General features: G+C 38.0%; 5 protein-coding genes across 5 annotated transcripts; 2 read left to right on the forward strand and 3 right to left on the reverse strand.

The window, feature by feature from the left end:
- Nucleotides 1-10360: 10360 nt before the first annotated feature.
- Nucleotides 10361-19812, forward strand: prop1 (PROP paired-like homeobox 1; the record flags this gene model as incomplete). The annotated part of the gene is made up of 3 exons (XM_084391644.1): nt 10361-10430; nt 11530-11756; nt 19048-19812. 3 exons carry the CDS (start codon nt 10361-10363, stop codon nt 19426-19428), a joined length of 678 nt encoding a protein of 225 aa, XP_084247770.1. The 3' UTR covers nt 19429-19812.
- A 56-nt stretch (nt 19813-19868) lies between these two features.
- mcfd2 (multiple coagulation factor deficiency 2, ER cargo receptor complex subunit) lies at nt 19869-26902 on the reverse strand. Its single transcript, XM_084391645.1, has 4 exons — nt 26771-26902; nt 26111-26287; nt 23300-23459; nt 19869-21575 (listed from the first exon to the last, which is right to left on the reverse strand). Exons 2-4 carry the CDS (start codon nt 26281-26283, stop codon nt 21444-21446), a joined length of 465 nt encoding a protein of 154 aa, XP_084247771.1. The 5' UTR covers nt 26284-26287; nt 26771-26902; the 3' UTR covers nt 19869-21443.
- Nucleotides 26903-27462: 560 nt separating this feature from the next.
- Nucleotides 27463-90446, forward strand: ttc7a (tetratricopeptide repeat domain 7A). Its single transcript, XM_084392280.1, has 21 exons — nt 27463-27615; nt 38912-39098; nt 44263-44426; nt 46386-46554; nt 49716-49846; nt 50158-50282; nt 51995-52073; nt 52150-52319; nt 54125-54188; nt 56688-56825; nt 60473-60556; nt 61727-61831; nt 64221-64338; nt 64459-64516; nt 65605-65677; nt 65974-66134; nt 72211-72327; nt 74053-74156; nt 74226-74360; nt 78770-78972; nt 89907-90446. Exons 1-21 carry the CDS (start codon nt 27559-27561, stop codon nt 90123-90125), a joined length of 2661 nt encoding a protein of 886 aa, XP_084248406.1. The 5' UTR covers nt 27463-27558; the 3' UTR covers nt 90126-90446.
- An 11596-nt stretch (nt 90447-102042) lies between these two features.
- stpg4 (sperm-tail PG-rich repeat containing 4) lies at nt 102043-117917 on the reverse strand. Its single transcript, XM_084392281.1, has 7 exons — nt 117752-117917; nt 117185-117241; nt 116371-116628; nt 114928-114992; nt 106309-106354; nt 102613-102717; nt 102043-102409 (listed from the first exon to the last, which is right to left on the reverse strand). Exons 1-7 carry the CDS (start codon nt 117800-117802, stop codon nt 102299-102301), a joined length of 693 nt encoding a protein of 230 aa, XP_084248407.1. The 5' UTR covers nt 117803-117917; the 3' UTR covers nt 102043-102298.
- A 1410-nt stretch (nt 117918-119327) lies between these two features.
- calm2a (calmodulin 2a (phosphorylase kinase, delta)) lies at nt 119328-123647 on the reverse strand. The gene is made up of 6 exons (XM_084392282.1): nt 123522-123647; nt 122547-122577; nt 120506-120649; nt 120319-120425; nt 120107-120242; nt 119328-119818 (listed from the first exon to the last, which is right to left on the reverse strand). Exons 1-6 carry the CDS (start codon nt 123522-123524, stop codon nt 119790-119792), a joined length of 450 nt encoding a protein of 149 aa, XP_084248408.1. The 5' UTR covers nt 123525-123647; the 3' UTR covers nt 119328-119789.
- Between the last annotated feature and the right edge of the window lie 9549 nt (nt 123648-133196).

Raw genomic sequence — 133196 nt, forward strand, 5'->3', positions numbered from 1 at the left:
ACAGAAAAGAAAGGGGGCTGCATGATGGGATAGAGAAGGGTGAAAAGAAAGGCCTCACATAGAGTGCTGGAAATCTGACAAAACAAACTATGAGAAATAAGAACGGGGAGTGGAAGGAAGAGGGCGGAAACGAGCAAAAGGAAGAAAAAAACCACCTTGCTCACACTGACACAGCTGAAGACGCTGTAAAACCTCAAAACCTGAAGAGCAGCGGCGCGAATAAAATCGACTTTACATTGGAGAGCTGAGAAAAGTGTCTGCTCGCTCCTGCTGTTCTGTCGTTTTTCTTTTTCTCAGTGGCTTGGTCACACTCACTATTGTCAGAGATGAAAAAACTGCAGAGCTGTAATGCTGGCACGGGACCCACACCACAACCCCGCTCCCCGCTCCCCCTCCCCCTCACCTCCCTTCCTCCCTGGCAAGCGTGATGCAGCCTGGCACGGTGCTCAGCCCAGCCAAGAATGGAGCTCTTCTCGCCTCACGCTATGTGGTGTGCTGAAATTTCCTGCAGTAAAAGCCTGATTGGGAAGACACCCATTAAAAACGTGTAAAGAGAGAGTGCTGGGCACGGCAGCACGGCAGCACGCAAGGACGGGGGGCAAACACTGAGGAGAAACCAAAAAACAAGAACGATTCAAGACTGGTTACCCCGCCGCTGCTCTTTCGCCTTTCCATTTCGCATTATTTCCTCCCTGCTTTTTTTCGAACCCTGTTTTAATTTAAATCGTGGCAAAGCTCCCTCTCGCTCTATGTGTTTCCCAAACCGAGAGCTATTTCCTAAATCACTCCCTCTTTTATATAATTATTCCACAGTCTTGCGTTCTCTTTTTATTTTTTTCGTTAGCTTCTGCCGTTCCACGTTCTCATTTCAGAATGACGTCATGGCCTCCAGGTCCGTTGTGGTTTGGCATGAGTCTGAAAAGGGCAAAGTTCAGCAGAGATTTGGGAGAATGTGGCAGAAAGGGAGGGAGAGATGAAGGGAGGGAGTGAGAAAGCTAGAGAGAGAGAGAAAAGCTGCCAAGTCAGTTCTGGTTCATTGAGAATAGCATGCATGGTTGTTCTCTGCACAAGCACCCACAATCATGTCCTCGAACAGCTTCCTGGTAACTGTTGCTACTAAAATCGAATACATCAATGCAAACACAGAATTACATAATTTGTTAGCTATTCTGTTATTTCAATAATTACAGCTATGGATTTAATAAATTAAATGAATAAGTTATATATTCTTTTTGCACTATGTTTAGCTGGACTCATCAGATAGTTGTAGACGTGTTTTTAATGTAAGCTGGGTTTTGCCTTAATGTAAGCTGGCTTTCTGCTAATTTTGACTTTACATCTCACAATTGCAACTTCACTCCTTAGAACTGATACTTTTTATCAAGTGACTATCTCTCACAATTTCCTAAAAATTTGTGACTATATCACAATGTGACTATATCCCGCAAATGCGTCTTTCTCTCAGTTAGAAGTAAAATAAAGCTGATTGCAATTTTATATCTCACATTTGCAACTTTATTTCCTAGAATTTAGACTTCATATATCAAAATCTCCTGATTGTGATTTTGCAATTGTGAATCTTGCAATTGGGAGTTTAAATCTCACAACTGCAACTCTATTTCTCAAAATTTGTGACTTTATATCTCACAATGTGATTATATCTTGCAATTGCATCTTTATATCTCACAACTGCAACTTTATTTCTTAAAATTGAGACTAAGGGCCCGATTTTAACGATCTAATCGTATGGTCTAAAGCGCACGGCACAAGTGCACTTAGGGCGTGTCCGAATCCACTTTTGCTAGTTTAACGACGGGAAAAATGGTCGGCACATGGTCTAAAAGGGTTGTCCCTATTCTCTTAATGAGTAATGGGTGTGTTTTGGGCATAACGTGCAATAAACCAATCAGAGTGTCATTTCCCATTCCCTTTAAAAGCCAGTTGCTCCATGGCGGATTCGCTATTTACATGGCGGAATTTACAAGCGGAAAGACTGACCTGTCCAAAGAGCAAACGGATCTGCTTGTGCGCGAGGTTAAAACGCACAAGCATACCATCTAAAAGGACAAGCCGGATTTCATCATATCTTTATGTACACAATATTAATCTTTTACATTGTAATCCTTTTATTTTTAACATTTGGCATGTTTGTTTGCTGCTGTGCGTCCCTGTGTGTGTAATAAGCAGAGTGTACGTGCGTTGTGGACCCACCTATAGACGCATATTACTAATGCACCCTTTAAATAACAAAAAAATACTGCGCCATTGACTTTAGACCAGGTTTTTGTTGGTCAATGTAAAATAAAAATAACAATGAACACACCTCGTTTTCAGACCAGCACACCCATGGGCACACAAATAGGCGCAAATGCATTTGATATTTAAACAACGTGACGCAGGACGTGAAAATGATAACTGCGTTGGGCTGAAACTAGCAAAAAACACTGCATTGCGCCGGGTGTATGATAGGGCACTATATATATCACAAAGTGACTCGCAATTGTGGTTTTATATCTCACAATTACAATAATTAATTATAATGAAAATAATAATATACACACATTTCTTTTTTGACTGTGTCTTCATTAAGTTCATTTGATGTGTATGGCTAAGTATGATTGTAAAGCTTCTTGCTTTAGCTGTGAGGGTGGTTTTGGTCATTGGCATGATGATGAGAGGTTTGCACAAAAATGAAGACATTGTTCTAATTAATACTGCAACCAATGAGCACCCACAATGACACATTCTTAGTCACTTTATTATACACAAACATCACACATGCTTACTCACCACAGAGAGGGCTGTGCTGTGACTGCAGTCTAAAATGGCTGACTGTCACGCCATACCCTCGTCCTCTGGACTGATTTCACTCTAATGTACCAAGGGCTTTTGAGGGTGGAAGAAATGATGGCTTATGTTCTTTAAATGAACATTCTCTACTGGGAATGTTTTCATTGAGAAATAAACACAGTTGTACACACATTCAGAGATCTGTGTATCTATGTGTGAACAAATGTAAAACATGCAACGTGCGATTTTCTTGGCCTGTCTTCATGTTTTGACTTCTTGCAAGCCATTTCCAACAGTGTTTGATATCGTGTATGTTTATGCATGTGTATATTTTTGTGTGTGGTCGCGTTTTTGCGTGCTTCAGGCCATGATCTGAGTCATAGCATGAAAAATAAAATGTCCAAACAAGCAGTCCCTGCTGGAGTGATTAAACAAACCTGCGATGACCCACAGAGCAAGGACAAATGCCATGACATGTGGCACAAGGACTTGCACAACTACTACTAGTTATATTTGACTATTGCCCAGAAAAATGGTCAACTAGTTGGCAAGCCTGTGAGTGACATTTCTGAAGCATCAGCACATTTGCTTTTACAATTACTTTACCTTTACAATTTACAATTTACAATATAAAACTAATATTAAACATTTACATTGGAAGCAAATGTGACCAAATTGGGGATGAACTTGCTGGAATCATGTGATCCATGATTAAATCGTACAAACTCAACAAGCTGTGACAGAAATAGCACCAGCACAAAACACTACATTTGTGAAAAATTTGAAATTGAAGCCAAGATGATTCATTTTATCAATATATGTAAGAGATGAAGAAATGATAACAACAGCATACTTTTTTTAACGGTTGCCACGGAAGTTCCAAATCAAATTACCTCGAGTGTCCTGGGTCCATATTTATAAAATGTTGTGTAGAAACGGTCCTACATTTGATGTCACGATCATTTCTCAGATGTGTGTATGTGTGATTCAGAGAACGAAGCCTCTTCTCCAGATGTGAAATCTATAAATCGCAAATGATCTTGAATTTGTGCGCAGCTGAATGGTTTCAGATCTCCCTCTTGTAAACGCTTGTAAAAATTAATGTCATTAGCATTTAAAAGATTAGTCAACATCCAAATGCTTTACTTGAGAATGGCGAGCACGAGCAGCAAGGCTTAGATTTCCAAATACAGGTCTGCAGTACCCCGATCTCTGTACGTCTGCTTAGACCCTGATTTGGCGGTTTTCCATGTCAAATACTGTTTTTATAAATATGAATGTTGGCATGGATTTTAACGTACACACACTCTGAGATCAAATCTGTGCGTACGCACGTTTTATGGTGCTTGGTGTTTGAGTGGGAGTGTTGATCAAATTCCCCACAGGAGCCCAATAATGTTAAAGGGGTGGTATAATGCCCTTTTCACAAGCTGTAAAATAAGTCTTTGATGTCCCCAGAGTGTGTATGTGAGGTTTAAGCTAAAAATACCCCACAGATATTTTTATATAGCATGTTAAAATTGTCAATTTTTGAGGGTGAGCAACCGGAGTCAGACAAAGATGGGGAGACTCAAGAAGAAGTGACAACATGTAGAAGCAACAGGACGTTTCTGAGTGGTTAGTTGGTGCATTTATGTAGCTTATGTGTAGTTATCTTCTAGTCATTGATTAGCATATTCTGTCTTGATCATCTATAAATCGTGTTCAGGGGGCGGGGTTTATGTAAATTTTAGGGTTAGTGATGTCACTAACCCAGGAGGAATGTCGTGTAGTCCCTACAAGCCGTTTGTTGTAGTCCTTAAAAAGCGATTTCTTTAAAAGCAAAAATCTCCCTTTGCTTTGAACTTTGAGCGTTGTAACTTTGCAGATGTTGTTTATGATCAAACAGCAACATTACACACTAACTAAAGTTAAAAAAGTTAAATCATAATCAACCACCCCTTTAAGGTCGGGTGAATACTTGTTCAATTGAGTTTTTTCAAGTGATTGACTCTTGTCAATACAAGATCATTATTAACCAAAAATGTGTGCACCTCTTGATGGAAATAACATCACAACATTTAATTCCATGCAAGAGTCCAGCACTCTGTAAAGTCTACTCCAGCACATCCCAAATACTTTCAATGAACTTAAGTCTTGACTCAGAGGAGTCTTCATGCCCCATCCCAACCATTCTTTCACACTTGAGCCTGATGAATCTTGACATTGTCATCCTGGAATATGGCCATGATGTGTCTTCCTACATGGTTGTTTAATAAATGAAAAGCCACACACTCCACCGAGTAGGGTTAGAAGTGTTGCCAAACATATAACATGCTAGAAACATAATAATCACTGCAATAATGATCCAGTCAAATACTCTTAAGCATTTGCTAATTTGAATCCAAACAGCAATTTTTTTTTTTTTTACCAGGTAGTGTAAATTGCTTGTTAAAAAAAGAACTGGGCTATTACTTTTCTAAGTGTTCAAATGTATACATTCTGAATGCCATGCAATAAAATGACCATAGAGTCCTATAGAATGAGATTCTCAGGAACAAGTTTTAGGATAGGCTAATTCAGGCCATAGCAACCACCAAGAAAAGTGAGAGTAGTGTTGTGGTGGTGGCTTATATGAGTAAACATCAATCGAAAATTTATAATAATAATAATTATTTTCTCTCCCTCTTTTTTTGTTTGAGTCTGAATATGAGCCAGAGCAGAGCTGTGTGTGCGTGCGTGCGTGCTAGCGTGTGTGAATTGCTGGCAAGTTTGTCTGGCTGGGTAGATTTGCCGAGGTGTTGTCTGGATGCCTGTGAGCGACGGTGGTTTCCTGTTTCTCGCAGCCCCATCTGAGATCCCGTGGAAGCACCTGTGTCTCTTCTCGCTCTCCTTACAGCCACAGGAATATACTGAGAGGTCAAGCCCACTGGGACGGGGGAAAATTCCACCATCCCACTCACTTACAGCCTTTCGTGCCCCAGACACAAGAGTTTGCACATCACTAATGAACCTCAGAAGCCTATACATCTGCTTTCCCTCTTGCTCCTGGAAAAGTGTACACTATGTGGGAGGGGGAAACGCCAGACAGCTGTATAATTGCCTGTCTAGCTGCACTGGGAGCAGCTTTTATAGGCTAATAAAGTTCTCATTTATAGATATAAACCTGTTTATTATTGCACGAGTCTCCATTGATAAAACTTTCTCTTTCACCTTGCACATGAGTTCGTGTTCTCATACACAAACAAATGGGAAAGTCACCAAAGAGATACATATTGGCAAGACACTAATCTGTCCAGTACGGTTCAAAGATATCCGTCTGATGTTAGAGCACTGACGTCTTTCAATAAAGACCATGTGTGTGAGACTGCACGAAAATGACATTTTCACAAACCACAAAAACAACTGTAATCAGTTAAGAACATTCAGTTTCCATTGCACTAACAAGTAATTTTTTTTTTGTTTATTTTTTGCTGGCCAGTATTAGTTTTCAAATACCATTGTAGAAATACAATATTCTCACAGGCACATTAGTCTCCCTTAAATAATTTATTCCCCAACTGAAAGTGTCCAATAATGGAGGGTTACCGAGATAAAGTCAGCTGGTCGTGTAGTCTCAACATGGCAGATAGCATGAGGGGCAACCGAGGGGTAAAGTTTGGCTGGCAGCATGGATCCGTTTGCCTTTGGTAGAGGGCTATAACAACACCATCTGGGGGCAAAAAAAGCACCTATTTTCTGTTGACAAACATTCAAAATGTAGCTGTGTATTCTGAAAGAATATTTTTACAAGCAACAAATATATATATATATATATATATATATTGCTCATATTTCATTATATTATAGTAGATGTTTTTGTAGCAATGATTAATTATTTTGAAATCTATTTTAATTTATATATACTTTGTATATAGTATTTTAATTATATGAAACATCATGAATACCCTTACAAAAAGTTTATTCAAGTGTGCTATTACTGTACTTAAACTTTAAACTAAAAATACATATACTTTTATGTACTTCTCAGAAATATACTTAAAAAATTACACAAGTATACTTGACTATACTGACAAAACAGTCTAAATATATTTGGCATATACTTGTACACAATCTTTTGATCGAGATACTTAAAAACATAATTCAGTGGCCTTTTCTAAGTATACTTGGCTTGTAGTTGTGTTTACTCTTTTGATTGAGTAGCCGTTTCAGGTTTTTTTTTTTACATAGGCTAGTTTTACATACTGTCTTATAAACTTACATTGTTTGAATTGAAAATGTGGATTTTATAAATAAATAAATAATTCTGAGTATGTGAATTTTTGTGTTGTTCACTGGTAGCGTACATAGGAATTTACTTCAAATTTACTTAAAGTACAGTTAAAGGTATATTTCAAGTATAAAAATAATACCTGAATAGGAACATAGTAGTATACTGCCAAAATAGTATATATAAATAATAAACTGTAAGTATGATGTTAGATCCACTTAAAGAAAACGTACACGTATACTTGCAGAATAAGTGTATACTTCAAAGTGTACTTTCATAAACTAAAAAATGTGCCCCAAGTATTTAACTAGTAAACCATCAGGATACTTATATGTGAACTTGTAGTATAGTTGCAGTACAAATGAAAATTGTAGTTGTAAGCTACAGTAGTTAACATTTGAAGTGGATCAAAAAAGTTAAAAATGTATTGTTCAAAATTCATGCATCACTTTGATGAAAGGTTTTGATCCACTTCTGTTGACTACTGTAGTTGTGTACTCAAAGTTTATACTGTTACACTAAAAGTATACTTGAAAATATACTTTTATACACTAAAAAGTGGGCCATTTATTCCCAAGTATGTAGTACACTTACAAGTATACAACTAGTTCATTGATATTAGTATTCTTAGGCTAAGTATACTTAAAAATAAACTTGAAGTAAGTTTTTGTAAGGGTATAGCTTTCTTTAGGTAGCCTATTATAGGTTTAGTAGTAAAAACTAGTATCGGGCTGAATCCGAAATCCCCCCTATACCCTCAAATAGGGCCTTATATGAGGGGACAGCCATTTGTAGTGGTGTCCGAAATCATAGTGGACGTTATTGAGTGCTTTTTTTTCTTTTTTTTAATCCCACATTGCACTGCAATAACGAGTGTATACCCGATGTACGATCAAGGGCTGTCCGAATTCGCTCACTCCTTTTCATTCACTTCTTCAAGTGAACTGTATTAGTGTACTAACGTAGGGAATAGTGAATGAGGGTTTAGGGGGTGATTTCGGATTCAGCCTCGGTGTTTCCAATTTTGTCCCTCTGTCCACTGTGGGAGATGTTGATGCAATTATATCTTGACATGTGCAAATTAGCATAAATAGATCCAGAGGCCCATTGATGATTCAAACGATGACTTAAGTTCATTAAATAAAAATAAAAATTAATTGCAACGTAACAAACAACTTATATGTAGCTTGCAAGATTGTTACACCATGCCATCTTGGCTCCATGTGCACAGTCAAAAGAAGACTGTATGCTCTTGCACCAGCGCCCCCCTCCTGTCAGGGATGGCACACTCAGAAAAATAAACAACATTAACAATATTATAACAAAATGGTATTTAAATGAACACATTTTCTACAAATTAAATAAGATTGTAAGTATGGCTCCTACAATAGGCGTTGATTGTGGGTGGAATAAAACAACATATTAGACCAACACTTATGCCCCTTTGAATTGTAGTTGTTTCCTTAGTAAATGGAAAAATTGTGAATCTGTCTCCGTCACACGCACACACACACACACACACACACACACACACACACACACACACATACACGCACACACACACACACACACACACACACACACACCAGCACACAGACATGCAAGCCACCAAGTAGACCAGGGCAGAGAGTGTTGGGTTACATTCCTTCCATCAGGGCTGAGGGATGGCCAGGCAGGTCACTCTTAGTTCAGTCCCAGCAACTTGGGAGGAGAGAACGTCCTCTCTGAGCATCAATAAAATTTTGCATGCGCATGTATATTTGTGTATGAGTGCAAGTATGTGCATGTGAGTGTATGGTTGTGGTTAAACTGTGGGCCTCACAGGCAGAACCTCCTCCCAGTTCTGTACTAGGTCTAGTTTGAGTCAGAATTCCTCAGACTTTTGGAAATTCCAAATCCTTGGGGACGAGAGCAGGCTGGTCACAGCGTTGTGGGGGTCTGCAGAGTTTGGCTAGTCCCTGTGATTCTCCAGGTCCAGTTACCGGCTCAGAGCAAAAGCTACTCTGAGGTTTTTTTTGTTGAGGTGAGTGAATAACATGTGAACCCAACTCGCTTTCCTTTCTTCTTGAATAAACCATTTTTCGACTGCAGAAAAGAACTGGCAGATCCTGGCAATCTGGGTCTGGTTGACTGTAAACTCCCTCAGGAACACTAAGTCACTGACCTTGGCAAAGATGACGTTCATACTTGCCATGTCTCTGACTAGAAGGCCTGAGTGACTTTTATCCTTTCTGTCAGTGCTCTTCAGTCTGGTCTTGCAGAGCCAATTCAATTCTTCAACAAATAGACAGATTAAATGTTTGATAAAAAAGAAAAAAATTATATTTTGCCACACACTCTCATGGTAATTCATAACTATGGTGGACAATTTGCAACCCATTGACTTTAAGGTTTAGGAGTTGATCATGCTTAGCCTTCTTTAAAAAAAAAAAAGCAAAAAAAAAAAAAAAATTCGTTCAAATCAAATCATTTGTTTTGTTCAAATCAACCACCAATTTGTCAAAGCACGTAAAATACATTTTCTCGCTACGTTTTTCTTGATATTTTGATATATGCCAAAATATAGAAGTTGTCGTATTCATATCAGTGGTTTGGCTGTTGTTGTAAAGTAGGTCACATGGCAATGCCAACATCTTCATCTTCATACTCTGATATGCAAATTCGGTTTAATAACTATTTTAGATAAACCCGCTCCCTAAGTGGCATGTAAAAACAAAATGAAAAGACGCTTCCTGTTTAAGTGGGATGGGCTTAATTCGAATAAGCTACAAACAAGGTAGACAAAATTTTTATTTTGAATTAAAATAAAATAAAATTCTGGCTATACAAGGTGATAGCATAACATAATGTTAAAAACAAATTGTACATTAAGTAATCTAATTATGCCATGCTCCCAGATCCCAAATGTTATTGAATATTTATTGTATAAATGAAACACTGGTTAGCTTGTTTTTCTTTTTCTCTTGCATCTTTTTCTTTTGTTTACTCTCCCCCTGGTGGTTAAAATAGTCCATTACAATTTTATCTCAGAATTCCAAGACATATTATTATCCAAAATGTCACTGCACCTATACGAGCCAGATTTAGGAAAAATTTTACTCACACATGCTTGTCATTACTATGTCAACAGTACTACATTAATTAGTTTTATTTTACAATTGACACTGACAGTAACAGGTTACTGTGGGCTTCATCATGTAAGTGGCTAGGTGAGAGGTGTGACTGCTCTGTGATGTCACATTAGATTGCAGTGAAAAAGCATGGCCCGGTTAGGACGGGGGTCAAACCTCAATCCTGACTGCAGCCCAGAGAGAGTTTGAAATGGACACAGACAAACCTCAGCAACAGTTCTCTGAAAATTACTCTGAGGTCACGGTTAGCTCAAGCGCAGGTAAGAATATTACATTTACTAGGCCTACAGAAATAATCTAGCGTTATACATGATCGAGATATGAAAAATATTTACAATTTAGTCTTTTAGCAGATGCTTTTATCTAAAGCAACTTACACATAAAGAACATTGCAAGCAGTTTATCATAGCAACTTTCAAGAGTAAACTAGAGTATAGAGCTAGAGCACATATAAAAGTAAAAAAGTGTTGTTGTTTTTTATTTGATTGTAAGGATAATATGAAAACAATAATTTACATTAATATGTAAGCCAGCATTGCTATATTGTGTTTAGTCTTGAGGTTTTTATTTTATTTTATTTTCACTCCCAAGGTGGCTGTACATTTAATAAAACCTAACATGAATTTCCTAATATATTTTTGTCATATTGTCATTAAAGAAAACAGTTGAAGTCATTTGAACAATTGTAATTGTAATTCAATTCAAAAATTCAAAAGTTCTCAAAAATGTTAATGCTGAAAATATAAGCTGCATTGAAAATATTATATTAAATTAGAAAAATGTGAAATAGAAGTATTTTCATATGTCGTCTCAGACTCGAGATCCCATGTTTCAGTCACTTTTTGGAGCTGTATTTTCATAACCCATTTGGTACAGTATGACGCTCAAACATCCTACCAATTCCAACCCTCCACACTAAAGTGAATAGCCCCTGAAAACCAAGAGTCCCACAATTTGACAAATTAGTCACTTTTTCGACCATTGTTTGCTTAAGCTGAGCGTAATCCTCAGGGTTCTGGCATGCCACTCTCTCACGATATTGAGTTTAGGTGGCAAAGCCTTCTGTCTTTTGAGTTCCTGGACGTTTGTTTAGAAGCATTGAAGCTCTTAAATCCTCCGTCTTCAGTGAACATCATTTGAGAGAAGAGTACCTGCAAATCCAACATCTCAGATGTGTCAGTGGTTGATGAACTCTCACTGTCAATAGGAAATTGCTTGTAACCAGAGAGAGAGACCTGAGTCAAGACTCTTTCTTTTTGGAAGTTACAAAGTCTTTAAAATCTTAGAAATCTTTAGGAGTGACAAAGAAGTCTACTCATAATGAATTCACCTCCTTGAATTTCACCTTATTGGATGCAGATGTTCAAAATCACCCAAGAGAAGATTCTGAGACATCTGAGAGCACCAGGGGTGGCGGAGGACGAGCAAGACCGTACCCTTCACCGTCCCGCAGGAGACACCGAACTACCTTCAGCAGTGAGCAGCTGGAACAGCTGGAGTTAGCTTTCAGACAGAACCACTATCCTGATATCTATTTTAGAGAGGAGCTTGCGAGAGCTACCAAACTCAACGAGGCTCGCATACAGGTAACTGACCTATTTGCTATGATAACTGAACAGATATAGTTACATGTAACTGAAATAAATGTTCCTAGTTTTATGTTCACACTAATAGTGATTTACAGTGACACAGCAACATATGTGGATAGAAAACTAGCTGTGACAGTTTGGTTTCTGTTTCAACTGCTTCATAATGCTTGTCGCATTTGTTTAAAATTCTGGGGCCAGATTCACGGAAATCTTCTTCAAGACATAGTTCGCCCAGAAATAAAAATTCTGTCATTACTCACTCACCCTCATGTCGTTCCAAACCTGTAAGACTTTCATTCATCTTCGGAACACAAATGAAGATTTTTTTTTATGAAATCTGAGAGTTTTCTGTCCCTCCATTGACAGTCCATAAAACTACCATTTTGATGCTTCAAAAAGTTCATAAAGAGATCGTAAAACTAATCCATATGAATTGAGCGGTTTAGTCCGAATATTCTCTTAGGATCACTTTATGAACAGATTGAATTTAGACTTTTATTCACATATGAACATTCATCAACTCACACATCAGTTGTGGTTAACAGAAGCTCAAGTATGTTCTCTTGACGTCATTCATTCTCATGTTATGCAGCGCGTTTGAGCTTCCGCAAGAACCAATGAGGTTCATTCTCGTGTTACGCAGCGCGTTTGAGCTTCCGCAAGAACCAGTGAAGTTAATTCTCGTGTTACTCAATGCGTTTGAGCTTCTGCAAGAACCAATGAGGTTCATTCTCGTGTTACACAGCACGTTTGAGCTTCCGCAAGAACCAATGAGGTTCATTCTCGTGTTATGCAGCACGCTTGAGCTTCAGCAAGAACCAATGAGGATCATTCTCGTGTTACGCAGCTTGTTTGAGCTTCCGCAAGAGCCAATGAGGTTCATTCTCGTGTTACGCAGCTTCTTTGAGCTTCCACAAGAACCAATGAGGTTCATTCTCGTGTTACGCAGCACGCTTGAGCTTCAGCAAGAACCAATGAGGTTCATTCTCGTGTTACACAGCACGTTTGAGCTTCCACAAGAACCAATGAAGTTCATTCTCATGTTACGCAGCACGTTTGAGCTTTTGCAAGAACCAATGAGGTTCATTCTCGTGTTACGCAGCACGTTTGAGCTTCCACAAGAACCAATGAAGTTCATTCTCATGTTACGCAGCACGTTTGAGCTTTTGCAAGAACCAATGAAGTTCATTCTCGTGTTACGCAGCACGTTTGAGCTTCCACAAGAACCAATGAAGTTCATTCTCATGTTACGCAGCACGTTTGAGCTTTTGCAAGAACCAATGAGGTTCATTCTCGTGTTACGCAGCGCGTTTGAGCTTCCGCAAGAACCAGAAGTTAATTCTCGTGTTACTCAATGCGTTTGAGCTTCTGCAAGAACCAATGAGGTTCATTCTCGTGTTACACAGCACGTTTGAGCTTCCGCAAGAACCAATGAGGTTCATTCTCGTGTTATGCAGCACGCTTGAGCTTCAGCAAGAACCAATGAGGATCATTCTCGTGTTACGCAGCTTGTTTGAGCTTCCGCAAGAACCAATGAGGTTCATTCTCGTGTTATGCAGCGCGTTTGAGCTTCAGCAAGAACCAATGAAGTTCATTCTCGTGTTACGCAGCACGTTTGAGCTTCCGCAAGAACCAATGAAGTTCATTCTCGTGTTATGCAGCGCGTTTGAGCTTCAACAAGAACCAATGAGGTTCATTCTCGTGTTACGCAGCGCGTTTGAGCTTCCGCAAGAACCAGTGAAGTTAATTCTCGTGTTACTCAATGCGTTTGAGCTTCTGCAAGAACCAATGAGGTTCATTCTCGTGTTACACAGCACGTTTGAGCTTCCGCAAGAACCAATGAGGTTCATTCTCGTGTTATGCAGCACGCTTGAGCTTCAGCAAGAACCAATGAGGATCATTCTCGTGTTACGCAGCTTGTTTGAGCTTCCGCAAGAACCAATGAGGTTCATTCTCGTGTTACGCAGCTTCTTTGAGCTTCCACAAGAACCAATGAGGTTCATTCTCGTGTTACGCAGCACGCTTGAGCTTCAGCAAGAACCAATGAGGTTCATTCTCGTGTTACACAGCACGTTTGAGCTTCTGCAAGAACCAATGAAGTTCATTCTCGTGTTACGCAGCACGTTTGAGCTTCCACAAGAACCAATGAAGTTCATTCTCATGTTACGCAGCACGTTTGAGCTTTTGCAAGAACCAATGAGGTTCATTCTCGTGTTACGCAGCGCGTTTGAGCTTCCGCAAGAACCAGTGAAGTTAATTCTCATGTTACTCAATGCATTTGAGCTTCTGCAAGAACCAATGAGGTTCATTCTTGTGTTACACAGCACGTTTGAGCTTCCGCAAGAACCAATGAGGTTCATTCTCGTGTTATGCAGCACGCTTGAGCTTCAGCAAGAACCAATGAGGATCATTCTCGTGTTACGCAGCTTGTTTGAGCTTCCGCAAGAACCAATGAGGTTCATTCTCGTGTTACGCAGCTTCTTTGAGCTTCCACAAGAACCAATGAGGTTCATTCTCGTGTTACGCAGCACGCTTGAGCTTCAGCAAGAACCAATGAGGTTCATTCTCGTGTTGCACAGCATGTTTGAGCTTCTGCAAGAACCAATGAGATTCATTCTCATGTTACGCAGCTTGTTTGAGCTTCCACAAGAACCAATGAAGTTCATTCTCGTGTTATGCAGCGCGTTTGAGCTTCAGCAAGAACCAATGAAGTTCATTCTCGCGTTACGCAGCTTGTTTGAGCTTCCACAAGAACCAATGAAGTTCATTCTTGCGTTACGCAGCATGTTTGAGCTTCCGCAAGAACCAATGAGGTTCATTCTCGTGTTATGCAGCGCGTTTGAGCTTCAGCAAGAACCAATGAAGTTCATTCTCGTGTTACGCAGCACGTTTGAGCTTCCGCAAGAACCAATGAAGTTCATTCTCGTGTTACGCAGCACGTTTGAGCTTCCGCAAGAACCAATGAAGTTCATTCTCGTGTTACGCAGCACGTTTGAGCTTCCACAAGAACCAATGAAGTTCATTCTCGTGTTACGCAGCACGTTTGAGCTTCCACAAGAACCAATGAAGTTCATTCTCATGTTACGCAGCACGTTTGAGCTTTTGCAAGAACCAATGAGGTTCATTCTCGTGTTACGCAGCTTGTTTGAGCTTCCACAAGAACCAATGAAGTTCATTTTCGTGTTACGCAGCGCGTTTGAGCTTTTGCAAGAACCAATGAGGTTCATTCTCGTGTTACGCAGCTTGTTTGAGCTTCCACAAGAACCAATGAGGTTCAGTCTCGTGTTACGCAGCGCGTTTGAGCTTTTGCAAGAACCAATGAGGTTCACTCTCGTGTTACGCAGCACGTTTGAGCTTCCACAAGAACCAATGAAGTTCATTCTCGTGTTACGCAGCATGTTTGAGCTTTTGCAAGAACCAATGAGGTTCATTCTCGTGTTATGCAGCGCGTTTGAGCTTCAGCAAGAACCAATGAAGTTCATTCTCGTGTTACACAGCACGTTTGAGCTTCCACAAGAACCAATGAAGTTCATTCTCGTGTTACGCAGCGTGTTTGAGCTTTTGCAAGAACCAATGAGGTTCATTCTCGTGTTATGCAGCGCGTTTGAGCTTCAGCAAGAACCAATGAAGTTCATTCTCGTGTTACGCAGCGCGTTTGAGCTTTTGCAAGAACCAATGAGGTTCATTCTCGTGTTACGCAGCACGTTTGAGCTTCCACAAGAACCAATTAAGTTCATTCTCGTGTTACGCAGCGTGTTTGAGCTTTTGCAAGAAAGTACATTCTCTTGTTACGCAGCACATTTGAGCTTCCACAAGAACCAATGAGGTTCATTCTCGTGTGTCAAGCAGGTTCGGTTGAGCTTCTGTTTATGCTCGCTGATCAATGTTTATATGTGAATAAAAGATTATGTGAATAGTGAATTAAATATGTTCATCATATAAAGCGATTAAGGCTCTTGAGAAAATGTTGGACTAAACCTCTCAATTCATATAGATTACTTTTACGATCTCTTTATGAACTCTTTGAAGCGTCAATGTGGTAGTTGCGTAGCGGTCAACGAAGGGGCAGAAAGCTCTCAGATTTATTCATTTGTGTTCTGAAGAGGACGGTGAGTAAATGACGACAGCATTTTCATTTTTGGGTGAACTATCCCTTTAAGAAAGAAGATATTTCTTAAGATCAATTCAAAAATGTTTGCAAGAAAGTTCCAACTCCAAAAATATTTTCTTAAGAACATCTCATTTCTCTCTAAAGAAGAAAATGACTTTGGAGTTGGTTTTACTCAATATCACATTTTTAATACACAGTGTTTTAAATAGTTAATTTGTGCTGAAATCAGCTGAAAATTATGTCATAATTATAATGTAAAAAACACAAACCCTATTTAAGTTGTATTTAAATTTAATTTTGTAGAGTTGTTAATAAATTCCAAATTAAGCAACAAGTCACTTCACTCATAATAATAACGGAGCATTGTTTACATTATCAATCATTGGTGTAATTTCAGAGTACTTGTGCAAATCCCTTGCAATATACACTCACCTAAAGGATTATTAGGAACACCATACTAATACTGTGTTTGACCCCCTTTCGCCTTCAGAACTGCCTTAATTCTACGTGGCATTGATTCAACAAGGTGCTGAAAGCATTCTTTAGAAATGGTGGCCCATATTGTTAGGATAGCATCTTGCAGTTGATGGAGATTTGTGGGATGCACATCCAGGGCACGAAGCTCCCGTTCCACCACATCCCAAAGATGCTCTATTGGGTTGAGATCTGGTGACTGTGGGGGCCATTTTAGTACAGTGAACTCATTGTCATGTTCAAGAAACCAATTTGAAATGATTCGAGCTTTGTGACATGGTGCATTATCCTGCTGGAAGTAGCCATCAGAGGATGGGTACATGGTGGTCATAAAGGGATGGACATGGTCAGAAACAATGCTCAGGTAGGCCGTGGCATTTAAACGATGCCCAATTGGCACTAAGGGGCCTAAAGTGTGCCAATAAAACATCCCCCACACCATTACACCACCACCACCAGCCTGCACAGTGGTAACAAGGCATGATGGATCCATGTTCTCATTCTGTTTATGCCAAATTCTGACTCTACCATCTGAATGTCTCAACAGAAATCGAGACTCATCAGACCAGGCAACATTTTTCCAGTCTTCAACTGTCCAATTTTGGTGAGCTCGTGCAAATTGTAGCCTCTTTTTCCTATTTGTAGTGGAGATGAGTGGTACCCGGTGGGGTCTTCTGCTGTTGTAGCCCATCCGCCTCAAGGTTGTGCGTGTTGTGGCTTCACAAATGCTTTGCTGCATACCTCGGTTGTAACGAGTGGTTATTTCAGTCAAAGTTGCTCTTCTATCAGCTTGAATCAGTCGGCCCATTCTCCTCTGACCTCTAGCATCAACAAGGCATTTTCGCCCACAGGACTGCCGCATACTGGATGTTTTTCCCTTTTCACACCATTCTTTGTAAACCCTAGAAATGGTTGTGCGTGAAAATCCCAGTAACTGAGCAGATTGTGAAATACTCAGACCGGCCCGTCTGGCACCAACAACCATGCCACGCTCAAAATTGCTTAAATCACCTTTCTTTCCCATTCTGACATTCAGTTTGGAGTTCAGGAGATTGTCTTGACCAGGACCACACCCCTAAATGCATTGAAGCAACCGCCATGTGATTGGTTGATTAGATAATTGCATTAATGAGAAATTGAACAGGTGTTCCTAATAATCCTTTATATATTGTGTTGTAATGTTTCATTATTTAAACAATCTAAAAAAATGCATTAAACATATTATTTTTTGGAGGTTATCCAAACTTTACGAGGTTATTTACAATGATATTTTTTTAAAGAACATTCTTTTCAGGAATTCAAATTATTCTAAAGTTTTGTCTTTAGAACAATCTTAAGACAAATTAACATTCTTAAGTGATCATTTTGGAATACACAATATTCTTAACTTTATTCTTGAAGTCACCTTGAAATTAAATATAGACAATTATTTTTTATGAAATATTGCAGTATTTGTTATAACTGATTTAGCCGTGACCATGTTTTTTTTTTTTTTTACTTTATTCAATTGCCCTTGTAATATTATGTAATTGTATAACGGTTTCATTCTTTTTTGGTTTTGTTTGCTCTGTTTCTATTTGCCTGTGTTCCTGATCGTTAGATTATTTACCCTACATCTGTTTCAGTTCCTGTTAATTATAAAATTGTTCTGTTTGCTCATTGTTCTATGTCGTTTGAGGTTAAATGTGTTAAATTGAGTATTCGTTATTTTTTTGGATCAAAATCTTTAAACACAATAACTTCCCCTTCCATTTGCAACGACATCTCTCTACTCTTCTTTGTCTAATAACATGTTTACTGGTGCGAGGGCTAGACAACCTGTCACTCACATGAGATCATAGCAATAGCAAACCACTATCCAACAATCCAATCCCCATTCCCAAATGGACAAAATCAGGTACAACCTCACATTTTTTCTTGTTTGAGAAGCCATTCTAATATACGGCACAATAGGGAAGAACAGACGATTGCAACTTTCCATTTCATGTCGATTTATGTTCGAAAATTAGAAGAAAATAGCCGTTACAGAGATTTTTATTCTTATAAATATAAATCCGGCCCCTGTTAATTGTGCCATGTTGCATACACTGTGGACAGACAAATCACTTATCGTTGTAAACTTATTGCATCACACCTGGTTAGAACATATGTCTGGATTATTGTATTGATGCAGTTCTTGGCCATATCTATTATATATGGAAGCTTGTGTCCGACACAGAATAAAAAATAAAAAAGTAATTGCGACTTTTTATCTCAGATTTGCGTGATATAAAGTCGCAAATGCGCGTTATAAAGTAAAAATTGCAAGATATAAACTCGTCATTGCGAGCAAAAAAGTCAGAATTGTGAGTTTATATCTCACAATTCTGACTTTATAGCACGCAATTGCAACTTTGTATCACGCAATTCTGACTTTATATCTCGCAAGCCAGAATTGCGAGATGGAAACCCCCAACTGTGAGATAAAAATGATCTTTTAAAATGTTTTATTCTGTGGCTGAAACAAGCTTCCATAATTTTAATATAATGACATGTTAGTGATTTAAATGTTGCTAAAGAAAATTATCTTTCGAATGGCAACATGGTGCAGTTAGAGCATCTTCAGCTAATTTGCAATGTTACCCAGCCAAACCTCGACTCCCTGGTCTGATTACTCTTGCTGACTCTGAGCTAAACCTGCATGCTTTTCGCTCCCTGCTGCAGGTATGGTTCCAGAACCGTCGTGCCAAGCAGCGGAAGCAGGATCGTATCACCCAGAAAGTGCTGCCGGTGGGCATAATGCCAGGGCGAGGTTCTCTCTTTAGCAGTATGTGTGTGTCTTCCTCTGCCATGGGGCGGCAGTACCAGTGCCCCCATTCCCTGCCACACATCCCCCGATTCCCTTCAGTGCTGCCCCCTGGAGGCTTCCCACCCCATCCGTCCTCCAGCAGTCATTTCTCCTGCCCTTCCGAAACGGCTCCATCACAAGCCAGCAGACAGCCAGACGACTGGTACAATCAGCTGCGCAACATCGGACCATCCGCTACTTCAGTGCTCTCACTGGCCTCTGTGTCGGCACTGGAAACCACTAGTCACTGGAACTAGAGGAAGTGCTGCTGGGTTATTGAGTAGTCGTAAACTCTTTTGGTTTCATTTATTTTGATGGTTCCTTCAACATATTCTGTTGATTATAAGTAACGCTGCACCTACATATCTACTATCTCTCAATAGTGTTAGTAGAGTATTAGTTGACTGGTAGGGTTAGGGTTAGGGTTAGAATAGGTTGACATGTAGTTGCAAAGTTACTTAGAGTCAGGAGAATGTCTGTCGGAGGAGCATCACAATAAAGAGTTAGCAGATATAAAGCAGACAGACTACTAATATTCTAATGAGAGTTAGCTGACTTGTAGTTACAAAGTTACTTATAGTCAACAGAATGTTCAAAAGGGACCATCAAAATGAAGGGTTACCACTCTTTTATCTTTCCTTTTGTATAAGAAGCTACAGAACAAATAAAGTTTTTTTTTTTCAATGACAAAGCAAGATCGACATTTTCTGTCTTTATTATATTTGCAATCACACGTAACATAATTTCTCTCAATTATTGCTATATCTCCCTAGACAAAAATAACTACATTTATATTGATTTCCTTTAACAATACTAAACTGAGACAATTAAACTAGGTTCTGTTTACACTGTAGACTTTAAATAAGGATCATTATGAACATGTCATTCTCATCTCATATGAAATGTACAATAGACCCTATGAGCTTTTAAATGACATTTCTATTCAGTCAATTCATCAATAACGATTTACAGATTTGGTAGAAATAAATTACACATGGTTTGTGTCAAATGCTGTTCTTCTTGCCATTGTTTGTACAGTATGTAAAATAAACAGACATGGGTCAATGACAATCTTTGAAATATTTTGAAAACATGTGCTCTTTTTTGCTGGTTACAAACATTTATCCTACTGTAATTTCAAAAAAAAAAAAAAAAAAAAATCTGAATTTTGGTTGACCCAAACAACTGATTTGGCAGAATATTTTTTGGGTCAAATAATAAAAAACAGTTTTGTAAGAAATATGTTTTTCTAGGGAAAACCAATAGTATACCAAAATACTTAAAGGTTTCTTATCAATAATTGTATTATTTTAATAATAAGGCTTTCTTCTTCATTATATTGTGGTAATTGCATCACCCAAGCTTTTTTTTTTTTTATGCCTCGAAAAAATATCAAAATGATTGTTCATTATGGAAGAAGTGCATTAAAGTCACTAGTATATGGATTAATTGCATTTTAATTGTTTTTCTGAATAACTTAATAGATCCTAACAAAAGCAGCATCATGTCATTGACCCATATGGCATTTTGTGTAAATTCAGACTCTATAGCAAGCTGAAAATCAGTTCACCCTGATGTTTTAGTGGACACAAGTTCTATTTCTGTTCTAGAAATGGACAACTTCATCAAATAGATGGTAGCTGTTAAATCCAACCAAAGTAGCATTAGCTCTACATTGGGATTCAACCAGGTCCGAACAAGCATTTTGCACATTACAATGTAAATCTAGGTAAACCGAAATCTACATAGTTAGATGTTCTGTGCTCAACATGTGAAAGTTCTGTCCTTTCAGATCGTTTTCAATGTGTATTTTTATAATGACAGTAACAGTGATAATCCCTTTAAGGCAGAAAGAGTGCATGTTTGCCATCATTCTTCAGCAGAGCAGCGATAACATCCCACTTTAGCTTTATTTAACCATCAGCTTTGCAGGAGAGTGTCACTGCAAAGTATTTATTCAATAATAACAATTTTTGCTTGTTTACAGCTAATAAATTTGGCAGTTTATACATCAAGGGCCCATTCTGATAAGAGATGCAGATGTGAGTGCAACAATGAATTAATGTTACACAGATGGCATAAATACAAAACATCTCATGTCACTACATGCCCCTCACGATTTCATTGTACGACATATTTTATACTGGTTATACTAAAGCATGAATATACTGTGCCTGTGAAATCGCGGACACGCATTAAGGAATGTGCTGGAGATTTGTACATCAGAGGTAATCTGCATTCACAGTAAGGCCACGGTTGTTCCCGTCGTCTTTTACTCCAGAGACCTCGCAAACTCTGCATAGTCAATGTAGCCATCGTTGTTTTTATCATCGTCTCGGAGGACGTCATCAATGAGATTGATGAGATCCTCTTCCTTCATTGGCTGGCTATCATCTCCTCTTTCCTGGAAACCGAAGCCAAGTGACAATACTAATTATAATTGAACGGAATGAATAAAACATGACAAACGATAGAAGGAGAGGCTGATACAATTGTACTTAGGGAAAGATTATAAAATTCAATTAAAACTAAATCCCATACAAATTAAAAACATTTATATGTGTCATTATAAATTAATAATAATAATTTTTTTAAAAAGAATAAAAAAATATTGAAAAAGAGTAGGTTTAGAGCTGCACAATTCTGAATAAATTGTTTTTTTGTTTTTTTTTCGTTTCAAATTGATCACGATTCTTCCATGATTCTAAACAGACAACTACATAAAATAACACAATTTACTAGAGGTTCTGACAAAATATTAATAGCTGCAGTCTATTTAAAAATATGTTTAATGAATTAGAATGAATTATTTTTTTTAAAATTGGTTTGAATGAATGATTCAATGACTCAATCATAAATACTTCACTTGTTTCATTACTGGATTTTACACAAATCTTTTGAATCAATAGCCCTATTCGGACGGGATAGGTTTAACATGGAGAGGTGGGGTAAAGTAATTATTACCAGAGCTTCTCAGTGATTTTGACAATGTCAGTAAAGATTATAGCGACTTTTACCTTCTGTAAAAAGGTCCGGAAAAATTACCTCAGGTAAAACTGATCCCGTGCGAATAGACCCGCTGTAAATATGTATGTAAATATTCCATAAAAACACATATTACGTGTTTAAAAGTAGTTTTCCGCAGTTTTTCAAGTATGGAGGCGCTTGAAAAAACATTTAGTTGCGTTCTAAGTCTGTGGCAAAACTCACTGTTTTCCACATACCATTCAGAAAGCACTTGTTAGAGGCACAAAACATCTTTTAGAGTTAGGTAAGGGCCTATTACCAACACAATCCAATCTGAATTTAATTAATGCATCGTTCGACCGGAATTAACTGTTTTATATATAGAAATATAGTTTTTAAGTGCTTGCGCACATGATATCAGGAAGCAACGTAATACACACATGACGACAGGAGGGTGAAGGTGATGCGAAAATTTTGTTACTCCTCCCACTTCTGCTGGTTTTACTGAGATATCTTATCCCGTGAGAATTGGCCAATATTATTACAGACGTCCTGTGGTAAAAATACATTACTCCATCTACCCTTGTAAAACTAATCCTGTCCGAATAGTGCTAATGATTCAACGACTCACTCATAAATACTTCACTTGTTTCATTACTGATGAATCGGCATTTTTGAACAAATCTCTTGAATCAATGATTCAATGACAAATACATTTTTTAACAGGCACTTGTCGCCACCTAGTCGATATACAATAGTTATTTGAAGTGTCAAGCTACTTTCAAAAGGGGATCTGCTCTATTTTGATCACTACTGTAGACTGAACTATAAACTTTTATCCCAGTACTTCTGTGATAATCTGAATTATTGTAAATCAGAAATGACGATACAATGTAGTTGAAAAGACTGTTTGTGAAGCTGTTTTATACCTATACATCACAATTTCTCTCTCTGGGTCAGTGGCAACGCAGATTTGAATGTTCAAGTATGGTTCAATAGACATAACCAAATGGTTGTCATTTAGGAATAAGATTGTGTGGGTGTTTGAATCGAGATCGCAATCTTTAAACGATTAATCGTGCAGCTCTAAGTAGGTTGTGTCCAAACTTTGAACCGGTAGTGTACACAGCATAAAGTCAAGCTCAAAATTAGAGCACACACCTCTCTATGCACATGAGTAATGGCAGTGGCAAGCTCAAGTCCATCCAGCAGATTGTTGCCATCATAGTCATGCATCTTGAAATAGTGAAGCTGCAGCTCTTGAGGTGTCATGTCCGACTCCGGCTTTTCAATCACCCCTTCTAAATGCTCCATGATGTGGCTACGACAGAACAGAAGAAAGGTTAGATTACAGACGGAATAATATTAGCCAGAGGTGGATTGGTATTTGGCCAATTTAAGATGATCAGAATCATTCGATAACTGCAACCTTTGGTTGATCAAAGTCACGATAAAACTAAAGTTGCAACACATACAGTGCTATGCATAAGTGAATACACCCATGCTAAAGTTGACTAAAAAGAGGAATAAAAAATCATATTTTGGAAATTGAACTTAATGCCTTAATTTAAAAAACCTTTAAGGACACCAATTTTCTTTGTGAATGAATAATGTATCGTAAATAAATAAATGTTCTTCCTTAAAATACAGGGTGCATAAGTTTGGACACCCCTATGTTAAATTCCCATAGAGGCAGGCAGATTTTTATTTTTAAGTATTAAAAAAAAAAAAAAAGTAGGATACTATGCATCCTGATAAAGTTCCCTTGGCCTTTGGAATTAAAATAGCCCCACATCATCACATAGCATTCACCATACCTAGAGATTGGCATGGGGTACTTTCCATAAGATCATCTCTCAATGCAAATCAAACTAGCTATTAGGCTAACTGAAATAAAACCATGCCAATCTCTAGGTATGGTGAATGCTATGTGATGATGTGGGGCTATTTTAATTCCAAAGGCCAAGGGAACTTTATCAGGATGCATAGTATCCTAAAAAAAATTTTTTTTAAATACTTAAAAATAAAAATCTGCCTGCCTCTATGGGAATTTAACATAGGGGTGTACACACTTATGCACCATGTATTTTAAGGAAGAACATTTATTTATTTACGATACATTATTCATTCACAAAGAAAATTGGTGTCCTTAAAGGTTGGATTTTTCCAAATTTTTTAAATTAAGGCATTAAGTTCAATTTCCAAAATATGATTTTTTATTCCTCTTTTTAGTCAACTTTAGCATGGGTGTATTCACTTATGCATAGCACTGTATTTTCTTTCGTATTGTGTTGTATATATAAGTTAAATTGATTATCAAAAAAAAAAAAACTTGGTTCTGTGCATTAGTTGTTGATTGGATTTTGAGATGTGGCTGTTACACTCAAAAGTGGAGGTTTGCAGGGCGGGTTTGATTTGACTAAATTATTGGAGAAGTTCTGCTGTCACTAGAGAAAAGTCTGTCATTTAACGAATGGTCCAGCTATGACAAGGTAAAAATCTTTTTTAAGAATATAACATAAGCATATTCACAATACGATCTATATGATGCATTAAGAAAAGTAGATAGGGTAAACTTTCATTCTATTGATAAATCTACTGACATCCTTTATATACTGTTATATACCCAAGTAGGGCCAAAAAGTCTAAGAGCCTATTTCTATTTTACCATAATATTTCTTTATTTCTAATGCTCACCAAGGCTGCATTTATTTAAAAAAAAAAAAAAAAAAAACAGTTATATTGTGCAATATTATTACAATTTAAAATAATTTTAATTGTTTTCAGTTTTTATTTTTATTTTAAAGGGGTCATGAAGTGCAATTTCGTAAAATTTTATAATCTTCTTTGAGGCCCACTTACAATGTCAGCAATATTTTTACATTAAAAAAATGATTAAAAAAACAACATCTTAATTTAAAAGTAATAAGCCATTTTCTATCCTGTTTTTGACCCTCTTTCCAACACTTCATTTTGATCGGCATGTCACATTCAACACTTGGAAGTAAACGGCCACTGCTATGAGTTTTGTATATTGAAATAATTTTCAACGTCCCACCATTGTTTTGAAAACTTCCGATGTTGAAATGGCAACCGGTGAAATTCAACCATACGTGTTTGAGCCAGAGTCTGATCCCAAATCAGAAGACAACGAACCTCCACCTCAAAAACCAAGGATAGTCCAGCATGGTGATTAATCATCTTTATTTATATTTATTCCTTATGTTTTATATGGCAGTTATTACTTTATGTAAGTGTTTAAACAAAGACAATACAAAAATATGTTTATCTCGTAACATAGTTAAAACATTTGCCAACTGTGAAGCATTTATGCATATTACATATGCTTTGTAAATCTTGGTTGTGGCAAATAGAGTTGAGGTACCACAGTAATTATAGTTGACAAAGGATAACTTATGGTGTTTCTGTTTGGTGTCAATTAATTATGAATTAATAAATGTATCATTGTTTGTCAAACTGTTGTTCTTATATTCATTATTTTCAGTGAAGTGAAAGTAAAGTGAGTCCATATCAAACGATCTGTTTCAGACAAAGCAATAGTGACACATGGTAAAAACACTGTTACTCACTCCTGTGTGTTGCCAGTGCGACATTACTCTCGGTTCAACTGTGTTCTGAACTGCATCATCTTTTATTTTCTCTCTCTCTCTCTCTAATGCAGAACATGCAACTAGAATTTACAAAATAATAAGTTACTATTAAAATAGTAAAGAAAAATAACATTAAGATGATTTTTTGTGGATGGATTAAGTATGACCTTTGTTATTCTGACATATTATTCGCTGAAATCAGAGATCAGGACAGACTGCTCCGGTGCAGAGGTCATTTGGCAGAGAGAATCCAATCAAAATCAACAAACGCTATAAAAAATACATTTCAGTTTCACTAAATTTGGATACATGTATAGGCTCTAAAAGCAGTTTTAAAGTAAAAAAAAAAAAAACTACTCACTCTTTATCCTGAACCATGTTCCTGTCCAGCCGGATGATTGGCGGGGGCTCTTGATTTGAAGCAGCTTGTTCTCCATGCTGTCCTCCATGAGCCCATATAGACAGAGTACAGCTGGAGCAGAGCAGGAACCAGCTCCATAATCTGAGCTGCCCAGACCTCTCTTTCAATCTCATTACACTGAAATCACAAGGTAATAAGAGTTCATGCGAGAAAAGAATGACAGCATTCATACTGCAGCTGGAGCAGCCCTTACTGACAAGTATTTGACCAATGAGGACCAATGATTTGACCACACATTTCAAGAGTCGTTATGATAAGATTACACAGAATATCTATAATAAAAAAGCAGTATAAATCTGAGAAATGGGCTCATGTGGCTGACATATGGATGAACTTGAAAAATGAGGAATCTAAACAGATGGTGGAGGAAAGTAATTACATCATTACTATCACAATACGGAATAGAATCTATACGGAAACGTGGAAAATTAAAAAAAGATAGATATGAATATTGAAACATTACAGGAAGAGCAGTCTAACGTTAGACACTCAAACAACAGTTGCATACAGTTACGTTGCCCAGTCATCTGAATACTTTTATGCGTCTCTCTTAATACACCTTACAGCAATATAACAACACACACATGCAAATTTACTCACCTGCTATGAATCACAGTTGACGGGTAAATATTCGTCCTATTTATTCAGGCACAGTGGAGTAACTGAAGTCCTGCTGATGTTTACTCAACACCGTTCTTTCTGACTGCTTTTGCTTGCCGTAGTTGCCTTTCACCCCATGGACACGACAGCTAAACTCTGATTGGACACGGTAGCTTTTATTTTTTATTTTATGTGGACACGGTAAAAAAAAAAATACAATACGATAGGATGTAGGATGGTATAAAAACTATATAAAACTATGCACTATACAAAAATATACACCAAATTTTACCTTGGTAACAAAAACTTTAAAATTCGATTTGCTCTTATATTTATGTATAAAATATTTAGCCAAAAGCTAATTCAGAATAGTCACAAAAAAATCTGAATCTTCTTTTTTTTAAACTAAAAAGCAAAATTATAAAAGAATATGAAAATATCTCAAATTCGAGTGGCTCAGTAGGTAAAGGCTGATGGAGAATTTAATTTAATTTTATAATTTGACGAGTCTTTGTTTACATCATTGCATTCTCATTTAAAACAGATATCAGGAATAATAAATTAGAATTTGTTTTAAATACATTTTTTTCTTCTTTTTTTTTTTTTTTTTTTACAGGACAAGACAGCTGCACGCTGATTGGATTTGAGTGAAACGTCATAATAAAGCCACGCGTGCACTGGACAGTTAATCCACACGCAGCAGCAAAGCGGAGGAATGAATGAGCGCACCTATAACTCTCAGGGATGATGATTTTGTGCCTAGTTAATCAATCACCACGGTCAGCTGCATGGCAAACCTCTACAAAGAAAATGAGAGGGCCAAATCTATTTTCCGACAGCTGGAGGTTCGGTTTATTACAGTATTGGTGACGTAGAAATGTGACTTTTAGAATAGCCAGTAGACATGCTTGATGTTTCCTAGCAACTTAGACTAGCTTCTTCTCTATGTAGATTTTAATGGATATATTATTGGCAGTCGATGAATGATTACTTTATTCTTAGTTTTTATTGAGTTTTTAAAAGCCATGCAATTTTGATAGCTGTACGACGCTTTATTTTTTGAACTACCAAATTACTGACTTTTTAATGTGTTTTTCGGAATACTACATTATTGTCTGTCTCTATCAGTCCCACAATATATCGCTTAATCATTTCACAATACATATCACTGATCACAGCTGTTTCTTCAGGCTCTTTTAAAACAAAACAAACGTGAACAGGTCAGAGTAGCGTAGAGAGAGAGGACCGCCCTTAGTAACGTTATTCATTCAGAAACACTTTTCGTCTGTCAATCATTATGCACGCTCGAGTTTTGGCTGATGTCGGACATTTCTAATATATTTTCCCCGAAAAGAAATACTTTAGAATTAAAAGTTGTAGATATATCTGCTAATGGTTAATTTTGTCTACGTTCAGGAGTACACCAGCAGCATAGATTACCTCAAATCTAGCAGATTGTAGATGTACATTAAATGCTCAATCAAAACTGTCAAGCACAGGTTATTTTAAATCGCCCGCTAGATGGCGCCACTGTCTCAGTAGCGATTAGGACAGGTCTAATTTCATTGGCATTTGCATTCTGTGGCAGGTGCTTTGCATCAAATTAGTTAGTATTTTCATCTAAACAGACTTATGACTTGGGCTGCATCCAAAATCGCATACTTCCCTACTGTATAGTAGACGAAAAACAACATGTGACAAATAGAGTATGTCCGAAATCACTGTACTTATAAAAAAGTAGGCAAAAGTAACCGGATGACCTAGCCTACTACTTCTGGTGAGATTCTGAAATGTGTATTTTATGTCAATGTCAATTTTATTTATATAGCACCATTAATCCCAACCAGAGTTGTCCAATGTGCTGCACATACTGTAGTAAACATAATAAGACAATACAATATAATTAAAACAAGATAAAATAACAAACCTTAAAATAAAAACTTACGATACAACTTCCTCATTGAATATAAGCCAATTCAAACAAATGCGTTTTTAACTTAGATTTAAAAACAAACAAAGATGATGCAGAGCGAATACACAAAGGTAGAGCATTCCACAGTCTGGGGGCAGCTACTGAAAAAGCCCGGTCACCCCTGCACCTCAGCTTCGACTTTGGAATACATAACAATCTCTGGTTAGAAGACCTGAGAGAAATCTCAGACCAGGTATCACATGATAATGACAGCATGGCGAGTGTACTGTAGTATGTCTGGATTAGTGTTTTATTGACACTTTACTATCCCATGAGACCATGTGAGAGGATTTGTAAATGGCAGTAAAGCGACACAACTGACACTGGTATCACATGATAATGACAGCATGGCGAGTGTACTGTAGTATGTCTGGATTACATTCACACTACATACACTTTTAAGTGGCCGTGAAGTAGGCTATATACTTTTTCAAAATAAGTACCTACTCAAGAGAGTAGGCTATGCGATTTCGGACACAGCCATTGTCTTATTCCAGACTATATGGAAGCAGCTCCCTCTCTTGATCTGATAGGCCTAATTCAATTACAACAAGCCCTGCAAATAGTTAACCAGATTTAATCGGTTAAATAGATTTAGTCATCTAGCAGTGAAGGGATTTCAGGGAAATAGGACATAGCTGTCAAGGACAAGGCTTTGCTTCAGAAAGAAGAACTGTTAAACTACATTTATGGTCTTAGCAGACTCTTAACACATCCCTGTTGGCCCACATGATGTTGCAGCCCATTAAATGGTGTTTGCTGTCATAATATGCACAAAGGCTATTATTACACTGTCAGAAAATGTTACTTTAATGTGTCTTCTTTCTTTTTAAGTCTGTATTACATTTTATCATGGTAACTGTGATTTAGAACATTGTACAAGATGGTTCTTATCCACTAATCAGCTACAAGTTGGTCCTACCAGCTTAAAGGGATAATTCACCCCAAAATGAATATTCTTTCATCATTTACTCACTCTCATATCGTTCCAATTGTTGTGACTGTAAGATATTTTAAGAATGTCTCAGTGTTTTAATTTTTGGTCCATACAGTGGACCCTTTTCACCAACAGTGATAACGCATTTTGTCTTGGTTGTAACCCTCGTTCCCTAAAGGAGGGAACGGGAGACGAAACGTCGACGTGACGACGTAATTGGGATCACTTCAGGGAGCCCATCATCTTCGAGGGTCTGCAGAACGAGCCAAAGAACGTTGGCGTGCTTGAATTGCGTTACGCGCCCCGCCCTGCAGCACGGGTGTAAACAGGAAGCAGGCGCACACACACATTGTTTTTCGCTGAGGAACCGAGATCATGTTGGCCATACGGCGATGATCAACAATGGTGGCGAGTGATCCTTCAGGGAACGGGGGTTACATTAGTAATCGAGACGTTCCCTATCAGTCGCTCACGTTCGACGTAATGTCGACGTGATGACGTAATTGGGATCCCTATGGAAAACGCCACGGTTGCTGCCACATCCAGGGCCCTAGGCAAGACTCTCAGACCCCCAACTGGCTGCGTAGAGGGAGTTGAAACTTCTGTTCTGTTATACCCCACACAGTGGAACTCTTGTATAACACTGGGAAAGCATGCCACTCCAGGAGAGAGGGACGCTGCAAAAGCCACATCCTGCCCGAAGGGAGGTACCATGTGGAGAATTCACATATGGAATGGCCGGTTAGGGGCAGTGCAACATGGTAGAATGTCACTGGGGTGGCTCCAGCCTAAGAAGGGGGAGGGCTACACCGAACAGTGACGGCAGAGCGGACTCTGCCAAGGGAAAGACACAGGCTCAACGCAGAGAGCTGATCGTGGAAGAATACGCATTTGAGATTGGCGCAGGGATCGCCACATATGGAACCCAGCCTAGCACAAGTTACACAAGCATACGAGCACTAGGCCTGGCGTCAGACGCTCCGCAACGTCTGACTGCCGAAGGGGTGCGGAGGTACTCAACAGGGTTCGCCTAAGTGGGGAACTTGACTGGAGCAGCCAGGTTAGGGCTAGGGCTAAACCCTTCTGCTGGCCTCCGTAACAGACGAAGAGCTGATCTGAGGTCCTGAGGCTTTGCGTTCTGTCCAGGTATAGACGCAGAGCGCGAACTGGACAGAGAAAAGCCAGGGCTGGGTCTGCCTCCTCCGAAGGCAGCGCTTGCAGGTTCACCACCTGGTCCCGGAAGGGAATGGTAGGAACCTTGGGCACGCGCCTGGGCCGGGGTCACAGGATCATGTGAGAGTTAGCCGGGCCGAATTCTAGGCACGATTCGTCGACCAAAAATGCATGCAGGTCCCCCTCTAGGGCTGTCGCGGTGAAGGATTTTCCCTTGCGGTAATTTTGAGTGGCTCAATGGCGCGATATGCGGTTTTACCGCATTTATTCATTTATTTTGATTTTATTGTTGCTATATAAATAAGTGTCACGATGTGGTCAGCATGCACAAAAACGAGTACATTTTCAGTAACCCATAAACCGAAACTAAACAGCGTCTCTGCGCATTGAAAGCCTGTCACTCAGCACGCAGTTGTTACGGCAACGGACTGTCTTTGAGTGAGTCATTAAACCATTCATTCAACAACACGTTCAAAAACGCTGATTGATTCATTAAAAGATTAATTATTTTTAACTTTGAGCTCCACTTTTCAAGGCTCAGCTGACCAGCAATGCGTCGCATGGGTAACGCTGAAGCTTCATAGAGACAAATGGCATTGATTCAATCCGTGACTCACTGAGTTTTGTTTCCCGCGACCACGAGTTCCTCGCGCTGTGGATGCTGACCAGCGCTGTCGGCCTGTCGCTGATGCCATTCATGGTAAATACCCTTTATTTTAAACGTTAAAAGGATGACAGGACAAATATTTAACTTTCCTTGGACACGGCAACCTTTTCACGTATATGACTTGACCTCAAAGACAGAGATTCAATACAGAAGTTCAAAACAAGAAGGGTATAGCCTTATGAAAAAAGAAAACACGCGAATATCGCGGTTGCTGCGGTTACTTGAATTCCTCTGCGGTTGGCTTTTCAGTAGCGCGGTACTGCAATATTGCGGTTATCGCGACAGCCCTACTACCCTTACAGGACAGTTTTACAGGACATAATTTTTAACTCCACTGACTGCAAAGGCTCAAAGGGTGGTCTCTGAAATGTGCCAAAAGGACCAGAGACAAATCCTAATAGGGTATAGATAGTCTCCTCACCGACGATAAATTGGTCGTGCTTTCCCAGCGACTTACCCTCAACTGCATCGTGATGTGCGGCGATAGATCTTCAGATCACCCTGGCTAAGCGCCAAAATAGGCCTATTCTGAGGTCAAGAATAGGCACTAGATTGGGGCATAGGCGAGGGGACTGCACCTCCCTTGAGGTAAGCGAGTCTTGATCTTAACGCTGCCATAGTCATATCCCCGCAATGGGAACATGAACTATACAATGTATAGTTATATACATGAACTATACAAAAGCTGCCTCAGCGTGCTGAATGCCCAAACACGAGAGGCAACTATTGTGGCCGTCTGCTGGCGCCAGCCACGCTTGCAACAAATGCAAGGGGGAGATTACTCGCGACTGGAATAATACGGCCACCGTAGGAGTTAAAACACCCTAGGAATGGGAAGGGCTAGAAAGTAATATTCAGTTGGTAGTCATATACAATTTCACCGCTAGATGGGAGAAAGTCTTACACAGTGTAGCTTTAAGTGATCTGATAAAGTAATCTAAAAGTGAATTTTTATATGGCTCCATGACATGATTCAGGCATTCAATTTCATATATTCATTCATCCAATTCAATTTCATGTACTTTAGTGTCACACAACTTAACTACTGTATAAGACTGTATTAGCTACCAAACTTTTTGCTAGCAATAGCACTCAATAGCATTTTAATGGCTAAGCATTAAATCATCCTTTATCAGAGCAGTTATGAGTTTAGCTGGATCAGTCCACAGCATAAGCAAATGCTCCACTCTTCTTCACAATGGTAACTTGTAGAGGTAGGGTTCTCGGACTCGAGTCTTGAATCGGATGAATTTGTACTCGGACTTGACACGGACTCTGACATTTTAGACTCTGAAAAATTTCCGAGTACAGTCGAGTCCGGGAACTGGAGGACACATTATTATTCAAAAACAAAACTACTTGTGTTGTTTCAGCGTTGAGCATTTTAGCCAATCACAGACATGTTAAGCGCATGAACACAGTGGCAAATCAGAGGTGTTTTAGAGTCACCATGCAGAGAATTTGCTCAAAAGCTTTATACTGTCGCAAATCCCCTCATAAACAACAAAATCTAGACGCGATATAAATAAGAGATTCACTGTGCAGTGTGGACAACTTCAGTGTTTATGACTAGAGTTTTAGGGAGAGTGCAGAACGCGGTAAGTAAGTGATGGCTTAAAGGGAGCGCTATTGACAATCTAAATAGTTTTGTTTTTCATGCTTCTAGAGGACCAGTGGATACGTTCACACTGTAAATTATAAAGAGTGATAACTGCATTTAAATATGGGAGTGAATCCACTAAATTTTAGTCCTGTGATTCATGAAATTGCGATGATTTACATAGTAACCATAGCAACATGAGAACGTGATAACCATAGCAACATTTTGGCGTCTAATAATGTTAGACACCGCTACCATAGACTGTTTATGACCGTGACCATGGAAAACACTGGTTCCCTTTCAGTCGCTCACGTTCGACGTAACATTGTCTTTCACATTGTCTTTCACTTTGGAGCCGAGCTTCTGTGAGACTTCTGTCTACAAGAAATCAGCGCTTTTGAAGACTTCAAAGAGATCTACTCTCGGTCTACAGTGTTGGTGTGACAGCGCGATTAGCGGTGGCCGCGAGCATTGCAGCTCACAACTGCTGTTTTCACAGCACTATTGTTTTGTGTCTGTGTGTGTGTGTCGGTTCGGTGGGCGTTTCCCTGTGTGTGTTCATTCACACCGCGGCTACCCCTGGGTGCCTCAGCACTGAGAGAGTATTTTTCAACCATTTTTATTTTACTAAAAGAGCAACACAAGCGTGACCCTGCGTCTTTTTCAAAGATGGCCACAGTAGATGGCGCCAGCAGATGGCCACAGTAGTTGCCTCTCGTGTTTGGGCATTCAACATGCTGAGGCAGCTTTTGTGGATAGTTCATGTTCTGGCGCCAGCAGATGGCCACAGTAGTTGCCTCTCGTGTTTGGGCATTCAACATGCTGAGGCAGCTTTTGTGGATAGTTCATGTTCCCATTGCGCTTAGATCGAGACTTGCTTACCTCAAGGGAGGTGCTGTCCCCTCGCCTATGCCCCGATCTAGTGTTTATTCTGCCCTGCAGAATAGACCTACTTCGGCGCATGACCAGGGTGATCTGAGGATTACCGTGAGGGCTTCCCCGTCGAGACAACCTCCGCGGGCCCCTCACGCCTCACAAGCGCTGTTGCCATTGGAGTCCCTTAGCGAACGTCTTGGTCCTTCTCCGGAACGTCCAACCGTTTCCTTTGGGGCTCCTCCTGATGACCAGATGTCGATAGCAGCATCGGAGGGGGAGCTTCAGTCCTCTGGAGATGATGACTCGGCTGCGTTACCCCCCTCGGGGCGTGTAGCGTTGTCCGAGACCGATCCAGAATGCCCCTATGCTTTCCCGGGCCGCCAAGAAGGTTGGGCTTGCGTGGAATCCTCCACCACGTCCCGAACCTTCTCGGCTGGACGATTGGTTTCTCGGGGCAGGCCGTGCTGGTTCTCAGTACTGGTTCCCGGTACCTTTCTTTCCGGAGGTGCATGAGGAGCTTTCTAGGACGTGGAAGGCACCATATAGTGCCCGAAGCCGTCCTAGTGGCTCCTCTCCCCTCGCCACCCTCGACGGTGGGGCAGCTAAGGGGTATGTGGATATCCCCCCAGTGGAGCGGGCCGTCGCGATGCAACTGTGTCCGGCGTCCGCCTCCTCTTGGCGGGGTAATCCACGCCTCCCGTCCAAGGCCTGTAAGTTTTCGTCCGGTCTAACGGCAAAGGCTTATAAGGCCTGAGGACAGGCTGCTTCCGCCCTCCATGCCATGGCGCTCTTGCAGGTCCACCAGGCCCAGGCGCTCATGGACATGAACGAGGGTGGTTCTGACCCAGAGCTCCTCTGGGAGGATGAAGGAAACCGCACTTTCAGTCGGTCAGGCGATGTCCACCTTGGTGGTCCAGGAGTGCCACCTTTGGCTCAACCTGGCGGATATGAGGGACACCGATAAATATCTTTTCCTGGATGCCCCTCTTTCCCAGGTTGGGTTGTTCGGCGACGCGGTCGAGAGCTTTGCCCAACAGTTCTCGGCCGCACAGAAGCAGATGGAGACCATCCGACACATCCTGCCCTGGCGGACCGCTGCTGTTCCCACCCGTCCGCCGGCTGCAGATCCTCCGTCTACTCGTCGCCGAGGTCGGCCTTCTATGGCGTCCTCCGCTCCCGCTAAGCCCCAGCAGCAGCAACCATCTAGGCCTCGGCGTGGAGCAAGCCGTAGGAAGCCGACCCCACCCATTCAGGCCGCTGCCAAACCAGGAGGCAAACGACAGTGCAAACGACCCTGAGACGGGTGGCCCAGAGGTGGATCAAGTTGCTCTTCAGGAGATGGCGAATGCACCACTCTTTCCCCTGGTGGATGGCCGGGCGGAGAATCTTTTGTTTCCTCTTCTTTTTGTTCCCACCTTTTCAAAAAAAGAGCAATTTCTGAAACCTCTGGGCCCCAAGAGGGCACACTTGGCGGTCGACGACCCTATGCCTTGTCACCCCTGAGCCCCTCTTTCATCGCCAGCGGGCAGCAGTGGCTGTGTCCTGGACGCTCTGACGCCTCCGCACACTCACTCTGCCCTTCGACGGAAGCAGGTATGTGCTGCACCACACACTCAGACCCCAGTTCGGGTCGCTGTTCCGTCCGAGTCGGGTCCCTGCATTCCGCCGCGCTGCCCCACCCCGGGTACGTCTGTGGTGCCGACGCCAGGCCTATTGCTTGTATGCTTGTGTAACTTATGCTAAGCTGGGTTCCATATCTGTGATCCCTGCGGCTATCCCATATGTGTATTCTTCCACGACCAGCTCCCTGCGGTGAGCCCGTGTCTTTCCCTTGGCAGAGTCTGCTCTGCCATCACTGTCCGGTGTAGCCTCCCCCTTCGGGCTGGAGCCACACCAGTGACATTCCATATGTTGCACTGCCCCTTCGGCCAGTCCATATGTGTATTCTCCACATGTTACCTCCCTTCGGGCAGGATGTGGCTCCGCAGCGTTCTTTCCCCGGAAAGGCACGCTTTCCCAGTGTTATCCAAGAGTTCCTCTGTGTGGGGTATAATGGAACAGCAGTTGAACTCCCTCTACGCAGATCTTCCGCCCCAGCCAATTGGGGGTCTGAGAGTCTTGCGTGGGGCGCTGGATGTGGCAGCAATCATGGCGTTTTCCAAGGGTTCCCAATTACGCGACTGAAAAGGAACATCTCGGTTACTAATGTAACCCTCGTTCCCTGAAGGAGGGAACGGGAGACGTAACGTCCCGTCCCCACCGTTGCTGACCATCGCTGCATAAGCCCGAAACAGAAAAAGTCGATGAGAGCACAATCTGGCAGTTCAGAAACATTCGCAATGTCCAGGAAAATATGAATGTGCTCTTCGAGGGTGCGGTTACCTTGGCGCATGCGGACTAACTCAGTTGCTGGATCCTTATTTGGCGAAGTTTTCTGTCACAAACTGCTCTGAGACAAGAAGGATGAGGATCCAAATGCAGTTCATTTAAAGGGTTGTCCACAATCGTAGTCCAAATCCAGGCAAGGGTCATGCACAAGCAAACAATAGCAGTTAAGGGCTGAGGCAAAGATAGAAATCTGAGGGAACAGGCAGAGAATTAAGACAACAATGAACACAAGAAAAACAGACCGAACGCACAGAAATGCAGTGTAAACAACTAACAAGACTTTGCAGATAATGAATGAGAAAACCAGGCTTATATGGGGTGAGTTAACAAGGTAATGACATACAGGTGGATACAATGAATGGATACGATGAGTCCAGGCAGAGAATTATGGGAGATGTAGTTTGTGAGGGAATGACAATAGTCTGATGTGGAGTGCCCTCTGGTGGCTCTCAAGGGCACAGCTGGTGACCGTTACACTTATCATGACTGTTACAGATGTACAATTTCCCGTCTGCCAAGCTTGACCGGCATGCTAAAAGGACATGCTCAAGATTGGCTGGCTTTCCACACAGCGTGCAGCTGGGGCTCTCTTCCATCCCCCATCCCCAAAATATGGAGGTTTGATGGAGTAGGCAGGACATCGTAGACAGAACACATCACAAATTTAATCAGATGTCCTTCCATGGTCCAGATGTCCTGCCTCGTCAGGGCCCTTTCTTGTATGCCCTCCCACCTTGTCCAGCTACCCTGTTTTTTCATGGCAACAGCCTTGACATGTCAGGTTTCCTTCTCTGCTTTACGGACCTCCCTCTGCACCATGCCACGGCGTTCTTTTGGGTCAGCTTTTTTCCAGCTTGTTCTGGTGGATCAACCCAGTCCAAGCCTGCCCAGAGCTACTGTCCCAACGATGTCAGCATGATGCAGTCGATCCTCAGCCTCCGTCAGTGCTCTGCTGGCTTGGATTGGGTTGCTCCACCAGAAGAAGTTGGAAATATTCTTCAAAATATCTTCTTTTGTTTTCAGCAGAAGAAATTAATTAATTAATTTGATATGCTACTCCACGTAGGAAGAACATGCCAACTAGATACTGACCTGATGCAGACACATAGCTGAAGCAGACTGATATCTTCTTGGTCTAGCGGTTTACGTGAAACGGGGCAGTCTGAAATATGCCCCTGCAGTTCCATTTTTCACCACAGATTTACATTGGATATGTGTGGGCCGCTGTAGAGCTGGGGAGGGCTCAGAGACCAGCTGCCCTGCTTAGTATCATAAATACATCCCTGCCGAATCCATGCGCTACATTTTAATAGGCCTATATCCTGCTCACTTTACGACTTAAAAAAAGTTTAGAAAATCCGAAAAATATAATTCAGTGTAGCCTATGGAGGTCTATGTTTGTTTGAATATTTTGGTGGGGCTCTGGCCCACCTGCCCTAACAGATGAGGCACGGCTAAAGAAAAAAGAAAAAAAAAAGAATATGTGCACATGCTGTGGATTAATTTAATGAGCTTAGTTACATATAGCTTTCTTGATAGCCTTCATAAATGAACTTGTCTTGAGAAAATGATTCATAAAACATAAATATCAGTTGACTGACCATGTTTAAGTTTTTTTTCACTGACACAGACGGAAAAAAATGGCAATCAAAGAATCTTTGGGAAGGGAAGATAGGATACTGAGAGAAAAAGAAAGAGAGAAGGTGATAGAGATGGAGATGAGAGAGATGTTCTTTGCTAATTATACAGTGGAAAAATAGGCTCAATTTAACAACAACACAAACATTTAACATAAATAGGCCTATCACCATAATAGTATTATTGAATACAGTAAATGTAGGCCTATATTTGCTAATACTTAATTAGTTCTGGTCCTCGAATCTGTTTGAACGAGACACATTCCAAGAATGCTGGGACATTTCACTAGTATAAATAACAATAAACATAGCCTAAAGCTTATTAGTATTTCCAGCAGTGTATCATTCATTTGCAGTAGCCTAACAGGTTTAAGAATCTGTTGTCTGCTTGACAAATATTTTGTTACTGCCATACTGACATGGATTTAAAGCTGTTATCCTTTTTTTTTTTTTTTTATCGAATTAAAATGCAAATATGTAGATAAGAGACATCAACATTTTCTAAATTCCCTATGCATTCTGTCTATGTCGTTAAAATAAAATGTATGAATGATGCCTGAATGATGTTCAGTTGCTTAGCTACAAATAACGACATCGCTAAATTCTTACATTTTCTTTGAAATGTAGCTATAGGCCTATCTAATAAAGAGATGCTGATGAGATGTAAAATTAAACCAAAATGTGTGGGAAGTGGGAACGCTAGCCTATGTGAAATTGTATGTAATTTAGGCTACCACGTTCGGTGCAAGTGCAACTGAAGGAAATTTTTTAATAATAATGTTTTAACTTTTATTCAATTATTAACGGGGATGATCAATATTCTGCAGTCCTGAAATGGGCAAAGCCTTCCAATGTTTGTTTGCACATGCTCAGTGAGTTTGTCGTTGACAGTCTGCAGTCACTCCTCTGGTGTCGGCGGAGCGCGGCCACAGAGACGCAGGCGTCGGGATGTCAACGCGGCTCTCCTTCTCTCAGTACCGCCTGGAAGCGGAGGTCGAGCGCTGCCGGGCGGACTGTCACTGGGACAAAATACCGTCTTTAGTGGAGCAGCTCACTGCCGCGCGCCTGCATGACGATGGTAAGTGCGCGTGCCACAGTAGAATAGAAGAGAGCCAGCAGTGATGAGTGTGTCTTGTTCCGCATGAACTTTGCACCTTTCTGTTAAACTCTGCCCATGTTTACCCGTGTGCTCTGATATCAGTCACAGAAACTCACATTCACTTTTTTAGACGTCTGTTTTGGGGTTTAGACTTGATTTGTCAGTACACTTTTTTTAAAGAGAGAGAGAGAGAGAGAGAGAGAGAGACTGTGTGTATATCGCCAGTTACTCATGTGAATCAGAGATGTAAATGCAGTGCTTGCACACACCCTTTAGTTAATACAGGTAGAAGCTGCTCGACTTAAAGGCATAGTATCATAATTTACTCACCATCACTCATCCAAACCTGTATTATTTTTATTATTTATTTTTCTGTGGGTACTCACACTGATATTTGTTTAACAGTAAGCTGTTAATTCTCGATGATTGTTGGCTATTTCTGGTGACATAAATGACATAGGCTGTCAATGAAAGTGCAGATGGTGAAACTCACTTGATACAATAACTTAAGGGTATGCACTGAATTTGATGTTGTATTTATCCACTGTTATGTTGATGTACTGTATAGTAGCAGGCTATAAATACTTTCCCAGACACACTACTGTTGGCATTGTCCTGGCTTTGACCCATGTTCTTTGACCTAAGATCACGTAAAAATAACTTTAATTCACACTGGTGTTGTTAAAGATAGTTAACTTCAAAATGTTGTCATCATTTACACAACCTCAAGTTGTTCCAAACTTGTATGATTTTCTTTTTTTCTGCTGAACACAAAATAAGATATTTTGAAGAATGTCAGTAACCAAACAGTTCCAGGTTCCATTGACTTCCACAGTATATTTTTAAGTCAATGGGGCCCATCAACTGTTTGGTTACCCATATTCTTCAAAATATCTTTTGTGTTCAGCAGAAGAAATAAATTCTAACAGGTTTAAAACAACGTGAGGGTGAGTAAATGATGAAAGAATTTAACTATTTAACTAGGGATAGTGAACTTGTAAACTAATTTGACGCACTTCTTTTTGCATACCATCAATAAGATATTTGTTTTTGAAAGAAATTAATACATTTAATCATCAAGGACACGTTAAATTGATCAAAAGTGACAGACCATTATGTTATTAATATGTTACAAAAGATTTCTGTTAAAAAATACTGTTCTTTTGAACTTTCTATTCAAGATTCCTAGAAAAAAATGCTTTACAGTTTCCACAAAAATATTAAGCAGGGCAACTGTTTTCAACATTGAAAATAATGTAAAATGTTTTTAAATAACCAAATCAGCATAAGAATGATTTCTGATGGATCATGTGACACTGAAGACTGGAGTACTGATGCTAAAAAATTCATCTTCACTGTCACAAGAATAAATTACATTTTGAAAATTATTATAAAATTGATCATTGTTAATTTAAAATCTAATAATATTTCACAATATTACTTTTACTAAATTTGTGTTTTACAGAAGAAAATGTAAATAGTTTTAGTTTTAAAAAACAGTGTCGCTCTCACTTTCTCAATTTTACAAAGGTAAGCATGGTAAAAAGTAAACATACTGCTTAAACTGCCATGTTCATTGTTAAATCAACAGCAGTAATCTAGAGGTTAACACATGGCGCTCCCAGGAGGTGTGTGTGTCTGTCCACCACTGTCCAAATCAGATCTCTGACCCAGCATGCCTTGTTTCGCCACCGCAAACACCCTGTGGGGAAACAAACTCAGTCAGTAAAAGGTGGCCACAGAACATAGTATTTTGTTTACTTTACTTTACAAAATGATATACTGTAGTTATTTCATATTTTGTTGAGGAAAATGTCATACCTAAACTTGACATGTAACACAAGTCTGGATTCCGTTGGGAGTGAGAGATTGAACCAAACAGGAAACACCTCATCCACAGTGTTTATACAAAATATGCATGAAGGCAAAGGGAATATTTTTGAAGCACCTCCTTGTAGGACTGTATATTTCATCTAAAACAAACACTTGTGACTCTCTAAACCTGATCAGAATGCAGCTGTAGATTAGCATGAAGTCTAGACGTGCTTATCAGCGAATGCCATTCTGTTGCGATAAAGTCCAATGTTGGATGAAAAATCACAGTAATTTCTCAACAAAACCCTGTTCTAGACGTGATGCTGGTGAGGATTTTCCCCTTAAAAGAAGTCAAAGAAGGTACACTACCATAATCAGCAAACAGCAAGCATGTTCTAGTAGGGGTGTGACGATACACTTAGCTAACGAGACAAGACAGTACACGATATTGGGTTCACAAGAGCGAGACGAGATGGTATTTTTAATAAACACTATATTTAAGAAATCTTCATTGACAAAATATGACTGGAAAAAAAAGTATTTTATTTGCCTGAAAGTCAAAAAATGCAAAACAATGCAGGTGCATTTTACTTATCAACTAATACTTTAACTAATCTAGGGGCTGTCACTAACAATTATATTGGTAATAGAGTAATTGGTCAATTATTTTGACAATGAATTGAGTAGTAGGATAATATTTTTTGTGTTAATAAAAATAGACCTAAGGGAAACCGATATCGCTTTCAAAACCCGTACAAAAAAACCTGTACTTTAAAACCTACTTCAAAGTTTGCGATCTCAGGCCACCATAACACCGCTGTCGTGTAAATGAACAGCCATTAAAAGTTTTCTGTTTTCAGTTGAAAACGGTGTCCTGTGAGTGAGTTAATAACTAATGATTTTTACAACGGAAATTAATCAATCAAAAGCTTAAGCTGGACAGTGACTTTCTTCTAGAGCTGCTGTATAACCAAAACAATATTTGTTGCATTAGCTTTCTATTATCACTGTAAAGGTGCTTTGAAACAATCTGTATTGTAAAAAAGCTACAGTGGTGGTCAAAATTGATGGCACCCCTGATAAATATGATAAAAAATGGCTGTAAAAAATAAATCTGCATTGGTTATCCTTTTGATCTTTCATTCAAAAAATTCACAAAAATCTAACCTTTCATTGAAGTAAAAGAATTGAAAGTGGGGGGTAAATCACATTATAAAATAAATGGTTTTCTCCAAAACACGCTGGCCATAATTGTTGGCACCCTGTTATTAAATACTTTTTGCAACCTCCTTTTGCCAAGATAACAGATCTGAGTTTTCTCCTATAATGCCTGATGAGTTTGGAGAATAACTGACAAGAGATCAGAGACCATTCCTCCATACAGAATCTCTCCAGATCCTTCAGATTCACAAGTTCATGTTGGTGCTGCTTCTCTTCAGTTCACTCCACTCATCAGGTCAGGGAACTGTGACGGTCATGGCAGAAGCTTCATTTTGTGCTCAGTTACCCATTTTTGTGTTGATTTTGATGTTTGTTTTGGACCGTTGTCCTGATGGAAGATCCAGCCACGGCCCATTATAAGATTTCTAGCAGAGGCCGTCAGGTTTTGATTTTTTATCTGTTTGTATTTGCTAGAATCCATAATACCATGTATCTGAACAAGATGTCCAGGACCTCCAGCAAATAAATAGGCCCACAACATATACAGTAAGATCCAGCAGTATATTTAACCGTAGGCATGGGGTACTCTTCATCCCTGTTTGCACCAAACACATCTGCTGGGTTTGCTGCCAAAAAGCCCTTTTTTTAGTTTCATCTGACCACAGAATCCGGTCCCTTTTGAAGATCCAGTCATGTCTGACAACTGAATATGCTGGAGTTTGTTTTTGGAGGAGCGAGGAGGATTTTTCTTGAAACCCTCCCAAACAACATGTGGTGATGTAGGGGTTGTTTGATCTTTTTTTTGGGGGGGGGGCTTTCTGACGCCCAAGACTCAAGTAATCTCTGCAATTCTCCATCTGTGATCCTTGGAGAGTCTTTGGCCACTCAAACTATCCTCCTCACCGTCCATTAAGACAATATAGACACACGTCCTCTTCCAGGCAGATTCGTAACATCTTTAGTTGATTATAACTTCTTAATTATTGCCCTGATGGTCAAAATGGTGATTTTCAATTCTTTAGCTATTTTCTTACAGCCACTTTCTATTTTGTGATGCTCAACAATCTTTTGCTGCACATCAGAACTATATTCTTTGGTTTTATTCATTGTGATGGATGATTAAGGGAATTTGGCCTTTGTGTTTCCTCATATTTAAACTCCTGTGAAACAAGAAGTCATAGGACAATTCATGTTCCTAGTCACCCTGGTGTGCTTAAAAATGTAAATATTAATGGGAATATACTTCAGAGATATTTTTCTCATAAAAAATTCTAGGGGTGCCAACAATTGTGGCCGACGTGTTTTGGAGAAAAACATTTATTTCGTGATTTCCTCCCCACTTTCAATTCTTTTACTTTTTGATGGAAAGATGAAAAGGATAAACAATGCAGATTTATTTTTTACAGCCATTCTTTATCATATTTATCAGGGGTGCCATCAATTTTGACCACCACTGTATATAAATGAAGGTGACTTGACTTGAATACCCTTTAAAATGACTTAAAATACATATTATAACAACGAGACAATAATAATTGGTTCACATACATACATAAAGTATCAAAAACAAGTCATTTTATGGTTTAATTGAACAACACTTAAAAAACATAATGTAATATACATAATATTATAAACAATCAACCTATGTACAATATATATATATATAACAAATGCCTGCAGACGACGCCAACTTGGTGTGATTGTTGACAGCAAATGGTGATTGTTGTTGTTACACTTTACAGCATGATCATCCTTGCTTAATATTGGCCAAACAACATTTAATTCAAGTGTGCACTTAATCTTTAATATTTGGCCACTTGTTTATGATAGAAATCCTACAGCCACTGTAATTTCTTCAACAAGAACATGTGAACATCAAAAAATTCAAACCTAGAGCGAGGGTTTAAACTTTTATTTTGAAATCGCAATGAACAGTTTGCATATATAGAAACAAACTGATGTATTCTCATGTGTTAGTGTAGATTTATAAATGATAGAACTATGTAATGCTATATTATGATTTTTAAATGTTTTTTATATATTGTGGACCCTTAGAAAACGATCTAATATTGCTGTTCATGGATTCTCGTGGCACAATATCTCGCCACACCTCTATGTTCTAGTCTTTCTTCTTCAACCTTTGCCCAGATTCTCTCTCTGTCTGTAGATGATTACAGGACGCTGCTGCTGGCTGAAGCTGAGTTGGAAGAATGTCTGCTGGAGAACATGACCCTGCTGAAGAATTCTACGCCTCTGACTGAACATTCACAGCCAAAACTAGCCCGAGCCAAAGCTCACCTCGACGGCATCCTTTGCAGAGGACTCCTGGAGGTCTGGCACGGCACCTACATAAGTCTCTCTGTTTCTCAAGTCTATCATCCGTTAAGCATCTCTGAGAAAGAGAAGAAAGGGCTTCTGGATATCAGAAGAACTTTTGGGAATTCAGTTCTGTATTGTGAACCACTAAAAATTACATCAGTTATTAATTGAACAACTATTAAACCGATAGGGATCTGCAAACAAGGCTGCTACGGTTTTGGTTAAAACTTAACTTTTCCTTTTTTGCAATTATTATTATCAGCTGGTGCTTTGCTGATTTTTAGTGGATGTCAAGTCTAGTCACCTTTATTTATATAATGCTTTATACAATACTGATTGTTTCAAAGCAGCTTCACAGTGATAAACAGGAAAATAACAATCAATGATGCTAACTTGTCAAATATGAGACAAAGCAGCTGTACAGGAGACAATGGTGGCATTAGTCAGTTGAAGTCAGTTTAGTGTTGATTCAATTCAGTTCAATAACAAAGTTCATCAATAAGAAATTAAGTTCAATTCAGCTCTTAAGCAGCTCTACAGAAGACAATAGTGTAATCTCAATTCAGTAGATGTTGATTCATTTCAGTTTAATGCTGCAATGTGTCTGGGTTGCAAAATGAAATGATGAAATGAAGTTATAAAGCAGCTCTGGAGAAAACAGTGGTGTCATGTATGAAGTCAGTTCTCCTCAAGTTCACTCAGGTGTCTTAGTACAGTAATTAATGCTGCATAGTTTGATATTTGATCATGTAATGCAAGGATATTCGTATTTGGTGAGATTAAAGTGAGTTTTTATTTTTGGTCCTTGTTAGAAGAAAATGAATAGGGATGCAAAATGTAGTGCTTGCATGACTTCTAAACATTTATTCTCTGTTTAGATTGTCAGTAGGGCTGGACAATTAATCAAAATAAAATCTAAATTGCGATATGGCTAAGTGCGATTATTAAATCGCAAAGGCTGCGATTTGATTAAATAAATATTCACGCTGCGTGCTTCAGAGTGAAATGTGGCCCTCTGTTCATTTACACGTGAGCAGTATGGTTTGGTTCACAGGAAATGCTCCACATGAACACATCTCTGCATCTGCTGTCAATTTGGGTTGCTTTAACATGCATTTGGGAATGCAACATGCGCCAACTATCTTCGCATTCTTTTAATGAGATGCACTTATCAACAAAAGAGAAGCTATAAGGGCTCCCTGTGGTTTTCCGTCGAAATAAAAGTTTTGTGGGTTACACTTTACAATAAGGTTTATTAGTTAACTACCTTAGTTAACATGAACTAAGAATGAACAATACTTCTTCAGCATTTATTAATCTTAGTTAATGTTAATTTCAACATTTACTAATACGTTATTAAAATAAAAGTTGTATTTGTTAACATTAGTTAATGCACTCTGAACTAACATGAACAAACAATGAACAGCTCTATTTTTATTAACTAACATTAACAAAGATTAATAAATACTGTAACAAATGTATTGCTCATTGTTAGTTCATGTTGGTTAATACATGAACTAATGTTAACTAATTAACCTTATTGTAAAGTGTTACCGTTTCATGGTTTAACATTCGGAAATTAAGACAGCCTTAAATATTAGTATTGTAATTTTACAGTTGTAATGTAAAATAAAAGTATTATTATTATTATGTTATTTAAAAAAAAAATATTTTACAATGAAATAGTACAGTAATATTTGTTATTTTGTTTTTATTTATTTAGCAGTAGTAGTAATGCAATAATAATAATTATTGTTATTTTTATTATTTTTATTATTTTGTAACCACATTGATATATCACAATATGTTGGCCAAATTGTGCAGCCATCCAAACAAGCAAAGCAAGCCTAATTAAAAAAATGTAATCACATTTTAAATTGCAATTAAAATATATATCAGAAAAAAATGCAACTAACCCCTAAATTGTGCAGCCCTAATCGTCAGTGTGATTTCTGGACTCTTCCCCTGTAGCCGCACTACATGAATGAAGCTCTGCTACTGCTGGCTAAAGTGCACTACGTGCAGGGACGTTACAGGGACGCCCAGGGCATGTGTGCCAGAGCGGGTGTCGATGATTTTTCCCGCCACGAGCAGCCTGTCTACCAACTTCGCATGCTGGCAGAGGCCTTTGTCATCAAAGGTACGAGTCATTGAGAAATCACTAATAGCTCATTAATCCTTCCTCATTATTGTATAATTAAGTTGTGACAGGGCAATTAACATAGTCTAAATGTTCAACTAATTACATGTGCTGTATTGTAGCTTACTGTAACGCTGACGAAACCTCTTTAAAATCAGCAATACTAATCTTGTGAAAAATGTGTTCTCTAAGATTTCATGAGGTGTAGTGGAAGTTAATTGGGAGAAATAAATTACACTAATTCCATGAGTGACTTTCAGTCCAATATTCACTAAATTTTAAAAGCAGATGTTCCTTATAAGGTCTTATAACTGCTAGAGCAATTTAAATACAAGATCTGTGTATTTATAGAGTTATCAAGTCATTTCCATTGCTCCATTCCATTGAGTATTTGCCTCAGGCATGCTTTTATTGGATTCATACCCAAGCTAAAGTGTACAGTGAAAGAAAAGTCTGCATTGCTTTCACAGTGTGCAGTTTGTGTGTGTAGGCGTATGTCTTTTCTTACATATCCTTAGATAGAATGTAACCAAGGAGGAAGGTTTTACGTCATTGTCTACAGGGAAGCTTGCATATTTATATTTAGTTATCATTTAAATAAGGGGTTTTCCAACATGCCACTCACCCTGTGTTTGTGTAATGTCCATTATTTTCTCATTTTCCATTATTTTCTCATACTGTACATTCTCTCACAATACTTACAAGTACAAAAAAGTATATTTAACACCTGTCAACATCAGTACCATGATACTCCCACGGTAAGGAACACATATCAAGTATTTTAGAATGTTTTATGGTAGATTATGATAGATTTTATGATATATATATTAAGAATGCTTAATATATTAAGTATATTTGTTCATGTCATAAATGTGACATGATACAATATTATTTAGTTTTTAAAAATCCTCAAACCAACAGGGTTATGCTTAACTATGTCTAATTATGTAATGTTGGTATTACATTTTACTAAATATTTCTTTAGAAACAAAAGTTGTAAGTACAACAACCAGTTATTTCTAAACTTCAAAAAAATCTAATTAGTTAGACTTGCTTTAAAAAAACATGCAAACCGATTGCCTTAAAAAAAACAAGTGAAATAGGAATAGTATGATGTACTGACAAATGCTTAGTTAGTATAGTTCACTTAAACTAGAGTTCTAGTAACTAAAAAAGAACTGAGAATACTTGATAATTTACTTCAAACACAATGTAATTGTTACCATTGTTGTGTTTTGCATGCTGAATGTTCAAGGCTGTGTGTGACTCACATGGTCAATTGCAAGATATTGTCACAAATATAGAGGGATTATATCAACCCAATTAAAATTTCACAAGGTGTTTATGACCTAAGTGTTAGCAACAACATTTTAAAAGATCATTATTTGACATGAAATATAGTTATGTATAGTATATAGTGATAGTGATATAGTATATCACTCAAATTACTGTGATTTCTTGTTGGATCGCTTTATCAATGGGAAGAGAATTACAATAATATAAATGAAGTTCCAAGTGCCCAATCAAATGGAACACTGATCACCATAATGGTTCATTTTAGGAAAATCAACATCAATTTATGAAGTCAGCTTATGTGATGTTCTCTCAAAATTTTCAGTTGTATTGACAATTGAACATTTAAGATGACTTTAGGAACATCAGTGAATGCAAACAGAGAAAAATAACTGCAGAAGTGGAGGAAATGAGTGAAAAATCTTAAGAATTGCCCTGCCTCAGAAACCTTTTTTTTTTTTTTTTTTTTTTATAAAATAGTACTCAATTAGTTACAAATCAGTTAATCTTACCTTGGGTTTTCTGAGTAAAAAAAGACATAGTATGTGAATATTACAGATTACTAGATTTTAACAATTAAGACATTGAGTAAAGTTAACTAAAAAGTGCTAGTTAGAATCACTGCTTCTTTTTACATGGACCCCACCATATGTACCCACACTACATATTCACTCACAAACACATATTTTCAGACAGTAGGCTGGGAAAGTGTAATATTAGCTTATCTTGCGTAGGAAGCAGAACCCACCCAGAATCGGTCCCTCGAGAGACTCAGCAGGCAGAGCTAGTGACAGCCGTTCCGCTCTGACTGACCAATAGTGATATATAGTAATGATAACAATAATGAGCCCGGATTACATTCATTTACTGCTGTCTGTTTACTAATAGATTAACTAATGAAGGACATTCTTCACCATCTCCATAGACATTTAACATTGTCTATGTCTATTGCTGTATATCTATCTATCTATCTATCTATCTATCTATCTATCTATCTATCTATCTATCTATCTATCTATCTATCTATCTATCTATCTATCTATCTATCTATCTATCTATCTATCTATCTATCTAATCATTATGTTGCAGTTTCTTATTCAGTTTTGTTTTATATACTTTATCAAAGCCAGTTTCACTTGCATTAGGCACTTGATGAGTCTTAATTTTGGTCCCTGTCTACAAGTCTTCTCTTCGCATTTGTACAAATGGGGAACTGTTCTTAAGAGTAGTGGTGTGGTAAATTTATCCTGATTGTGTAGTTCCTCTTTTTCTGTTCTCCTCTGTGTACTTCCTCATATATAGATGGAACTAGTGACTTCTGGGAAATTCAATGTGGGCAGCAGTCTCTGTAAATCTGAGATGGCAAAGCATGTCAGCTACAGTCGTTGGTTGTTTGCTATATTCAGAAAATGGTCTGTTTAATAGGACTTCCTCCATGTTGTCTAGGAGATTCATAGATTTGTTTGTTTATGACTATTTTTTCTGCATCTTGCCCTGCCGAAGCACTGGATGAGACCAAGACTCCATGTTCAAGACTGACTGAATAAATAAAAAGTCCCACTAATGTCATTTAAAAAGACCCGTTTGTTTGAAAAACTATTTTTGCACTTGTGTTTTTCTCAATTTTAAGGATTAACTGGCACATATTGATTAAGAATGGACACTGTAGCAAACAGAGATTATTTCTTGTTTCCGCATGTCCAATTAAGTCTAATTAGCTATACTGTAATTGGAGATGTAGTGCATTGCTAAGTGTATTTTGCATGTCTTGGCTTCTTTGTCAGACTATATTTCATTCTCTCTTACAGTCATTGTCCATAATTACTATAAAGTGAATCTTAACCTAATTGTTCCCCATAAATGTCCAGGTTTGTCTTTGGACCATCAGTCTATGTCAGGTGCTTCCCGTGTTAGACTGTCTGAGAGAGAGGAAGAATGCCTGACCTGTTACCTCATGGCCTGTGATGCTGGCCTTTTATATCTGCAAGAGCTTGACAAGGTCTGTGTGTGCGAAGTCTGTGGGTTCACACAGAATGTGTTTTTCTCTCACTTTGTGTCTCACTGCATTTTAAATATCTCAGTTTGCGTGATTCAAATAAAAAAAGACATTCAACTTTTACAAGCACTGACTTTTTCCTTACTGGGGTTGGGGTGTCTCGCATTTCTAAATGCAAGAACATGTTCTGTGTGTACGCAGATTCAGAACCTTAGAATATAAGACCTTTTATATATAGAAAATAATGTTTTTGCATTTTGTGTTTATTTGTAAGCTAACATTACATCTCACAGCGTATGTGTCCTCTTCACCAGACTGTTTGCACGCCAAGTTCCAAAACAGCTAAAAGCGGTTCATCATCCCTTCATTTTGATTTGGACCCAGGCTTCTTCCTGCAGGCGGCTCTTCAGAGCGCATACCTGTCGCTGCTGAGGAAAGGGTGAGCTTGCATGTTACTGATCTCAGACTCTTTACCCACAATTCTCTGCATTTTATATCAAGCACTCATGTTGCTATGTACACACAGTATTCACAGCACGGCTTCACTTAATCCATTAATGAATTCCACTTGAATATATGACGGGGACTGTGTAAACACACCGTTGGTATTCTTGTGTCAGCATGACCTTTGTGTGGTGTGGATGTGCCAGTAATGTCCAGCAGGTGTCAGTGTTTTAACACAGGTGATTTGTCAGTCACTCTGAAATTTGTTTGAAATGGCATCCTAGCATACTACAACTATAAAAATATTAGGGCTGTCAAGTTAAATTAACAGATCATAAAATTGACATTAACAAATATGAAATGTCATAATTTTTTCATTTCAGGAAAGAAAACAAAATAAGTTGTGTTAGTTTGTGTGTACGATATGAAACGTGTGCACCTATAGCCTATAATAAAAATATATGTGCAGAATAACCTATAAAGACAGTGGACAGAGGTAGATTTCTACATAGTGCTCTTTACTCATCTCAGGTGCACTTCTCTCTTCACAACAATTCAGTGCTCTAACACAGAAATCAATTATTGTAAATGCAGTTATAAATACAGTATATATTTCTCAAACTGCATCAAAACACTTTGGAGATGCAAATAGTTAAATCAATTAAAATCCACACTAATTAAGTATAATATAAACCATTACCCACATTTTTGGACTTTAGTCTTTTATGTAACAGTGTTTTTGTGGTGAATCATTGTAATAATGTCAATTTTAACTATATGAATGATGATGCTAAATAATATATATTATATTATGAATGTTAAGGAACACATTTCAGTTTTGGTGCTGTTGCTTAAAGTCCCCCTGTGGTGAAAATCATGTTTTTAATGTTGTTTATATGTCTATGGTGTTTTTAATATGCTTTAAGACAAACCATGTGCAAATTCATCAGTCAACACCATTGCTGAGTATTTTCTCCTTAAAACTTCAGTGAACCAAAGCCAGTCTCAAAAATGGTTTTGAAATCGCTGGTGTTTCTGACATCACAAACTACCTTGTAACCAATCACGTCAACGTGTGATCGTCAACGAGTGGAGGCGGGGATTATTTGCATATTCATAGAACCACGTATACTAAATGAGGCAAGGGTGTGGAGTTACATTCAAGCTATTTTAAAGCATGAAGAAATTTCTTTTCAAGGAAAAAACATTTAAATATGTAATTTTGGTGATTAAAGATGAGTGGATAAAATTATTGACTACAAGGGGACTTTAAGTACTTGAGCCTGTGAAGGTTGAGAAACACAGCTGTTTCCTATAATGCAATGCGCATGACTTGACCATCCATTTATTAATCGACAAATGAACCTGTTGTAACATCACCTGTGAATATTTTCCTGTGATGGCAATGCTGAATTGCCAGCATCATTATTCCAGTCTTCAGTGTCACAGGATCCTTCAGAAATGATTCTAATATGCAAATATATGTGTGTTTGAACACTTTTTTGTTAGGTGCGATTAATCACAATAATCGATTTGACAGCACTAATATATATATATATATATATACACATCTGTCTTTCTAATGTATAATTAACACAGTCAAATGTAGTTATGAAATAATGTCCATCCTTTTGTTACATTAGCCTTCTTTCATCATCTTATCAATCATGTTGTCCTCCCACAATCACTTCTGTCTGTGTGTGTTAGTCACTTGGCTCAGGGTACACACCAGCTGCGGCGGGTCATAAGGGCCGTGGAGAGTCGGGGGTCGCAGAGTTTTCGTAAGGTGAGATCTGAGTAAATGAGATGTTTGCTGCTCACTTACACACAGCAGGTGTCAGTGGTTGTTTTGTGTTGTTTAGACAGTAGCGCGCAAGCTTGCAGAAGTGTTGCTGGGTTCAGTGTGTGAGGATGCGTACTGGGATCCACTGTCTCCTCCACCACCCGGCTGGCTGAAGAAAGAAGGAGTCACACACCCCAAAGATGCCATCTACCCCTCGTCCAGACCACCACAGCGCTACAACACTGAGGGGTCAGACTCTCTTTCCTTTCACATTCTCTATCTGATATTCTACTCACTTTTTCATGTAGGAAAAATTATTTAAAGCATAATCACAATCAAAGCATAATCAGAAAATAAAAGCAGAACAAAATAAAATTAGATAAGTTAAGTTTGATGACAAACTTTAATGTTGGCTTGACAAAGCCCTGTCTGAAATTTAAAAGTAAATTTTAAAAGCTTGAAGTGTGAAGGTTTACTTAGAGAAGTCGAAAACAGTCAGACAGACCAATAAAAACTCATTTAGACCATATTAGACTTTTTATTAGACATACTTCCAATGATATACTACTTCATATAATCTACTCTGCTAAGACTGCTAAGAAACCACATGAAATGCATTAAAAAAACACCAAGTACACACACTGTAAAGTTTAAGGAGTGACAACCACATTTAAATATTGGATTGAATCCTTTAATTTTTCATTCAGTGAATGTACGGAACACAACTTACCAAGTTTACCACTTTTCCAGAAAGGTTGTATATTGTGGCCTCTGCTGGGAGTTGCTGGCCTCTTCTTGGGTTTTGTTAACATGCTTTATCTTACTTTAGTATAAAAAAAATATTATACATGTTAGTATAGCCTATGTTTTAACACATTGTAAGCATGTTTCCAGAATGTTTAAGCAAATTGCTAGCATGTTTTAGCATGTTTCTTACATGTTTTAGCATGTTGCTTGCATGGTTTAACACATTTTCGAGCATTTTGAACGTTTTCATGTTGCTGACATGTTGCTAAGATGTTTCTAGCATGTTTTAGCTTATTGCAAACATGATTTAGGATTTGAGAGCGTGTGTGTTTCTAGCCTGTTTAACATATTGCTAACATGATTTAGTATTATGCTAGCATGTTTTAACTAGTATGTTTGTTGCATTTCAGCACATTGTTACCCTGTCCAATAAGCAAGTTTCTAGGCTTTGCTAGTGAGATAGATAGATAGATAGATAGATAGATAGATAGATAGATAGATAGATAGATAGATAGATAGATAGATAGATAGATAGATAGATAGATAGATAGATAGATAGATAGATAGATAGATAGATAGATTAATGTATGGTATGAACTTTGTGGATGCAGCTTAAAATTCTCTACAAGAGATTTTGTATTAAAGTTTTGATCCCCTCAATGAAAGTCTATAGGACTAACCAGAATAATAAGTGTTAATTTTTAGCAGTTGTACAGTATCTCACTGCTATCATTAAATTGTATTGTGTACATCAGCCATTTGGCAATTTTGATCGATCACTAGAGTCAGGGAGCAATGAACAAGGAGACGAGCCGATGACAGTGCTGGGGTTTGTTTGCCTGCTTTAAAATTCAGGACACGGCGGAATGCTGTGTTGTGAATAAAACATACTGTAACTGTACCTGTGAGTCTGCAGACTCCAGGCAGAGAAAGGAAAAATACAAGAGAGATGAAAAGAGATGGAGAGACTTTTGAGAATATGTCTGAAGAACAGAAATTAAAACAGATAAAAGGAATATTCCAGTTTATTATTCCTGGTACAGCTCAGTAACATGCTATGATGGGATTCCAGATGCTGGAGGAAAGTAGGATGAAGGGATGAGATGGAAAAAAAAGGGATGAGTGAAAACTGGCTGTAAAGAAAGAGGAAATTGTTCAGAATACCAATTAAACATTTTAAAAAAAGGTACAGCTACGAGGATGGCAGTAAGTCCAGAGAGCTCAGTTACAGACTGACATATGTAACTAGAGACCGACACGCACACATTTGTGACGTGTTTTTTCTTTTTCCCGTTGCCACCATGTAGAGCTTTCTGTCCACAGGACGTGGTTGAAGAGGCGGTGCTGGTGCTCCTCATCACAGAGTCAATGGTGAGACAGTCTTTCTCACATTCATCCTTTCTTCCTTATCATGCTGTGCTGTGACGTCTCTTCTCCTTAGCTGCATCTTAAGAACTATTGCATGAATACTGTATAGCATAAAGGAATAGTTCACTGAAAAATCTGAATATATTAATAATATATTTTAATCTTAATAATTTACTTATCGAATCACCCTCATATTGTTTCAAAACCATAAGCTGTTATTTTTTTTAGGTAGATCACAAAAGGAGGAATTTTTAAGAATGCTCCTCTTTTCCATACATAGTTTAGTGTGACCTCTAAATTGTCCTCAATAGGCGAATTAAGTTGGTTGCTCCTGAATATACTTTATTTGGCAGGCAAACAGTTTTTGTGTAGCACTTTCACAATGCTTATTGATTCAAAGCAGCTTTACAGAAAATGCTTGTTGCAGTGTTACAATATAGTAAGTATTCTGTTATCAGCCATAGATGAGTGTATCAAAGTAATATCCATAAGGCAGTAATAAACAGTTATAATATAGTGCATTGTGTGGTTAGTTAACTTCATGTATTCAGTTAAGCTAACACAACAAACATGCTAAACAGTAATTACAACTTGTACTCGGAATTATTACAATATAAGGATCATTTTATAATATGAGGATAATATTGAAAAGTTCTTAATGTCGATCCAAAGTTGCGATCCATAGCATTTTAGGCAAAAGATGATGTGTATTTGGAATTATTTCATCAGATATAATTCTAGTACAAATTTATGAGAAGCATAATGTGAATGCTTGGCTAAAGAGATGCGTGTTTTATCTTATTTAAACAGAGAGAGTGTCTGAGCCCCGAACTTTATCAGAAAGGAAGGCTATTTTATAATGTAGGAGCCAAGTGCGAAACAGTTACATGCTTCACTTTTTTTTTTTAAAGAAATTATTGCTTTTATTCACCCACTGGTCATAAATGATAGTAAAGACATTTACAGTATAATATACAGTATATAAAGAATCCTGAATTGTTTTTTTACGGTTTGCAAAAAATAGGAAGCTGTTTTCAACATTGATATTAATAAGAAATAGTTATTGGGCATTAAATCAGCATATTAGAATGATTTCTGAAATGATCATGTGACACTGAAGACTGAGTAATGATGCTGATAATTCAGCTTTGCATCACAGGAATAAATGACCTTTTAGAATATTTTTTTATTTTTTATTTAAATGGTAATAATATTTCATTTTAGAGTTTTTACTGTGTTTTTGATCAAATAAATGCAACCTTGGTAAGCATTAGACATTAATTAAAACATTTTTTTACTGACCCCTCCCAACTTTTGAATGGTAGTGTATGTTTCCTAGCAGATATCAAGAAAATGTTGAGATATGTAGGATTCATTTATGTCATTCCACATTAGTTGGTCTGTAACACTTTAGTATGGGGAACACATACAGTATTCACTAGTAACTATGACTTTTGCTTCAACAAACTCCTAATTTTCTGCTTATTAATAGTTAATTAAGGTCATTTTGTAGCGTTTAAGTTTAGGTATTGGGTTGAATTAAGTGATGTAGAATAAGGTCATGCAGAATAAGGCATTAATATGTGCTTTATAAGTACTAATAAACAGGCAATATCCTAGAAATATGCATGCTAATAAGCTAATAATACTATTTGGTTTCTGACTGTGGTAAAACTTTGCAATTTCAATCATAGAAAATGTGGTTATACTTTATATCGATTCTACTAATTATAAGAAACTTTGCAACTACATGTCAACTAACTCTCCTTAGAGTATTAGTTTACTGTAGTAAACTGTTAGGTTAGGATTAGGTGTTTGTAGAATAAGTTGACATAGTTGCAAATTTACTTATAGTCAGTAGAATATCTTTTGAAGGAGCATCAAATTAAAGTGTTAGCAGAAATTAAGCAGACACTCTGGTAATACTCTAATGACTGGTAGTTGACATGTAGTTGCAAAGTTACTTATAGTCAGTTGAATGACTATTGGAGGAGCATCAAAATAAAGTGTTATGAAATATTAAGCAGACAGTCTACTAATACTCTAATAAGAGTTCATTCACATGTAATAGCAATGTTACTTATAGTTAGTAGAATGTCTAAGGTTTTTCATTTGTTTGTCAGAAACTTTTATCTAAAGCAGTTAAATAAATGTTATATTCGAAATACTACATTTTATATTTATAACCTTTTATATTCCACGGGCAAAATAACACCACACAAGCCTTGAGGGTGAGTAAATATTGACAGATAATTTTTTTTGGTGAACTATCCTTTTGACATGTGCTTCCAAACCCTAAAGGCATTTTGTGTTTGTCCGTATTTGACACCCAATTCGGTTCTTGAACACTTCACTAATGAGCTGATGAGTTGAATCAGACGTGTCAGATAAGAGAATCATCTAAATTGTGCTGTGCTGGAGGTGCTAGAGGTTCTCCTGGACTAGGATCTAGAGACGCAGCTTCAACAAAACCCCTGAGTCTCTCTCTGTTGTCCGCTATAGGCCAGTGGCGAGGCAGTGATCAGCCGCACCCCGGAGCACCGGGAGGCGAGGGAGAGCAGCATGCAGGACGCCTCCTCCGTCTATGACCTGCTGAGCATCGGCATGGCCAGGAGGGGGCAGTACTCCATGCTTTCCGAGGTAAGATGTGTCAGCACAGATCCGTATCGACCCCATGCTTTGCAAACAGGAGCAAGGAAGTGACCCGTATTTTATGTAGTGGCTTCTTTCACCTTCTTTGTCGCAGGTCGCTTCTTCCAATCTTTCAATCTCTCTCTCAATCTCTCCTAGCTGTATGGGTGATTTGTTTCCCCTTCTTCCTCCGTCCTGTCCTTTCAGTAGTTGAGCCATTGCGTGATGGTGAGCGTTTACTCAGAGGCGTTCTCAGGTGAATCTGAATCTAAGCTCAGTGTTTTCAGTAGGTTCATTTCAACTGAATCCATGTCATTTCACTGATAACCCACATTACAATGCCATTACTTGGCATTATCAACAGATGCCTGCATGTAGAATTGTTAATCCCTTCTCATCAATTTTATCCCCACTTTCTCATGCATGTGCCTTGATGTGATGTGTACAGGATACACACAATCCCCTATCGGTGCTGAAAACAGCAAGATCCTTCCTAGAAATGCTGAGTTATGCTGAGCAATGTCAACCACATTAGGGTCATGTCAAATCAACCAAAATTCAGAAACTTCCCCGGCTCAAATTTTTTATTTTGTTCATATTTTTCTGAAGAACGAGAAACATAAATAGTGATGAAAGTCAAAATATTAAATGTGAAGTCAAGTCACCTTTATTTATGTAGCGCTTTTTACAATACAGATTGTTTCAAAGCAGCTTTACAGAGATAACAGGAAAATAATGCAACGAAGTTTGTTTCCTAATTTACATTCATTTACATTAAATGTAATTATTGTATATTGACTGAGTAATCCACTATTTTTTTAGAGGGGGTGACAATGACAATTTCGATAAAATCGGTTAACTTTTGCAATCTTTGTTGCATTTTATGCCAACAGTGACAGTTCAAAAATGGGAAAAGCACTACTTGTGTTTTTTTGCCTGTAACTCAAAGAAGTATTAAATATATCTTAATATCCTTTTAAATTCTGGTTCTTAACAAACTTTTCTTTTGGTATCTTAATTTTAAAGATCTTAATGTGGTTCCATAAAGTTAATTGGTCAATTGCACACATTTTTAGTGGTCGAAAACCACTTTTCTTTTAAAGAGGAATATCTTAACAACAAATAATGTTGAAACTAGAAATGTATCTCACATATTTTCTATCAAGACAATTGTATAGAATGTTCCTGTCTGAATGCCATAAAGTTTGTGTGCCTGTAACTCTAAAACTGTTAAAGATATATTAATATCCTTCTAGATTATAACTCTTAACATACTTTTCTTTTGGAATCTTCATTTTTAAGGCCCTTTATGGTTCAATCTCAGAGATATTGGGATCTAAATGCACCCATTGTTTACCCATTTGTAATGGCCCAAAACCAAAATGTGGTTCACTTTTCACACAGCTAATACTTATTGCATTCAAAGATGAAAGTCTGAAGAATAAATCATGTTTAAACTAGAAATGTATCTTGTTTCCCTGCACACCTGCCAAAAATACACTGAAATGGCCAAGTTGAGGCACATTAACTTGCTCTCAAAAGTGTATTTATAAGATTCTATATTTTAACCAGGTTAATGGATATTTGTATGAAGGGATTTTGTTAATTTTAACAGCTTCTGAAGCTACCAAGAGTTCAAATATGCAGCATCATTCGTAACTACACGTTACCGCATTGACATCTCTATATCTATGTGATTTAACCATATAGGGCTTTAAAAATGAAGATTCTAAAAGAAAAGTTTATTAAGAGTTAGATTCTAGAAGGATATTAAGATGTCTTTAATACTTTTAGAGTTACATGTACACAGAATTTGGAAAAATTATATTTATGGCACTCAGACAGGTATGTTCTATGCCATTGTGTTGATAGAAAAAAAACGAGATACATTTCTAGTTTCAACATTATTTGTTGTTATTACATGGCTTGGTTGAATTCTAATGTAGAATGCGGTCTGTTATTTCTTGATAACAGACCGCTGCTAAATATAACACACCGTTGCCATGAAAAACGGAGCGTTGCTATGGACGCAGGATTCTAACCGTAGAGACGGAACGGACTATTATCTTTAGCGAAAGCAATACAATCATTTTTAAATCAGTAAACTCCTTTTTAAATCAATATTTTGTGTCATATTATTGATTTATTTGGTAGGTAGCCATGTAATAAGCGGGATAATGTAGAGCGAGGCGGTTGTTATAGCGAATACAACCCTTTCAGGCTGATTCAAGACCCCTCCGCTTCGTGTCGGTGTCCTGATCAGCCTGTCGGGGTTGTATTCGCTATAACAACCGCCTCGCTCTACATTATCCCTTACTTAAGATATTCCTCTTTAAAAGAAAAAAAAGTATCAGCTGCATGCAAAGTAACCCACATTTGGTTTTCAACCACTAAAAATGTGTGTAATTGACCATTTACTTCATGGAAACGCATTAAGGTCTCCATATCTCTGAGATTGAACCATAAAGGGCCTTTAAAATGAAGATTCCAAAAGAAAAGTATGTTAAGAGTTATAATCTAGAAGGATATTAATATATCTTTAACAGTTTTAGAGTTACAGGCACACAAACTTTATGGTACTCAGACAGGAACATTCTATACAATTGTGTTGATAGAAAATACATGAGATACATTTCTAGTTTCAACATTATTTTTTTGTTAATATATTCCTCTTAAAAAGAAAAGTGGTTTTCGACCACTAAAAATGTGTGTAATTGACCAATTAACTTTATGGAACCACATTAAGATCTCCATATCTCTGGGAATGAACCATAGAGGGCTTTAAAATTAAAGTCCAACTGAAATCAAAATGGACCCTATTTACTTTGTTAGCGCATATTACTAGTCTTGTGGTGAACAATTAATCCGTGCAAGTTAAAACACGGAAAAAAATGTTTTGGCTTCGTAATCTTTAATCAAAATCTGAAAATGCCCCTCCTCTCTGCATTGGAGGACCTTCCCTGATGACGTATGCTTGACGGCTTGGGTTGAGAAACGCTTAACCACTCCCCTCAAATCGTTAGTCTGTAATGAGCGAGAGATGGAGAGGAGGAGCACTAGAGTAAAACCCTGCCCTCTGTTCAATATTCCTTTTCACTGGGAAATACGTCACAGCACTGGAGAAAAGTCGTTTGCAACTTCCGGTTCACAGGGACTTTAAGATGCCAAAAGAAAAGTCTGTTATGAACCAGAATCTAAAGGGATATTAAGATAGATTTAATGGACTTACAGGAATGCAAACTTGGGGCAAAAGCACAAGAAGTGCCTTTTCTCATTTTTAACTGTCACCGCTGGCATAAAATGCAACAAAGATTTCTAAATTCCTACCAATCTCTGTGTAAAAAATAAAATAATGATGTAATTTTACCCACCCTGTAATTTGACTCAAAGTCTCAGGTAAAAATTGTCAATTTGACCCCCTCTACAAAATAGTGGATTACTCAGCATTTAATATTTTGGCTTCTTCTTCATTTATTTATTTCTTTCACCAGAAAAAAAAAAAAAAAAATCTAAATCAAAGATTTTAGCTGGTTGAGTTGACACAAAATGGCCCATTATCATTTAGCTCTATTTCTTCTCTAGTGTTTCTTGGAAGGCTGATTCTCTGATTCAAAGTAATTTTTTTCTGAATGTGTTGTGTGATTGTTTGCCATCAGTGTTTGGAGCGGGCCATGAAGTTCTCCTATAATGAGTTTCATCTTTGGTACCAACTTGGCTTGTCTTTGATGGCAAGTGGGAAGGTGAGATTCATGTCCTGTTGTCATCATCAATGTTCTATTCATTTATTATTCATTTGTTGCTAAATTAACTAAATAAATGAGTTCTAGTAACTGAAAAAAACAAAATACATAAGGTTTTGTACAAATTAAATGTTTTTAAATTAGTTTGTATGAATGTTCCTTAGTGCAATTCTTGAGAATTGCTTAAGAAATTCTTAAGAAAATGACATGCGTTGGTGTTATTTGACTGAAGGTCGAGTATTGCTGAAGACTCGCTGAATGAAAAAACACCTCAAAGCCAGTGTTTTTGAGCTGCCTGCAGATTCATCGTGTGTGTTGCACAACCCCAGCGTGACACAAATGCAATCGCTTCTGGCCAACTGTCATATGCATGTTTTAGAGAGGGCCGAGTTTATGACATAAACATAAGCATGTTTTGAAGCGTGATGTAAGCGGGTGAAGTTTGCGTGAGAAGTGACACAGAACCACAGATGACAATACTTCTCATGTGAGCTTTACAACATTCTTAAGCCAAGCTTCATGACATGCTTACAGGATGTTTACCTTAAGTATAAACTTGACCCTCTCATGAATATGCATTCAACAGGTGGCCAGAAGTGATGCTTTGAATAAAAGAATTATTAGTATGTTTCTTATAACCACCATCGTTTGCTTCAGAAGACCTTCAGAAGATTCATTTTTCTAGAAATCTTTGTGTTCACCTGCAGAAAGAAAGTCTAATACTGTATCCGGGTTGGAATGAGGGTGGGTAAATAATGAGAGAATTTTCATTTTTGGTTGAACTATCTAGACTCTCTGAGTCTGAATTGCCATAAGTGCACAATGTGAAACAACACAGTGCTAGAAAGTTATTTTAGTTAGTTATACTTGTTTAGCAACTGACAACAAATCGTCAACTGCCTCAACTTTCAGCTGCAGTGTTCAGTGACGGTAATTCCCACTCTGCATTTTCCTTTTAGTGTTTTGTCGTAGATTTATATTAAGTTTCAGAAGTCTCAAACGCATAACCGTTGTGCACTCCACTTGTCCAATCAATGTTACTAACCTTATGCAAATAAGAGCGTTACAGATGTAGGCCTACAGTGCGATAAACTGAAATGACCCTAGGTTTATCTTACATGTCTGCATATATAAATGAATGAAACCTGTATTATTAATGATACTGTACAGAATGAGGGTGCAGTGTCAGTCCTCAAAGAGTGTGTGACAATGAGACCACAGGACCCCATCCCACCTCTGCTTGCAGCAAAAGTGTGCATCAACCAGCTACACTGGGTGAGAAAAACATTTACATTTAATCATTTAGACAACGCTTTTATACAAAGCAACTTATAAATGAAGAGAGCAATAGAAGCAGTCAAATCAACAATAGGGCAACATACAATATGCAAATGTCGTGACCAAACTCAGCTAGACCAGCGCAGCACACATAGCATAGATTTTTTTTATATAATAGATGTAGAATAGTAAGTGTTCGTACTACTGAGTCAAATGTTGGTGAAAGAGATGCGTCTTTAGGAGATTCTTGAAGATTGCTAAAGACTCAGCAGCTCGAGTTGAGATAGGCAGGTCATTCCACCAGCTTGGGACAGTCAAGGTAAAGGTCCGTGAAAGGAATTTTGTTTTAGGATGGTGCCACAAGGCGCCGTTCACTTGCAGAACGCTAGTTTCTGGAGGGCATGTAGGTCTGAAGTAATGAGTTAAGATATAGGGGTGCAGAGCCAGTGGTTGTGCTGTAGGCAAACATTAGTGCCTTGAATTTAATGCGAGCGAAACACACCAAGCACATGTGAACAATATGCATATTCATCCTTCAAAAAAATATATACATCCTTATATACAAAAAATGTCACACAGTTTTATAGAGCAATTCAATTCAGTTAAAGTTCCAAGAGTTTCAGTCTCTAAACATACACTACCGAAAAAAAAAAAAAAAAAACCATTTTATTCAGCAAGTACACATTAAATTGATCAAAAGTGAATACTGCACTATTAATCAGTGAATCTTGGGGGAAATTTGTATCATGGTTTACACAAAACACTGAAGACTGGAGGAATTATGCTGTGTTTTTTTCTGTAGTTTTGATCAAATAAATGCAGCCTGAGTGAGCATAAGAGACTTATTTCAAGAACATAAAAAAAATCGTACAAATGCCAAACATTTTGAATCATAGTGTACTTTCCAGCAAAATAATTAAATATGATGAAGACTGTATGAAATAAGCAATGTGCATTTCAGGTAAATTCATTCATTTTGGCGTCTATAAGTCCTTAACTCCATAAATCCTAATACCTAAATCCTATATAATCCTAATATATTTATATAAATACTAGCTATTCTTATAATATTCAGTGTACAGTATCGCTCAGTCTTAGTTGGGGTCCAGATTCAATCACTAATAAATGACCTCTGTGTTACAACATTAGTAACATTGCCACACTAATAAGACACAATGCAATGTACAGACACTATCAATCAAATACACACTACAGCCCTGTTGAGATTAGGGCACATCTGGTAGAAGCGTAGTGCTGAATACAGACCGCATGGCATAAGAGGCTTACAGAACAATAGGGCCGTATAGCCACAGACACGTAATGCATAGGCTTTAATGTCAGATAGCACGCCATCCCAGTCACACTCCAGAGCAGCCCTTTATCATCCCTGCATCAAAACAGGGAATGTGAGGACTTCTCCTCAGGCAGTTGTCCTTGCTGATTCATGTCAGCATGTCAAGCTTTTAAATTAATGAATATCATACGACATTCAGTCAGCTTATTATGCTCATATGAATGATATATAATGTGAATGCATGATTACATGTAGGGATTTGTCACAATTTGGCATCAAATTTGGGCAGTTGACATGACCTAAAAAGTTTTTCCTTTTCTTTTCTACACTACGCTATACAGATAAAAATAAATTAATAAATAAGATTTTTTTTTTTATGGTTTTAAAAGACGTTTCTTTTGCTCACCAAGGCTCAATAAAAATCACAAGAGTAAATTAAGAAATGTTATGACAATTTAAAGTAACTGTGTACTGTTTTATTATATTTTAAAATGTAATTTATTCCTATTATGGCAAAGCTGAATTTTCTGAATTGACACATGATCCTTCAGAAATCGTAATATGTTGATTTCGTGCTCAGTTATTATTTGTACTCAATTATTAAAAATGGTTCTTCTTATTATAACCCCCCCCCTGCTTTTGCTTCTAAATATTGTGAATATTGTGGAATCTTTGATAAATAGAAAGTTCAATGAACAGCATTTATTTGAAATAGAAATCATTTTAAACCTTAAACGATTTAATGTCATATTTAATGCGTCTGTAGCATATTACGGTTTCCAAAAGAATAAAAAATCAACAAAACAATGATAAATGTTTCTTCGGCACCAAATCAGCATATTAGAATGATTTCTGAAGGATCATGTGACACTGGAGTAATGCAATATTTAATGTAAAATATTGTTCTCTTTTATTTAGCTTATGCTTTTGTTCAAAGTGACTGTCATGTATAGTTTATAGTCAAACCTTTCAGTTTCCTGCTTAGTTCTTTAACCACTACGCTACAGCTCCAATATATCACATCATCACAAGTTGATAACCACTGATACAAATCATCCAAATGTCTAATGCGTGTTTAAATGTGTGTGTCAGCTGGAGGATGCAGTGTCCCTCGCCGCAGGTGTGGTTGCTTTAGGAGAGTGTGCTGGGGAGTCTCTTCCTCGAGCTCATCTGGCCATAGGACTGTGCCGTAGTATGCAGGCAACTGACGGTAAGCCCGTTTATCCTTCTCTGAACCTACAAAATGAGCCAGGCCCCCAGCTGTCCTCAGCTGCTCTCTGCTCCCTCTCTCATGTCTGCAGTGACTCACTGTTTAACTGTGTGTTTGCAGCCACTCTGAAAGCAGACCGCGATGAGTTCAACAGAAGAGCGCTGCAGTCACTACGGAAGTACGCTTGATGTTTACCTTTTTCACTTCAGATTGTGTTAAGGAGGCTTCAGCCACCCACTTTGTTTTGGAATTGTTTGGACTCTTAAAGCCTTTTCTAAACCCTGTCTAAGTTGATTGCAGAACTGTTATTAATATTAAAACACACTGATATTAATTTTATTCTCAAAACTACACCACTGTTTAAAAAAGTTTTTTATGTTTTTGAAAGAAGTCTCTTAAGCTCACCCAGGCTGCATTTGTCTGATCAATAATCAGATAAAACAATAAAAACAGTAATGTTGTGAAATATTATTACAATTTAAAAATATCTGTTTTCTATTTCAAAAATATTATTTATTCCTGAATTTTCAGTGTTCAGTGTTACATGATCCTTCAGAAATCATTGTAATACGCTGATTTGCTGCTCAAGAAACATTTCTTATTATTATCGATGTTGAAAACTTTGTGCTGCTTAATATTTTTGTGCAAACCGTGATACATTTTTTAGGATTCTTTGATGAATAGAAAGTTCAGACGGCAACAGCTGTTCAACAGCAGCATTTATTTTAAATAGACATTTGTAACAAATATAAAAGACTTTACTGCCATTCTTGATCAATTTAATGAGTCATTGGTACAGTAAATAAAATGAATTCTTTTACAAAATCTTACTGACCTTTTGAACAGTAGTTGTGTATATATATATATATACTTTCTATTAAAAACTTGTGCTGCCAATAGAAGAAAATAATCACGTCATTGATCAGTCTATATAAAAAAACACTGAAACTGATGTCAAATTTGGTGAATGTAAATGTAACAAAATTACTATTTACAGTAAGCATATTTTTTTTAATATTAAAATCATGGAATCTTTTAAACCCTTGCCCAAATTGAAGGTGTCATACAAACTTCTGACAGTGAATCGTTTCTGTTCATTTACACTAATCTGTTGCAATCGGTTTCAAATGAAATTTAATCCCGTTACTATGTAATTTAACATCACAGTTAATTCCAGCGTGTAAGCTTAGCGAAGGGTCAGTTGTGAGATGACTGGCAGATGTCAGACTGATGAAGACTTCACATAGACTTGTTTTTTGATTGCAGAGCACAATCGCTGGATCCTCAGGACCCTCAGATCTCCTTCTGCCTCTCTCTGCAGCTCGCTCTGGTTCGACAGGTTAGCATGTTAACACGTCGATCTTGCTGACTAGATGCGTAATCGCATGATATCAGATTTCTGTTTTTCATATCTTCCAAGAAAAGAAATTTACATTAATCTCTCTCCTTATTTTGCATGACTGTGCATTTTTGTAGCTTTTGTTTACACTCAATATGACTGTCAAGGTCACATAATTTTGTGAATTGGTCATTATTTTATCATATTTTGAACATGTAACTGAATGTATGTGTAATATTTCGCCTGTTATTTCTGTCAGTGCTGGTCCCTAATGTGACCTCTTGTGTTTGTGGTAGGTGTCAGAAGCGATGAAGCCGTTGGAGTTGGCCCTGAATGTTCGAGGGGATGATCTGCACTCTCTACACCTGCTGGCTCTACTACTCAGTGCCCAGAAACACTACCAACACGCTCTTGATACGCTCAAACTCGCCCTTAACCAGCACCCGGACAACTTTAAGTATGTTTATACATGCTTGTGTTCTACTTTAAAGGGATATAGTTCACCCAAAAATGTAAATTCTGTCATCATTAATCCCCTTGTCATTCCAAACCTGTATGACTTTCTTCTGTGGAACACAGAAAAATTATATTTTGAAGAAGCAAACAGTTTGGCTTATTGACTTCCATTGTATGGATAAAAACATATTATAAGACATATTATATCCTCTTTTATGTTCTTTTGGGTGAACAATCCCTTTAAGTCACATTGTCTGATTGTCAAGTCACTTTTATTTATATAGTGCTTTTCACAGTGTTTCAAAGCAACTTTACAGAGAAATATTTTTATAATAGTGTCTTAAATTATATAAGGACATTATTTAGCAGTTCAATTTAAAAAATGTGCCTTCATTTATTTGACTGTAGGCCCTATAAATATCTGCTTTAAAAAACAAAATAGCAAAGCCAGTGGTGTCTTATAGTAACTGCTGGATCTTAGTTCAGAACTGACTTCACTTTTCTTAGTTTTGCATTTTTAGATTTTAATCAGCTGATTTTGCAGTGATTTTTACTGGACATATGAATTCAGAAGTTAGTAGCTATAGGTATAGTTCATCACATGATCTACTAACGTTTGACAATGCTTGTCTTATTTTTCAACTGTTTTATCCTTTTAAGCGTAAAATACTTTTTTACTTAAAGTGTGCTTGTGCACATTTTCCTCATTTTTTTTTCAGTTTTTACATCACCATGTGGGGTCAGTATTGCTCTCAGTGACAGGCAGAGATGAGAATGGCGAGAAAATAATTAGGATCATGCTCATGTGTGAGAGCAACACACAGTGTTTAAAGACCCCCCAGCATTTCTTACTCACTGAATCTATTGTGTGTGACTGAACACAATGGTCAAATTGTTACACATTTCTCATTCCAAGAACCTCTGCCTCTGGAGAAAACAAATAATCACTTTTATAACTGGAAAAAGTTAGCTCCGCTTTCTAGAAACTCTGTTAACATATTGGAGAAGGAACAGTTGAACCAGTGTGTAAGTAAACTAAAATCACTTTTAATCTCCTTTTTTAACTTCCGTAATCTGACATATTTTTCTGAGTGAAACAAGTTGTCCATCAAATTGATTGTGTCATGAACAATGAGCGTTAAATCCCATAATGGAACCAGATGTTTGGAGAGGAGAGCTGGAAACCAAGAGGTGTTTGTGATGTGGAAATGTATTCGAGAGGTGGAGCACGTTATTACATTTTGTGACTGTGAAGATTATGAAGACAATTTGAAATAACATGCAATGCTCTTTCACAATAAGGCCAGGTGTATAAATTTTAATTTCATGTTGATCTTAACTATTAGAGTTTTAGTACTTTTTAGTACTCTTTTTAGTCATCTTGTTCCTTTGTCTTTACCTGCACCTGTCCCTTGAACTCCAGTCCAGTTCTCCTGGCCCAGTGTTTTTATTGTTAACTAATTGTTTTTGTTATTTGAAGTAAAGCTGAAATAAAATTGTATATATATATATATATATATATATATATATATATATATATATACACTAAATAATACAAATGACAAAAGCACATTAAAAAAATGACTAAAATATAAACTAAATTACTTGAACCATACTGGACAACTCTGTCACGTCATACAGTGTGCATACAAATGCTCCACTCTCCACATAGATACTGTATGCTGCTGTCGGTTAATGAAGATTTGACAGATAACCTCGTGACTCAATTGGACTCTTGTCATGTCAAAAATGATAAGACTTTTCAGTGATGGACGTCGCCATCTTTGATATTACTTTGGTTCTTGGTCATTCCCTGCTGAAAAATCCAGCATTGCTGGTTACCAGCATAAGTTATATTTTTCATGCTGGTTCCCAGCATGGGATGCTAGTTGCTGGTGGACCAGCATATGTTGTCTTTTGATTCCAGCAAGACCACAACAAAAAAATGTTTGGGATCAATGACAGAAAGCTAGATTTTGACATGGGAGTTTCCAAATGACCATTAAAGTCTTTAAAAACAGCAAATAACAATTTTCATATCCCTTTTCTGGTCTTCTCATAAACCCTGTTATTGAACAAACTGCTTTTCTGGCTTTTTTCTTTGTTTTCATATCTATAAATATATATATATTTTTTTTGTGATGTACACAAGCTCTTTTTAGCTGATTTCTGTATAGATCCTTTGAAACATAAAACAAATCCTTTGATACTTAGAAACGTTTCACCTGTTAGAATTTTAATTTTGAAAAAGTTAAAACTTCAGATGACATTGATTAATAATTTAACCATAACTAAAACAATTAAAATTCAGTTCTACTGTCAACAGAGGAAACTAAATAAATAAAGTTATAATTATACATTTCAATAAATCATGCTTTAATCTTATGTTTTTTACCCTTTACATAACTGTGTTAAAAATAGAAATATGCAAGCAAAAACAATGCTTGTCCCCAAACACTGTTTACATACAGACAACTGGCCTACTCACACTCAACCCCACAAGACCATGCTGGTGGACCAGCTTCACCACTTCTGTTTTGCTTGAGAACAGCATGACTATTTTTTTTTTGTCCACCAGTTAGACCAGCACTATACCAGCATAAACCAGCCTGGATCAGCTTGGAAATCATGCTGGTTTATGATGGATTTTTCAGCAGGTCTGGTAAGAGAATACAGGCTTGACTCCCGTTGCACGTTCATACAGATGCTGCTGTAAGTTACTGTGTGAACGGGGCATTTCAAGTCTCACACCTGTAAGTAAATGTGGTTGTCAATCCCAAAAACCGACAGTGTGAACGTAGCCTATGTGTACTTCATCACTACACTACTGCTGCTCCAGCACAACAGCACACCGCAGCATGAGCGTCTGCCAGTCAGAGCGTCTCGCTGCATCTCGTTCTCATTGGTGTGAATGCTCTGCTGCCCCTGTTTACACACACATTCTTAATAGCACGCATCCGCACACACACCTTCACATTCATCTCGCTTCACCCCTCCACCCTCCAGCTCACACAGACGTCCACCCACTCGCTGTACCTTGCTTAAAAGAGAGACAGTTCAGGGGAAGAAGAATGTCCCCAGACAGGCTGCCAAATTGCTATTTTCTGTCAGAAGCAACTGAAGCATTGCCCACTGATGGAGAACTAGGGTTGATAGTGGTTGAACCAAGGAGGTCTGTAATACCCGGTGAAAATGATCTGTTAGCATTCACACATCTCATTGGCAGTTGGTCTTCTGTGCATTCAGCTCTGGAAGGGACATCCAATTCCAGAAACATTTATTGACACTAAAAGTCTGACTGACGTCAGACTCTGGAACAGGAAAATTACGTCCTAGGCTGATTGGCTGATGGAAGCATATTTACTTGTTCTAGACTATTACGTCAAAGGCAGTAGACTAAAGACGATTAGTTATCTCTGAACACAGCCACATACCCAATGATAAAAGTGTGTTCACACATATGCAGTTAGTTATTCTGAGTTTTTCTTCTGAAATGTGTAACTTTGGTTTCAGTGGCATTGCATAAGTTGTAATTTTTACTTTAAACGTGCAAACGTTCTGATATGAATATCTTTCTTTTCTCTTTTTACATCACAAAAAACAGTTTCTGCAGGGGTGTGTAGACTTTTTATATCCACTGTATACTTTATATTATTTAATCTTGAATAAAATTATAATATTTTGTTCCTCCTCTAAAACAGCTATTTTTCATGAACCAATCAATTCTTAGATTATTCCCTTGTTTTTCTAGGTCTAGAGTACATATGTGTTGACTTTAATTTTGTCATCTGCAAAAATCTTGTGAATATTTGATATATCGTCCAGTCCTATGTTTAATCTTTTTTATGTTATACAGTACAGTTCATAAGTTTGGGGTTCATATGATTTTTTTTTTTTTTTATGTTTTTGAAAAAAATATCTTATGCTTACCAAGGTTGCATTTATTTGGTCCAAAATCCAGCAAAAACTTTGTGAAGTATAATTTAAATTCACTGTTTTCTATTTTAATATATTTTAAGATTTCTGTGATGCAAAACGCTCTGGTTACTAACGTAACCTCAGTTCCCTGAGATACGGGAACGAGCATTGCGTCAGTTTCTCAGAATACTGAAGCCTGATTGGTTCACGTCTTGCACTTTTTCTTGACTGAACAGCAGTAACGTCAACTCGCGCTTATGCGCAGTAGCACGGCAGAATACACAATGCTAATTTCCATATCTCAGGGAACCAAGGTTAAGTTAGTAACCTCAGCATTCCCTTTTCAATACAGTTCACTTTGCATTGCTTCTGTCTCTGACGCCTTTGGGGAACGCACTGCAAAATTCTGTGCTACTAGTGCAGAACAGAAGCTCAGTGAGGAGGCAGGCTACTAGAGTCAAGGACTTAGAATGCCCAAAAATGGCAGGCTGGGGTACAGAACTGCAGCCTGTGGATATGGTTATCTCCTTAGGAAAAAACTCTTAGGGCGGAGACCGATTTAGGCAGACAGAACCCGCGCCTGAAGGGCCGGGACATCCAAGTTGTAGAACCTGATAAAGGTTGTCAGCCATGGATATTCCACTAGACCATGCCCAAGAGGAAGCCATCCCTCTGGTGGAGTGGGTCCTCACTCCAATGGGGCACTGCAAGTCCAGGGACTTGTAGGCTAGCGCTATTGTGTCCACTATCCAGTGGGGCAGTCTCTGCTTCATGACTGTCAGGCCTTTAGAGCGTCCTCCGAAGCACACAAACAGCTGCCCCGATTGCCTGAATTGGCTAGAGCGCTCAATGTACACCCTAAGGGCCCGCACTGGGCGGATTGGGTGTGGTGTCCGTTCATCCTCCACAGAGAGGAGAGCAGAAAGTGAGATAACCTGAGCCTTAAAGGGTGTGGAGAGCACCTTAGGCACATAGCCTCATCTGGGTTTATCATCTCTAAAATCCAGTTCGACACGCCCGGAATGGCTTCTCAAGCCTGGCTTCGAGCGGCGAGGGGTTGGAGAGGCGCTGCTGGGGGCTGACCCTTCATGATTTGTTAAGGTGTTTGTTTTTTATTTGGCTCGCTTTAACAGCGGAAGGAGGTCTGGTCGGGCCTGACTGGTATGGCGGACATAGTACCAACAAACACAGCGCCTCCAACGCCTGGACTGGATAGGGGGTTGGGAGGTGAACACATGGTCTCTTGAGGGTGGTCCGGCCTTGGCGGGACTTGACCCCCTCCTCCTCGTGCCCAAAGCATTAGTGACTGCTTGGGCTGCTCAAAATGGAAAGCGCTTAGCTGGGCGCAAGTGCTGCTTCACCTCTGGTCCGCTTTAGGCTGGGGCTGAGCGGGTGCGGGAGCTGGCATGGTGTGCTGCTGAGTCGACGATGGCGACAATAAGCAGCAGAAGAACTCACATAGCCTGCAACGCCCTTCAGGCCAACGTGAAACGCTCAGCAAGCCTTGCAGAACCGAATAGGCCAGAGGAAGAGACGGGAGTCAAGAAGGGCTGTCTTGTCAGCTTCCTTGATCTCCAAGTTTACAGTGCACAGACATGAACCAATCAGGCTTCAGTATTCTGAGAAAATGCGAGAGACTGATGCAATGCGAAGTGAACCGTATTGAAAGGGAAATGAATTTTCAGCAACCTTTAGTGTCCGCTGGGTTCTTTAGTGTCACATGAGCTTTCAGAAATCATTTTAATATGCTGATTTGGTGCTCAAGAAACATTTATTAATATTATCAATGTTGAAAACAATTGTGACGCTTAATATTTTTGTGGAAAGCGTGATCTTTTTTTTTTTTCAGGATTCTTTGATGAATAGAAAGTTCAAAAGACTTTGAAATAGCAATCTTTTGTAACATTATACATATAGCTACTATCACTTTTGATCAATGTAATGCATCCTGGCTAATTAGAAGTATTCATATCTTAAAAAAGAAACTTACACCAAACTTTCGAAGTGTACATTTTTATAACGTATTGTTAAGTTTTGACTAAAGTACTAAGCAGAAGCACTTCCTGCTTTTGTAGGTGCCAGAACATTCTTATTCTGTCTCTTTTTTGGTGCGTATTGCACTGTAGTTTATTAATTGTTCTTGTCTTTGCGTGTTTTAGTCTTCTCTTTACCAAAGTGAAGCTGGAGGAGGTTTTGTTCGGACCTGCTGCAGCTTTACAGTCCTGTGCAGAAATGCTGCAGTTGTGGCAAAGTCGCTATGATTTTACTCGACTCAGGTAATGTTTGTATATGTCACGTCTCTGTTCCAAAAAAACTCTGATTTTGATATTCATTTTGCTCCGTTGTTCCTCTCTTCTTATTACTTGTGCTAATTTCCTGTTTCCTTGGTTTCTCTATGGGTGCTTCTCAAACAAAAGGCTGTGTCTTGGTAAGGCTGCATATCTCGGCTGCCACGTCATCAAGCACCGCTGAAGGCATTCTCAATTTGGAGCCTTCATTTCGCGTCCTTCATTCAGTCCATTTTGAAGGATGCATCAAGTGTATCCTTCACGCTCTTCAGTGCATGTCGCTAATCAGTGATTTCTGCGTGTCTGTGTGTGAATGAATCATCTGATGATACACAAACCACACGCATGTGACGCTTATGGTGTTTTCATCGTCTGCCGTCTCAATATGTAAAGACATGAACACATGAAATTCATCTCCAGAGCTGCTTTGAGGGTCACTTCACAAGCTTTTCACTAGGAAAAACTACCCTCAAATACAAAGTTCTTCACGACAAACTGTCAAAATAAAAGTTTGGTTTAACTTCAAGAAATTATGACAGAAATACTGCCTATACTAAAATGTACTTTTCAAAGTAATAATAATATTATTATGATAATAATAATAATAATAATATTATTTCTAAGGAATATTATACAACCAAGATATTTTTTCATCCATATTTTAAATGTATACAGTTCTGTTGTGCAGCATCTTATTTGAAAAATTGTTTTGTTTTGTTTGATCATTTGATTAAATTATTAAAGTTTATAGAAATTTGTATTAAATCAAAATCCCACCAAAAAAAACAAAAAAAAAAGGGAAAAAACTGAATTTAAAGAAAAACAAAAAGGATTTAATGGGGCCCCAAATTAAAGGGTAGCTACTCTGCGGAGTTTAATTTGGAACAAACAAGTTTATATGTTTACATTCATTCTCAAGGTCTAACAAATATGTGGAAAGCATTTCCTTAATGGTAGGTAAATGTACATCAGGATGAATATCAATATCGTATGAAAAAATATATGCTGAGGAGGACTCCAGCCTACAAGCCTCCAAAGAACTAGACTAGGAAGGATACAGTCTCACTAGGATGCAGCCTTCCATTTATGAAGCACCCTATGGCCGTGTGTCCACCAAAGCGTTTTAGCAAGCTAATAACGCCAGCGCTCTTCTGAAAACATCTTCCTGTGTGCGCTTCAGCGGCGCAGCATTGTTTTTCTGTTGAGACAGTATATGTGCTATATGATATGGAATATCTGCAGAATTGTTACTAATATCTGATTTCCCAGATAGTATGTTTCTGAATATGAAAAATGTTGATACAATGTAAAGTATTTGCTTTGGCTTTTGTTTTCAATGGTTTTGTTCCGTTGTTCTCATCTGTTGCCATTGTCCCGGCAGGACGTGGTCGCTGTGGTATTTGTCCTGCCCCTCCTCCACTGTGATTGGACGGCTGGGTAAAAAGTGACAGTAATGAGTGCTGCGTTTTACCAAAGTTGAACATTCTTCAGCTCTCGGCGACCGAAAAAAAAAACGACGATCGCTCAGCTCCTATTGAAAACAATTGAAAAATTAAGCTATAGCCTCAGGAAAAAACTGTTTGGTGGACACACGGCCTATATGTCCTGATTTGTTTCTGTAGCTAGTAGCTTTGTTTATTTCCTCATTTAGTCTGTGAATTTATAGCCCAGTATTTCCATGTGATAGAGATTATGTGATTTCATGTGTTCCAGTGAGGAGGATGACACTAGTAGCATTCCCCCTGATCCAGGCACACTGAGCAGGAAACCCAGCGGCCTCCATCTTACCCTCCCAGACTTCCAGGAGACAGAGACCGGTGTGTATCATGAGCATGTTTGATTGCATGTGTGTTTATGTAACTGAGATGTGTGTCATGTTGTGTCAGGGTCTCAGAGCGCTCCGTCTATCGCGGTGTCCCGTCTGGAACAGGCCATGTCGGAGGTGTCGGCCCTCAGCTCCACCCACAGACACGGCCCTGCCTACATTTGGACCACCCTGGAGCGCATCTGGCTGCAAGCAGGTACGTCGTAAGTAGGGGTGTGAACCTACACTGGTCTCACGGTTCGGTTCGATTACGATTATCATGTCATCGATTCAGTTCAATTCGATATCACAATGCATCGCGATGCACCACATCCTCAATTTTAAATTTCTCTTCAAAAGTGATGTGTGCGCACGTGTGTGTGTGTGCTTAAGTCGCAGTGACAGAAACAGTGACATTCCAGTTAAAGTTTCAAGGGAGTAAAGCTTGTTTATGCCATTAAGAAAAGGAAAATCTGTCAAATAAATTTTGTTTTACAAAAATGTTCATTTAAAAGCAGCGCTCATTAATCAGTGTAGGCTATTATGTTACCATTAAAGATCCGCGCATCAACCGTCGCCGAGTCCGCTGTTGAAGGTGACGATCATCCATTTATAATCACGCGTAACAACACAGCATATTTGTAATTTGACCATCGGGTGCGGATACTTAAATCAGAGAATATTATTGGGGCGGGTGGACTGTTTATTTTTGGCTGCGGATTCGGCGTTGGAGCTCATCCGCGCATCTCTCTGACTCTGCCAGGCGTTAACAGCTTGGGGTGAAAACGGCTAACGTGGTTTATGAAGTTATTGGTATTAGCCTACCTCCTGCATATTCTATTTGTGTGTGACATGAGCGCACAGTACAGCGCGTGTCTTCTGCAGGTCGTGCTTACCAGGTTGTTCCTAAAAGCCGAAACGTGCCCAGATGTCGGCTTTTAAAGTAGTTGGAGCATTTTTAATATTCTCGCACTCGCGTCTCGCCTCCCTCTGCCATTGTATGCTTCCGCCACAATGCACGTACGCGACAAATGACGTCAGAAAAGTCCGTACATTATAATCGTTATGGTCTATTACTGAACCGATACCGAATCGTCCTCGTCTGCATCGCGATGCATCGTAGAAACGATTAATTTTGACACCCCTAGTCGTAAGTGTAGAAATTACACTTCTTTTTTGAATATCATTATTTCTTATATCTCTACATTTTATTAACGTTAACCAGAATTAAATTACGCTTTGATGTTTACAGTAACAGGGTTTCTGCAGGTATCTTAAATTTAATGCTTTTTAATGTCTTTTTTAAGCCATTTTTAAACTTTTTAATGCCATACATGACACTAACCACAGATAATATATATATTTATATATATATATATATATATATATATATATATATATATATATATATATACATATATTTGTGCATTCATTCGATTAAAAAAAATTAACTCAATTAATCACTGTTTTTTTCTGTGATTAATCGTGATTAATCACAATTAAAAAATACCTACATTTTTGTAGGTTTATATCTAGTTTATATATTTTATAATGTAATAATTTCACAATTAATCTCCAAATTTAATGTAGAAACAACATAAAGACAGTATATTTCAAATATTTGTTTAATGGCATCTTTTTTATGAATGAAGGTCAGTCTCACTGGTATTAATGCAGCTATTGATGTATGGATAAAAATGATGTTCTGTTCTATGAACTTTGATCAAAACTGTTCTTTGATTAACTTTACTGTCAGACAGAATTAGTGTCTGCTGTCCCTTTAAGACCAGCCGCTGCTGAAAGAGACGTGGATCTCACACAAGCCTCATTCTCTCACAACTCTTCACGTTCATTTAAGACTTTATTTAACTCAAGAATGCTCTTATGTTATGAGGATACTCGACAAAACGGACATTTTGGCATAATTGTGTGTGTTACTGTTTGTTAAAGCCAAGTTCAGGTTCAAAGTATTTGCATGAATTAGAGCGGGATCATAAAGCTTGCCAAAGGATGACAAAAATAAACGGATGCTGCGTTAAATATCCACTTCTAATGGAATTTGCACTTTCCCATTTTTCTGGTCTAGTTTTATTCCTGTCCACCGCTGTACATAATGCCTGCGTCACCTCCGCATCACGTCAGTTTTGCTCCGGACGGAAGCAATTACCTAACCGGTTCCGCATGTTTATAACACTAACGTTCATATTTTCCTAGATGACGTCAGCTGAAAGTAAAGTGTTTCATATGCAGATCTTCCTACATTTTAATGAAATGTCAAGTTTGTAACTGTTTTTTGAGATTTTTTTCTGTACTCTTGTTGACTTTAATACATTTGGGAAGTCATTGACGTACTATGACATTATTTGGATGTTATTTTTGCGTTATTTATATGCTACTCTGCATGAAATGCGTTTCCCATGGATCTTATACTGGGTGTTTATGCCCTCTTGTTCCCATTCCCAGCATTCCTCTGGCATGGGTTCATTTCCTGTCTAAAATGGGACATATCCTGGTTCTGTACAAATGAGTAAATGTGAGAGCACAAGAGCGGCCCATTGAAAGAATGGGCGTTATGTCACACATAGTTCAAAATAGTACTGAGCGCAAGGGCCCACTGAACACAGTCCACCATGTAGCACATATTTTTTACATCAGCTGTCATTTGTAATCTGTCTGTGTTTTTATGTGCTTTGTATCAGAATAACATAATAATATAATAAATAATTCAAATGTTTAAAATAAATATATTTTTAACATTTAAATGTTTAATTTCATTGTTATGCCACTCAGCATGTGTTGTCTGTGAAGAAACAACATAGCACAAAACTGTGTTTGCAGTGCAAAGACAGCTATTGATGGTAATAGGCCTATCACAACTAAGTATGCAAATAATTACCAGAAAGAAGACCAGTTACACTTCAGTATGCAAATATTACAACAACGCCAGCACTGTTACGTTTTGAATGTTGAACATTTCAACAAAATCAGTGGGAGATCTTATATTTTAAAACCAAAACATTCGCAAAATTTTGACGTGGGAAAAAGGACCATTGTCTGTTATCAATAGTGTAGCGATGTATGAAATGCTGCTCATGCAAAGGTCACTGTCAAACCAGTGTTATTTTATTATTAAAGTATTTTATAATATTTTGAATTAGCTTTTATTTTTACATTTACAGTTTTTATATTAAAGGTGCAATAGGTGATTCTCTACAGAAACAATTTTTGTTATGCTGGTTGAAAGTCTCATCCTGATAGCAATCACTATTTTAAACGGTCTAAATGTATTTTTATAAATATATATCATCTGTGGAAGGTGTAGGACCATAAAACGTTTGTTCAATTATTGCATTCGGTCCGATTGAAATGCTACTATGTGTTCCCTGTCAGTCGAAGTGTGTTTTGCATACCACTGCGCAGCCTGTTCACACAGACATCATACGTCATCAGCGCGTTTGGACGCCGATTTGCAGTGAGGGTGGGATCGTATGCTTTTAATGCTAGCAGTTAGCATTTCCCAGATCAACTATTGCACCTTTAAGTTTTGGTAATTTTGTTGTGTTTTGACATTAGTTTCTGTATTTTTTTTTAATCTATCTATCTATCTATCTATCTATCTATCTATCTATCTATCTATCTATATATATATATATATATATATATATATATATTTATTTAGCTTTCATTTATTTGTATTTCAGTGCTGAATCTGCATAGGGAAATCTTTTGCCCTCACTCAAACTTCCGATTGCTTGAATTCCTATTAAAATGACTGGCCTGTAACAATTCAGTGACAGCAATAAATGTGACCACATCTTAAGGCTGCAATTATCTACAAAACATAGTTTGAATAAGCAGTTCAGTCTGAATTAACTGCAGATAGGTGTGAAGAAAAATTTAAATACACTGCTGCTATCTTGGAAGCACTATGCATGTATGCAATTTTCAAAACTACTTTTTTTTTTTTTCTTTGTGTAATAGCTGCCTAAATTCTCCTACCAGTGATTCTGTTTGAACAAACACAAATACACAACAGGCAGCAGTTGATAAGAACTGTTTATTTGCTGTGGTGAGTCCTAAATGCTAGAGTAGAGCTGCAGATGCTTGTACAGCACTCTACACATGGCCTTATTTAGACATGAATATCCCTCTATGAGCCTGAGTGTGAGATTTAAGGGTAGAAAGGGGAGAAGGTCATCGTGCATTTGCGATTGCAAATATGTTGCCTAAGCTGCATTTAAACAGAACAAAATGCGGCATTCGTGCGATTCTCCTGGTTGAATCACATCTTGTCTGAAATGAAGCATGTTGGTATTCACTCCTTTACTCTGAGAGAGTTGTAATGCTGTGGCAGCAGATCCGTCTTTGAGAGTGTTGATGTTCCAGATGGCTGTGTCACGGCCGTGAAGTCAGAGACGTTTCATAAAGATGAATCATCATGCACTCGATTAGAGATAATCTCACAATAAGAGAATCTCACGATATGACAAAGCTGTCACTGAAACAAGAATTGTAACTGTAATAATATAATTTTAGTGTAATGTCACAAAAACAATTATGCCATCAGAATGGTTTATTATTGCTCTCATTTATCTCTTGTATGTTTTGTGATGCCGTGCCGACCAGGGGAGCTGTTCGCTGCTGACGGGCGGATGAAGGAAGCTCAGTTCTGTGTGCAGGAGGCAGGAACTCTCTTCCCCACCTCACACTCCGTGCTGCTGCTCAAGGGCCGTGTGGCTGAGCTTAGGGGCAACGACACCGAGGCCAAGAGCCTGTACGATGAAGCTCTCGCCATCAACCCCAGAGGACACCATATACTGCTGCACCTGGTGAGTGACACACATCCACAGACACATGCTGTGCATCACACTCACTCACTTTAACATCTTGAACCCTAAAACTAATAGATATTTAGTTCCACTTTGATGTCCCTGAATAGCGATCTGACCCAATACCACCTTGCCCCCCCCCCCCCCCCCCCCATTTTATATATATATATATATATATATATATATGTGTATATAATTTTTCTCTCTCTATATATATATTTGTTCTTTTGCAATTTATGTACATATGTATGCATGTGTGTATATATATATATATATATATATATATATATGTATGTATGTATATATATATATATGTATATTCTTTTTATAATCTTTTCACTTCACATAATTGCATGTACATGCTACTTTCTGTTTTATGTGTTTTGTATTGATGGTATTGTCTAACTGTGTTTTGTTCTATGTTCTGCTTTAATAAAAAAGAAAAAGAAAAAACATTTTTTTAACATTATTAGTATCACTTATCCTGTAGTGCCTTGCCTTAAAAATCATTTTTAATTGAAGTACTAAATACTAAAAATAAATAAACAAAAAGCTAAATAAAAATATAGAACAAAATCACATAACAAAATTACTAAAACTTCAACTAAAATTAAAATAACATAAAATATAAAAATAAAAGTTCATTTAGAATATTAATAAATACAATAATTGTATATAAATAAACACTAAAAGAACACATACTCAAATAATCCGCTGGTATGAGACCACATTGAAAGTCTGCCATTTTAGTCATTTACTTTGTACAGATGGTCAGACGTTCTTGCGTGCATAGAAGCTCATGATGCTCTTCTGATCATTTTCAAATCATGTTAGAGAACATAAACTTGTGGAGTTCATGCAGCTTCAGTGCTGCTGTTATTAAAGCAAAAGAGAAAAAAAACAAATATTAAGAGAATATAAATTCTATATTAATGCATTTTTCATAACATATAAAGCTTTGAAGGTGACTTGGGATATTTTGATTAAGTCGTTGCATATGCAACTTACTGTACATACAGTACAGTATGTGCATCTTTACAACCCACATTGATGTGTGCTAACATTAGCTCTGCCTCCACTCTCTGCTCTCATTGTGACTGCATAATGTCAGGCCCTTCATTACTCATCTTCACTGGAGTAACCGAAGTGAAGCTAGGCCATTTTCTTCCTACTGTATATCTAGCCAATCAGAGTACGCGTCCCCACTATTTTTGGACAAAAGACGTAAAATATAAATTCCCTGAGCTGATGAGAACTAATTCTGTGCTTGCTGGTGATGCCCTGTATAGTACACACACACACACACACACACACACATACAGACAGACAGCCTGTCTTCATCAGAACGTCACACCACTGATTTCTCTGACTTGAGCTGCTATGATTGAACTGAAGTGGAGTTTTGAGGGAATTCTCCAAATGGATCCAATGGGGAGAAGTTAAACATTTCTGTTCATTACGACTAGAGAGACCAGCGCTCTCGTTACGCCCGCCAATCCTCTGAGAGACAATGTATTTCAGAGCCTTTTTTTTTCACCTACTTCTAAAAGTAGAATATTATGACACAATTTACTCGCATGTTGTCCCAAAACCAGGTAAATCTCATGAAAATATTTCCAATTTACACAAGTCAATGTAACGGAAATAGCAACAGATTTTTTTCTTTTGTGAGGGAAAAAGATTATGGAAAAATATATAATTGTTGGGTGGGACTTTTGATTGGATCGAGGTAGATCTGAATGTTGTCAGAATTATGTTTAGTTTCATAGTGTTTTTGATCATGTATTTAGGTTTCTGGTATATTTTTTCAGTGAAGTGTTCTCCATACCCTTGATAGTTTCCTTGGTTACTCATTAGTTAATAATTATGCTAGCGGCGGTCATATAGGGATTGTCAAATTTTTTTTTTTTTTTTTTTGGTCAATCTACTGAATTTTCCGTCAACGATACCAGGGACACCGAAACACCGGGGAACATGAAATTTGGTGAGCATGTAGCCCCACTAGACTTTTACGGAAAAATTTCGTTTGGTCCCCGGGGGCCACTCCAAACCCAAAAAATGCAGTTTTTCCTAAATAACTACCTGAACCGTGGCACCGAGGATGAAGAAATTTGCAAAGTATGTTGGTCTTAAGGGCCCACATCAACCTAGCCCATAATCGATTGTCAAAGTTTTTTAGTTTTTTTTTCCCGTCAATCTACTGAATTTTCCGTCAACGATACCAGGGACACCGAAACACCGGGGAACATGAAATTTGGTGGGCATGTAGCCCCACTAGACTTTTACGGAAAAATTTCGTTTGGTCCCCGGGGGCCGCCCCTCCCATAAAAAATGAAAATGCAATATTATTCTGCTTTAATCGCCCCTATCTTCAGTGGAGATGTTCAGAACTGCACCATATTTCATGTGTATGATTAACTTGACATCCTCTGGGGGTATGCTAAGTTTCGTAGAATTTCATCCATGGGGGGGTATAAAATAAATTCATTTATGTGCACATTTAGTGACTGTACACTCATCGGCCTGTAGATGGTGGTGTTGAGCGAAGGGTTGCTGGTTTAGGATGATACTGTCACACACACACATGCAGGAATACAAACAAACGCAAGCATGCACACACACTGACATCCACACGCACAGACACACACCCATACACACACATACAAATCCACATGCACAGACACACACACACAAACACACTCAAACACACATGCGCACACACAAACACACACACATACACACACACACACACAGACAGACATGCACATACTACTACTTTTTGTTGGTATATACATAAACACGCAATACAGCCAAATTGTTCCACGTCATTTATTTTTGTGGAAAGCCAGTGCAGGCCTGAGCGGCGGTCATATTTTGTACCGCCATGCGGTACATCTAGTTTCATTATTGTTTAGTTTTCACAATGCTGTTTAGTTTTCAAGTATGCTGTAAAAATATGTTATACGTACGTTATACATAGGTTTACTGTTAATGTGTATCAGTGCAATGCCAGTCACAAAAAGTTATATTTTGACGGTGCTCTCTAAAGATGATCATGTACTTTTTTTTTTTTTTGTATAAGCTGTTTTTGATTGTGGTATACAGCAACAATTTCAAGTCATAAGTCTTAGACTCATTATTTATTGGGCAGCCTTGTATGTCACTAATTATTCAGAATATGCGGAACTCCACAAGTATTATTTTTGTATGAGAGCTGCTGGTTCATAATTCTATATTTTTGTATGAAAGGTGTTTGTGATTTTATTCTTGTGATTCTATTATTTATTTATTTATTTTTTGTCTGAAGGACAAATTATATTGCTCATTGCACATAACAGGAGGATTTTGGTTAGAAGTCTATTATTTTATGTTAGAGATTCAGAATATGCTGAAGTTTGTATTCATTTACTACAAGAATGCTGCTAGTACAGGCACACATTTATTTTCCTGGACATATGCTGGCAAATGTAACCTTACAGTTGACTTGCCAAATCACTTCCATTTGTTTTATTAATAAAAGATATTGGAAGTAAATTATTTATAGGTCATTATAAATACTTTGCCTTAAAAGTACCAAATAGTCACACACACACAAAAAGATGCATCGATAATCGTTTTAGCATCGCATCGCAGCCCTCTGAATCAGAATCGAATCGAATCGTGAGGTGCCTAGAGATTCCCACCCCTACTCACATGCCTCCGCGGTTCTCTCAAAGAGATCAATTAAAGCCTCCGGGTCGTCCTCACGTGCCCCATCTTTGTGGGCGTGTGAGTGGGCGGGGCATGGTCATGGCGGTGGCGGCTTTTCTTCCTTCCCGGGTTTCTGTACCAGTGTGATAATGTTCAGAGTAAGGAAGGAGGAAGACAGGGTCAGCTTACTGAGACTTGTGCGTTTATTTGACTCTTTCGATAAAACAAAAACAAACGCATCAACAGTATTTACTTTAGATCAAAAGTAAATCTCAGATCTCTCTGCCAGCTTCCCGTTTCCCGGTGGCTTTATCCGGTCTCTCCACGCCAATTACTGCAACAAGACACAGGTGTTTGTCATTTTGCACTTGACCTACTTATGCACTGCTTGTGTCCTGTCTCTCTCTCCCGCTGCAGACCTCGCTGTACCATGCCCCCCCTCGCCACAAACACTCATTTAGAAAATAGAGTGAATTTCCGAATTCAAAATCAAAAGAAATTGAAAATGGATTAATTTTAGGACCAAATTTCCATTGCTGTAATGACTCTGGGTGTCCTACCTTTTTTTGTAATTTCCATTTATTGTAAAGATTCTCATTATTATAATACAATTTCTATTAAGTTTATGAAAGTTATTCATTAGCAATCTTTTTGGTCATGCTGACCAGTCGAACCTTGACCCTTTGAGTAAAACCAATACCGACATAATATAAAAATTCTTTACAATTTAAAGTATTTAAATGTATTTGTTTGTTTGTTCATTTAATTGGTAAAAAAATTTACAAAATATTTCTGTTTTAAATAAATGCTGTTTAACTTTCTATTCATCAAAGAATCATGAAAAATACACTTTTCGTGTCACTTGAAAGTGTGAATCACTATTTTTTACAGAAATATGAATCAGCACAACAATTTTCAACATTAATCATAATAAAAACTGTTTGAGCACCAAATCAGCACAATACAATGATATCTGAATGATCATGTGACGCTGAGGACTGGAGTAATGTCTACTGAAAAATCAGCGTTGCCATCATGAAGGCTTACACTTACAGTCAAGTCAAGTCACATTTATTTATATAGCGCTTTTTACAATACAATACAGCATATATTAATCTGTTTCTGTGGGGGACATATGAACGTGTGTATGAGTCATTACTCAGGGCATCTGGATGGGTATTTTTTCATTTAGGGATATCAGCTGATGTGAGTCAAACACGGTGTCTCTGAAGTCTCTGTTCTCGTGTTATATGAGTTTAAGCACACTGAGCGCTGTGACTCAGCACCTCATAATTTTCTCTTTCTGCCTATACATCTGCCTTCTTTGAATCTCTGGGTCCTTTCTCTGTGTCTATTGCTTTCTCCCTCCCTCTTTCTCTCTCTGTCTTCTTTCTGGCTCTCTACCATTGCCCTGTCAGTTGATTAGATAATGCAAATACATTATTTATAACACTTCACTCCTTCTCAGGCCTTTATGGGATGCCTAGCAACCAGGCAATTGTATCATACGGTGCAAGAGATCTGATAATGAGACATAGAACCAGTGTTAATGCTGTTTCACACGAGATGTGGCATGCATTATAATCAGTCGAGGCAGAGCGAGCTTTACGGTTTCACGAGCTGATGTTGCTTTGCTCATTAAGTACATTCAAGTCACCAATGTAACATGTTGAATTCGGCCTGCCTGGATGCTTTTTATTGTATTTTATATGTTGAGAACCACTTGGTAAAGCTGCTTATTCACTCCCAAACTCAACAACTGTAGAAAGTACAGGGCATCCCTTCATCCAAGCCTAGCTAAAGATTGCAAAAAACGTATATCTATATATTTGGTTTTATTTTACTGTAAAATTACAGTAATAAAATGTATGTTTTAATTTCTTCATTTTCAAACGTTCAATCATCTAGCTTTTATTTTGGCGAAAAACTGTTTTCATTACAAATCTGATAATGGCCGGAGCATATTGCATTCCCAAATGCACGTTATAAGTGACCCAAACTGGGAGCAATTGGGAGTTAGGTGCTTCGCTCAAGGGCATCCTCAGTCGTTAAAGGGATAGTTCACTTTGAAATTAATTTTTGATATGTTTTAGCTTACCTCAAGGGCATCCAAGATGTAGGTGTCTTTGTTTCCGCAGTAGTTTCAATTTTGATATTTTTAGGTCAAACCGTTCTTGTCTGTCAGTCATATAATGCAGGTCGATGGTCACTGTCTCAAAACACAAGCACAGAGTCCAAATTAAAACAATTCCCCATCGTCCAAATTAAACAATTCCCCATCGTAAGTACACATTGATGGCCTAAGACACGAAACGAGCAGTTTGTGTGAGAAAACGAACAGTATTTATATCGTTGTTATCTCTTGAACACAGCACACGTCCAAATGATCTGACGGCGCGGGCGGGTATAGATGTATACACTAGATGTCGCTTGGCTACGGTTTCGTTCCAATGAACTGCAGTAGCCAAGGCGACATCTATTTATATATCTATACCCGCCCGCGCCGTCAGATCATTTGGACGTGTGCTGTGTTCAAGAGATAACAACGATATAAATACTGTTCGTTTTCCACTCGTACTGCGTGGAGTCCTTGACAAATGCGGAAGTTGTAGTTGTAGCGTCTATCAAGCAACAAACGTTAGCTTGTTTTGTGCAGTCGTTATGGAACACAATTATTCTTTACCGATTGCAGCTGGTTCTGTCGACAAAGCATGCTTAATTTTATATTTTCCAAATGTAGCATTCGGTAATAGTTATGTTTATGTAAGGGAAGTATATATTGCTTTAGATTTGTGTTTAGTTTATTGACATTGTTTATCACGTCTGGTGTTTATGGCCATGTAAATAAATATAGCATGTGTTATACATAAAGATTAATCAGTATTTTGGCAAATGATGTGGGTATGTTCGAATGTACTTTTACAACAATTGTTTAGAACACGTAAAACTGCGCCGCGTTATCACAACAATGAATTCGACATACAGTAACATCTATGATAACCAATTTAGTATTAAACCTTACTTTTCTTGCGGTTAATTCATTTGAATGAAATAAAAGTGTGATGAGGTTCAAGAGTCAGGAAGGAAGAAGACAGGGGTCGGCGTGACTGGGACTCGTACTTTATTAAAATAAAGCAAAACAAACAAAAGTCGCGCACAACGTGCATTCACCGTGGCAACCGAGACGGCACAAAACAGTTCAAAAATGAGAGCTCGGATCCACCGGTTTTCTTTCTCTGCGTCCAATTTTCTCTTCAGTCTCTCTCTCGTTCCAGCGCGCAGCTTAAAAGCGGTCTCTCCACGCGGATCACAGCAAAAAGACACAGGTGTTCGTCATTTGCACTTGACCTACTTGCTCGTCTCTTCTCTCTCCCATTACAGACCGCGCTGAACCACGCCCCCCTCGCCACAAAAAGCATGTCATTATAAAAAAAGAACAGCCTCATCCATGAACATGATTTTTCGATTCCCGTCTGACTGATTTACACAGTAAACTTCCACGGTGGAGTTTAAAACGACAGTTCCCATCATTCCACGCTCCTTCACATCGTCATCAAGCTACGCCGTTGTTGTTGTTTGGAATGTAGCGCCCTCTAGAGGCAAAAAATGCTTGCATATTGTAGCTTTAAATCAAATGAATATAACAATAATAACTGTTTGCTCTACCACATGTCCCACATTGTCCTGCAAAATCAAGTCTTCTGACCTGCAACAAAGCAATAATCAGGTCATCCTCAGAGCAGATGCAGAGATGAGTTTGTGTGGAGCAAACACCAGATCAAGAGCTGTGGAAACACAGTGCCTCGCTTCGCTCTGAAACGCGCGACTTATTTATTTCATGAATTTTTTTTAAGCATTAAAGTTTTGATAATTATGCTAAACCATATCACGATTTCAATTTTATTTTGATAAATTGATCAGCCTTACAAGAGGAACAGCAAGAATATGAGTCACTGCATGTGTAAATGTTCTGACTTTGTGTTTTTCTGTAATTCTAGTTGTGTTTGCACATAAATCAATGGTTTGTCTATGTTAGGGTTGTCTGCTTGCAAACACATGCATTGTTTGTACACTGTGTGTGTGTATTGTCTGCCTAGTAGCTGACACTTGTAATCGTAGCTGGTCCCAGCTGGATCGGATCAGCATCCTGTTGGATTAGCAGAGTTCAGATGCAGGGCCGTGACCCTACAGCAGTTCTTCAAGTGCCACCTCTGCTACATCCATATGAAAATGAGGCAATTTATGCCCAAATGTGCTAGCCTCAAATCTGTTTATATTTTAAACCCCCTTCTTGTGCTCTGCTGTACAGTCCTCCAGCTATAAGACTAATAAACACCTGAATCACCAGAACAGCCTCTTACTGAGCTGTGATTGGTCCACAGGCTTGTCAGTCTGTGTATTCCTGCAGCTGTGTATTCCCACATGCCCTGCCTGTGGCTGCTTCTTTCACTCGTGTCTGTGAGAGCCTCATTTCCTGCCTCGCTTTTCTCTCTCCCCAGCGGAGTCATTCTCTCTGATGTGCTTTTGAAGTGCCTGCATAATCAGCAGTCATGTGCCGCAACCCAGAAATACAACTGCATATGTGCTGAAAGAGGGGACGATGAAATGTAATTGCAATGGGTAAATCATGGTGTTGTTGGCAGGATTGGGGAAAGTAACACAATTTAACTCTATGCATAACCACCAATTTACTGTGCACATACACTGTTGTTCTAAACCCACTTTTCATCTCATACCATTGATTTACAATGTATATTACATTGATATTTCAGATTTAAGAAGCTTTGTTGGCATGGGGAACTAGCCAAAGCATTAGTAAATATACAATACATACACATTTACAAAACAAGTCTTATTTATCATCAATATTTCTGGTTCATTTTCCAGGAAATGAAGACTGTACATTTTAAATGTGTAATATTATGCTGCAAATTAGGTAATTGTGTGTAGGACTTGCCAGTAATTTACAATAACATGTATGTATTTGGCAGACGCTTTTAACCCAAAAATAAAAAGTTTCACAAATGTTTAGCTCATGCATTCACTGGGAATTGGACCCATGACCTTGCTTTACTGTTTGAACTGTAGTATTGTCCTGAAAATTCTGGAAAATATATTTTAACCTTTGAACATATTTGATATATCTTGATATTTATGTTATTTTCAGAGAAATCATAATTTCATTAAAAAAGTCAATTATTGTGAAGTAAATTTTAGTTGAATGTTAAATTATTTAAAAAATAACCATAAAGCATTTTTCTACACTGTATTTCACCAAACAAACACAATCAAAAATGTTCATCATTTTTATGCATCAAAATAACATATGGTGTTACACAGCAATGCTTACCTATATATACACTGACGTTTTTTTTATCTAATATTTACTTAAGACATTTTAATACCTGGCATGGGAAATCCATTTTTCAGTGATAACATAAATATGGTCATATTTCACCCATAATGACCTGCCCAAAAAAAAAAAAAAAAAAAAAAAGATTCTCATCAGTGAGATGCAAAAGGTGTATATTTTTAAATTATCCAGTTTATACTGTAGGTCTTGATATTAAATATATTGAGTACAGTAGAGTACAGATGATTGTTTTTTCAGTAATGAGAGTTTAATGAACATCATCAATGAGAATAGTGGGAATAACAAAATGGGATATTGGGAATTACACTAAATTAAAATGCAGGCCCAGTTCCACAGGCGGGCTTTTCCCACCCTGCACCCCACACCAAAAGACGACATATTGCAAAATTGGTGCGATGTTCAATTCACCCCCAGATTTTGAGGGAGATTTTGGTATCAAAAATCTGCTTGTTTTTTAGAAACTAGAAAGCAGTTTTAGAACGTGACACCGGTCTTCATAAACCATAAAAGAAACTCAATTCGGTCACCTCGCACTGTGTTCTGTGCGCATACACACAAAGCACACACACAGAGAGCTGCGTCTCAAGACAGCGCAAATCATTACCGAACTGAGTTCTCTTTTGCGTCTTCACTCTTAAACAGACGAATACACACACAATAATAATAAACGGAGCAATTCCAATAGGGTCCTCACACCATCGGTGCTCGGGCTACATCAAAATGCCTGTTTTGGCAAGTATCCTCGTAAGCCCTGTTTTAACTGAGCTTAAAATAAAAAGTCGACAGTTGGGAGAAAATCTGATGCATGTCGGAACTGTGCATTTGATCTTAAAGTGACAGTAGCTTAATATACATGCTGCTGTCTTGTGTCATTAAATGTTAATTAAAGAACAAGATAAAAATAAAAAAAACTGTTTAAATCTTCAACTTTTTTAACATCTATGTCATTTATTTATTTTTATTTTTATCTTTTTTTTATTATTATTATTATTGTTGTTTTTTGGGTCTACATTCTATGTTTGTATTTGATTTTGATTTTCTTGAAGTCCACCAGGGGTGGGATGGGGTGGGTTCTAGATTTGTATAGTTGCTTTTTGCTTTGTATTTTTGTTTTTCTTGACTTTAAAAAAGAAAACTCAATAAAAAGTAAAAAAAAAAAAAATGTTTAAATCTGATCTTGACCAAGTGGCAACCTTCCTGTCTATCTTTTGAAAGCAACATGGAAGCAAAAGAGTGTCAATCCCATAGGGTGGCGACGGCAGGCTCCGCCCACTTTGAGCTTCAAAAATGCTCTTCAGAAACCTACGGGTGACGTCACGGACACTACGTCCATATTTTTTACAGTCTATGATCTTGACTGAATAACTTATTTAGCTTTAGTATTCATATATTTAATTTATACATTATAGTCTCTCTCTCTCTCTCTCTCTCTCTCTCTCTCTCTCTCTCTCTCATATCTGTATCTTTGTTCTATTGTATTTAGTTGTGCTATTGTTTAATTTGTAAAGTTACAAAATCTGTAATGGGGAAACAATTAAATAATGTATGAACTCCGGCTCACCAGGAATCTCAAAATTGGAGCCTGGCCTGTTTTTAAATCAGTTGAGTCTACTCAACTATTTTGTACTGATTCCAAGTTGACCCCTTTCCACTTTACCCATACCCTTCCCTTATAAATAAACTATTTTATTTATAGAGCAATGTATAACATCAGCACACCATCACAAACTCCCTACACTCATATTTTTCTTGCCCACAAGCATTTTAATTTTTAATCTAGAATATATAAAAAAAATGAACAGTTCTGCAAAAATACATCACGCATCAGAACAAAAAAACAGTGTAACTCTACATCGCTTCCTGTCCATAGGGGAAGTTGTTGGTGCGCACAGGCCGCGTGGGTCTCGGGGAGAAGATGCTGAGGGACGCGATACAAGTGCATAACACGGCACACGAGGCCTGGAGTGCCCTAGGGGAGGCGCTACAGAGCAGAAGCTGCTCACAGGCTCCCGACTGCTTCCTCACCGCACTGGAGCTGGAGTCCAGCTGCCCTATCCGGCCCTTCACCATCATCCCACGAGAACTCTGACACATATATGGCACTCGTATATATGGAGGGAATGCTGGCTTTCAATCACTTTAATGACACATACTGTATAACAAAAACTTTGCACTTTTGGCTCTTGATTGAGAGGGAGCGTGATCGCATTAGTGAAATTTCACAAGCAAACAAGGTCCGTCGTGAATAGAGTAGCGACGCATGAAGCACCGCTCACCCAGCTTTCTGTTGATCAATGTGGCAAATGAAAATATATGACAAAATTCAATGTGGGACTTTTTTTTTTCAAAATTCCAGACTGCGAGAATTCCCATTGAAGCGTCTGCGCAATTTCACAGAGCAACAGAAAATGTGACCTAAATTTTTTTTTAATTAGCCCATGATATACTCACCCTCAAGTCAGTGTATATGACATTCTTCTTTCAGACGAATACAATCGGAGTTATATTAACCAATGTCCTGGCTCTTCCAAGCTTTATAATGGCAGTGAATTGCTGTTTCTGTTTTGAAGTCCATAAAACTGCATCCATCCATCATCAAAGTGCTCCACACGGCTCCGGGGGGTTAACAAAGGCCTTCTGGAGCGAATTGATGCGTTTATGTAAGAAAAATATCCATATTTAACACGTTACAAAGTAAAGCTCTAGCATCCGGCCAAACGGCCATACGCTGCCTACTTGCACCTAAAGTACAACTTACACAACTTGTGTCGTCGGAAGTAGTGCAGTGCGTCATGGCGTAGCGTAAATATCAGCAGAACGTCGCATTACTCGCATAAGTTGCGCTTTAGACTTTAGTGAAATCCGTATGTTCGTTTGGCCAGAAGCTAGTTATTTTACTTTATAAAGTTTTAAATATGGATATTTTTCTTACACAAACTCCTTTATTAACCCCCTGGAGCCGTGTGGAGTTTGTTTATGATGGATAGATGAACTTTTATGGACTTCAAAACAGAAACAGCCATTCACTGCCATTATAAAGCTTGGAAGAGCCAGGACATTTTTTTATATAACTCTGATTGTATTCTTCTGAAAGAAGATTGTCATATACACCTAGAATGACTTGAGGGTGAGTATATCATGGGCTAATTTTCATTTTTATTATTAAAGCACTCTACAATTTTTGTCGACTGCAACTTTAAATGCTTGGACTCTTTTATAGTCAGGTTGATTCTGATAGACTGTCAGTGATTCCAACAATATTGTTCTTATTTATCTTGACAGTTGTGGTGTGGACTTCCATATTCTCAAATAACTACAACATATACGACAGAATGACTGATCACATGAAACATTTTCTTTCTATCTGCAATATTTTTTTGCACATGCTGCAACATGTTCAGATACTGAGTCTTGTTTTTCAGGGACAAAATTATTGAATTCTTTAGTTCATTTTAAATTCTTTTAGTATTTATATACCCAGTAATCATCTGTACTGTATGTTGGTTAAAGATTGTTCTTCTTATAAAGAGTGATTTTTGCAATCCCAGTGTCATTGTTTTCTGTTGTTTTCATTCCTTATCAGTTTCGGTCCTGTAGCTCCACAGCACTTAAATATCTTATGTAACGTTTCCAGTGCTGTTGGTGGAGAAACCCTTGGTCTTCTTTCTCTGGGGCGGCTGTGGTTGCCTAGCAGCCGAGCCTTGTTTGAGTTTCTGGGGAGGCTGTTGGATCTTCAGCACGTGGGTCTAAAGCCTCATGGAAAACAGCGCTGTGCTATTTTTGCCAGTTCTGTTTGATGACGGGATCAAGATGTTAATTAGGGAGAGCATTGAACAAATGCATAGACTATTGAGTTGGGTTATGTAAGTGTTATAAGTGGGATTCTTGTTTACTTGCACACATCTACAGTATACATGCCCACTGTTTCTCCTGGCACAGTTTAACAAGTGCTCTTGAAATTGTATCTCTATTATCCTCCCATTTCTATTGTTTGAAACCGGTCTTTCTGGCCTCTCTGCATGTTTTGGCATAGTATTGTTTTGAATCACTTCCACATAATATTTTACAGAGCTTTCTCTGTTTTAACTATTGCTGATGCATAATTCAAATGCTTGAATAAGAAGGTCTTACTAAATGGGGCAATGACATACTTTTTGTGTTCTAAAATACATTAATATGTAACTCAAACCGATATAAATACACATTCACGTTGAAAGTTTTTCATGGCATGGCTGGGTTATTGCGGGTTGTCAAATATAAACGTAATATTACTTAATATTATTGTATTACTGTATACATTAAAATGTTTTAGAGAAACTCAAAACATTAGGAGAATAATGCTCACAAGATTATATTGTTTAATGGTAGTCATAGGTCATATTTCACCCATAATGCAAAACAAATAACGATATATATGTACACTGCGTGCAGAATTAATAACTACTATTAATTTGTATGTAATCATTTACAGCATAAGTGATATATAATTGTTCATGAAGGTTGGAAATGAAAAACGCCTTATATTCAGGTGTGCATAGTTATTAGGCACGTTTTGTTTTACATATAAAATAAGCCAAAAAAGATTTAACTCAGACTGAAAAGTCAAACTTATGAAATGCCCATGAGAAGGATGCAATACTTGAAATTGCAGTTGAGGCATGACCATTGGACAGTGAAATGCTCATTGGGTCAGCAGGGTCAGACAAAAGCAGGTGGAGAAGAAAAGACACGTGTTAACTGCAAAAGAATTAAGAACTAAGGTGAAGAACTAAGTGTGAAACCATCTTCCACCATTTTCCAGAACTGCCACCTACAGTACCTGGAGTCTCCAGAAGTGCAAGTTGTCAGGATCTCGGAGACTTAAGGCCCGTTCACACCAAGCACGATAACTATAAAGATAACGATAAAGATATAATTCTAAAAATCGTTCTCCATATTAAAGAATAACAGAGTTCACACCACAACTATAACGATAAAGATATGAGGAACGATATCGTTGGGATCACTTTCAGAACGATTTTTTTCCAGCTGTCAAACGATAAAACACTGACAGGCAATTAGAATCCATTCTAATTTAAAGGTCTCGCGCATTTAAAATGGGGCGGGCGCGCGCGTGCTTAGAATAAATAGACCGTTATCGGTCGTTGGTGTGGACGCATATATAGTTATCTTTATCGTTATCTTTATAGTTATCGTGCTTGGTGTGAACGGGCCTTTAGGGTTAGGTAAAGAATCCTAAAAAATGACCCACACTTAATAAGAATCACAAGCTGAAGTGGAGTAAATACATGAAGACTGTTTTTTTATAGGCTTTATAGACAGACAGATTGAGAGTGACTCTTGTAGGACCAGCACTGTTTGAAGAATTCATCTTCCAGAATCTGGCAGTAAGTTTTGGGAGTAAGTTTTTCATTTTTAGTCCATCTCCTACCCTGAAGTTTGTTTTGCAGAGATGACTAAACATGAATAATTCTGATTTGATGCTCAAGAAACATTTCTCCTTATTATCAATGTTGAAAACATTTCAGGATTCTTTGATTAATAGAAAGTTCAAAAGAACAGCATTTATCTGAAATAGAAAGCTTTTGTAACATTAAACACTACCGTTCAAAAGTTTGGGGTCAGTAAGAATTTTTATTTTATTAAAATCAATAAATCAATACTTTTATTCATCAATGATGAATTAAATTGTTCAAATGTTACAGTAAAGACATTTATGTTACAAAAGATTCTATTTCAAATAAATGCTGTTCTTTTGAACTTTCTATTAATCAAAGAATCCTGAAAAAAAATTGTACAGAACTGTTTTCAAGATGGATAATAATAATGAATGTTTTTTGAGCATCAAATCATCATATTAGAATGATTTATGAAGGATCATGTGACACTGAAGGCTGGAGTAATGATGCTGAAAATTCAGCTTTGATCCCAGGAATAAATTACATTTTAACATATATTAAAATAGAAAACAGTTATTTTAAATTGTCACAATATTTAACAATATTACTGTTTTTTTTATTGTTTTTTTTTATAAATGCAGCCTTGGTTGAGACAGAAGAGACTAAAAACAGTAAAAATCTTATACAGATCCAAAACTTTTCACTGGTAGCGTATATATATATATATATAGGAAGAGTTCAGATGCAAAAGCCTCTAAGTGCCATCTGAAATTTTCTTCTAGAATGATCATTTTTATCAAGCTTGTATATTTAAGTTCAGTAATTTCACTTAAATGGCAATGCAAATTACCTATGAATTGTCATTTAAGTGAAATTACTGAACTTAAATATACAAGCTTGATAAAAATGATCATTCTAGAAGAAAATTTCAGATGGCTGAGATTTATTCAAATAACGTGATACCTTTTATTTTTTAAATATTTCATCAAATATTGATTTATTTCTGTCTCTCTGTTAGCGGTTGTCATGATATAGGAGCAGTAGTGGTGATTTATGGGATTATTTGGAGAGGTTGTGACTGATAAAGAATGCTATTCATCACCTAGCATCAGCCTGAATGATTATCCTGACCACGGATGCATTTCCCAAAAGCATCATTAGCCAACTATGGTCGCAATGATAGAACTTACAACAAAAGTTACTTTTGGGAAACGCACCCCAGGCCAGCCGAGCCCAGTGTCCCAACATAAAGTTCCCGTATGGCACACACAGGAGAACTGGGCTCATTATGTTTCACAAATTTTGAAAGAAAAGGGAATGATTAGATGGAGGCCTTTGAAGTGGAAGCTTGTCCTTAGGGATTTTTTTAGTTAATCACTTAATGAAGCACAACAACAGGGTTCTGGATGTAAACCTCTCCATAGAGAAATATATTACTATGCACAAACCTTTTAAGACGGAACTACCATGAGCTTTGATATTGTTAAAGGAATATTTCTGTCATAATAACAGGGCTTGGACACAATGAGGATGGTAGAGTCAGATGAACAATGAACAGGTACGTTTATTTATAGAAGCAGCAAGAACACAATTCAATGCAGGTAAGTAATGACGAGCAGGAATAGAAACAGCAATAGAGTCTATGAAAGATGATTACTGGTTTTGTCTTACAGGTTTCCAGACATACACTCACACAGATGGATGACAAGATTTCAACATGGAACAGGAAAAACCAAGGTAAGTTTGCAGGCAATGAGTCTGTGTTCTTCAGACAAGGCCAGACAACTACTGGTGGTGTGTATGTGTGCTTTTCATAGTGCAGGTAATGAGGGCTGATGAGTGACATGTGTGCGTGATCAGTACTCAGACTGTGAAGGCTGATGGGCCATTTACAGGACACCATTTTCAACTAAAAACGGAAAACTTTTTATGCGTTTTGGCCATTCATTTACACGAAAATGGCGGTTTTGGGGCCTGAAAAAGCAATTGTTTAAACCGATACCATAAGTGTCTCCATGTAACCTAACAAAAACGTGACTGTGGAAACAGTGACATCATGCGTATGAATATTACTTGTTTTCGCGGATCCGTGTGAATGGGTATCGTTTTGACAATGTTGTCATCTGTACGCCAAAAATGCAAAGGGAAACCTTTTCCATTTTTAGTACGTTGTTGTGTAAGCTTGGCGTGATTGTGACAAGTTCACCCAAAAATAAAAAATTCTGTCATCATTTACTCATGTCATTCCAAACCTGTGACTTCCTTGCTTCTCTGGAACCTAAAAGAAGATATTTTGAAGAATATAACCAGTTTCGGTTACTATTGACTTATATATAACTAATATATAAAATACTAATACTGTGGAATTCAATGAAAACCAAAACTGTCTGATTGCCAACATTCTTCAAAACATCTTCTTTTGTGTTCCCCTAAAAAAGAAAGTCACACCGGTTCGGAACAACATGAGGGTGATTAAATCATGACAGAAATCAAGCATAGAGTTAGTTCTGGCAGGTCACTGGCTGGTCAGTCAAGCTCGCATAAGCTGACTCTTAGCTAATCCATACGACATCTATTACAACATCCCTATATAAGGCTGATTCAGTATTATCGGCAGCTTTATCTTGTTGCACAGGAGCTAGTTTCCCTCCTCCATCCCCAGCTCCTCCTCTTGTCCAGTCAGGACTTGGCCTTCTGATATTCCTCTTCAAATCAAACTTATTTTTCTCGAACTGTGTTGTACATTCAATTCTTGAACATTAAATATATTTGCAATACATCTATGTTGGTTTTGTTCTGTTTACCCTGCTGCTCTCCCTGCTCTAATCCATGCTAGGCTGCATGGATGCGCAGGGAGTTCTTGCCCAGAACAGAACCATACGCTAATTGCCAATCATCTTTGACGATAGTGGTCCTGGCAGAATTTACATTTTTGGGTCAATTTAGTAACAAAAAAGTATCTGTCAAATTGATAGGTAAAAACTAAACTACCCGTAATCCTTAATAGAGATCCACCAATAAAAGAAAAGGCTGAAACCATATAAATTTTACATAGCTCAGCAGCAACCACCCCCTCCCATGAGGCATTGCGCAAATTAAAAATGCATTTCTAATAAGTCTCCCTAATAAGACAAATAAATAAATAAGTCTTCATACACTCTTAACAACTTAACAACTTATAAAGAGCAGGGTTTTTTATTATTTATTGAATAATTTCTTAAACATTTTTTTTTTTTTTTTTACTAGATCTATTTTTTTCTTTCTGTTTATAGTAGGTGAGGCAGAATTATGACTGACAAAGTTGTTAGGATCTAAATCAAATTAATTTCATGATTAACAAAATTGAAATCAAGATCAAAATCACTCATAATGAATAATGAAATTTTGCCGCTCTGCATATCTAAAATCATATCAGTCTGACTCTGATCCATTGTGTAAAATTACTGGGTAATGAGAAGTCAGAACATGCAGGTCATCGCTAATGAGCATGTTTGTAATGTTCCTGCTCAATTGTTTATTCACGTGGATTGATTATGTGCTAATGAAAAAAGTGATCACCGTCCTGAAAAAACCTCTCTCGGGTTTCACTCTTCACTGTGTGTGTGTGAGAGAGAGAGAGAGAGAGAGAGAGAGAGAGATAGACCCTGGCTCTCTGGTTACTCACAGGTGGCAGACCAGCCCTGCTACTCCTGCTCATTCTGGGGTGGGACTCTGGAGTCGTGGAAGGTCAGGTGTCCAGACTGAGTTACAGCCCTGACAGCTGGCTGCCCAAAGATTGATGGGTTTCTTTTTGATGAAGAAAGTACGAATGTATGATGATGCACAATTACACATAAAAACCATTTTAATCCCAACAACATAGCCACAGATCATATTATAGTAGAGAAAAGGGAGAGGATGAAAAACGGCCATTAAAAACACTGGTTTGATTGGGGGAAAAATCTTGAAAATTATTAACTAACTTTAAAAAAAAATACAATGTGACCACTTTAAATGTATTATTAGCCACTGAATTAGCTTCAGCAACCACAACATGAGTTTTCAAGGTCGCCTTGCATTCACCCTCACATTAGGTGTGCTCAATCAGGTGATGTTCTCTAGAAGGAAAAGTTTGTTGTACTGTTTGTATTTCACAAACAATAGTAGCCTACATCAACCACTGTCCTGATCCCGCACCCAAACCATCCTCTTTAAAGTAATACGAGTCATATAATTGACCTGTGATGTAGTACCAGCACCTGTCCATTGCAATGTAAAATGATACTAGGCCTCCAGCCACTTTTGTCTAGCGTGATATTCACTCTGAACACGACCCTGTTAGAAAAGACTTGTGTGATTGCACGAAGCCTTATAGCGTCACCTGACTGCACACTAGTCTCACTCGTTCATAATCTATTTGGGGAAAAATGGAAATGGTCACCATTTTTTCATTACTCACTCATGTGTGCACACTCATTTTGTACTGACTTTGTGCAGATGTTGATTTGTCACCAATAGTTTCCCTTTTATAAAAACAACAGCACCATCAATTTTTATTTATTTTTTTATAAATCCAATAAAGAGTGTGACGCAGAATGAACGAGGAATACAGAGAACAGCTAATAGAGAACTTAGAAAACTGAGGGCTTATTTACAGAGATGACAATCAACAGAACAAGGAACAGGTGTGAAACTAAACAGAAACAATAGTAAGAAACAATGAAATGAGAACTCAGGCAAAACATTAGCCATGCTTACATGGACACAAAACTTTCCCGTTTCGGTTTTCAATCCGATCAAGTGTTTATGTCCTATCAAATGGATTAGAAAAGGTTTATCCCACCCCTCTCAACCCGATTTCAATTTCAATCAGTTTGGGCATTTTTATTCCGATTGAGGTGTTTATAGGGAGCATTTTCATTCGGATTGGACTTTTAAACCAATTGTAAATGGAATACAATGCTCCATGTAAACGCATCTAATGACAAGGAAAATGAAACTAAACAGGACATGATCTTTAAAATTACAGCATGTTCATTTGATCATTTTTATTTTCAAATTGCTACGCGAACAATATAATTAGTTGTTAAAGGTAAATTCAGTAGTTCTTTAGCTAGCGTTATCATCGCCATTTTTTGTTTATTTTAATCAAAGTCATGAAATCAAAATTGAAAGTTCCTATTTTTAATGGAATTTTGCAGTATTTATTAAAGTGATTTATCTGTGCACATAATTTTCTCTTTTTTTAAATACATGTGCTCTTGTAATCTTTAATCAAAATAAATTACTGAGTCTTGCAACAGTGTGTTTATTAGTGTGAGGGCAGGACAACCTGTCACTCACATGAGATCGACCAATAGCCAACAACAACAGTCCAATAAATTCCTGATAGACAAAATCAAGTCCCACCCTAAATTTTTTCTTGTTTGAGAAGCCGTTTCACTCAGGTATACGTCACAATAGGGAAGAAAGGAAAGGACTATCGCAACTTCCGACTTCAAGTACCAATACCACAAGGTGTTGGACAGTGCTATCGCTGTCAAGTCACATTTATTTATATGGCGCTTTTTACAGTACAGATTGTTTCAAAGCAGCTTTAGAGAGATAACAGGAAAATAATGCAAAAAAGTTTGTTTCCAGAAAATAGCGTCACAGTCCAGCTTAAGTAAGTGCATTGATGTTTCATTTTTGTTTTAAAAAAAGTTATTTAGTTCATATATATACAGTACAGGTCAAAAGTTTGGAAACATTACTATTTTTAATGTTTTTGAAAGAAGTTTCTTCTGCTCATCAAGCCTGCATTTATTTGATCAAAAATACAGAATAAAAAAAAATGTAATATTGTGATATATTATTACAATTTAAAATAATTGGTTTATTATACTTTAAATTATCATTTATTTCTGTGATGCAAAGCTGAATTTTCAGGATCATTACTCTAGTCTATCACATATCCTTTAGAAATCATTCTGTATCTTCATAACCTGTGATACTTTTTTAGGATACTTTGATGAATAAAAAGTAAATAAATAAACATAAAAAAAAAAAAAAAGAAGCAAATGTTTTAAAAATAGAAATCTTTTGTAACAACAATATACACTACTGGTCAGTAATTTGGGGTCAGTAATTTTTTTTCTTTCTTTTTTTAAAATAAATCAATACTTTTATTCAGCAAGGATGTGTTAAATTGATTAAAAAAGTGATAGTAAATAAGATTTATATTATTAGAAAATATTTTTTTATTTTGAATAAATGCAGTTCTTTTTAACCTTTTATTCATCAAATATATTAGGCAGCAGAACTGTTTCCAACACTCATAATAAATCAGAATATTAGAATGATTTCTAAAGGATCATGTGATAGACTGGATGTCACATGTGGACACTGAAGACTGGAGTAATGATGCTGAAAATTCAGCTTTGCATCACAGGAATAAATTATTTTTTAAAGTACTGTATATTCAAATAGAAAACTATTATTTTAAGTTGTAATAATATTTCACAATATTACTGTTTTTTTTTTTTTGTTTGTTTGTTTTTTCTGTTTCTTTGATCAAATAAACACAGCCTTGATAAGCATTAGAGACTTCTTTCAAAAAATATAAAAAAATCTTAATGTTTCCAAACTTTTGACCTGTACTGTGTATATATATATATATATATATATATATATATATATATATATATATATATATATATACTGTATATATATAGAGAGAGAGAGAGTTATATATATAGCCACTATATATAGCCTACTGTATATAGCCACTATATTATCCAGTTCCATCTGGTTGAAGATCGGAGTCACGCCGGTATAAAGATGGGTTTGTTGAGGATCAGTGCTGATGGCTGTCATGTCGATGAGGCCTTCATAGGGAGAGTCTAGTTGACACAATCTCTGCTGACACTTCACGGATGCGTTGTGGTCGTGTCTATGAGCAGGTCCACCATCTGATCTGGATACAGCCTGGATCCAGCTGATTACAGTAAACCTCGGAATAAGACTGTTCCAGAGTTTAGGTTCTAAATAGGAGAAGGATCTACCGCCAGCAGTCGATTTTGATATTCTAGGTATTATCAGCTGGCCAGAGTTTTGAGATTGCAATAGACGTGAAGGACTATAATGCATTATATTATATTATTAATAAAGCAATCTTTAGTGGCAGAAGTGATAGAGTTCTAACATATTTGTAACACGGAGTCGGCTTTGCAACCTTGGCTAAATGAAGTTTACACGAGACTAGATAATGATCTGAGATGTCATCGCTCTGCTGCAGAATTTCAACGGCATCAACATTGATTCCATGTGATAATATTAGATCTAGAGTATGACTACGACAATGAGTAGGTCCTGACACGTGTTGTCTAACTGCAATGGAGTTCAGAATATTTCTAAATGCCAATTCCAATGTGTCTTTTTCGTTATCTACATGTATATTAAAATCACCAACATTAAGGACTTTATCTGCAGCCAGTACTAACTCTGATAGAAAATCAGCAAATTCTTTGATAAAGTCTGTATGGTGGCCTGTATACAGTAGCCAGCACAAATGTCAAGCGCGATTTATCATTTACACTAGATATTGTTACATTAAGCACCAACACTTCAAAAGAATTATATTTAAAACTAGACTTCTCATTAATTCGGAAGATATTACTATAGATTACAGCAATACCTCCCCTTTTTCCTTTCAGACGAGGCTCGGTTTTATAACAGTAATCTTGGGGGTGGATTCATTTAAAGTAATGTAATAGTCTGGTTTTAGCCAGGTTTTTGTCAGTTTCTGCAGTAATGATGAGTTTTATGCACTAGGGTTTGCACAATTTTCCACAATAATGAATTCCCCTACATGTCCAACAACTTGGGCTACCCTGTCTTCATTTCTTTCCACCTTGTTTATGTCGCACTGATGTTCATGCTTAATTATTATTATTTTTTTTTTGTCTTTGATAGTTCTTCTGCCTTCTTCGGCCGCACAGGTACTGATTCTCCCATTGTTCTGTTGTCTGATTTTAGCTTCTCGTATCAGCAAACAATACTACGCTACTACCATATGGAGGCAGCCAATTAATGCAAGAACATTGTTGGAATGTATTGTTTAGTGAAACAGTGCAGGTCACGTCATTTCCACATGGTGAAATACATTGAGGGAGGTGACCCGCGCCATTTAAAATTAAAATACTTTTTAAAGAAAACTACTATGAGTACAGCCTTTATTTCATGTGATTGTACAGCATTCATGTGTACAGCTTTTTAAATGACCACCAAACTACTGAATGCAACGTTAAATATTTTGCATTAAATTAGAAAAATAGATGCATTTTTTACTCAGACTTTTGGACCACACAGTAGCTATATACTGTAGATTAAATGTATTTATTAGATATAGACATAAATATAGGCCTACACAACCCACATGTACATTCTCATTGATTTTTTGAATTATTCAGGACCTCAACAATAGGGTTAATCTAGCTATTGTGTGTGAGTGCTGTAAACAACAGTTTTATTGTGTGACACTGATCTCTTTGTTCTGGCTGAATGAGTTATGTGAATGTGAGAGTCATCACAAAGATTTGTTCATTACATGAGCAGCCACACAGTCAGTCCATGACATAACAGAGATTGCAAAGAGATAGATTTTTTTATTAAAATTGAATCAATGTTAATATTACAATGTTGTTTCAATGTCGTATCTTTTTACAAAAATTCAGCATGAAACGTTTTTTTGAACATACTTCAATGTTAAAACAACAACCACATTTCAACCACATTTCAACAAGGTCAGTCGCATACCAGCTGGCAACACCCTACTTTCAAAAGAATGGGAAATATTACTAGAAGGAATACATGTGGGAAAGTCAGACAAAAGAGAGGGCAAAGTTCATGGTGTGTTGCGAAAAAGGAGGTCATAGGCCCAGTCCACTTTGCCCTTAGTGCTGAGCCATTGACCTCTGTGCCATGTGGGCTCATGCACACCTGGGCCGGGAGTTCCCTGTCAAAAAAAGGCAAAATAGCAAAGGTTTGAGACTTGTAGCCCCATTTTACTTAATAACATGCACATTCATCCCATTTATGATAATCAATACACTGATTGTGGTGTTGTAAATTGATGGCCCTAAGACTAGTTTTGCTGTTGTAAGACTTAATGTAGGGTTGTAGAGCTTGCTATCGAACAGGGATAGAAATGAAGCTCACCGAATGCACACTGTACAGCCGTGGTACTGTAGACCGAAAGCAGGAAGTGACTGCAATGCCTGTGCTTGGCCTTGGATTGTAATGTCCAGGCGCTGGTCCTTCCTTCTAAATCCATTAATGGAAGTCAAGTCAACAAAAGTAAAATTCAAATTTAATCAGTTGATGGAATAGTTCACCCCAAAACTGTCATGTGAACTACTTTTATGAATCTTTCATGGAGCTTTTTTGTCTTTTTTGGACCTTATTAATTTAAATCGAAATCCACTTTCATTATATGCTAAAAAAGCAGCAGGGACAATCTGATAAACTTGCCCTTTTGTGTTCCACGGCCTGAAATATTCCTTTAGATTGGAAGATCAAAAAAAATCTAATTAGTGTTCTCCAAAAAAAGCTCTTCATCAACCTGTGCTTGACTCTATAATCACAGATATAGGTCTATTTATGTGCTTTCAAAAGCATAGCTGAGAAGAAGAGCTTTCACTGCTCAGCGCCTGTGCTACAGAAGCTGTCTGCTATCATTACATGCCATTTGATTCCACCGGCAGCCTCACTTGATCCAGCTGGCCTGTGCAGTGGTGTGTGTGTGTGGCGGGTTGAACTGTGCCAGAGGTGTTAATTCTGGCTGCAGTGGAACTCACTTCCCTCTGCCTGCTTTCCCATGAGGTCAACTTCCGTTGGTTTTAAAGGCATCAGGCCGTTGCACCCTTCTTCTATAGGACAGCCAGCCAGCTCGGCATTCCCCTGGACAAGAGCGGATAGCTGTGCCATACTACACATGTCTGAAGAGGCACTGAGCTATTATTTCATTAAGGGACTCCTGTCCAGAAAAGCCATATTCAACACCTTCCAAAACGACACTCACAACTCAATAAAGAAAATATCAATATCAAAAAAAGCTTCCTCTGTATTTTCAAATGCCTTAAGGTGAACCTGTGAAAACTACCCAGTAATGAAAGATCTCAAATGTCTCTTCTTGAGTTTCAGAGAAAAGATATCAAACTGTGCTCACTGCTCAGAATTGCCAAGATACCAGAGATATTAATATGACCTCAAAAATTTATCATCAAATAATCTGAACTATGTGATCCACATTCATTTTATAGCTTTATATGCTTTACAGGTGAGTGAGTCATTGAATCATTAAATCAAGTGTTTGTTCAAAAACGCACATTTATCCACAAACAAAAGAGGTATGGGCCACTTTATTAGATACACCTTACTAGTAACAGGTTGAACCCCTTTTTGCTTTAAGAACTGCCTTCATTCTTCATAGCATAGACTTAACAAGGTGCTGGACATTATTTTGGTCAAACTGACATAGCATCACGCTGCAGATTTGTCGGCTGCACATCCATGATGTGAATCTCCCGTTCCACCACATCCCAAAGGTGCTCTATGTATTGGATTGAGATCTGGAGACTGAAGAGGCCATTTGATTATAGTACTAAGGGGCCCAAAGTGTGCCAAGAAAATATACTTCACACCATTGCATCAGCACCAGCCTGAACCATTGATACAAGGCAGGATGGATCCATGCTTTCATGTTGTTTATGCCAAATTCTGATCCTAACATCTGAATGTTGCAGCAGGAATCGAGACTCATGAGACCAGGCAACATTTTTCCAATCTTCTATTGTCCAATTTTGGTGAACCTGTGTGAATTGCAGCCTGTTCTTACCTGTACGAATGATAAGTATACTTCAAGTTCACTTTATTAAGTATACTTTATGTTGTAAAGTTTAAGTATACTAATATCAATGTACTAGAAGTTCTAGTACACTGATATTAGTTGAAGTAAACTTGTAAGTGCAGCCTACTTCTTCAATTCTACTTGGTACTAAACTGGCCAACTTTTTAGCATATACAGTAAAACCCAGTGTGTTCTTCTGCTGCTGTAGCCCATCTGCTTCAAGGTTCGATGAGTTGTGCTGTTCTGCGTAGCTCAGTTGTAACGAGTGGTTGTTTGATTTACTGTTGCCACTCTATCAGCTCGGACCAGTCTGGAAATTCTCCTCTGACCTCTGGCATCAACAAGGCATTTTCACCCACAGAACTGACGCTCACTGGGTATTTCCTCTTTTTTGGACCATCCTCTGTAAACCCTAGAGATGGTTGTGTGTAAAAATATCAGCAGTTTCTAAAATACTCTGAAAATGGCATGGTTGTTGGCGCCAGACGGGCTGGTCAAAGTTACTTAAATCACATTTCTTTCCCATTCTGATGCTCAGTTTGAACTGCAGTAGATCGTCTTGACCATGCCTAAATGTATTGAGTTGCTGCCATTTGTTTAGCTGATTAGATATTTGCATTAAAGAGCAATTGAACAGGTGCACCTAATAAGTGGCTGGTGCATCGGGTCAGAGGTCACTCTTCCACCAGAACTCGACTCGTGTACGGCTGTTGCCAGAAGCCAGTGATTATAGTTAAAAAAAATTATAAATATGGATATTTTTCTTTACAAAAATGCATCACTTCACTTCAGAAGGCCTTTATTAACCCTCTGGAGCCGAATGGATTACTTCTATAATGGATGTATGCGCTTTTTGGAGCTTCAAAATCACAGGCTCTATTCACTCCCATTATAAAGCTTGGAAGAGCCAGGATATTTTTTTTATATTCCTCCGATTGTGTTTGGCTGAAAAAAAGAAAGTCATATACACCTGGCTTGAGGGTGAGTAAATTATGGGATCATTTTCATTTTTGGGTGAACTAACCAATTAAGTGTCACCAATTACTCATTAATAACTAATTAATTTTTAACTGTTGCATAAAAGAAATATCACACTTGATACAAGTGGAAATTGGAACCAGGCTGGCCCATTTGTCCTTGTGGTTCCACCCACACAACATTATTTCTGACTGAAAATATTTAACATGTTGGATATTTACGATTTGAGATTGGTGTTCTTCCGAGCAGATTCAGTGACTCTTAACACAGATCACACCACAGAAAAATCTGATAAGATAATCTGTAGATCCATCAAGATAATCGGGACTTTACCTGGGGTTGTCGGAAGGGGAGTATTGGGACCAAAATCGTCCTGATTGTAGTGTGTGGGTGCCTTTACCGTTCTTAGAGTCGTTCAGCCAGACGGTGAAAAAGCGGCTTTTGTTGTGTTCTGAACAACTTTAAAAGTCCGGTAGTGTGTTATCCTCAGTCATTTAGCGTATGATGCCCAGTGTTTCTCTATAACCATTTAAGTTGGCAAGTATATGATGTCATAGTGTTTTAAAAATCTGTTCAGATTTTAAAAGTCTTATTTGTATTCCAGCCTTAAACTATGGAAGTTCAGCCTCTGAGTAATATAATTTGCCTGTTTGCTGTTGATCTGTCATCTTAAGAATAAGCTTGAGGTTTCTTTGCTACTTAACCTTTGACAAAACACTTGTCTGACATGAAACGACACCCTTCTACAACCACACAAAGCCCTAATGTTCACCCTAATGAGACCCAGAGGATGATTTAGCATCCTCACTTTTCCGTCAACACTAGACAGCTGCCAGCACAGCTCGAATAACCAGCCAACACTGCCACTGAAGCCACGGTGCATGAGGTGCAACACTGACGCGCATCAGTGAAACTCTCTCACAGGAATCTACATGCTTTACAAACCATTCTGGGGGAAAACAGGCAAAGCATTTAATATACACATAATAGGTTAGACTATATTATTCACAATGAAACTGGACACTTACCGGGAGAAAGCTGACCCTTTGTACAGCTGATCGGAACATCACGTGTCTGCAATAAGAGACGAGTGTCATGAGAGAAGACAATAAAATGGTGCAAACAGGGTGGAGGAGAGAAAAGAGTCAACAAACACAGGTGAAACACTACAGGCCTCAACAATAAGGATTCTTCTATTTGTTCAATCAGGTTGGTGCTTCAGATTTATACTTGCTCTAGGCTACTAATACTTTCATTGGCCCCCACTACAAAAATATTGCATTTTGTTTTTCATTTGTGTTAGAAAGAATAATTCACAAGCGTGTAACAAACTTTTCACAAACTTTCACTCAAGTGTTTTGGCTAGATATGTTGATGTTCAAATGATTAATTGTACACAACAATTGAAATAATACTGTACTAACTAAAATGATTATAAAGTAACTAAAACAATTATAACTAAAATAATTAAAGGTGTCGTCATGACATTGATTTATGTTGATATTTGAATTTAACATGTTTCATGAGATTCACATATAATGTTAATAACGTTTTCACAAAAAAAAAAAAAAAAAACATTTTATATATATAGTCATGGCCAAAAGTGTTGGCACCCCTGAAATTTTTCCAGAAAATGAAGTATTTCTCACAGAAAAGTATTGCAATTACACATGTTTTGCTATACACATGTTTATTTCCTTTGTGTGTATTGGGACAACACAAAAAAACAGAGGAAAAAAAGCTAATTTCACACAAAACTCCAAAAATGGTCCGGACAAAATTATTAGCACCCTTAACTTAATATTTGGTTGCACACCCTTTGGAAAAAATAACTGAAATCAGTCGCTTCCTATACCCATCAATAAGCTTCTTACACCTCTCACCCCGAATTTTTTACCCCTCTTCTTTTGCAAACTGCTCCAGGTCTTTCATATTGGAAGGGCGCCTTTACCCAACAGCAGTTTTAAGATCTCTCCACAGGTGTTCAATGGGATTTAGATCTTGGCTCATTGCTGGGCACTTCAGAACTCTCCAGCGCTTTGTTGCCATCCATTTCTGGGTGCTTTTTGAAGTATGTTTGGGGTCATTGTCCTGCTGGAAGACCCATGATCTCGGACGCAAACCCAGCTTTCTGACACTGGGCCCTACATTGCGACCCAAAATCCTTTGGTAATCCTCAGATTTCATGATGCCTTGCACACAGTCAAGGCACCCAGTGCCAGAGGCAGTAAAACAACCCCAAAACATCTTTGAACCTCCATCATATTTGACTGTAGGTACTGTGTTCTTTTCTTTGTAGGCTTCATTCCGTTTTCGGTAAACAGTAGAATGTGCTTTACCAAAAAGCTCTGTCTTGGTCTCATTTGTCCACAAGATGTTTTCCCAGAAGGATTTTGGCTTACTCACGTACATTTTGGCAAACTGTAGTCTTGCTTTTTTATGTCTCTGTGTCAGCAGTGGGGTCCTCCTGGGTCTCCTGCCATAGCGTTTCATTTCATTCAAATGTCGACGTATAGTTCACGCTGACACTGATGCACCCTGAGCCTGCAGGACAGCTTGAATTTCTTTGGAACTTGTTTGGGGCTGCTTATCCACCATCCGGACTATCCTGCGTTGCAACCTTTCATTAATTTTTTTCTCCCGTCCAAGTCCAGGGAGATTAGCTACAGTGCCACGGGTTGCAAACTTCTTGATCATGTTGCGCACTGTGGACAAAGGAACATTTAGATCTCTGGAGGTGGACTTGTAACCTTGAGATTGTTGATATTTTTCCACAATTTTGGTTCTCAAGTCCTCAGACAGTTCTCTTCTACTCTTTCTGTTCTCCATGCTTAGTGTGGCACACACAGAAACACAATGCAAAGACTGAGTCAACTTCTCTCCTTTTTATCTGCTTTCAGGTGTGATTTTTATATTGCCCACACCTGTTACTTGCCCCAGGTGAGTTTAAAGGAGCATCACATGCTTGAAACAAACTCATTTATCCACAATTTTGAAAGGGTGCCAATAATTTTGTCCGGCCCATTTTTGGAGTTTTGTGTGAAATTTGCTTTTTTTCCTCTTTTTTTTTTGTGTTGTTCCAATACATGTGTATAGCAAAACATGTGTAATTTCAATACTTTTCTGTGAGAAATACTTCAGGGGTGCCAACACTTTTGGCCATGACTGTATGTATATGTATATGTATATCCCATTTGGCCACTGATTGGGTAACATCATTGCAAACATGAATTTGGCTCAGGTCAGGAAGGTCAGGAAGCAGACAGACTGGCTATGCCGACTGTCTGCTATCTGTCTCTCAGATAAATCCCATCACATGAGACTCTTTCACCTAGATATCATCATATAGAGACTGTGTCTGTTCCCCAAATTAGGAAATACAAAAAACTCCCGAACCCATTTAAGGGTTAAAATTTTATTGATGTTCAACAAATAAAAAACAGATATAATACAGATGAACAAATGATAAAGCTTGGGTTGCTGATTACAGACTATAATCTAGATGTGCTGTGTTTGACAGAAACCTGGCTAAAACCAGACGATTACATTACTTTAAATGAGTCCACCCCCCAAGATTACTGTTATAAAAATGAGCCTCGTCTGAAAGGCAAAGGGGGAGTTATTCCTGTAATTTATAGTAATATCTTCAGAATTACTGAGAAGTCTTGTTTTAAATATAATTCTTTTGAAGTGTTGGTGCTTAATGTAACACTATCTAGTGTAAATGATAAATCACGTTTGAGATTTGTGCTGGCTACTGTATACAGGGCACCATACAGACTTTATCAAAGAATTTGCTGATTTTCTGTCAGAGTTAGTACTGGCTGGAGATAAAGTCCTAATTGTTGGTGTTTTTTTTTATATACATGTAGATAATGAAAAAGAGTTATCTTGGAGGTATAACTTGGAGTTAGACAACACGTGTCAGGACCTACTCATTGTCATAATACTCTAGATCTTATATTATCACATGGAATCAATGGTGATGCCATTGAAATTCTACAGTAGAGCGATGACATCTCAGATCATAATCTGGTCTCATGTATACTCCATCTAGCCAAGGCTACAAAGCCGACTCCGTGTTACAAGATTGCTTTATTAATAATATTCCTGATCAGTTTCATCTCCTCAGCATCCCAGATAGCTTAGAAGCACTCGATATTGCGACAGAAACTTTTGACTCTCTCTTTTCCAGCACTTTAGACACAGTTGCTCCTTTGCGCTTAAAGAAGATTAAAGGAAATAGTCCAACGCCGTGGTACAACGAGCACACTCGGGCCCTTAAGAGAGCAGCCAGAAAAAATGGAGCGCAACTGGAAGAAAACAAAACTAGAGTTTTGTTGTACGATTGCATACAGAGGCCTTAAAAGCTGCTAGATCTGCTTATTTTTCAACCCTATTAGAAGAAAATAAACAAAACCCAAGGTATTTATTTGAAACAGTGGCTAAACTAACGAAAAATAAAGCTTCAAGCCCAGACGTTTCCAAGCAGCACAGCAGTAATGACTTTATGAACTTCTTTACTTACAAGATTGATGATATCAGGGAGAAAATTATAAATATGCAACCGTCTACAGTATTGCATCAGGCAGTGCATTGTAGTCTCCATGAGGAAAAATTCGATTCATTCATTGCTATAGGAGAGGAAGAATTTTCTAAACTCGTTAAATCATCTAAATCGACAACATGTATGTTAGACCCTATACCGACTAAGCTATTGAAAGAGATGCTTCCAGAGGTCATAGATCCTCTTCTTAATATCATTAATTCATCTTTGTCATTAGGATATGTACCAAAAACTTTTAAGCAGGCTATGATTAAACCGCTTGTTAAAAAAACGCAACTTGATCGTACAGAATTAGTCAATTACAGGCTGATCTCGAATCTACCTTTTCTGTCAAAGATACTAGAAAAGGCAGTATCCTCATACAACTATGTTCCTTTTTAGAAAGAAATGATATCTGCGAGGATTTTCGGTCAGGATTTAGACCGTACCATAGTACTGAGACAGCTCTCATTAGAGTCACAAATGATTTGCTCTTATCATCCGATCGTGGTTGTGTCTCTCTATTAGTGTCTCTATTTGATTTTTCCTTCCGGTGAGAGAGAACGCTGGCGCATGTTGGCTGCCGCTTCTCCGTCCGGCTTTTTTAAAATGTTTTTATCTTAATTATTTTTAAACAGTAATAATTTTATTATTACAAGTTCACTTCATCCTCTCAGCCACCTCAGAACTGGAAATCACAACGGAAAATGCATGAACGAATAATTGGAGCGGATAGTCCTGGAAATCTCATGTAAGGCAAACATCAGAGCAAGCAACAAGAGCCCGATTCAACAGCGACCATCGATCAGATGAACAACACTCGAGTGACGCCCGGCTTCTGGGTGCAAGCCACCGCTCTGCTCCGCTGCTGACTTCCGCCCACTCAACAACCACCGCTGTCTGGACTGCATTAACTTCTTCCGAGAAACTGGACTACTACTACGCCGTCCTCCACACAGAGGCTCTGGTCGTATGTTCAATTACAACTTTTCAACCCCAAACTCTATTCCATCCATTCTGGTCCTATTCGCGCACCGCAACTACCTCACTACGTCATCACAACAAACGGCACGTGCACCTATCTAATCTCCGCCCCCTTCCTCGGTCCTCTCAACCCATCACGAAGCAACGTCACCTGAAACTGCCTTTGCTCAATACCCGCTCACTCAATAATAAAAGTCTCATTTTAAATGAATTCATAACTAACTATAACCTGGATTTCCTCTGTATCACTGAAACTTGGCACAAACCTCTGGACTATTTCTCACTCAACGAAACCACACCCACAGGATATACACACATGGACAAATACCGACCTGAGGGGAGGTGGTGTCGCTGCAGTGTACAGAAAGGACATTAAAACATCCACCATCTCCATCTCTGCTGCTCAGTCCTTTGAACACATCACTTTCAAACTCTCTGGTCCCACTCCTCTGGTCAGTGCCATAATCTACCACCAAATCCTTCCTTTCTCTCTGACTTTTCTGACTTTTTAACTATCTGCCATCTCACCTTCTGTTCTGCTTCTGGGAGATTTCAACATTCACATCGACACTAACTGCAAAACTGCCACTGAATTCCTGGAACTGCTACACTGCTTCAACTTCACCCAACGTCAACTTTCCTACCCACAGCCATGGTCACATCCTGGATCTGGTCTGTTCTACTGGTCTCACCATACCTCACCTCTCCAGCTTCAACCTCAACATCTCTGACCATCTGGCAATCACTATGAACATTGATCTCCCCATTTCGACCAAGAACAAACGCACAATCTCTTTCAGAAATCTTAAATCCATCTCCACTCCTGCCCTTTCAGCCTCTCTTATCAGTAAATTATCCTCTGTTCATCTACAAGCCTACACAGATTACCTTCAGCAGTATAAGGAAGCTCTTAACACTACCCGGTCCACTTACTACTCGCATCTCATACACTCTGGTTCCACCAACCTCAAGGCTCTCTTCTCCACAGTAAATAAACTTCTCAAACCCAGTGACAATACCACCAACTCATTCACAACTGATAAATGCAACTCTTTTCTTTATTTTTTTCTGACCAAAATTGACACCATTTATAACAACCTGTCCTCTTCTTCTGTCATCACTGTCTGCCCTCCCACTCCATCACTTGTTCCTCCCCCCTTCACCTCTCAGTCCCTGTCTCAGTTCTCCCCTGTGTCGGCAGGGGAGCTGTCCAAAATCGTGACAGGAATGAAAACATCTACATGTGTCCTGGACCCCATCCCATCCCACCTCATCAAGGACTGTCTACCAGCTATCTCCACACTCATCACAGAAATTATTAACTCCTCTCTCAGCTCTGGCTCAATCCCCCCTTCACTCAAACTGGCTGCTGTGACCCCCATCCTCAAAAAAAATGGACTCAACCCTGACATCATGTCAAACTTTCGGCCCATCTCCAATCTCCCCTTTCTGTCTAAGATACTGGAACGCACTGTCGCCAAACAACTTAAAACTCACCTCTGCTCAAATGACCTTTTTGAGCCATTTCAATCTGGCTTCCGATCGCAACACAGCACTGAAACAGCCCTCCTCAAAGTCACCAACGACATCCTCCTCTCTGCAGACGGTGGTCACCTCACCATCCTCATCCTCCTTGATCTAACTGCAGCTTTTGACACTATCAACCACACCATTCTTCTCTCCCGCCTTGAATCTTCCCTCAGTATCACCGGCACTGCCCTCTCCTGGCTCCAATCTTATCTCACTGACAGACAACAGTTCATCCACATCAACAACTGCACCTCCTCCACTGCTCCGCTGCCCCAAGGCATCCCCCAGGGTTCGGTGCTTGGTCCTCTCCTCTTCATACTATACCTGCTTCCCCTTGGCAATGTCATTCGCCACCATGGTCTCAACTTTCACTGCTATGCCGATGATGTTCAGCTCTACATCTCCACCAAATCCATCACCTCTGCCACCCACTCCACTATCTCCAACTACCTCACTGACATTAAATCCTGGATGCACACCAATTTCCTTCAACTCAACTGCGAAAAAACAGACATGATCATCATCGGTCCCAAACCCATCACTAAAACCATTCACAGTTTCTCCCTCACTGTTGACACCTTCACCCTGTCTCCATCCCTTCACAGTCGCAACCTCTGAGTCATCTTTGACAATAACCTCTCCTTTGAACACCACATAAAACAAATCACCAGAACTGCCTTTTTTTACCTCAAAAACATCGCCCGACTCCGTCCATCACTCTCTTTCTCTGCTGCAGAAACCCTCATCCACGCCTTCATCACCTCCAGAATTGACTACTGCAATAGCATCCTGTACGGCACAACATCCAAAACCTTAAATAAACTCCAATACATCCAGAACTCTGCTGCTCGTCTGCTCACCCGCACCCGTGACCACATCACCCCTGTCCTCAGGAACCTCCACTGGCTCCCGGTCCCACAACGAATTCAATTCAAAATCCTTCTCCTCACACACAAAGCCCTCCATAACCAGGCCCCTTCCTACCTCAGTGACCTGCTCCACCACCACAACCCATCTCGTAACCTCCGCTCATCTGATGCCAACCTCCTGACTCTACCCCCCAGGACCAAGCACCGAACCTGGGGTGACAGAGCCTTCTCTGTTGCTGCCCCCTCCCTCTGGAACTCTCTCCCCAAACAAATCCGTGACTGCACTGACCTTCCAACATTTAAATCACTGACAAAAACTCACCTTTTTAAAATTGCTTTTAATGTTTAGCTTAGTCCAGTGTGTTTTTTAGTGCATTTTCTTATTTTTATCTTCTACTTGATGTTGTTCCTGCTGCTTTTATGATTTTTTCTATGTAAAGTGTCTTTGAGTACTCAGAAAAGCGCTTTCAAATAAAATGTATTATTATTATTATTATTATTATTAGTGTTACTCGATCTTAGTGCTGCATTTGATACTATCGACCACAACATTCTTTTAAACAGACTCGAAAATTATGTTGGCATTAGTGGAATTGCATTAGCATGGTTTAAATTTTGATGATATAGCGAAGCAGAGTTAAAGCAGGCTCAATTTGATCCTATGAATCACCCTTAGTTCAAGCCAGGGTTGTCAGCAGAACCTGATTCCACCAAGTGAAACATATTCCTTGATCAATATCCTGGAACAACATTCCAATCAACCAAACAGATTTGAGGGACAAGTTTACAGTTTATGTCAAGTTTAGGCTTATAACAAGGTTTAGGTGCTTCTACATCAGCCGTGGAAAGACATCAATAAAACAGCTTGTGAACAATGTGTGACTTAATGTTGCATTTACCTCAGGGAAGTTATCCAATGTTCATATTTTGTAAGTTTAGTATATAATAAGTATATAATAAATATAATAAAATGCATAAAAGTAAAAGTATAATAAAAATATATATAAAATATATAAAACTGAAGAATATGTATGCTTGAATAAATTTGTCAATGTGACAAGTACCGTATGTTAACATTTCAGTTTTTATTTGTGTGTAATTATTATATCTGAAAATAAATAAGAGTTGAATATAATAGTTCTGTTGTTCATTTAACCTCTTATATTTTAGTAATGTACCAAATGAGAGGGTTCTCTGTATAGTTTGCAACATTATTTGGGAGACATTTATTTTTAATTTTTCTTAAGCAAATCAAACTATCGATAGTGACAGATATCATTCTGAATAATGGGCTATCGGTACCGGCTAAACTTTTACTGGAAGACAATGACCCCTTCTAATTGATGCTTCAATCTCTAGAGTTCAAAAAACCTCATCTATATCAACCATCCAGATAAATTCACATTGATTAGGTTTTAAATCAGCAGAATTTGCAAGAACAGTGTTCAGTTAAGTACAGTGCATCACAGAAAGACAAATGTTAAGTATGTTTTAAAACACATGTATTTGAGCAACAAGTACCCAGTAAAGGCAAGGGAAAGTCACAAACTCTCTGACACTGACCCTGGCCAGTATTAAAGCATCTGAAAGCTGTTCTGTGAACTGCCTAAAGTAAAGGAAGAATCTGGGAATGAGATCGCGAGCATCACCGAGCTGCAGTGTGTGACGTTCTGTGACTTGCAGTGTGTGAAAGCGTCCTGAGGGTGAGGCCTACTCACTTGCAGGGTGATTTGGGGACAGGCTTCTCCGTAACATCATAATGACCGGGAGAGAGGTTAATATCCTGCGTTAAACACACACACACACACACACACACACACACACACACACACACACACACACACACACACACACACACACACACACACACACACAAACTAACACATCAAACAATTGTTTTGACATACACATTCATATACTCAAAGGTAAAAGCTTAACTCCAGCCACTGATATCAGATAAATAGTTTGCTTTTGTTTTTAGTGTCAGTCACCAAAAAACAAAACTTGATTTGTAGGTGTGAGTGGGGCACAACCTAATGTGGGGCTAGTTGTAACACATGATTTAAAACTTTCCACACATGTTAGCATGATGAAACTTAGTGTACTTACAAGTTGCCATATCAACATGCCATTTTATTTTATTTTTTACTTTGGAAGATATCACTGAACATTACTTTAAACAAAAGTAAATTTCTTAATTAAGTTAATTTTTCATTAGTTTTATTTTTTTATTTTTGTGTTTATTTAAAATTAGACAAATCTGATATTATTTTATTTAATCTTATATCTGTTATTTCACAATTGAGATAGTTCTTTAATGCTGATCTAATCAGCAGAAGACTGGGTTTAAATCCCAGTTGCGCAGGTTGTAACACTGCGTTACAATGTGCCCCTATTAGAACTGCTATTTTATACTTGTATGAATTCTATTGAGACACCATGAGAAAAAGGTGAATAAAGACTGAGAGTCAGTGTTCATAAATGATTAATTATTATTATGTTTTGAACTATGCTATAGCTGTGTTTTGCAGAGTGTTTGTTGTCAAACTCAAATTACTTTATTTTTAATTATTAAAAAATGCCATTATTTTATATGAAAAAGTTAATAATTGTATTTTATTGACAAAATATTTTAGTTTGTATATATTTTTGATTAGATCAGATAGCATTTTAAGCTGTCATATGGGCATGTTGTCACATTTCACTTCCATTCTTTCGGGGTAAATCAAGAAAAAAAGTATACACTTGTAACAAATGCAGGTTGAAGCAGGGAAGGAATAAGACAGAACACTGGGTATAAATAGACAGAATTAAAGAGGCAAATTAACAAGACACCTGAACTGAACTAACCAATCAATAAGTAACTATAGAAACAAACAGGCAGGGGCGGAGGAAGACTAAACTGAACTGATACACAGAACACAGACAAAGAAAGAAATCAAAACAGACTGACAATGTAACATCACTGTATTAATGAAACAAAACCCCATAATTGTACTAGACGTGTGAAATTAATGTGGGAACAAATAAATTCTCTGAACCCTAAGTGGAAGTCAAAAAGTGTAAGGTTGTGCCCCGCTCTCCCCTACATCATCAGAATGTTGAACTGACCTCAAGGCACCATGCATTTGTATGCCTATATATCATTGTGATTAACTGACCTTATCCCTGAGGCCTAAAGTGAGGTTGTCAGGTCTGGGGCAGTTTTTGAAAGAGTAAGTTGCCTGGCGCCGCAGAGCCTCATTGGTTGAGTCAGTAAAGTTATACGCCCCGGGCAATAGCAGATCCCCGCCTCGACGCACAGTCCACATGAGGGTATTTCGCGCGGGGCCTTTGAAGCTGTACGTCCTCGGCACCGGGTTGAGTCCTGTCTCCTCTATGAAGTCTCGGATGTGGTAACTGCCTGGAATGGGATAGTTCTGATGGTAGAAAGAAGAGACCTCTTTTACGCCTGTTTCACATCTTACATAATTTCTGGCTTACTACACTTAGGATGTCCTTTAGTAACAGCCAAAGTATAAAATGGTTATTGAGTGAAGTCATTGTTTATTACAACACACTTAAACATTGTGAAATCATCCAAATGGCTATTAATCATTATAGAACGACGTCCAAAGTGTAATAAACTGCTTATATCATCTGGACTAAAAGCATAATGATGAATAGGTTTAAAGTGCATTTTCATAATGCATATCTTTTCATTTTCATTTAATAGGTTGTAGTTGAAGCTGTGGTTACACATTGCTGCTTATGCAGGCAGTGTGAAAGCAGTAACCTGGTAATATGAGCATCAAAATAAATACAAGCTGTTTTTGTGTGCGGTGTGAAACAGGCCTTGTTTTTTAAGACAGAAGCTATTTGTACAGCAAAAGTACTCTTCATATATCGTGTTTATCATGACATACATTTGTTTCAGAACAACTATTCGTGTTACTTTTACTTCTATGGCTGGATCTTTTGTAAAATATCACCTGCCTTAATAGTGTTTCTCCACCAACCACTTCTGTCAGTGTACATTTCTTCTTTCTGTTTCTGAAAAGAAGAAAAAAAGACCATTGATCACCATTTGGGGTTGGTAAGATTCTGTTGTAAGATTCAAGGCTGGATTTATTTTATATAACAATAAAATGTTTATAACAATGTATAACAATGTAACAATTTTTATGTAATTTATTTCTGTGATGGTGAAGCTGCTTTTTTATCATCATTACTCCAGTCTTCAGTGTCACATTGTCCTTCAAAAATCATTCTAATATACTGATTTGGTGCTCAAGAAACATTTATCAGTATCATCAATGTTAAAAACAGGATTCTTTGATAACTAGAAAGATTAAAAAACTGCATTTGTTTGGGAAAAAAACCTTTCATATCATTATAAATATCTTTACTTATTAAAAAAAAAATGATAATAATCTTACCGGCCCTCAAACCTTTGAATGGTTGTGTCAGAAATAGGTGCAGAAGATCCCTGCACTATAAAGAAATAGTTCTTGTGTAATTCTTATGCACCAGCCTTCCACCACAACAAATGTAAAAACTTACCCCATCTATACATTTCCCTTTGGGTAATGTTTTCTCTCTTCCCGTGGCCATAGTGCTGTCGTTCCTGTTTTGTTTTCTGTAACAGACACCTCAACAACAAGAGGCGTCGCTTAGATACTAAAACTATTTAACTATTAATCGAGAGTACTGGATAGCCTACATGAGTTTCTGCTATTTGTTTGCTTTTGTATTTATTATTTACATTTACTGATTTTGTTAGATATTGAGAAGACAAAAAAATGTCTCAATGAGTTTGTTCATCAAATTCTCTGATCAAAAATATCAAAGTACAATGTGAACTCAAGACACTTCTTAAATTTTTCTTACAAGCCCAAGTTATCTGAGCTATCCACAATTATTGTTGTACTGTTTGTATACATGTGTCTGTTTTAATTGCTGTATTAAATTAAACAATTTAAAGTTCTAAAATAAACCTCCCAAGCTTTAAAAGGGATTGCGACACAATATAAAGTGAGTTTTATTTTTCATATATTAATTTGTTGTATGTAAGAGGCATATGACACATCCATTCGTAAGTGTTTGACACAGATGAATAGCACAGCAGAAGCACTGGGAGTTCATGGCAGAATGTTCTGCTGTTTCCAGGCGACCAGGAACACATGCTTCTAACAAGCAACTGAAGGGCCCAGTGTTCACTGTTTGTCAGAGCCGTCTCCTGTACCAGCGCACTTCAACATTGACATACCATGAATAACCAAGCCATGCTTCAGTGTACTGCTGTCATTGTAATAAGCTCTTGAAAAAAAATAATAATCTAATTAAAAAATTAGTAATTATATGAGTAAAAAACGTGGAGAGGTGCATGAATGATACTTTATAGCTGTGTATTAACTATATTATAACTAATACTACATCTTTGTATAGCATAAACACTCCAAACATGCATTAAAAACCAAATAGTCTTCAATAAACATAGCCAAACTTCTGAACAGAACAGATGTATTCTCACAAGGAAAAGGATGACTTTTACAACAATTGTCATTCAAGATTACTTTAATGAGCTTCTTTTTTTTTTTTTTTTGACAGAGGCCTCGCCCCAATCCAGTCCTGTGAACACATAGCACTTTGTCCAGCTGACTCAGAGACACATCGTATAATGATGTACAAATGAATAATCTGAACTATTACAATAAATAGAGTAAACAACTCGGTTAGGTAAAATAGTTAGCGATTTCGAACTTATAAAAACCAGCTCTGGGATGCATAATGATAAACAGAAGGGCTTTTAATCAGAGGGCTAAATGATGCTTCGCAAACAAAGAAACTTTTCAATATGGGTAAATAGTCAAATTTTATTGGAAAACAAATATACAACTTGGAATGGACTATCTGAGGCATGACAATGCCATTAAGCGGCTTTAAAAAAAAAAAAAGAAAGAAAAAGAAAGAAAAAAAAAGTAACGAAAGAAAAAAAATTATGTGAATAAGTGATTAAAACATTAAAAAGCACTGTAAGATTCAAACAAGTTCTTAGTATAGAACAGCAGATACAAAAAGAGTTTATGTACGAGTATCTTGTAGATACACCCGTGTCTTTTTCTTTTTTTTTTTTTTTGCAGTAGTGCAATGCTGAGAAATTTCATATATATATATATATATATATTTATATATATATATATATATATATATATATGTATTATATACTTTGTCCATAGTCCATGCAGAGTTACTCCTCTACATTGTTGCCGTGCCAGCGTCGCTGCCAGAAGACAACCAGCTGGCAGGTCTCCACTCTTGCTACGCATGAGGGGGGCAGACAGACGTGACGTGTACGTTTTTGCACGTCACAGCCCCCTCTTCGCGGCAACAAGCACCTGACCGTGTAACCGCACCGCCACTCCAAAAACACGATGACAGCAAAAGAAAGGGACATGAGGACTGAAGATCCTATGCAGTTTACATGCAGTTCCTTTGGACAGCCGGGAGGAGGAAGGGGAGGGGACTTAACATTTTACAGATAAATTAAACAGAAAAAAGGCAAATTATTTATAGAAGAGAGAGGATCTGTACAAGGCCTTCATTTCGCCGTCATCATCTGTACAAATTCTGTGGAGACATAGAACAGGTTAGTCCGTTTCTGAACGATGACAAGATTTCTTACATCAACTCAAGATGCACCCTGACACCATATCCAAACCAGCCAAGACTGCAGCGAGTGACGTTTTGTTGGTCGCTTGGTTTCTGTGATGTGCTGGAATCTTAGTGATCCAAAAATCCCACTCCACATAACAGTATATTAAACAAACCATGTTCTGATAGGCTGTGGTTGTGCGTTTTATTGAGGACACGATCTAACAAACAATGAGCTCCAAAACAACTTTTCAGTCATCTCACCTTCGTAGTTCACCTGTCCGTCTCCGTCAATGTCTGCTTCTCGGATCATCTCATCAACCTCCTCGTCGGTCAACTTCTCTCCAAGGTTCGTCATGACGTGACGCAATTCAGCTGCACTGATGTAACCATTGCCATCCTAAAGCACAAGATATCCAGGTCAGCGACTGCACGTGACTTTGTGCGGCACTATTCTGGATCTAGACAAGCTTTACCTTATCAAAGACACGGAATGCTTCTCTGATCTCCTCCTCGCTGTCTGTGTCCTTCATCTTCCTCGCCATCATGGTTAGGAACTCGGGGAAGTCTATCGTCCCATTTCCTATGCAGAAAGCGAAAGAATTCAGACGAAGCCCAACTCTACCATTCACTTGGGTTGAGGATGCGCGTGGTTGTCCTTACCATCAGCGTCCACTTCATTGATCATGTCTTGCAGCTCGGCCTCTGTCGGGTTCTGTCCGAGCGAGCGCATGACGGTGCCCAGCTCTTTGGTTGTGATGGTGCCATCACCGTCCTTGTCAAAGAGTGAGAAAGCCTCTTTGAATTCTGTGAAGGGTGACAAATAAATGGAATAGGATCTTGTATTAACAGAGTCTCCCAAAGATAAACAAACACAAAAGACACACAGAGGAACCAGTGGGGCCAGTTCCAAAGAAGGGAAGCCCAAATACACTCTACACACTCACTTTCAAAACAAGCTCTTTCCAACATTAATGCAAAAGAAGCTTGAGCTCAACCATAGAGCTTTTAAAGTCAACTAAGATTGACCCTATTTACTTTAACACGTGTTTCCTGGTCTTAATGAACAAATAATCTGTGACTTATAATCTTTTATTAAAATGCAATAGCTATGAAGCTACTCTGCTTTTTGAAAAATCCTCTCTTTTTCAACCACCAGGCTTCATTCCGAAAAGTAACACCTACTTTTACAGTCCAACCAATTACTAATTAGCAACATGTCCTGGCATATACATTTCCTCTCGCTGCAGCACTCTGAAAAAAAATAAAGTCTGATTATGGAAATAAAAAAGGTTGCAAATTAAGTCTCATGTTGGCTTTAAAATTCAGGGCCCGAGACCACAAGAGCACGACAGTTAGGCAGTCTTTAAAAGCAGTTTGTCCTTACTCATAACAAACACTGCAAAGAGTCACTGCAGTGGGAAAAAAATCTGCAGTCTGTAATTACCAGTTTATTACGCAAGGCACACAGGAAAAACAAGTGACACCCAAACTAGAACAGGCTTGAACAACTACAATGGAAAAAGTCCTAGATATCAATCCCTCTAAAAAGAAATGTGACATCTGTTTATGTAAAAACGCCACTGACGGCTACACACTGCCTGTCCTCGCATAAATGAAACCTTACCCTGCTTCTATGCAAACTATCAACTCCGAGGCACCGTTTCTATGGAGATCCAGCACTGTGACCTCACTCTGTTCCTATGGAGACCCACTGAACCATATGGAGATCCAGTGCTGTGACCCCATTGAGCGGATATGGGATCTAGATTTCAGAGCAGTATGGAAACACTGCTGTGACCTCACGCAATCTCCAGGGAAACACACTTTGGAGACTATGTCTCGATGGATAAACCACCATGACCTCACTGTCGCTATGGAGACAGACCACAATGACCTAAATGGTATCAGAGCATTTCTGTTTGAGGTTCTTTACTGTAATAGCACAACCATGATCAGAAACATTAGTCAAAAAAAACTGTTGATCCTGAAAGTGTCAGGTTTTCATATTTCTTTTCTTCCAAAGTATTCAAAATATCATTAATCTTGCAGGGTGGTCTTTGCACACGATACCAGAAATATGGATCTCAGATCACCTAAAATTAAACAAATATTCTGTTGTCATAGCACAATTCTAGCACATGTATGCTATTACATTAGAGACAAAGAGATAAGTGCACCCCTATAAACACTATATAAACCATTGAAATTACCCTAATTATCCAAAACACCAAGGAAACATATTATAAAGACATCAAGAACATCACGTCCCAATAAAGTAATGCATACAAGTCCATCTTGAGCTAGAATCTGCAATATCAGGTCTGAAATGACTCAAGGCGAACCAGCAGCCAATGAAACTGTAACTTCATGTCAAAGCCATTGATACTGAGCAGGGGACACACCCTTGTTCCTCAGTCCCTGCAGTTACTAACTCTCTCCAACAGAGAAGGGTGTGTTCATCGAAAACTACATCTAGCCCCAGTCACTTTAGTTTTAAAGCCTGGCGTTACACGCTTCCCACCACAACAAACCTGTCCTTTAATTTGAGGAATGTGTCCCGACCAAGTCTCAGGGCTTGCCATAAAAGGAAATAATATAAATCCACTGGTGGAGAGAGAAGGGGGGGGGGGGGGATAGGGGAAACCACGGGAATCCACACCACTGACCATGTGCCAATAGAACGGAGGTGGGAATGTCTTACCGGCAATCTGTTCTTCTGTCAATTGGTCGGCCTGCAGAGAAAAAGAGAAGACGTACATTGAGAACAATGATGCATATGAAGCACGGATGGAAACAAATCTAATCATTTAGGAACCAACCATTAAACTCATATTGGTCAACCATTAAATAAAATATTAGTGGTGACATGTCTAGGGGTTTAAAACCTAAGCATCATAAAGGATCTGATTCACTTCTATTTAAACGAACAATTCACCCAAAAATTTAATGTTGGACAGAATGACAGCCTCAGTCTCCATTCACTTTCATTATGGGAGGAAACAGATGGAACTAAAGTAAACGTCGACTGAGACTGACAGTGCCTAACATCTCCCTTTGTGTCCTAAAGTAAGTCACAAAGTAAGTAAGTGGTATGGGTTTGTAACAACATGAAAGTGAATAAATGACCATTTCCATTTTGGGGTGAACTTTCCCTTTAATGCTAACTGCAGAAGGTGGCGCAGTCCCTTCTCCACCGCTCATAAAAGTCTTTGTACTGCTTTATTCATGGGGAGAACATTGAATTAAAGAACAACAGACGTCCAATGCTTTCCATACGCGTGTTTGATAATGAGCACATATTCAAACATAAGCGTGTGCAAGAGAAATGCGCCATAGTTGCAGCTGACGTGCCCCTTAAACTGTATTGGCTATCAATGCAGCTTTTCCAAGCTGTTACTTTACATTATTTCATGTTACAGCAAGAATGGAATATTTAACTGATATTCCCCTATGGAATTGAATGAATACGCATATATATAACACAAGAAGAAGACTAACTTACCAGTCATTAAACCATAACACTCCCATACATTCAATGAAAAATAATATTACGTTATGTATAACTATTCAATACCAACGAACTGTATACTGACTGTAACGCGCATTGTTTTATATATCTAGTCTATAATAATACATTTTGCACCAAATAAACAGTCACGTTAACACATTTACTCACCATCGCGCTGTTTTAACAGATGTATTTCCACACAGAACAACAGTCCGCAGCTGGCAAATAAACAGGATGCAATCATACAGTGCTTGACGCGCCTTTAATGGTCGCTTATAAACCCCTCCCCCTGCTTGATCTCCATCCGCCAACACACTTCCTTCCCTATCAGAAACGATCGTCAAAAATGTCACAATTGTGATGCGTAAGCGTACTGTAAAGAGAACCGTGGATTTTATACGATAGCGACGTCTTCAAATCGCGAAGATGTATGCTTTGCAGCGAGGGGGGGTTGGTTTGAGTGGAACTAGCTAACCGGCGGAGTCATACATTCTGCTAAAGTGTGATGCGTCAATCGCAGTACTGGACGTTATGGCCAGGAGAGGCGGCTTCTGATTGGTCCATTTGTACCCGCAATGCGTCACTCGCTAAGATCCGAGGAGAGCTGCATTCCCGACTACTAGGCTCAATCACTACACATCAGGGTCAGATATTAACCAGGGCTCAAGGCGGGAATGCCATGGAAAGTGACAAATGAGTGCAACTATTTAAAATATTTGGGTAAAAAAATGTCCCTGAAGTACATTGTTCATTTGTTTATCTGTTATGTGACATTTGATATGGTCTACTCTAGGCCTATAAATATTTTTGTATATGTTAAAGTACTGGACATAATTGACAGGATGCTATGAAAACGTCTCTTGAAAGTCAATGCCCAAATAGGCTAATGCCCATTATTAAATAACACATTCATCACAATTAAATTATCAATAAATTAATTGAAAACAAAAAAATCTGATCACAAAAAAATCTGCAAGTGGGATTCATGTAGAGACAGTGAAGCATTTAAGCATCAACTGATCTAAGAAGTGTTTTGAGGTTTTTTATTTTTATTTTGATGATGCCACCAAAGCAGGGGCGTAGAATTTAGTAGGGACGCTAGGGACGTGTCCCTACCAATATCCAGTGACACTGATATATCCTTAGCAATAATTTCGATCAAAACTTAAAATATATTTATATTGATGTCCCCGTCCCTACCAATTTCAAAATCAAACCTACGCCACTGCACCAAAGCAATAATAAAAATAAAAAAGTTGGTTAAATTTGAGCAAATTATTCATTACAATCATTGTGCAAGAATGTCACCATATATTCAGGACTGGCAGGACCAAATGTTATAAATTATTATAAATAAACCAGCAAAAATAATATAGGTTAACCACTAATATAAATATTGTGGGGTGCATGTCACTCTCAATAGTTGTTACAGCACCATGCAGAAAAATTTACTTAATGGACATATGCTGGGCATATGTTTAGACTGAGCATTACGTGTAATATTATGCCTTCAATGCAATCAATGAAATAAAACAAATGGTTGACCCGCTCTCGTTCCATTAAAAGGATTTGAACATTAGTTATGGAGTGCAATCCACTTAATTCCTTCATCAGATTGATTTGGCAAGGCTGGCCTGCTGCAAGCTTTACAGAATGTCTGCCTCCAATGTCTTATATACGACAAGAAGAATAAAGCATTTAGAAGCCCCCGCGATGATTCAGATCCCATTAATACTGTACATGAATCACCTGAAGTAGAAGACAATTTGGCTTGATTGCAATTAAACCGAACGATTTTGGAGACATTTCATACACTGTATTAGATCCATAGTTCGTCATGACAGGTTATGCACTGACAGTGACTGTTTGTATGCTTTTGGCGTGTTGTGTGCATGCAATGGAGTGTAACATCAGCTGAGACTGGCTCGTCTAGCGATATGTCAGATGTGGCATAAGGAGCAGCAGGTTTGTGGGCACACGTGCAGTAGATGCCAGGCCTGTATGTACTCACTGAATGCATATCTGATGGCCTGCTTCTCTATGCTTGGCTGCCTGGCTCTCTCTCCCACTGGCCACCTGTCTCTGGACCAAACCCAGTGAAGTTGCAGGTGGGAGAGTTTGGAAACTCTGGGGTCAGTTTAAGAATAACACAACAGGCTCCAGTCCTTGCAGAAATTCTTTTGGCCCATGCAGTAAAAGTCAGTGGGGTCCAGTGTTGTTTTGGACACCATTGACTTTAACTAAATAGTCAAAATATTTGTTCTGTGTTCTGAGAGTGATTAAATCATGAGAATTTCAGTTTTGGGTGAACTATCCCTTTAGACTGACCGCAGTGTGTTCCCAGATTGCACAATTAACATGAAATTGTTGATTCGTAAATGGAGGCAAACATTCACACACAAACAGGAAGCATACCATCCGCACCCAGCCATACAAACACACACACAAGCGCACCATTTAGAGATCCTTATAAGTAACTGCTTCAGTGTCCACTTGGCACTTGCCACCGTCTCTGCTGCCTAATCCTCAACACAGTGGCGTCTATTCATTCAAATCTGCTTTTCTACACTGGGATTGCAACTCATAGAGAAGATTATGCGACAAAGAAAGGAGAAACATCATAAAAAGGGCCTTGCTATTAATCACAAGGGGGAGATAAGCTGGATTCAGACTGAGCATGAATGCACGGTCTTTAAGAAGAAGAAACAAACATGTTTGTGACAATGGCTGCAAGTTAGTGTGTACAAAGGCTTTCTGTGTACATTTTCTCTTGTTAAATATTAAGATGTAATCATCTTTTCCATTGCTGGCGGATCTTCTAAAAAATAGCAGCTGCCTCCTTAGGTCTCTCAGCAAAACCATGTTTTAGGTCAGACAGAGACATAAATTAGAGTTTATTTAAGTAATGAGAAAATACCTAAATGGATGTAGCCTATATAATCGGTCCTTGAAATCAGCATCTTTATACCAAAGGACTAGGTATTCCAGAATAGCATTATTAAACCGGCCCTGCCTTGTGATTTGTCAATACAGCATTTTAACCTTGCTAAAATCCATGATAAGACCCTCATATAATTATGAATGGGAGAAACTGCAACACGCAACATGGTGGATATAGAGCCAATTGGTAAAATCATTTCGTTGCTGCATCATCTGTTAGAAATATAAGCTCTTGAACTCTATTTGGCCATAAGAAACAATCCGAGACAAATAAAGTCAGTCATTTTTTATATGTTGTTGTACAGAGTCTTGCATTTTACAGGTTTTATTTTTATTGTATTTTTTTAGGGGGGAGTTATCGTATAGCAACGAATGAATAATGAGTTATATTAATTTGTGTAATAATTAATTTGTTCATTTTAAGTAAACGGTTGCCAACGTACCTATTCATTATTTTTATTTTTTATTAAATTGTGGCCACTATTTAACTAAAACAAGGGAACAAATTAGCACAATGTGGCCATGATTGAACTAAAACGATTGAACAAATAATGTGCAGGCTCCATGGTATTTAAAAAAAATAAATAAAAATAAAACCAGCTGCCTGAAATAGCTGTTTGGAGTTCTTGCTCCTTTCCTAGGAAAATTTGTCTTTAATAATTTCTTATGTAGTAGCCTAACGATTTTATAAAAGCAATAAGGCACTCTGTCATGCGTATGTACAGTTAGTTTCAGTTTTCATGGACTTTTAGTTTGTTTTCATTAATCACGTGTTTATTTGTCTTAGTTTCCTGCCAGTCATCTGTCATGGACAATCATTTAATCATTCATTATCATCTCATTATCACTGTGTATTTAAGTTGCTCTGGTTGATCTTTCAGTTTTCGGGTTGTTGTTTGTGTTGGACACACTGTTACGCCTGATTACCTGCTTAATTATTGAACCTCATTTATATTTTTTCATTCAGTCTTCATCATCGTGACACACTCAAGGTTGTGCTGAATTGTGAATATAGCGACTTTGCTGCAGACGACTCTTTTTAATGAGACTTTTCTTATTTATAACAGATGTTATTTTCTTATTTATCAAACAGATTATCGAAAAAGAAGAAAATGTAGGCAGGGACTTGGTCCTATCAATTGGTTGTTAATTGGATAAAGGCTGAATGCCAGCTTGCAGTTAGTTGTAAGAAAGGGGCGGGTTTAAGCAAACAAAAGTTAGAAGGGTGTATGTGACTTTTGCCTGCTTTTCCCTAATCACTGAACGTGACGTGCGGGTTAGCAGTAGCATTAGCCATCAGGCAAGTGTTATTTAAATAAACTCCTGATGTACTTACAAACTTTCCAATGCCTCGTTTTATGAGTACAGAACCTATTTGTACTACCGTATAAGTATGGTACCATTCTGGACATTATTAGTGGGGTAATTTACGAGATACAGCCTAGGATCCATTAGCGCCTGCACTAAGCCATACGGCTGATATCTCTAAATAAGCTCTACCTTTAATAATGTTCAACCAAGGGAAAAAAGGTCATGATGCAAGGTCATGGTGCAAAGGACCCTAGGTTGATTTTTCTCCGACCCATCCCTTTAAGTAATTTAAAAAAAAAAATCAGGTCAACAAAATGTTTAAAAAAATAAACATATGCATGGATTATTTACTTTAAGATTATTAGAAAATAGATATTGTGAATTTTCGTTTCACGCTGACTTTAATAGGCCTATAAAAATATAGTCATGACTCAAAGAGCTGCAGGCACCCTGTCGCCGCGCAACAGCACCCTTATCAGTGACTCTATTCATTACTGTCTGAAGATAAAATATTGATAAATAAAAATCTAAAAATATCTGTGAAAGTTATGCTTTTGAGAGCAATATTGTCATGAAGGAGCCATGTCATTAATTGTGGGTGTTAAGAATTCCAATCTCGTGCTATTTCAAGTTAATGTAGTGAGCAGTGAGCATGTTTGAATGTAAACCTGCATGACGTGTTTGCCCTACAATCGTTTTGGGTAGAGCATGAGTGATGGTACCATACGTGGGCAGGAGTGTGAAGGCAAGGCGTTTATGTATATACTTCTCTAAATGTGTTGTTCTCCTGAAATGACTCACGCTTCCCAGTTTTTCAAGCATATTTTTTCACTCAGCGCTCAAATCTGCAAGCATGTAAAACCGTGGCACTTTAATGAAAGGAGGCTTTATCTGCCTTAGAACATTCCAGATCTTTCCAGATCTAGAGCTCAAAAGACAACCATCATACCTTGAGCATTAATAGGCAAGTCAAGGCAAGTCTATACAGGGCAAGGCATTCAAAAGACATTGCAGAACACCTCTTTACAGGAAATATGCAGCCGACTTCTCCTCTTAAGGGCAAATGCTGAGAACTATATGGTGCACTCGGTTCTGTTCACTGCTGGAGTCTTCAACAAAGGGCTGTGGGTGTGGATACTGAGGCCAGAGCAGGTGTCTGGGTGTAGATGTCTGCTTGTGTAACTGGAGGTTGCGTCGTCTTTAATTTATGAAGCCTGTTCATGCTGGAGGGGATAGAGTTGGTTTTCAGGGGCGTATGAGAATGTTCAGCTTTTACAGGAACATACAGTGTTCTGATGGTATAACACGGCACTTTTGTACCTGTTTGTACCATGGTATCAAATTATTTAGATATTCATGTAGCATGGTATTTATTAACATACCTTTCCTATAACATTTTAGTCCAAAGATGATGAAGATAGACAATGGGGTTCAAAATAGAAGCATAGTTTATTAAACAAAGTAACTCGGGTAATCCAATCCAAGTAAACTCAACGAGACAGCATGCATATATAGCACTAACACAAACAATGGACAGAAAGAAATCAAGAACTTAAATACACAATGATAATGAACTCAAGGACTAACAGGTGTGATCGTGAAAGGAATATCCATGGCAACTAATGACTTGGGGGAACAAAGGAACACAGGAAACAGGTAAATTAGAGAAACAAACTAAAGTCCATGAAAATGAACATTAACATATAGGCAGAACATGGCAACTCCAAGAATACCTTGGTTCAATGTCTCAAAAATATGGAACATTGCAGGCGACAATTTTAGGTACATGTTAAAAACCTCATTTTAGGTACATGTTGCACTAAGTTGTTCCCTTGTTTAGTTAAATCATGTCCATGACTTACAATAACTAAATTAAAACGAGGGAACAAATTACGCGGCAACTTATTTAGCTCATTTGAAGCCTCGTTTTAGTTAAAGTGTCCCATTATGCTTTTTTGAATATTACATTTCATGCAGTGTGTAATATAGCTGTTTGTGAATGTAGAAGGACTGCAAAGTTTCGAAGATCAAAGTGCACAACAAAAAAAAAAAAATTTTAAATTCCAGTTCAACGTGACAATGTAACACATTTGCATAATGCCACCCTAATGACACAACGTCTATTTTGACCCACCCTCAAACACAGTAGAGGCCTGGAAGAGTTTCATGGAAAGGAGGGATTTAGAGATTTTGAACGAACCATTTTCAGACTCTTTGAGAAATGAGGTGATGCTGCAATGTATATTATGAGAAAATTTAAGTGTTTTTGGACCTTGGAGACAAGTAAACCTGTTGTAGGTGACCTCCAAAACAAAATTAGGAACCTTTAAAATAGCATAATGGGGCAATTTAAATCATGGCCAAGACTTACAGTAACCAGATTAATAAAATAAACTAAAATAAACTAAAATAAAGAGACAAATTACTACAATGTGGTCATGTTGTAACTAAAACGAAGGAAATAATTACTACAAAATGGCCACGATTTACCTAAAATTAGGAATGAATTACTACAACGTTGCCACATGGTAACTAAAAGCGGTTGTGGGAATTAATTCTTAATTTGTGTCCTTGATATCTACAAAACTCTTTACAAAAACACATACTTTTTGTCATTGATATGCCTGCTCACAATTCAAGAGTTGTGAGAGTCTATTAATGCCATTAAACTCTCGTGCATCAAATAAGTATGTGGGTAAATATGTGGGTCGTTTAAAACAGCATAAGTACTTTCACCCTTGAGTTTGGTAAAGATTTACAGCCAGATGTTGTTGGATTCATGCAGTTTCTTAACTGCACTGTTACACGTAGATTGAAAAGCTGTACTCAGCATTACTCGGAGCCCAACTCTGGATTAAATTGTTGGCAAAAAGCAAGTCGAGGGCTTGCAGAAATGACGTAAAGGGGAGATAAGGCCAGAGCATGAAAGAGCTTAGTTCACATCCTAAACTTTATAGTTTTATGACTGGGAGATAAACGCTTGCAAAGTGCAGAGTCCAAAGGCAGGACCTTAAGGGCAGCTGATAGCTCTTTTCTTTAAGAGTTTACTGCTTCTGTGTGGCAAATGCTCCAGATTCAGAAAGGCGTCGCTCCCAGGTGATATAATGTCATGCCATTAGCAATGTCACTTCAGAAGAAAAAATAGAGAAAATGGGTGTCAACAAGACAAAATATTTTGTCTTACTGAATGGAAAAAAGGGTTGTGTATTGTGCCAGTTGTTTAGGTAACCTGAAAAGCTGGAACACAGAATGACAGTCCTCCGCCCCGGTTACACCTCTTATGTTATGCAATACAATGATAAATTTGCATGTAAAAGCCTCTCTCCTCTCAGAAAAGTTAGCAGCTCATGTTCTCGTTTGGGTCTCAGAGACTCCAAGGCTGTTTTGATGGCTCAAATATCATACTTGAGTTTGAAGTATTAGGTTGAAACTAATCTAATCAACTAACCTCCATGAAAACATTGAGCCCTATTTTAACTATTTTAACGATCTTAGTGCATGGTTTAAAGCGCAGGGCGCAAGTGCACTTAGGGCGTGTCTGAATCCACTTTTGCTAGTTTAACGACGGGAAAAATGGTCGGCGCGCTTAACGCATGGTCTAAAAGGGTTGTCCCTATTCTCTTAATGAGTAATGGGTGTGTTTTGGGTGTAACGTGAAATAAACCAAGCAGAGTCGCATCTCCCATTCCCTTTAAAAGTCAGTTGCGCTCGCGACATGGCGGATTCGCTATTTACATGGCGGAATTTGCAAGCGGAAAGAACGCACGGAACCTCGTGCGCGAGGTTAAAGCGCGCAAGCAAAGAGTATAGAAGCCCAAGAGGCGAAACTCTGTTGTGTTATGGGTAACAGTCTGTAGATGGCGCTGCGGAGGCGCGTCCGCCATTATGGACTGAAAGCTGCTGAAATCGTTAGCGCCAGTCAATGGCAAAATCCATTTTAGTAGGTGTTTATAGTTCATGTGTGCACTTGCTAGATTGCACATCTTTTTTGTACCTTTCCGCCTGTAATAGGACATTCATTGATTGTTTTTTTCTTGCCATTGAAACGTTCACTGTGTGCACTTTCACTGAAGATCTTGAAAAAACAAGTTGTTAATATTTTTGTGATATTCTATGTAAAATATTAACTGTCTTTAGAAATGTTCATTTATAATTTATAATTTTTTCAAATCATATATATGGTGATGTTCACTAATTTCATAATCAACATTGAATACATATCTTATTACTTATATCTAATTACTGTGTGTCTGCCTATAGCCTAGCCTATATTATTTCATGAATTTCTGTTAGTAATATAACAAGGAAAATGCATAATAGAACATAAATATTGATAGATTCAAGTTTTGCAGTAATTTTATAATTGTATTTTTGCAAACCGTATAGGCTAATGAAGCCGATTCAGTGGGGGACATACCCTTACTAAAAAGTACTATAGGAATCTTAATAGTATTTTGGGACAAATTATTATAGTAATCTTATAGGAATACTATAGTAATTTGGGACATACTACAGAAGTACGATAAGACTACTATATAAATACTATAGCAGCTTTAAAATATTATAGAAGTATTACAGAACATCACAGAAGTATGTTATGTTCTGTAATACCTCTATAATATCCTAGAGCCGCTATAGTATTTCTATAGTAGTCTTATAGTACTTCTATAGTAATATTTTGTCCCAAAATACTATTTTCCTAAGGGTAATTAGGCCATGCATAACCAACACATAGACGAATATTTTCTGTCATTTAACGTCGGTCATCGTCATTAATGTATTTTAAATTGTTTTCATATTTAGATATGACGGCCAGAAAAAATTAAGTTATGTTAAGTTTTTGTTATGTCAAGTTTTTCAGTGCCATTGACTCCCATTATTTTTCGGCGTTTTCCTTCAGTTTTCAGTCCATAATGGCAGCCGCGCCGTCACGCCATGGGGGCAACTGTTGCTATGGAGCGTTCTATTGAGTTTCGCCTCTTGGGGCTTCTATACTCTTTGGCGCAAGCAGACAATCTATGGGACAAGCCGGATTCCACCATATCTTTATGTACACAATATTAATCTTTTACATTGTAATCCTTTTCTTTTTTATATTTGGCATGTTTGTGTGCTGCTGTGCATCCCTGTGTGTGTAATAAGCAGAGTGTACGCATGTTGTGCACCCGCATATAGGCTCATATTACTAATGTGCCCTTAAAATAACAAAAAATTAAATAAAATACTAAAATACCAGGTTTTTATTGGTCAATGGCGCAGTCTATTTCTGTTGCCTCAAAATAGCAACGCACCAACAATGTGCCTGAACACACCTCGTTTTCAGACCAGCACACCCATGGGCGCACAGATGGGCGCAAATGCATTTGCTATTTAAACAATGAGGCGCAGGACGTGAAAGTTGGGCTGAAACTAGCAAAAAACACTTGCGTCGCGCCTGGCACCGCATTGCGCCGGATGTATAATAGGGCCCATTATATTACTTTTGCTTGGCATCTTAAAGACTAAATATAAAAGATGAATGAATGCAAATATTTGAATTAACTGACCAAACAGAAACAGTAACTATACTGAAAACATTTTTGATATTTGTTT

The sequence above is a fragment of the Rutilus rutilus genome, assembly GCF_951802725.1.
Source record: "Rutilus rutilus genome assembly, chromosome: 20".
Lineage (NCBI taxonomy): Eukaryota > Metazoa > Chordata > Actinopteri > Cypriniformes > Leuciscidae > Rutilus > Rutilus rutilus.

Bases quoted from the DNA above. Each gene is read 5' to 3' on its own strand.
- calm2a (XM_084392282.1), bottom strand. The intron at 120,650-122,546 runs GTAAGACATTCC...CACCCTTCACAG, and splicing joins GACAGAAGAACAGATTGCCG to AATTCAAAGAGGCTTTCTCA. The intron at 120,426-120,505 runs GTAAGGACAACC...CTTTCTGCATAG, and splicing joins CAATGAAGTGGACGCTGATG to GAAATGGGACGATAGACTTC.
- ttc7a (XM_084392280.1), top strand. From the start codon at position 27,559: ATGGCAAACCTCTACAAAGAAAATGAGAGGGCCAAATCTATTTTCCGA. The intron at 39,099-44,262 runs GTAAGTGCGCGT...CTCTGTCTGTAG, and splicing joins CGCGCGCCTGCATGACGATG to ATGATTACAGGACGCTGCTG. The intron at 61,832-64,220 runs GTGAGAAAAACA...TGTGTGTGTCAG, and splicing joins GCATCAACCAGCTACACTGG to CTGGAGGATGCAGTGTCCCT.
- stpg4 (XM_084392281.1), bottom strand. From the start codon at position 117,802: ATGGCCACGGGAAGAGAGAAAACATTACCCAAAGGGAAATGTATAGAT. The intron at 114,993-116,370 runs GTCAGTTAATCA...TGTTTAACGCAG, and splicing joins CTTTAGGCCTCAGGGATAAG to GATATTAACCTCTCTCCCGG. The intron at 106,355-114,927 runs GTGAGTAGGCCT...CTCTTATTGCAG, and splicing joins GTCCCCAAATCACCCTGCAA to ACACGTGATGTTCCGATCAG.
- mcfd2 (XM_084391645.1), bottom strand. From the start codon at position 26,283: ATGAGATTGAAAGAGAGGTCTGGGCAGCTCAGATTATGGAGCTGGTTC. The intron at 23,460-26,110 runs GTGAGTAGTTTT...GTTCTGTCGTAG, and splicing joins AACATGGTTCAGGATAAAGA to CCACATCATGGAGCATTTAG. The intron at 21,576-23,299 runs GTGTGTGCTCTA...TTCGGTTTCCAG, and splicing joins TTACTCATGTGCATAGAGAG to GAAAGAGGAGATGATAGCCA.